Source organism: Castor canadensis, chromosome 9 (genome assembly GCF_047511655.1).
Source record: "Castor canadensis chromosome 9, mCasCan1.hap1v2, whole genome shotgun sequence".
Classification (NCBI taxonomy): domain Eukaryota; kingdom Metazoa; phylum Chordata; class Mammalia; order Rodentia; family Castoridae; genus Castor; species Castor canadensis.
Window position 1 is genome coordinate 76,788,099 of NC_133394.1, and position 144,179 is coordinate 76,932,277.

At 39.5% G+C, this 144,179-nt stretch overlaps 1 protein-coding gene across 6 annotated transcripts; it reads right to left on the minus strand.

Moving 5' to 3' along the window:
* Positions 1-3,988: 3,988 nt before the first annotated feature.
* On the minus strand, positions 3,989-106,967 carry Rxfp1 (relaxin family peptide receptor 1). Of its 6 annotated transcripts, XM_020173665.2 has the most exons (18): positions 106,534-106,963; positions 71,284-71,421; positions 50,511-50,609; positions 49,082-49,187; positions 42,493-42,564; positions 39,530-39,601; positions 37,896-37,967; positions 37,734-37,805; positions 36,932-37,006; positions 25,849-25,920; positions 23,401-23,472; positions 20,050-20,121; positions 15,311-15,382; positions 14,146-14,217; positions 10,948-11,177; positions 8,802-9,212; positions 7,412-7,630; positions 3,989-5,157 (listed from the first exon to the last, which is right to left on the minus strand). In XM_020173665.2, the coding sequence occupies exons 1-18, from the start codon at positions 106,580-106,582 to the stop codon at positions 4,856-4,858; spliced, it is 2,277 nt and encodes a 758-aa protein (XP_020029254.2). In that variant the 5' UTR covers positions 106,583-106,963; the 3' UTR covers positions 3,989-4,855. The 6 variants fall into 6 exon arrangements, with proteins under 6 accessions (XP_020029254.2, XP_073897843.1, XP_073897842.1 ...); XM_074041742.1 differs by lacking the exon at positions 8,802-9,212 and having other exon boundaries at positions 106,534-106,965; XM_074041741.1 differs by lacking the exon at positions 14,146-14,217 and having other exon boundaries at positions 106,534-106,964.
* Positions 106,968-144,179: the final 37,212 nt, after the last annotated feature.

Genomic DNA, 144,179 nt, shown 5'->3' on the forward strand with positions numbered 1-144,179 from the left:
TGCAGAAATTTTAGGTTTCCAGCCTTTATAATCACAGGAATCAATACTGTATAATTTTTCATGTGTGCGTGTGTCTGTACATGCATAGGTATATATGTGTATACACACATGTCCTTGGAGAACTGCTAGTATCTGTATAACATTCAGATTTTTTCCTTTGGGATTATTTTTTTTCTGAGAACTCTAAAAACCTGTAATGATTAGGATCAAATTAGAACTGAAGATACAGAGATGTGTTAGAAGGTTATTACAAATATCCCAATGAAATGTGAAGGTCCAAAGTGTAAGGTACTGAGAATTGGGATGAGGGAGTGTATGCATTATGAAATGTTCATGAGGCAGAATCCAGGGAGGATTGGTGACTTGATGTGGGCAAAAAGGAGAGGAAGGGAGTTTCCTGGGATGACCCAGATTTGTAGCTTGGCACATTGGGCCAAGCCATTCACTAGAACAGGATAGAGGAGGAGAAAGAGGCCTCAGACTCCAGAACTGTACATAAGAATGGCAGTAGGCTGGGTGCCAGTGGCTCACGCCTGTAATCTTGCTACTCAGGAGGCAGAGGTCAGGAGGATCGCGGTTCGAAGGCAGCCCGGGCAATAGTTCACAAGAAAAAACCCATCCCAAAAAAGAGCTGGTGGAGTGGCTCAAGGTGTAGGCCCTGAGTTCAAACCCAGTACATAAGAATGATATTATTAAAAAGCCTGTGAGATAACCCAGTGGAAATAGCTAGTGGGCAATGTCTAATCCTAAAAAAAGAGTAGGTTAAAGGCAAAAATGTGGCACTCAGCAGGTACATAGTAAGCAAAGCCATGGAAGTGGCCTTAGTTTGTAGATAAGACAAAGGCTGAAAACAATGAGAATGAAGGAGGCGGGCAGTGGCAGATTTTCTCAAAAGGAGGATCATCTTTGTAAAAAATAATTTGGTTTTTTTTTTTTTTTTTTGGAACTGTGGATTGAACCCCAGGGCCTTGTGCATGCTAGGCAAATGCCCCACCACTGAATTATATCTCCAGCTCCCAAAATTACATTTTCAATAGAGAAAACCTTGACACAAGTATGTGATTTAATTTCATGCTTCTATTGCACTTTCTATGGAAGCTACGGGCTAGTTATGTGGTTTATGATTACTTAGCAAGCTGACTTAAATGGAATTTATTCTATCTGAGGAGCTGGAAGGCTGAAGAGTGGGTGGATTGAGTAGATAGGAAGCCAAAAGGCCTCCAGAAAATCATTGAAAATATTTTAAATGTTAAAGAAGTTTTAAATGTATAGTTTGTAAATTCATTGCATATATTTTTTTAAATGGCACTGGGGATTGAACTCAGAGCCTCACAAATGCTAGGCAAGAACTCTGCAACTTGAGCTGTGCCCCAGTCCCCTTCCTCTTTTTTTTGACATAGGGTTGCTGTAACTTTGTGGGGGCTGACACTCCTGCCTCAGTTTCCCAAATAGCTAGTATTATAGGCATGAACCACCATACCCAGCCATTTCATTTAATTTCTAAGAACTTTAAACAGGTTAGGATCATGATTTTTGTAGAATTATTTTTCTACTATTCTAGGAATGAGGTAAGGGGAGATAAAGGAGAATGATGGAGAAGGTGAATTCAACTATGCTATATTGTAAGAACTTTTGTAAATGTCACAATGTACCCCTAGCAGAACAACAAAAAATAATTTTTCTATCCTCTTTTCATGGTTATTATCATTATTCTTTTACCAAGGATTTATTTTAGTATAACAGTGTAAAGTATGGACAAACAGGGTGGGATAGAGAGAGAGAGAGAGAGAGAGAGAGAGAGAGAGAGAGAGAGAGAGAGAGAGAAACATCTCTTCCCCATGCAGGAAATGGGAGCAAAGACTCCATGACAATTGGTTTTATTCTTTTTAGAAAAATGTTCTGCTATTCTATTATTTATATTAGTAATAAAACTTCTAAATAAATCATCCTAAAATCTTATGGAAGACTTTAAATGTGTTCATCTTGGAAAGTGTATTATTTATTTTTTGTAGAGTATGTCATTATTTCCTAGGTGAGGTTTTTTTCCGTGCTGGGATGGAATCCAGGCCTGTGCACGTCAGGCAAGCGCTGTGCCTCTAGGCTGCAGCCCCGACTCTGCTCATGTTTATTGTAATTAAAACGTGCAGCTTTTATGCTCTTATTCTTGTTGAAAGTGTAGAGAACTTACTGGGATCCTCCCACATAAAGAGCAAAAGGAAGGCAAAGCTATTTATGCTTTTTTTTTTTTGGCATCACTGGGGTTTTGAACTCGGGGCCTCACACTTGGTAGGCAGGTGCTTTACCACTTCAGCCATTCTGCCAGCCCTCCATGTTTTTAGTAGAACTAAATTTCAGGTAATTTATTTAATAACAATCTATACCATTATATATTCCATAAATGCGTTATATTGTTGATTCCAGTGTTTTCATGTTTCAAATAGTTTTGCTTTTTTAAGACTACCTGAGAACATTTTTTTCTCACTTAAAAGCTTCAAATGATCTCAGTTAAGGTCTTCCAATATCTCAGTTGAGACCAGAGAACTAATTACGGTTATATATGATGAACTGGCTGTGCAGACGGGAAGCAAAGCCATCATTGGATGACAGATGCTTTCTCTTCTCTGAAGTTAAGTTCCTGAACCAATGCCTTCTAGTGCTTCTTCCTTTTAACTGCACTGTTGAGATCAGGTCACATGCCATATAATTCACCCATGTGAAGTATCAAGTCAGTGGCTTTTAGTATAACTGCATAGTCATTTATCCAGCCCACAAACAATTTTGAGCATTTTTTTCAACTGGAAAGATACCCTGCACTTTCTAGTCATCACCCTCTCAACCCCATCCCTACCCCTACCTATCTGTAATCATTTCTGTCTCTACTAATTTGCTAATTCAGATATGTCCTCTAAGTGAAATCATACTGTATTCTTTCATGTCTGCTTCTGTTAACATTTTTCATGTGGTAGCATGTGTGAACATCATTTCTTTTAAAGCATTTCATTTTGTGTCTGTGTACCACATTCTGTTTGTCCTTTCTTCAGTCAATGATCACTTGGGTTGTTTCCATCTTTTGGCTATTATGAATAATGCTGCCTCGAGCATTTGCATAAAAATATCTGTTTGAGTCCTGTTCTCAATTCTTTTGGGTTTTTATCTGGTAATTAAATTGCTAGGTCATATAATAGTTTTTACTTTTAATTTTTCTAAGAACTACCAAACTTTTTCACAGTGGTCACACCATTTACTTTCCCACTAGCAATGTACAGGATTTCAGTTTCTATCCTCTCCAACATTCATTCATTGATGGATAACCATCCCTTCAAGGTCAGTATGATGTGTTTTCCTCGTTGTGATTTTAACTGTGTCTCCCCAGCAATAGTGATGTTGAACATCTTCTCATGTGCTGATTGGCCATTCGTGTATCTTATATGTTTATTAAGGTCCTTTGTCTATTTAAAAATTTTCTGTTGTTGAGTTATAAGAGCGCTTTTCAGATATATAGTTTGCGATACTTTCTTTTATCCTGGTAGGTTGTCTTTTTTGCTTTCTTGATAATCTCCTTTGATACAAAAATGTGTTTAGATGAAATCCAATTTATTTTTCATTTGATGATCATGCTTTTGTTGTCATAGCTAAGAATTCATTGCAGAATCTCAATTCTGTTCCATTGATCTTTGTTTTAAGCTCTTATAACTAGGTTGTTGATTCATTTTGAGTTAATTTTTGAATATTATGTAACATGTGGCTCCAACTTTATTCTTTTGATTGCTATTATCTGGCTGTTCCAGCATCTTTTGTTGAAAAGACTGCTCTTTCTTCATTTGATTGTCTTGGTACGCTTGTTAAAAATCAATTGACTGGCCTGGCCTGGTGGTGCACACCTGTATTCCCAGCACTAAGGAGGCTGAGTAAGGAGGATTGTGAGTTCCAGGCCAGCCTGGGCTACCTAAGGAAACCGTCTCAACAAATGAACAAACAAAAATTTCAATTGACTGAAAGTATAAGGGTTTATTTCTTGACTCATTCTATTTCATTGATCCAGTGGTTCCCCATTCTCCCTTTTCAGCTCAGTCCTTTGCAGCTATCCTGCTCTCCTAATCCAGCCCTGACACCACTCAATTAAGGCAAAGCAAAAAGAAACACTGGGTAGGAAGTGACAGAGAAGTACTGTTTTTAGATTTATGCAAAACATTGTGCATTCCTATTAATAGTACGTTGTATTTTCTCTCAGTGTGTGAAGACTGGAAGAGAGATAAGGATTCTTCTTTTTTTTCTTTTATTCATATATGCATACAATGTTTGGGTCATTTCTCCCCCCTTCCTCCTGCCCCCTAGAACTAAGGATTCTTAAAACAGAATATTTATATTTTACAAACAATCAGACATTTTATCTGATGCTATTACAGAGTATTCTAAAACCTCAGACCTTAATTTTAGAATACCTATGATTCTTATCATAATGATGAAGACAGATGATGCTCTAACCTCGGGGCTGTGTGTGGGCTTTGTAGAGTCGTGTATTACAGAGTGAAAAGGTTCTATGTGCTGCAGTCTGCCATGATGGTATGTGCGGGGTGGGACTTAATAAACACGTGTTAGAAGAGTGAATTAATCTCTCTGCAGTGGATCACTCTTCATTTCCTGTGTAGAATTTATACTAATATATGCACATTATCAATAGAATTACTTCTCTGCCTCTGGGAATTGGTCACTTGTATTTTTCCTCACGTTGCTGTAAACTAACTTGTCTTAGGTATTATTATAAATTAAATTTTATGCCATTTATTTCCCACCAGTGAATCCCATCTGAAGCACCCCACCATATTCTCTGTGAAGAAATGAGTCTCAGAATTCGTTAGGAATCAGAATTGAGTCTAGTTGATTGGGAAATTAATGACACCTCACAAGGGTCTGTGAAAGCAGCTGGCTTCCTTAAGTCAGGTGGCATTTCCTGTGTTGGCCACATTTCCACCCAGATGAATGATGGAGCAGGAGCTTTCTGACTTCCTTTGCTGTCAATAGACCTTCTTTGTCTATAGTTGTACCAAATCTGATGGATCATTTCTTTGAATGGTCTTGTGGTCAGAGTATAGAGAATTGGGTTCAAAGCACTGTTGATAGGCAGAATAAAAATCACTACCCAAGAGGTAATAGTACCTGAAAAAGAAAAATGAAATAGTCTTGAGTGCTTATCACGCTTACAAGGTATAGACATCCCCTTCCTGCATCTTTCATCACACCTCCTTTCAGTGTCATGTTTTCCTGTAATGTTATATAAGTAAACACCAAGTCTACACTGCTTCCAGGATGCTGTTCCTGAGTACCAGTGTTTGAAGAGAGTGCAGTTCCCAAAGGAACAGGCTCTCTGTTAAGTAGCTTTTCCTGAATATATCAGCAAAAGTATGCATTAGGTAGAAATATTTTCCACAAAGTGATGACATAGTATTATGATTTTATTTTAGGAAAACCCATCTTGTTTAGTGTTTAAGTCATACCTTTCAAATGTTTTAAATACTAGATAATATATAAACTATTTATCAAAACATATAGTTGTATCTTTAATAGATTTCTTTTCTGCTCTTTATTTGATTTAAAAAATGGGGCTGTCTTTTTAGGCTTTTGGCCAAATGCTTATTTTAGTAAGAACATCTTTGGTTAAATCCATTTGAAAAATCATCTTAGTATATATGTAACTACCAAATACTCAGATTTTTGTTATAATTTAATCAAGGCTATTATCCCTGTTTTGTTGTTCATAACCTGTAAGATATTATCACCATCATCCATGGGGCTCATTCAAAATTAAAATTATGTATACATTTTAAAAACTTGAATATGTACTGTATTATAAATACAATTAACATGATACAATTTTTTGTGGTAAAATACACATAATATAAATTTAGTACTTGAACCATCTCTCTTTTTTTTTTTGACAGTCTCATTATGTAGTTCAGATTGGCCTGGAATTCATCATGTAGCCATTTTGGCCTTGACCTCACGATGATCCTCTTAGCTCAGGCTCCCAAATGCTGGGATTACAGGTGTGTACTACTACACTAGGTCTTTAACCACGTTTAAGTACATTTATATTGCTGTGCATCTATGACGACAATCCATCTCCAGAAGTTTTTCATCTTCCTAAACTGAACCCTCCCTATTAAACAATGACTCCCATTCTCCATGGCAACCACCATTCTATGTTCCGTCTATGAGTTTGGCTACTGCAGGAGCCTCATGTAAGAGGAGTCATAAGACATTCGTCCTTTTGTTTATGGCCTGACTTGATATCGTGTTTTCAAGATTCATCGATATTCAACACATGTCAGGATTTCCTTCCTTGATAGAGCAGAATCATGATCCATTGTGAGTATTTACATTTTGTTTATCTGTCATCTACCTATGGATTCGCTATTGCTTCCACTTTTAGTGGTTATGAACAGTGCTGCTACAAACATGGGTGTACAAATACCTGTTTGAATCCCTGCTTGCTGTTCTTTTACCTATTCACTCAGAAGTGGCGTGCCTGGATTGTATGCTAATTCTAGGTCCAATTTTTCCCAGTCACTGCCATACTGTTCTGCACAGCAGCTGTGCCATTTCATATTCCCACCAGCAGTGCACAAGAATGTCCATTTCTCCAAATCCTGGCCAGCACTTACTGTGTGTATATGTGTGTTCTAAAGTAATAGCCACCATGATGGATGAGACATGCATTATTTTAAAACCCTAATCCTTCTGTTATCTCTCACACTTGAAGTCACATGTATTCCAGGGAGAAAAATTTTTTACATTATGAAAAAGAATAAATGAATTATTTGATAATTGTCTTGGCCTGTTTTCCTTTCTGGTCAGTTTAAGCATGCAATTAATTTCAGTACTGTGTGTCATATATTTTGGTCATTGTTTCTTTGTTCTGACAGTAATTGTGTTACTAGGAATTTATGGAACAGTGTTTTCTCAATAAACATTTTATTAATGACAGAGCCTAGAGTACACAGAATTCTGACTTATATTTATTTTTTTCTATTTCTTTTCATTTTTATTAAGTTATATTCGTTGTATAGAGGGAATTCATTGTGACAATTCTGAATTGTCATTTTTCATTACATTGTTCATTGGTTAGGTCACCCCCACCATCTCCCTGCCTCCATCCCATCCCCTCCTCACTTAAAGCAATTGCAAGAGTTTTTATTACTCTAGTTCATATATGCTTATGAAGTCCACCCACCACATTCCCTCACCTTCATCTCCTCCATTCACCCTCCCCTCCCACAAGTACCTCTCACACACTATACTTATTTTACACTGACTTGTAATTCTTGAAATTAGTGTTAAGAATGTTAATTGCCTTTCTTAAACACTGCACAAACAGATTTATTACTTCTTTACAGAAAAAAAAGAATTGTACCTGGTATTTCTACCTGAAGTAATGAAAGAAATTTCAATATGAAAATGGGTATCCAGCACAAAGCATCAGTAAATACAATAAAGAAAAACCTCTTGGCAAGAATCATCTCTTTTTTAACTTGGTTCCGTATTTCAGTTGCTGTTATGGTGCTTTGGTGGACACTGTAAAACATGCTTCCATAGGAAAAAATGATGATGATAAATGCTGCCAAGTTAATACCTGTTTAGAACACAAAGAATGTTCACAACATATATGAATATTCATTTAAAACAAGTAAAACATACCTTTAATGTTATTATTAGAGGTACAAGGACATAACATGTTTTTTTTTGCTTTTCAGAATTATTAAGCTGGTGTAGTAGCATACACCTGTAATCCTAGCACCCAGGAGGCGGAGGCAGGAGAATCTCCAGCCTGGGCTAAATAGTGAGTTGAAGGCCATCTTGAGGTACATGATGAGACCCTGCCTCAAAAAAAAAATTACTAAGGTGCATAAAAACAATGAATTCTTTGAATTGATAGATTATTAAAATAATGAACAATAATTAAATGCTTAATTTAAACATGGTATATTAAAATGAAATTATAGGAATTCAAGAAAAATACCCTAAGCTTTTCAAATGTTCTAGTATTAGTGATTTTTAAAAGTAATTACATTGTGGGGGCACTTTGAGATTATTTTCACATTGCATTGCTGACTTAGAACAGTTGTGTGTATACATTTTTTTTTTCAACATTGGTGTTTGAAATCAGGGCTTTGCACTTGCTAGGCAGATGCTCTGCTTGAGCTCCAGCCCCAGCATTTTTTTTCTGGTTATTTTTGACATAGGTTCTTGCTTTTTGCCCAGGCCAGCCTAGAAGGCAATCCTCTGTAGCTGGGATGACTGGCAGGTGCCACCATGCCCAGTTTTTTTCCACTGAGATGGGGACTTGGGCTGGCTTGGAACCATGATCCTCTTGATCTCAGCCTCCCAAGTAGCTAGGATTACAGAGGTGAACCATCGACGCCTGGCTAGGTGTCTAAATACTCTTTACCCAAAGATGTGTATGGCTACAGGTGAATTTGAGAAGGTAATAAGTACCATGACGTTAATATCACAAGTGTGTTTTGACAAGGAGCCAAAATATATTATTCAGGTGAACACAGGAAACACAAGTGTTTTGTATCTTCTATTGATTTGTATCAGGTTGGAATTTATATGACAAAGAAGAGATTTTTGAAAAAAAATCCCTATTAGAGATTCTGATAGAATTCACCCCCACATTCACTATGAAAGACTGGTTAGAAGATGCAGAATAAAAATTTATAAACCTGGAAGGTATGATGAGTTTCATATTGTGATTTATTCCAGCATTTTTATGAAAGGGCTTGTAACACAAAGTTTCTTACCAAGAAAAATTGCCACGGAATAAACCTGGGCTGCAATGCTTCCTGTGTCTTCTGAATGAAGAGGAAAGCACACTCCATTGGTGCCATAGTAGTTCTTGAAAATTTCCTTATTGCTTAGTGGAACAAAAGCCACTATAAACCCAGTAATCCAAATGAGAAGTAAAACTGTAATTGTTCTGCATTTTCGAGGTCTTAAACATCTAAAAGGATATACAATGCAGATGTATTTTTCCAATGTCAGGAATGTTAAAAGTAAAACGGATACTTCTGTGGACAGAATGGCCAAAGACCCCATGAGCTGGCAATGAGTACTCTCTGTCCACAGCTGGGCATGCTTATTGTACTCCCCCCGAAACTTGAGGTCAAAGGCTCCAATCACAAACAAGTATATTCCCATTAGGCAGTCGGCACCTGCAAGTTTACAAGTTTAGAGAAATAAATAGGTGTAATGCAATAATATCTATATTTTGGCAGTACTGGGGTTTGAACTCAGGGCTTCACACTTGTTAGGCAGGTACTCTGCTACTTAAATTACTCTGCCAGCTCTGTTTTGTGTTGGGTATTTTCAAGATAGGGTTTCATGAACTACTTGCTGGGGGCCAGCTTTAAACCACAAACCTCCTGACCTCTGCCTCCTGAGTAGGGAGGGTTACAGGCGTGAGCCACTGGCACCCTGCCACAATAATATAGCCCAATTTCTTTTATCTTGGAAAGAGGTAATTTTATTATCCTATGAATTCATGGGATGGTAGAGTGCATGTAAAAACATGGCCCTGGGTTCAATACCCAGTACCAGTCAATCGATCAATCAAACAACCAACCTTCTCCAAAAGAAAACAAAAACACGATTTATGGAACAGAACCTATTCAGCCACTCTCTTTGTAACCACTCTCATAGCAACTTCTACAGTTAATTGTGGTCATTTCTCTGTTTTCCTTTCAAGTGCAAGTGTATAAGAGCGGAGATCTTGTCTATTTTGCTGTCCATCCTAGACCTATACCTAGAAGTGAAGAAGAAATGAATAAAATCCAATTATGCTGAAAATTCAGTTAGGGACCTAGAAGGGATGACCATTGGTTCAGTCCTTCCATTGGAATTCTCTCAGCTCAACAGTGAAGAATATGATCCCAAACCCCAGAAAACAAATTCAGAAGTTTCTGTGACAGAGTGATGACTGTGAATTTGGAAGTCTCTTAAATTATCAGAGCTGGCCTAGATGGAGCTCTTTTCTCTGATTCCCTCTTCCCATTTTTACACTTCCTCTCTCTTTTTTTTAGGCTCTCTTCTCCACAATATTAGCTTAGTGTGTACACTTCCTGGGTTTTTTCTTTTCAAGGAAATGTTAGCTAGTGGAAGGCAGTTGACACTTTTTTGACTGCCCAAACATTTTTCACTATGTCCCTGAAATCACTGCCCCGTATGAGTCATAGGCTGACCTTAATTCTCCAACACTGAAGTTATACTCTAGCCTTCAGTAGGGAAATGGAACTTAACTCAAAATTTTGTAGCTGACAATACAAAGTTGTAACCATTTTCTGAGTTATTTCTTACATAGCTTGCAATGAAAAAAAAAATGAGACATTTAAGAGAAGTGCGCTGAGTAGCCCAGATTACAAGCATTCTGAGGACTGGTTTCTTTTCTTTGCAGTCATTTACCATAATGTACCGCAGTCACATTTCAAAAACTTCAAAAACATTGATACTACCTGGGAACATTTACATATTTACATGTTTCAAGTTATGAATGAGAAAGATTTGAGTAGCTCAGGGACCAGAAAAACCTAGTTGTTAAGCCTAAATATCTGTGAGTTGACCTGCAAACAGAAAAGTAAACACAGCTCTGGATGTAAAACTATGACATGGAAGGTTACAACTTCATTTGTTGTACAAAGTTTTAGATGTTTTAAGAAAATATGCCTTCAGAGCCATACATGAGAAAATACTAGTGAAGGAGTGCCTCATTAATCTGGATAAGATAAATAGAATTTTCTTATCACTAAGGTAATTCTAGTTTAGTTGTAGAAATTGTGAAAACAATGTATAATAAGCAAAAGAGGAATTAAAAATATCATTCTATCACTCACAGACTTATTTTCTACTGTGGATTTCAAAACTCTAGTTCCTTCTTAACCTGGAAATACTCACAGCAGAGAGAAATGATCGACATAGCATGGAGCTTGTTCTCAGACCTGATATAAGGTCGCATACAGATGACAAAAATGTTTCCAAAGCAAGTAACTGCAGATACGACCCAGACAAACACTCTCTGAATAACGTTTGCCAGGAGGTCCTCGAGAGACGAAATTCCATCTGTGTTTGGCTTACAGCTGCGAACGTGGGGGGCATAGCCACAGTACTGAAACTTCTTAAAATATCTGCCGGACAGAGAAGATCAAAAATCGAAATTGAACTCCGCGTCACCATACTCTGATATTTATTTTCAACATTTTTCTTGGTAGAAAGAAAATGTCCTAATATGAGATTCAGAGGAATGTAAAAGATTAGGGATTCTGAAATTTTGATCTCAAATTGAATTCTCCTCTGACTTCCCAGTGAAAGAACGGGTAGGATGCACACACAAGAGGGAAACATTTCTTAGAACACGACTGTTAACTTGCGACCACGAGAATGAATTTCTCCAAAGAAAGTTGCCTGTTCAGCGGTCACTCTGGGAATTTGTCCCGCTCGTTACACACAGCAGGGGATCATGCTTTCTAGGCCCTGGGGGCCTAGATTCTGCACTTTCTCCCCTGTGTTTGGTGACTTTTCTGCTATAGATGTTATGTTATCTGTAACTACTTAACGTGCCTGTCTTTAGATTTTGGAACATACCAGAGGGTTCAGTGAGTATGTGCTGAGTGAATTCTTTCATCAGTAGATCTCCCTTGATAAAGATATCATCTTGCTGGGTGCCTGTGACTCACGCCTGTAATCCTAGCTACTCAGGAGGCAGAGATCGGGAGTTTGGCGGTTCAAAGCCAGCCTGGACAAATAGTTTGTGAGACCCTATCTTGAAAAACCCTTCTCAAAAAAGGGATGGTGGAGTGGCTCAAAGTGTAAGCCTTGAATTCAAATCCCAGTGCCACAAAAAAAAAATATCATTTGGATATGACTACTGTGCACCAGCAACACCAAGACAATTACTGAGCGTTTTCCAGCCACCAGGGATAAATTCTCAGATGAACTCCATGAGTTAGCAACCCTGTAGGCGGAGATGAATCTTCAGCAGAGGCAAATTATCTGCTAGGAAATTTTCTACTTGTAGAAACTGCAATTCAGACTAGATCTATTTGCCTTAGAGACACTAATGTGTTCTGGTGAAAAATATCAGATACAGTAATAAATGATAAAAACTTGGTTACAATTTATCTCGTTAAATTCAAGTTCAGTTGCTGGTGTTTTTTTCCTGTTATAACCATCTTCTCTGAACAGTGACTGGAGAGGAGGGCAGAAAGTGAGAAAGGAGAGTGTTGACTACCACTTCATTCAGTTTTATGCGCATTAGGCTGAAGTTTTCCTTTTCACGGAGTTTTAGTAGAATGTGTCCTCCTGTGTGGCTTTTTAGCAGGCAGTCACCCTTCTAGTAATAGAGTCCTTATTTCCTTTGAGTCCTTTGGTGGAGTTTCAATGGAGGCTCCCCTAGCCCAGAGCTGGCAAGAGCCCTACGCAAGGTCAGGCAGGCTCTGCCTCCTGGAACTCTGACTCACTGAAGACGCCTGGCTGGCGTGTTCCACCAGGGCCCGGGAAAGATGGCTGCTTACCTCTTGTTGCTGTGGTTTTGCTACTTCAAGTCTTTTCCCTCAGTGATTTCTTACATTTTATGGGTGCCCCATTTTCTTCCAACGAAACCATCTTTGCTTAATTTAGACAGATTGTTCTATGTTGTGCGCCCACCAAGGAATCTTACATAAACATTCTCTCTGAGGTTTATGGAAAATGAGACTAGAATTCTGTGTTAGACTTAAAAGATAGATTACAGAAGTGATGGCAGCTGACATGACACATCTAAATTATTGGACATTAAGACATGGGAAGGGAGAGGGCATGTAATGGATGGGGTGAACTTGTTCAAAGCACCCTGTATGCATCTCTGGAAATTTTCCTATGAAATCCTCTTGCACTATTAGTGCATCCTAATAATAATAATAAAGCATCATTTCCTAGTTTCCTGACTAGATTAAAGCAGGGAAAAAAGAAAATTATGATATCCATGGTATGGATATCATTCTAATACCTGTTATAAAATGGCATTCAGTTTGAAACATTTCTAAAGCATGTGATTAAAGGCACAACCAGACACAGTGTTTGAATAGAATTTTCTAGAGGCTGCCTGACATTTCACCCATGTACACTTGTTCCAATCATGTCCTGACACTTGGGGCAATTTTTCCTGGAGAAGAGATCCCCCTTTTTGCCTTCAGCTGTAGTATCTATTTATTTGTAATTACTTTACATTGCTTATATACATCCCTACTTGTTCATCTGGTAACACTTACACTACGCGTACAGTTTGGTAGCTCGTTAGGCAAACATCAGTTCTGTGAATAGCACTAGAGCTGAGAGCTTCTTTCAAGACTGAGTGGGTCCTCCCCATGAAATTCTATCAGACTGTGGAAAACTAAAAGTCATTTACCCAATGGCAAAAGTTTAAGAGTTAATTATTGGTTAGAAATGTCTAAGTCTCTTTGGGCTGTTGTAACAAAAATTCATAGACAGGGTGGCCTGAACAATAAGCATTTATTTCTCATGGTTCTGGAGGCTGGGAATTCCAGGGTTAAGTTACCAGCAGGTTCAGTGTCTGATGAGGTCCTGCTCCCTGGATCATAGATAGCTGTGTTCTCTCTGTGTCCCAACATGGTGGGAGCAGCAAGGAAGGTTTCAGGAATCTCTCTCTCTCTTTTTTTTGTGGTGCTGGGGATCAAACCTAGGGCCTTGCACATGCTAGGTAGGCATTCTACCACTTAGCTACATTCCTGAGCTCCCATCTCTTTTTTTGACAGGGTCTTGCTATATAGCCCAGACTGGCCTCAAACTAGCAGTACTTCTGGCTTCACTTCCCAGAGTGCTGGGATTATAGGCATGATCCAGCACAGCTGGCCTGGCTGGAGTCTCATAAGGACACTAACCCTATTCATGAAGTCTCTACCCTTATGACCTAATCACCTCAAAGGCTCTGCCCCCAATACCATCATCTTGGGGTTATATTTCAACATATGAGTTTTGGGGGGCACAAGTATTCAATACACAGCAGGCTAATTAGTGGAAGATATTCATAGATTGGCTGATTGAGTGGGAGCATGGAGATGAAAACTGGGGTGAAGAGCAATAGTAACATTTACTTACATGTGAGAGAGATTCACGAGAGGTCTAAACGTCCTTTGTTGGATATTTGAAATTTCGATTCCTTCTAGGCTACTGAAAATTCCAAGTTGATAATCAGCCAAAAGAACATAGGTTATACATGGTGTAATAAAACGAGTGTTTAGGAAGGACAATTTGATAAAACGCTTTTTTGCTATGCTTATTCTAAGTGAAACATTCATACTCAGCCCACCATAGGTACTTCCCCAAGTCCTCCTCCTTTTGGTTGTGTTATTTACAGACATCTATTTCCCCTCATTGATTGTTTTGCATCTCATAGATCATGGCACAATGCTTTGCGTGTGCTAACTTCTCAGTAAATACTTGTGGAATGAGTGAGAAGCATTATCTTCTGGAAAGTTTTACAACAGCAGAGGAGTTGTACATCTTTGAAATTTTTCTGGTGATTTTTTTTTTTTTTTTTGGTACTGGGGCTTGAAATCAGGGCCTACACCTTGAGCCACTCCACCAGCCCTTTTTTACGAAGGGTTTTTCGAGACAGGGTCTCGAGAGCTTTTTGTCTGGGCTGGCTTCCATGGAGAGCCTCCTGATCTCTGCCTCCTGAGTAGCTAGGATTACAACTGTGAGCCACCAGCGCCTGGCTTTTTCTAGTAATCTTTAAGAAATAATTTTTCTAATAAAATACAATTTTATAGAGAGAACATCTAGATGAAATGAAGCTTATCCTTTTAAGGCAATTCTTCAATGTTAACAGAATTTTTGTCGCGTGCATGCTTGTGTGTGTGTGTGTCTGTATGTATGTGTGGTATGAGTCATGATTTATATAATCAAGAATAGCTCATCTTGGAATAAGTGTGCTCATTATAAATTCTTAAATGCCCAGAACTAAAGGAGCAATGAAGATGGACAGGTAACTTCAGAAAGCGTAAGCAAACAATTCAATATATGCTCCCAGTGGCTCACAGAAAATTATTAAATGATTTACCAATGTTTAATCTTCAGTTTATTAACATAGAAGATAAAAGTAATAGTTGTCTGTTTATAGTCTACCACTCATCTATGTTTTTGAGGAGCTTAACTAAAATCCTAGAAAATAATGATTATAATTTGAAAGATAGTAATGCATATGTTATTAGTATTGAAATAATAATTTGATCATAAAACCACACCATATGTGTATACTTACAGAGACTTGAGTTTGACAAGATAATCAAATTGATTTGCCTGAATTTTCTGGATTGGGTTATAGGAAATATTCCTGTTTTTTGAAAAAAGACAATAACAATAGGTCATCTCTAAAAATTGAACAAAGAGAGTATATCTAATGACTTTTAGTTATTTTGAAATGTTCAAACCCCCCCCCCACACAGGGCTGATTCTCGTGGTAGAGCACCTGCCTAGCAAGCATAGGCCCTTTGTTCAATAAATAAGTAAATGAATCAGTAAATATATAAATACTCAATATTTAAGTAATAAATAATAAATAAATAAGTAAATAAATATATAAATACTCTCTACTTCATAGACGTGGACAGTAGAATAGTGGTTACCAGAGGCTAGGCGTGGGAGCAGGCAGGGGGAGAGAGGGAATGTTTGTCAAGGTACAACATTTCAGTTAGACAGGAAGAGCAAGTTTAAGAGAGTGACTGTACAACACAATGACGAGAGTCATTAACAGAGTATTCTGAAATTGCTAAAAGGGTAAAATTTAATGTTATCAACACAAAAATGATAAGAATATGAGGTGGTACAAAAATTAACTCCATTTAGTCATTCCATGATGTATGCATATTTTAAAACATACTGTGGTAAGTAAGAACAATTTTTATATGTAATTCAGAACACCAGTAGCTGCACTTGTCTCGTAGGGCTGACTATAATGTAAGTAAACACTGAGAGCAATGCCTGGCTTGTGAGTGTGGTGGCAGAGTGACAGCTATGACAACTTGGCAAGAAGGCAGCACTTCCGAGAATGGGCTCCCATTGAAGAAGAGGCTCTGCCCTGAGACAGCCACACCTGCTTCACATTTTGCATAGGATCAGATACGGCTTAAAGAGAACAAAAAGAATCTCATCTAGTCAAAATCTGAATGAATGGAATCGCATCCTATGCCTTTCATAATAACTTTATGTCAAAGCCAGACAAGTGGTTTGTGAGGCATGAAATGAAAGCCAGCCTTTTCCTTTAGGTAATGACCAGGCAAAAGCTAGGAACAAGGACAAGAGTGGAAGCACAGCTGAGTTTAAAGGGAGAACATTTCAGAATCTTTTGTTTCCTCTCCTTTGGTGTCTTCCTCCTACTGTCAGGAACCTTTGTTAAATCCTTTGAAGCTAGAACCATTGATGAAAAGGAGCTTTGTAGAGGAAGTTCTCATTTTAAGAAATTTACTGAAGATTAGGCCATTCGTTAATGTGGGGAGGGGCATGAAGGGGAATTAGGTGGACCACAATTAGAGACAGAAGGCAAAAGAGGAAGAAGGATGATTAAAAATGTCTTGTATAAAAGAATAGAACAGACTCAACAAACTACCCAGGAGGACCTTCACATATAAAAGCTATATAAAAAGCCATCACTGATATTCTCAACAGTGAAAAACCAAGTTTTTCTTCTAATGTGAAGAACAAGACAGGCATACCACTTCTGTTCCACAGAGAATTAGAAGTCCTAGCTGGCAAATAGGCAAGAAAAAGAGATAAAAGGCATCCAAACTGGAAAAGAAGAAAGACTATTTCTGTTCATGGATGAAGTGATCCTGTATCCTGAAACTGTAACAATTTGACATCAACAAAAATGTTGGAACTACTAATTTCAGCAACATTGCTGAATACAAAATTAATACACAAGAATCTGTTATGTCCAGGCTTGGCATGGTGGCTCATGCTTGTAATTCTAGCTACTTGGGAGGCAGAGATTGGGAGAACTGTGGTTGGAGGGCAGTCTGGGCAAAAAGTTAGTGGACACCCAGCTCAACAAATAATTTGGTTGTGGTGGTGCATGTGTGTGGTCCCAGGTATGTGGGAGATATAGGCAGGCAGATTGTAATCTGGGCTCCACACTAGGCAAAACCACAAGACCCTATTTGAGAAATAACTTAAAACAAAAAGGGCTAGATGCATGGCTCAAGTGGTAGAGCACCTGCCTAGCAAGCACAAGGCTCTGTGCTTGTGTTTTTGGCAGTATTGCCAAAAAACCCAAAAAAGAATTAGTTATGTCTCTATACACAATAGACAATCCCAAAAGGAAATTAGGAAAACAATTCCATTTATAATAGCTTCAAAAGAATGAAATACTTAATAAATTTAATGAAGGAGGTGAAATACATGTATTGATCACTAGAAAATATTGCTGAGAGAAATTAGACATCTGCTGTAGTTGGAACATCTTCTCCAAACTCATTTAGTTGCCATTTTGACAGTATTAAGAGGGAGGACCTTTTAGAGATGACTTGATCACAAGGGCTCTGCCCCTCATCCAACCATTAATGCAATTATTGTGGGAGCGGGCTTCTGATAAAAGAACACATTTGGCCCTCCCCTCCCGCCTCTCTCACACTCTCATGCCTTCCACCAGGTTCTAACACAGCAGCTGGTCTTCAGTAGATGTGGCCCTTCAGTCGTGCATTTCCCAGGCTCTAGGGCTGACAGCAAATAAACTTTTATTGTTTCTAAATTACCCAGTCTGTGGTATTTTGTTACAACAGCAGAAAGTGGATCAAGACAACACCAAGTGAAAGGAAAGATATCCATCCATCCTAAAACTCATATGGAAAACCAAAGGAGCCCAAATAGTGAAACAATCTTGAAAAAAAGAGTAACAAATTTAGTGATCTCACACTTACTAACAGACTGATAGACCAATGGAAAAGAATACAGAACCTAGGAATAAGCTCACAAATATAAATGCAAATGATTTTTGACAAGGGTTCCAAGCCACTTTATAGGGAACAGTCTTGAAACTGTGTTGAGAAAACTGGATATCTACATGCAAAAGAATGGAATTAGACCCTTACCTTACACTATGTACATAATCATATGGTTTGCAAACCCACATGTAAAACTATAAAATTCCTAGAAGGAAACTTGGGGGAAAGCATCATGATGTTGAATTTGGCAATGATGTCTTGGATGTGACATTAAAAGTCCAGGCAACAAAAGACAAAATACAAAAACTGGACTATATCAAAATTAAAACCTTATGCATGAAAGGTCACTGTATCTGAAAAGAGGTTAATATTCAGAACATATAAAGAAAGAACTCCTAAAACTCGGTAACAGCAAGAATGATGCAATTAAAAAGGACAAATAAACAGTAGTCATAGGAATGGCAATAAACACACGGAGAAGATAGCTAACACCCTTAAAGACTAGAGCAAGGCAGATCTCAAGAACCAGCACCTTCACACCCATTAGAAACAAAACAAAATAACAAGTGTGGTGGGGACTGGAGGAACTGGAACCCTCAGGCACTGCTAGTGGAAATGTAAAACAGCAAAACTTCTATGGAAAACAGAATTAAACACTGAATGAGAATAGAATTCTGGCATGATCTGGCAATTCTACTTCTGTTGATATACAGGTGGTGTCTGACTTACAATGGCTCCACTCATGAATTTTTGCTTTTCAATAGTGTAAAACCAACACACCTTTAGTAGAAACTGTACTTTGAGTGCTAAGGATGAAGGTCAATGGTAGTGCACACGACTAACTTGCACGTGGTCCAGCACACAAAAAAAGAAAGGAGGGAAGGAAGAAAGGAAGGAAGGAAAGAAGGACAGAGGGAGAGAAGAAGGGAGGAAGAGAGAAAGAGGGGAGCAAGAGAGAAAGAGGGGAGGAAGGAAGGAAGGAAGAAAAGAAAAGAAACTGCACTTAAAATGTTGATCTTTTCTGGGGCAACCTATAATATGTGGTAGGAGAGAGTAGAAGCTGCAGTTGCAGTCAGCCATGCAATGAAAAGAATAAAACACCAGTACTCTACAGTGTCTTGTGTTGCTAAGCCAAGATGTGTAAGTATATTAAATGCATTTTTGACTTATAATATTTTCAATTTAGGATGGCTTTATTGGGACAAAATGTTATTGGGGAGCTGAGGAACAGAGCATAGCCCAAAGACTTGAATACAGAAATGTGAACAGATATTTATACACCCTTGTTCATCACAGCATTATTCATGATAGCCAAAAGGTGGAAGCTACCAGAGCATCCATTAACCAACGAATGGATAAATACACACAACTTGTGATATATATCTATATCTATATCTATATCTGTCTATCTATCTATATATATCTGTCTATGTCTATATCATATTATTCAGCCTTAAGGAAGTTCTGTTACACACTACAACATGAATGGACATTGAAGACATTTGCTAAGGGGAATAAGCCAGTCACAAAATTACAAATATTGTATGATTTCAGTTATATGAGCTACTTAGACAATCCAATTTATAGAGGTAGAAAGCAGAATGGTGGGTGCCAGGGGCTAAGAGGGAGGGGCAAATGAAAAGTTAGTGTTTAGTGATTAGAGAGGTTCAGATTTGCAAGATGAAAAATTCTGGAGGCGGATGGTGGTGATGGTTGCACAACAATGTGGGTGTAATTAATTCCATCCAACCGTACACTTACAGATGGCCAATTTCATGTTATGTATATTTACCACAGTTAAAACATTAATAACCTGGGGCGGGGAGGTGGCCCAAACAATGTATACACATGTGAGTAAATGTAAAAATAATAAAATAAAATAAAAAAAAAAAAAGAAAAAATTCCCCTCATAGTATGATGGAAGGGTAAATCTAACCAAGGCACATTGTAAGCACATTCATAAAACACACAGTGAACCCCCCTGTACAACTAGTGTATGCTAATAAAAATGTGAAAAAATAGTAATAACAAAATAAAGTGATGAAATTAATATCAGCCTTACAATTGTGACAGCTCCCTCAGATCCTTAAATAGATGTGGTGGAAGATTTTCAATCTTATTACTTCCTAAATCCCTAGGGAAATAATCACAAACAAGTCATATTATTTTCCAAAGACTTAATTCATTGTTCTTTTTTCCCCATTTCATTACTTTAATCATTTTGTCAGAATAGTGAGTATGTCTACACAAAGGTATCATTCATTGTTGTTAAGCTCATTAAGAAATCATTATAAAACTCTTCAATAATGCCATTAGTGAGTTGTATTAATTACCAAGAAAAAAATGTTTCAATCTTCAATTAAATTATTTTAATTAATATTGAATATTAAGTGATAAACATTAAATATTAGATATAATAACATTGAATATTAAAATATTGAAGATTAAATACTTGATGGTATTGAATCTAGTTTTATTAGATATGATTTTAAACTGGTATGTGTATTGTTTCCCTTCTTCCTTTCTCTTCTTTCTTCCTCTCCTTTTGTATTAAGGTAAGAATATGGTTTGGGGACTTAATTTTTTTCTTTTGCTTAGGTTTATAACAATTATCAAACAAAGTGTGTTGTTTCAAGTGCACATTTCTTCTACAGCTGAAGTGCACAGGCTCTCACATACTTTGGGTGGCATTGCACAGATGTGTAGAGAGTCTGCTGGACAGGATATGTGTGACCTTGTAGCTTAGTTGTAAGAGGGTTTTTACAGCAGCAACTCTCCTGGTAGTTTTGACACTGGCTGGTCTCATGAGAAAGGCTTCAGATTCTTCTAAACAAGAAAACATTTCAACAAGCTTGAGGCCTCTGAGGTGATCAGGAGATATAAGCGAGAGCCTGGCCATTTTCCCCATGTACCTCCAAATCCCACTTCGTTGCCACTGGGATAGGTAGAAGAACCTATGCCAGTTAGTTCCTAAATCAAAAGATAGATATGCTGCACAAGTTAGGATGCTTGAGAGATGATTGTAATGTAATCTGACAAATATCAATGTCTTTGCTGTGATAGCTTTGTTACTTCATATTGTAAAGAGAGTCTTGAGGTCTTTGGTATTTATATATTTACAGGCAAACTGTCTATGAATATAGGTTGTTCTGATTTGACAATCATAGGGATCTTTGCAAACTTGCCTTCCTTTCATAAAATCTTTCAATAGCTTACTGTTGCCTAGAGGACGAAATGAAAATGCTTAGTGTGACATTAAATGCCTTTAAATATCTAAAATATCTTGCCACTGACTCTCTTTCCAATCTTGTTCCCTACTGCTGCCTCATTACAGTCACTCTCCTCATGCCTGCATATACTCAGAGCTCTAATGTCAGTGCTTTTGCTGGGGCCTTTCTCCCATCTGTCATGGGCCTTCCCTGCTGTCCTGATTTCTTTCACATTCTTCAAGACTCTACTCAAACGTGCTCCTCTGGGAAGCCTCTGACATCCAGCAAGGTAGGTTCTCTCCTCTGTTCTCCCATCCACTGTCCTTGCACACTTCTGTTGTAGCACATAACACATACTGGACATACAACGTCATAACTGTGTCTGTGCACCTGTTCTTCCTCTCTGAAAGATGCCAGCTCTTTGAGTGGATGAGCTATGGTTGCTCATCTTGGGCTACACCATGCCTCGCTCACTTTGGGACTGGCTGTTCCTTCTATCCCCAGTTAGAGGACTATTCATAGGCTGAATTTATCTGCTTCGCAGTTAGGGAAAGGTGGGACATGATTCTGGTTGCTTGAATGGGAAGTCAAGTAAAACACTGATCACATTAAAAACATGATGTGCAAAACCAAAACCAGGACACCAACACTCCACATGTCATGACCAAAAGTTCTGGTGGAAGGGTGTATAGTTCTTACAGCAGATTTATGTAAGAGGATTATGTAAGGCTACTTGGCTTGGATCCTGAGTGACCTGTGAAAGGCCCATTTTCTCAGCTTCTATTTAGGATAGCTGGGCTAAAGTGAGTTGGACGCAAGGCCCATTTCATCACCTAGAGTAGTTGACATTGCAACAAATATTTTGCAGTGCTGGGATTGAATCTATGGTCTTGTGCACATTAGGCTTGCACTTTACCACTGAACTATACCCCAGACTTTGACTAGTTGACTTTAAAAACACAGGTAGCCAGGCATGGTGGCACAAAATTGTATCGCAGCACTGGGAGGTAGAGGCAGGAAGATCATGAGGTTGAGACCAGCCTGGCTACATAACAAAACCCTGTCTTAAAAAAAAGTCAAGGGAAAAAGATAAAAAATAAAGTCAAGGACTGGAGGCTCAGGTAGTAGGGCACTTGCTTTGCAAGCATGAAGCCCTGAGTTCAAACTGCAGTCCCTCCCTGACTAAAAAAAGTCACATAAAAGCAAGCACATGACAAAGGTTTTCCATCACAAGAGCTATGTAACAAGTGACAAGTGGATCCTGATTGCTGCCCGTGTGTTTGTCCTCTTTGGCTATATTAGTGTGAATGAGCCTGGAGGGGTCCAGAGTGGAGTTCAACCTCTTACAAAGTGATCTAGACATATTCACTGAAAACTGTCAGCTCTTGGAGAACATGCCAATTTTGTCATTGTAAATCTGATTTTTCAGGCAAGTGTTTAATATGGGAATAGGCTGACTTTGGGCAGGACTCGGTTATCCTCTCTGCAGCTTTTGTTCTTTTCTTTACCTCTGAGGCTGGACCAGCACTGCTGATGGGGTAGGCTGTTTGTCTTCTATGTTCGCTGCCGGCTCCTGACACAAAGTCTGCACCTGGGTGCCACAGTGAAGTTCACCATCTGGAGGAACTGTCCTCTAGTATTTAGGCAGTGATTTCAAGTTGGATAGAGCAAAGAAAATGTGAATCCCTTGACTAACTTGTATTTTGATGGCTAGGGTCCTGGTTCTAATTACCTATTGATATTTTTCTTGTACATTTGTGAATGATTGGTAGTATTTGCCAAAAAATGTTTCAAGCTAACTGTTACAGAAAAAAATGTTGGGTTTTCAATGGCTTGTTGACTGATGTTTCTGAAAACAGTGTTCCTGTTCGTGGTTATGTATAACCTCCACCTGTCTGTATGCTCAGGTAAGGTGTCCACAAACCACGTTCCTACCCTTTCAGCTGTCTTCTTTATTTTTTATGGAAAAGTTTTAATAAGCCAGTGTTTAGCCCAGATAATTGTTTTTTTTCAACTATTTGCTTTATATTTTTATCTTATGTTTATTTTTATAAGGTATCTGAATTCATTTGTGACCCTGGGCACACATAAATAAAGCTGGGAAAAATGACGTTGATATTTCTTAAATATATAAACACACCTGTGTAACAGATAAGAAATAAAACAATAGAAAGAAAATTTTAGTAATGTTTACTCAAACTTACAATTCATCTAGTTTCTGGAGATGTGCAAAAGTATTTTCATTTAGATGACTAATTTTGTTTTTCCTCATTACCCTGAAAGTAAAAAGGAAAGTCTGTTACATCTTAAGGCAACTACTGCGTGAATTACTAAAGAGATTAACAGCCTGCAAGACAAAGACAATTAATACAGAATTCATCTCAGATCAAGATATTTTAAAGATCAGGGCACGGTGGCTCATGGCTGTAATCCTAGCTACTCAGGAGGCAGAGATCAGGAGAACTGTGGTTCAAAACCAGCCCCAGGAAAATAGTTTGCAAGACCCTATCTCAAAAAAAATCCATCACTAAAAAGGGCTGGTGGAGAGGCTCAAGTGGTAGAGTGCCTGCCTAGCAAGTAAGTGTGAGGCCTTGAGCTCAAAACCCCAGTGATGCTGGTCCCCAACCACCGCCCCCCCTTGAAAAAGGTATTTTGAAGAGTATGATCGACTATCCAATTCAATTATTTCTTTTGAGACAGGGTCTTACTGTGTAGTCCAGACTGGTCTTAAATTCATGATCCTCCTGCCTCTGCTTCCAGTGCTGGAATTTCAGGTGTATGCCACTATACCTGGCAAAAATTCAATTTTAATTTTCAATTTCTCAAAAAAATTTTAATGAGATTAATAATAAAATATAATTGAAAATTTTCATTAGAAATAGGGAGGCGCTTTGCCAGGGAAATAGGAACACCTCAACTCTTTGGAATAGAGACAGAATATCTTACAACCAGGAGCACGGGGAGCTATTTTAGACGTCTCTTCAGGCTGCGGAGGTGTCTGTTGGACGTAATGCTCCACGTGCCACAGCGCTCTAACTCATTTGGTAGCTGATGTGTTTGGGGGAATTACCTAAGGGAGACTGAGCTAGGCTAGACCAATTCAGAAAAGTCTTTATTTTGGGGATACTGAGTCAGACTGTAGCTCGTGACAGCTCCTTCCCAATCCCCATGCGTGGTGAAGCTTGAACCCAGGGACTCGCCCATGCTAGGCACATGCTCTACCACTGAGCCACACTTCAGCCCCTCAACAGAGCCTTTCTGCACTGATCTAATAAGTTCCCAGCTGGCGTAAAGGATTAACTCTGGGAACGTGCAAAGGGTTTCCAATTCTTTAAGCATTGTGTGACATGCCTTCAAGTTGACTTTGTCCCATCCTTAGCTATATAATTTCTCCCTGCTCTCCAAACCACGACTGCATTCCCCCGGTAACTCTGCCAAGCACAAAAACCTGCCAAGAGGAATCCACAGGTGATTTCTTCAACCATAAGTTTCTTTCCTTTGGGCAGTTAGGAAGAGCTGTTTTATGAGTGGTATAAAACACGTTGCCTCTGAAGACTGAGGAATTCACTTACTGGAAGAATCCAGACTTTCTGGTGGTATACCCTCAGGGATGTGAGCATTCTGAAGTCTTTTCTTTTTTTCATTTGACTGCACTTAAACTTTTATTCACAATTATAAAGAAAAACAATCTTTGTAGTATCATTTGCAAAGACCAACATGTCAACTTTGTAGTAATATTTTCAAAGACCAAAATGTCAACTTGGTCTTCCTCAAACCCAGTCTTGGTGTTCTGTGAGAATTTCCATTAACATGGCTCTGTGAGGTACTAAGTTTGAGAAAAACAGGTCCCAAATAACAGTGTCATTATGGTGATTTATGTCTGTTTAAATCTGTGATGATCCTTGGTTTGAACTTCATATTCTTCTGTTTCAACAAACTTGGAGTGTGAACATTCACCATAATGGGTGTGTGTGTTAGGGCCCAGAAAATGATACCCCAAAATATGGCACTTTGATGTTTGAGTACTTCAGACTGAAGGACATTGAAAGGATCTCAGAAGCAAGCTCTTTCTGCCTTCTTTTTCCTGTTCCTTTTAGCCCCTAAAGGAAGCTGTAGAAATTAGAACCCTTTTCCCCAAAGCCTGCTACAAACCTAGAAATATTACTCTAGCCTTCCTCTGCCTTTTTTGTGTATGAGGTAATCATAAAGAAATTCTCTGACCTTCTTTGACACTGTATCATGAGAAACTCACTGCAGGAAAGATCCTCCCCAAACCAGAGAAGAAGGAATGCCACACAAAGGACAGAGCATCTGGACATAGCCTCACTGGGCTTCTCCTCTCCTTCTATTGCCATCACATCATACCCTTTTTAAGTCCAATCGTATTTCTACATGGTTGTCCATTTTTCAGTGGAACCTAGGCATAAAAATGGACTTTTCCCCTGGGACTTTGGTCTTCATTTCTGAAGGTTCCTTTGCCGCATAAAATTTTGAGTGAATAAAATTATGGCCACGACTCTTATGTTGGGTGAGGAAATAGATCATAGCTTTCTGCTCCTACACATGTTTAGGCTGGCTTCTGTCCACATAAAGGATTCATTTGGTTTCTAAGGAGATACAGTATTACTTCAAATGCATAAAATATTACTTACAAAACAGTTAAATTACTGCAGGAAATAAAAGTCAAATTTCTTAAACTATGGATATGGTTGCCTTCAAAGTCCCTGGAACATAAAAATAAAACATGATCAAGCTAAATTTTAATCATATACAGAAGTAAGTTGGCTAAGAATTATTTTCGATACAGTAAAATATCTTTTTTTCACATTTGGTGTACTTCAGTGTGACAGCTGGGGACACACACACACACACACACACACACACACAGGGCATATTGAACCAGACTATAGCTCTTACTAGGTTTTTTTCGGTGGTGGTGAGTATTGAACCCAGGGCTTCATGCATGCTGGGCACACACTCTACCAATGAGTTACGCTCCAGCCCTTGTCAGTTTTTTTCTGCGATCTCATGTTATCAGCATAAAGGACTAACTCAGGAAACTCTCAAAGGTTTTCCAATTCTTTAAACATTGTGTGACCTGCTTTTAAGTTGACCTTGTTTCTTTATATAGCTATCTCTCTATAAAATACTGCTACTTTTTTTTTATGGCACTGGGATTTGAACTCAGGGCCTCACGCTAGGCAGGCACTCTTACTGCTTGAGTCACTCTGCCAGTCCCCCATCCCCCCCCTTTTTTTTTTACTGTTACCTTTTCCCTTGTATTCATAGTAAACGTGATTCGAGTCCCTGGATTTAATTCCCAGCACCAAAAAATTGCTTCGAGTCACATCTTTATTATGTATGCACAGAGATATGTTTATTATTCCAAGAAATCAAAGAGAATGAGAAGTCAAAGTGAAAACCTTTGTTACAGTACGTACTTAATTGATTAACAGATATTTAGCAGCAAGCCATATCAAACATCTGTCCAGGATTACAATGACATTTCCCTACGTGGTATGCTCTCATTTTTCTCCTGGCTATATAAGATAATTATTGCTGTGGAAGCTAACACTGCCAAGATAAAGTTTAACTCCTGCCTCCCTAGCCTGAACACACCCCAGAAATGTCCGCGCTAGCCTGTTACCCCAGGGAACGCCTTGTTTGCCTTTTTATGTCATCACAAAGGCCAGTGCAGAGGGAGAGCACCAGGCTGACCTTGGCTTTCAACTCTCAATTCAGGGAGCTACCCACAGATCCTCCTTGAGTTCTTTTGCTGCATGATGCTATGTCATAGGAGTCTGGTCTGAGCACCGAAATTTATCAAAAAAAATATTATCAAGAGGGGTTTCGTTTCTTCTCTTTTGTGGTGCTGGGAATCAAACCCAAGGCCTCACATATGCTAGGCAAATGCTCCACCACTCAGCTACATCCCAGTCCAAAGCCATTCTTTCATTTCCTCTCTTCTTCCATCTGTAAGTAGGATTCTAGAAGTTTGTAGAACACAGAGAGTTAGTTACACTGTACTTCCAAAAGGAAATGCTGGCCTTAAATCTAAGTGCATCCTGACACTGTTTATTGGTTGCCATACAGCAGAAAGCTATTCAGGAAAATTGTAACTCAATATAGGAGCAGGAGTGTGGTACAGCTGCTACAATCTGTGAGAAAAACAGGCATTAATAGAAATGCCTGTGTGCTTCGGGCTAGGCTACAGGTGGGGCAGTCGGTTTTGTTTTGGGCATTGCATTAAAAATAGACATGGATAAAGCAAAATATATCTGGAAGATTTGGGTGGCCAGGGTTAAGGAATCTAGGAATAGAGAAAATTGAAGGAAAGGGTGTATTTATAATGGTTATTTACAACTGTGATGAGCAGTGCATATGAAGTCAGGTTGTAAGGTAGACTGGAGTCTTTGTTGCATTAGAATGCAAAATGTGATTTACACAACCCACTGAAAGACACAAACCATTTCAAATTGAAGTCCTACCTCTCTAGCAAATCAGCCTCCTATGCTACAGGCATTTAGCAGACGTTGTGTACCATATCTCGATAACTGTGCATAGATTCCACACCACCCTTCTAAAGACAGAACTCTGTTATTCTACTAGAATGGGAGGTGAAGCGCTGAAAGTACTACTTCTTTGGTGTTCAGTTTGGCCCAGGCTTTTGGCCTCTCACAATGTCCATTGTCAACTCCTACTCAGCTATTTCCTTCTATTTTATTACTGTTACCACAAATCTACCACCAGGTGGCGAAACTCTCTCAAGTATCACAAAATAAGAGCTTTGCTATTTGCAACTTTGTATGCTGTTAAACTGGTAAAATATTTATTAGTACTAATTTATAAAAATAAGAGGTATATACCAAGATGAAATTAGGTTAAATTGTTAGTTTACTTTGAATTGTAAATTCGCTTTGACTTTCTTCCTAAAGCTAGTGTATATTCTTGACACACAGGTTTGCACAAGGCATATTAACCAAGGCACGGCAACAGCAACCACACAAAAACAAAACAGCAAAGACAAATCTGCTTCCTCCTCCCAAGATCCAGGCTGTAAGGCATGAAGGGTGTTTTTCTTACTGTGTCTCTAGACCACCACTTTTCCCACTAAACGAGCCTCTGAAACTAATCATTTGTTTTCCCTTTCTACATGGCAGAACAGTATGAAATGAAAATTTCATTCTCTCATTTGGAAAGCAACAATAACAAAACCAAACCCACAAATAATCTTGTTTGTTTCCCCTCAACCTTCCTATCTTATCCCCTAATGGTATTTTGAAACCTGCAAATCTTCTTTTTTTTTTTCTTGTGGGACTGGGTTTGAACTCAGGGCTTCTACTAGTTGAGTCACACCTCCAGTCCATTTTGCTCTGGTTATTTTGGAGAAGGAGGTCTCACAAACTATTTGTCTGGGCTGGCCTTGCACCATGATCTTCCAGCTCTCAGCCTCCTAAGTATCTAGGATTACGGGCGTGAGCCACCAGTGCCTGGCTAAAACCTGCAAATCTTCTTATCCTCTGTTTTCTGTCTGTTTTTTTAAACATTTCTGGAGAAAACTGAGATGATTAAGGAGGGAAAGCTGTTGACTTGCTGCTCATCTAAAGCTTACCTGCACAGGACCATTTTCTTCTTCTAGCTTCTGAGGAAGACACAGTCCTCTTGCTCTAGGCCAATCCTGCCATTTGTATTCAGGACTCCAGTTTGTATGTGTTTATGTCTTAAAATATGTGCTTATTTTGGGTGAGGGTTCTTTGAGCATTCTTTGCTTTCAAGTTTACATCTATTAGGATTAGGGGCAGGTATATACAACAGAGACAAACCACAGCGGTATATACACACAGGGTTTTGTTTTGCTTTTCAAGGAAGAAAAAAGGTAGAGTGAGGCACAGTTTTACAAAGTTGTTAGAAACCCAAGGTCCTTTGTAGTTGTATTTGCATGTCTTTGTCTCTGTGGTCTGTGCTAAATCTGGAGCTTTCAACTAATTTTTTCTAATAAAGAAGAAAAAAAAGAATCTGCCTTCTCTTTAAGGACAATTTCCAGAAATTCCATATTCACTTCTACCTCTTTAGACACATGGCCATATGTAGATTCAGGGAAGTCTGTGGCATTTTACTGGACACATTGCTATTCCAAGTAAAAAAGCGTTGGTGTTGGAAAGAAGCATTGCAGTTGGATACACATCAGTGGCAGTGAACTTATTATGTGGCTCAGTTTCCATGTCTTTTTTTTGGGTGTTCTTGACCTTTCATGGGTTCAAGCGGGGATTGTTTCCTCTTGTTGCTATGTATGTCTACTGTTCTCTTGGCTGCTGTGTGGCTGTCTTTGGTGTATATGCTCATAATGCAATATCTCTTATTGGAAATGGCAGTCATAGCATTGAAGTTCTGCTGTAATTTGGATTTTAATTGTCCCCAAGGGCCCTGTTGTTGAAGACTTTGTCCCTAGAGAGGTGCTACTGGTACATGGTAGAGCTTCAGGCATTGGGGCCTAGTTGTTTAGGTCATGGGGGTTTGACCTTGAAGGGGATTGTGGGACCTGGTCCCTTCCTCTTCTTCTCCTTTGCTTCCTAGCTTGTGGTGTGAGTGGTTTTGCTCAGCTGCATGCTCCCACCATGATGGGCTGCCTCACCACAGGGGCCAATGGTTCACAGATTGAAACCTCTAAAATTGCAAATCAAAATAAACCTTTTCTCTTTATAAGTTAATTATCTCAGGTGTTTTGTTACTGTGACAGAAAGTTAACTAACACAGATTTTTTTCTTGTGTTGTTTAATGCATGTTGGTCAGAATTCTACCTACTTTTGTTTGCAGTTACCCAGCAAATTTTTTAAAAAATTGTGCCTATTTAAGGTGTATGACATGATGTTTTGATTTACAAATTGTGGAATGATTAAATCCATCTAGCTAACATCTCCATTACCTCACATATGTCACTTTTTTTTTTTTTTGGTGAGAACATTTAAAATCTATTCTGGTAGCAAATTTCAAGTATACACCACATGGTTAGCAACTGTGAACCACAGAGCTCCTCAACATATCCCTCCTAACAAAGTTTTGAATTCTTTGACCAACACCGCCCCAGTTTTCCCCAGTCACACCCCAATTCCTGGCAACCATCATTCTACTCTTTGCTTTTGTGAGTATGGCTATTAGATTCCATGTATAAATGAGGCCTTTGGTATTTGTTTTCTTGTGTCTAGTTTGTTTCACTTGGGACAGTATCCTCTAGGTTCACCCACATTGCTGCAAATAACTGGATTTTCTCTTTCTTCTTCTTCTTATTTTTCTTAACAACAAATACTATTTCATTGTACATATGTACCACATTTTTTCCTATTTTTTTTTTGAGATAGGGTTTCATTATGTAGCCTGAACTGGCCTTGGTGCATGCTGTTGCGCTCAGCATATGCCACATTTTCTTTATCCATTCATTTCTCAGTGATGGATATTTAGGTAATTTATATTTCTTGACTATTGTGAATAGTGCTGTAATGAACTTGGGGAGACAGATATCTCTTTGAAATTCTGATTTCATTTCCTTTGGATATACACACACAAGTGGAATTGCTGGTCATGTGCCAGTTCATGCCATGTTCTATAACAGCTGCACCAATTTACGTCCCACTAATAGTGTACAAGGTTTCCCTTTTCTCTGCATCCTTGCCAACACTTGTTATCTGTCTTTTTGATAAAAGTCATCCTAAGAGGTGTAAGGCAATATCTCATTATTTAATTTGTATTTTCTGATGATTAGTGATGTCAAACCTTTTTCATAAATGTGCTCATCATTTGTGTATCTTCTTTTGAGACATATCTATTCAATTCTTTTGCCCAGTCTTCCTTTCTTCCTCCTTCTTTCCCTCCCTTCATTCTTTCTTTCCTTCTTCCCTCCCTCTCTCTCTTCCTCCCTCTCCCTTTCTCCTCCTCCTCCTCCTCCTCCTCCTCCTCCTCCTCCTCCTCCTTCTTCTTCTTCTTCTTCTTCTTCTTTTCTCTCTCTCTCTCTCTCTCTCTCTCTCTCTCTCTCTCTCTCTCTCTGTCTCAAGTCTCACTGTGTAGCACAGGCTGCTTTCAAACTCTTTATGTAGTCTGGACTCTCAATCCTCCTGCCTCAGCTTCCTGTATGCTCGTACTACAGGTATATGCCACCACGATCAGGCTTATTAGTATGGCTAGTATAGATAGCCTTACTTTTCTGTTTTAAAATACTATTATATGGTTTCATAGGTATAGAAAACTTTCACCAAATTAAAAAAGCTATTTTTTCTGATATTTAAAAGTTTGTAAATTCTATTGGTTACCTTTATAATTTTGCCCAATGTACTGTATCTTTTATTTATTTGATAATGCTATTTAATTACCTATTGAAAGAAGTGCTGAAGCACTGTTCACATAGCCAAGCTATGGAAACCCAGATGCCCTACAAATGATGCATGGATTAAGAAAATGTGATATATCTATATCTATATCTATCTATCTATCTATCTATACACATACACACACACATATATATATATACACACACACATACACATACATACACAATGAAGTTTTACTTAGCCATAAAGAAGAAGGAAACTATATGGTTTGAAGGCAAATGGATGTAAGGGGAAAACATCATGTTAAGTCAATTAGCCAGGTTCAAAAATGACAAAGGTCACATCTTTTCTTTCATATGTGGACTATAGATACAAAAAATAAATGCATACACAAACCAAACATGATCATATGCAAATCTGTGGGGAGTGGATTATGAGAAGCCTATGAGAACCTGACATAAGCACAGCTGTGTCAAATAATTTGCAGGCTGAGTTTGGCATGGCCCCAGTCACAGAAGGGGGTGAGGGCAAAATGCAGCACAGCTGCTTTTCCTAAGATAGTTACATGTAGAGAGTAGTGGTGGCAGGTTTCTCCTGTTACAGTGTCATGCCCCTTCCTGAGAACTGTGCCTCCACCTCCTTGTTTGCCACTGTATATAAAAGACTCGCTGAAGGAGGAGGGGGGTCTGGCTGCTTGCTGGCGCTGATGATGCTGCTGGCTGCTATTGCTGATGCTGCTGGAGGCTGCTGTTGTGTGTCTGTGAGTTTAAGGTCTGAGACTTTAGGAGTTATGTTAGAGATTAGAGGAAACATGGGACAGTGCAAGTCTAAGGACAAAGGCTTTAAAGAATAGAAAAGAAGCAAGGTTTTAAAGAATAGAGAAAAGAAGCAAAGTAAAAGAAGTAATGAGGCTGTTGTGTGTCTCCATTGGAGCACCCAGCACACCTGACCCCAACTTCCTGCATGTTCGTCTTCCATTTTTTGTCCTTTCTGCCTCTCAAGTCTCCCCCAGTTAGGTTTGTAGGACAAGAGCTCACGCAGGTCGAGAGACAAACTCATATGTAGAACATGTATGTAATAGTGGAACTACTCTATGGAACTCACAGGAGGAAGGAAAGGAAGAGAGGATGATAGAGCATCAACAATATTAAAATACATAACGTCTGTGCAGGTAGAGGGTGTAAGGATATGTATTGAATGCTGTTGAAAAATAGGGTGGGAGGGAAGGGATAAGGGAGAGTATTGGAAGGGGTTGAACAGACCAAAGTAAAGTATACTCGCAGTGGATATATTTCAAGAAACCCCTTTGAACATTAACTTTGAAATTAATGAAAGACAGGACTATAAAATAAGAACAATGTGTGGAGGATACGTGTGGGAGAGGGAGGGTGAATGGAGGAGATGAAGGTGAGGGAATATGGTTGATTGGCTTCATATACATATATGAAATAGAATGGTAAAAATAATAAAAATAAAAATGGAAAGAAGTATTCCTGTTTTTCCCATTAGAAGCTCATAAAAGTAGACCTTTCTATATGGTATAAATTTGAAAACAACTTTATGAATGACTTAAATATTTTTTGAGATCATATGAAACAAAATGCAGATGTGTAATTATACTCATAAATCCTCATAAAATAAAAGGTATCTCTCTCCTTAAAAAAAAAGAAGTGCTGAAATTAGTACATATTTTCTTCCTTTCTGCTCCTCTGTCTCTCTTCCACTATATGACTTTGGTCAATTACATGCTTTTTAGTAAAGCTCACCTTGAGAATATCAAATTTATCTATTTATCTATCATCTATCTATCTATTATCAATCTATCATCTATTTGTTTATCTATCCACCCATCTATCTACCATCTATCATCCATGTATTGATATTGATTTGTTGATTTTAAATGACAGCTTCAGACTTCTAACTACTCCACTTCACAGGTCTGTGATTTTCACTTGGTGTATTTTGAAACTGCTCATTCACTTAGGGTTATTCTATCTTTGTGCTCAGTTGACTCTTTTATACTTATTTAATGTCCCACTTTGTGCCCAGTGTTCTGAAGTCTGTTTCTTCTAATATTAATATAGGCCCTTTAGCTTTAAGAAAATTAGTGTTCCATTTCTACCTTTGTTCTACATTATGTAATGTTTCTATTTTTTCTGCTTGCCTAGGAATTCTCCTTTATCTTTGATTATCAGTGTGACTATGATTTATCTGTTTTTTACCTATTCTGCTTGAGTTTTTCTGAGGTATTTAGATTTCTGGATTATTGTATTATGCTAATTTTGAAAAGTTCTTGGCCACTACTTCTTTATATATTTTTTCTGTCTTGTTCTTCCTGTCTTGTTTTTCTTCACTCCATTGCATCCTTTTTAAACCTGCAGCTTTTGTATTCTCTGTTCTGTCTTTATGGTAGTATCTTTTCTCTTTTTGTTTTAATTTTGAAGCTTTCTATTGGCTTATTTTCAGCTGTGTTCTGTCTGCTGAAATAATCTTTCGATTCATTTTTATAGTTTCTATCTGTTTAATGTCATTTTCATACACATTGTCCAACTTTTCCACTGCTAACTTACTGATCACAAGTATCTAGTGTCCCTATGTGGAAGCAGTAATGTATGAGTGATTACCCTGTCTGCTTAGGCTGACTATTTGACAAGTTGACATGGGACATTTTTTCTTGCTTTTTTGGAGGTGGGGTTTTGTCAGCATCACTTTCCCCATTCCCAGAAGCCACTCTCATCAGCCAGTGCTGTGGCTTGGATAAGGGTGTCAAAGGCCTGGGCACCAACCTGTGAGAGGAAGTTGAGTCATAGGAATGGGGGTGGTACTCTTGAGGGGATATCAGGACCTGGCCTCTTCCATTCTCTCTCTGCTTCCTGGCCACCACGAAATAAGCAGCTTTGCTTTGCCATGTGTTCCTGCCTCATCACAGCCCCAAAGCAACAAAGTGAACTGACCACAGACTGAAACCTCAGAACGTGTGAGCCAAGTAAACCTTCCCTCCTTATAAGTTGGTTAATCCAGGTATTTTGTCACAGTGATGGGAAGCTACTAACAGTTTCCAGCCCTGATGGAGGAGAACACTACCCCTGCCTTGGATCAATGCTGGAGAGGCTGTCTCCCCACCCCTACCTTGGGATAGAGAACTCTAGCGTCTCCCTCCCCATGGAAACAGTGAGAGGAAACAGTCCGCTCCTGGGCTGGAGGATTTCCTGTCCTTGTTTGGTGCTTTTCCTTCTGAAGAGGAAGGAGCCTGGGGAAGAGGTTTTTGTCTGTGTGCTATCAAAGGGAGTTCTCCACTTTCCTTACCTATCAGGAGTTTTTCTAGTGAGCTGGTGGAGGCCAGTGAAAACCAGTCTGTTAGGAAGAGCTGACCCTGGAGTGTGGAGTGCTCAGTTATTCCACTGGCACCTGGCTTTGAAATTTTATTTTCCATCTATTTCTGTGTTTTCCAGTATCTTCTTCTACAACATGACCATACTGACTTCTAGATTTGAAGAATTTTCAAATTCTTCATATTGTCTTCTGTTAATAAATAAACTTGGCTTAGTTTCACTTCAAAATAAAGAATACTTGACCTTTGAGAAAGCACTGCCGATTGCTCCATGTTCATCTGCTTTTTATTAGCTATTTGCTTTTCTTTTTGAAATTTCCAACTTTTATTTTGGGGTTTTCAGTTTTCTTATTGCTTTAAATACCCTCTTTTATCTATTTCCAGTCATATATCTTGCAAGTGTAATTTCTTGGACTTTCATGTCTTTTTCTGTTGTGTGTATTTTTCTCTGAAATTAGAGTTAAAATTGTTTTTTGACTCATGACTCTATCAGGTTTTATAGTTCATACTTTGCTAAATAGAAGCTAATATGCAAGGTAATGACATTGCAATTAGTTTGAGAGGAGATGAATACTTACAAATAGCAGAAAACATTATTAAACTTGGGATACTATTCATTATCAGGATGCATATGAAAGCAATTTGGTTTTGATAGCTAAAGTTTATAGATCATAACTTTACTTATAAAAATTCTAAAAGACCAGATTTTTAGTAATAAATTTTAACCCTTTTGTTTTTATCTGATGTACATTGTATATTTTGCTCCCTCTTTAAAAGCAAAGGAAAAGATTGCATCTTTATAATACCTTTCACATTTACTTCTGGCCTCAATGAGCAATTTCCCTTCCTTCCTTCCTTCCTTGTTTTGGTGCTTTTAATCACTCATTTATTTTTGCAAGCATTGACCAGTTGTCTTTACAACTAAGTCAGGATTACTGAGTGATGGCTGTTGATAAGCCCCTCTGAACCAGAATCAAGTCCCATGAAGGATCTGACTTGCCTTTCCCTGTCCTTTGTGACTGCAGCTTGTCATCAAAGTGTAGAGCAGTATTGTGCCATCACACCAAAGACGCCTCCTGCACTCAGTGATGACTTTGGAAATGTTTGGCTTTTCCTAAGGGTTTCCAAATTACTACATTGTAATAATGATCTTGACCTTTTATGGCCCTTCTTGCTTTCCCTTGGTGATCAAGTTGATAGCTGTTGCTTCTATCGACAATCAATGTTTCTGACTCTGTCCTTTTAATTTCACACTTCTAGTCTGCTGTGAACTTAGAAATCAAACAACTTTTGAAAATTTCTTATCAAACATGAAGCAGAAGGAGTTTTCATATGATACGTGATTTGTTGATTAAACTTTCTAATAGGTTTTTTTGTTTCTTCCTTTTTAAAATTTTTTTATTTTATTTTATTTTATTTTTGTTGACGTAAGAGATTTTATCTTAGCATATTTTCTTTTTATTTATTTATTGTTTTATTATTCATATGTGCATACAAGGCTTGGGTCATTTCTCCCCCCGCCCCCTCCGCCTCCCCCCCCACCTCCTCAATACCCGGCAGAAACTATTTTGCCCTTATCTCTAATTTTGTTGAAGAGAGAGTATAAACAATAATAGGGAGGAACAAGTGTTTTTGCTGGTTGAGATAAGGATAGCTATACAAGGAGTTGACTCACATTTATTTCCTGTGCATGTGTGTTACCTTCTAGGTAACTATCATTATTTTCATTATTCAGCATTTAGGAATAATGCTAAAACAACTTGGTCTTTCTATACCAACTTCATAGGTGAGTAGAATGGCAGGGGAAAAGGGGAGGTGTTATTTAGACCTCTTGAATCCTTTCTGTTTTCCTTCTTCCTGGTTCCAAAGGTTTTTTTTTTTTTTTTTAATATACTTTACTTTGATGAGAGTTTAGAGAAGTTAAATAACAGGGATGTTTAATATAAAAACATGCTAATGTAAAGAAATGTGATATGATACTAGCCACCTACTACAAATCCCCCCCCAAACCTAGATATCCAAAATGTGTTAGGAAAACCTAGCACGTTTAGTTGACTTCTTAAAAAACAAGACAGAGTGACTTACAGCCAGTGCAGTCTTGGCATGTGCTTACAGAGAGGCTTGTCAGGCAAGTGGGCGAGGGCGTTGTCCATCAGCACCCTAGAAACAAGGGACAAGATCATTTTCCCTGTCTAAGTCAATCTGGTATTATCTAACTCTTATGAAACGTGCAAATCTGCTAAATTAGTTATCTTCTCAGTCTAGCTTTTCTTTGTGTGTCCTGTTATAGTTAAGTGCTCAGCAGTAATAAAATTCCCACAAGTAGTAGTTGTCAAATGCAAGAAGCATTTAACACCATCACACATGCCAAGTCTGCACTGGCTGAACCAAGGATGTGCCATCGACAGTGGGCTGTGCACAGGAGGTGACTTCAAATGAATCCTTTTTCCTTTTACCAAGATTCAGGCACAGCAGTTATGATGTGCTGTACAGCAGTTCAGGGGAATGGGGCAGTGAGACTTCCTTCTGACAGGCTGACATTCTAGAAGGTCGAATATCTTACAAAATTGTTAGCAGCCTTACAGAATATGACTAAGGGATAGTTTTTAGTTGAAAAAGCCTTTTTGGAGCCTTAATAATTCCAAATTTAATGTTTAAAGTATTCCTTTTTTATTAGTGTATATTAATTGGACAAAGGGGTTTTGTTGTGATATGTCTGTACATACATGTAATGCATGTAGATCAAATTCTTCCCCTCTATTACTCTCTGTTCCCCTTTCTATTTTATAATTTTCAGTGGGTTTTCTGATTCTATTTTTAAACATGCATATAATGTACTTGGATCACATTCCCACAATTGAAATGCTTGCTTTAATTTAGTACTTACAAGAGAATAAGAGAATTTAGTCCATAAAATGTTAGTGGGGAGATTCGGCTGAGGTGATTATCTTCAATTATCCTGCCAGTCAGAAGAAGAAAAACTCACTCACTTGTGTTATTTTAGAACATAGAAACTAATGCTCTGAAATGCCACATAAATGAAACATACAGCCATTCCAGTCTGTGGAGATCTTCAAAAACACCTGGCTTCAGGAAGGTTATCCTGTTATGACTGAGGTACCTGGAAAAGGAGCATGACTGCGGTTAAGTTTGTACCTTTTGGATGTTTTACAGTAAAGAAAGGAAAAACACTAGTCCTCCCATCCTCATCGTGTCACTGCCCCACCTTTGAATCTTTGAGTTTGTATCATTTGCCTTGTCATATAGCTTTTGATTTCCCCACAAGGAACCGATTAATCAATCTATGCTTTCCTGATCAATTTACTCATTGCATTGTTTTGAGCACCTACTCTATGCAGGTTTGGATAGGTGTCCCCCAGTGCTCCATGTGTCCCTAGAAAGCAACAAGTGGAGGAACTGGAGCTCCTGTGCAGTTGGTGGGAAATTAAAATGGCTCGTGTGCTGTGGAAGATGGATGCAGTTCCTCAACGATCTGATGGAGTCACACACGTACCTGTACAAATTGACCCAGCAGGCACACACCCGAATATGCAGCTGAACAAATTGAAAACAGGGACTCAACAGATAGTACACTCCCATCACGGTAGCCTTAGTTACAATAGCCAAAGGTGGAACTAATCCAAGCGTTCACAGACTGACGGATGGATAAACACACACGCACACACACACGCACACGCACGCGCACACACAGGTGGAGCAGTATTTAGCCTTATGAAGGAGGAAATTCTGACACATGCTGCCACATGTGTCAGTGAAATGAGCCATACACATCTTTGGGGAAGACGGAACATTCTGGACAGGGTGGCTACACAGCGAGGTGAAGATATTTACTCCCACTGGACTGCGCATTAAAATTGCTTGAGATGGTGAATCGTGTATTATGTATGTTTTACCACAAGCTTCACTGTTTTAAACGTACAGTGCTTTATATATCTATAAAAGCAGATTGGTGAAAAAAGAGTAACTGAGGGGTTGCAGTGTAGTTCAGTGGGAAAGTCCATGCTTAGTGTCTGTGAGACCCTAGGTTCAATCCCTGGCACTTAGGAAAAACAAAAACAAAAAACAAACAGCCTCCTCTCACTGAGTAACTGGGGTAGTCTTAGGGTTTTTTCTTCTTATCTGTCTTTTTTTTTTTCGAGACAAGGTCTTACATAGACCAGGCTGGTTTTGAATTCATGATCCTCCTGTCTCAGCCTCTCTAGTGCTGGGATTACAGGCGTGCGCACCATGACCAACTATTTTTTTCCTCCTTTTTAAATATATCATCAGGCATTCTCACTTTGAGTTCCTTCAGTCATCACTCCTGCAGCCATGGCTAACATACACCGAGTTCTTCCCATGTGCCAGGCTCCATGCGCCTGAAGCAGCTGTGAATTTTCTCTGGTGTTCCCTATAGCCCAAGGCAGGTGCTAGTGTAATCTGTATTGTACCAAAGAGGGAAGTAGTGCTTAGGAAACAATAACCTGCTCAGGTCCCTCACCTCACTAGGGATGAGTCAGGACTCAGCCTGAAGCCTGTTTTGACTCCCAACACCAGTTCTCAGCCATAGGGCCACATGACCCTTCAGCACCCTGTGCAGTCCCCTGGAGCTGTCCTGAGGGGGCTGGGTAGGAGCAGACCAGGGCAACACCCCTGCCTTGGGAGTCCTGGGCGGGTACTTACAGTTTAGTGAGGCTGCGCAGTCCTCTGAAGGCAGAGACCGACACAGATGTGATCTGATTGTGCTGCAGGCACCTGGAACCAGGATTATTCAAAAGGAAAACACGAAGCAGAGTATCAGTTTTGCAAGAGGACAAAGGTTCTGCAGATGGGTGGCTAACATGTAACCATGGGAACGGTTCTTATGCCAGGGGATGGACGCTTATAAGGGCTTGGGCATTCCTTTTTCCTTCTTTTAAAGCTGTTTCCTCAGCTGTACCAAGCTGCCAGTGTTTAAGAGAATAAAACCCCCACTCCTACAGCAATCGCTGTAATGAGCTAGACTGTGGGGAGATTAGGCTGCCAGCCCCAAGCCACTGAGCAGAAAGCTCAGTGGCACTGGCTTCTGTGAGTCAGGCTCTGGCTAGGGTTGGGCCCTGGGGTTGGGAAGAGGGCAGACTTTGTAAGCATGTGCTAGGTATCCAGTAGTCCTGTGAATTTACTGGAGGTACCTTATTCAGTTTAAAAGATTTGTATCAACTATAACTCAATCCCAAGGCTGGAATTCGGGTTGTTGTTTTTTTTTAAGTGCCCTGCTTGTCTACTTGCATCAGATGTGCCTCTTCTGTGTTTGTGCTTGGACTGGCTTACACCAGCACACATTCGATTTCCAGGTTTCCCTTTACTCTCATTTTCAGGGCCCTCCCTCTCTTTATAAAAAACCAAACTGCTGACAAGCATGGGAAAAGAAAAAAAAACCCAAAAAAACTAGGATGGTAAATTTTATGATATGTGTCTTTTACAAAATTTAAAAATTTAATATTTGAAGAAAGGCAAATCTAATGGAATAATTTAGTGAAACTAGATATTATGCCTTTTTCTTTTGCTATTAAATTTGTGTAAGCTTGCACTAGTTTTTATTTAGAAAATGAAGTTACACAGATAATAGCTAAAATTTACTCTTTGAATTTTATTGGAATAAAAACTTTAATGCACGGTACAGTACTCACCGATCAGACTCGTCCAGAAGACCAGGTGTTTTAACATTTCCTACTATAATTATTCAAACTTGTGAGTACTCAACATAGAAGTAGCAAAATTATAAGGCAACTTTAATGCTGCAAACCACTTTCCATGTTAATCTCAAATCTTCCAAGCAAATCAACATTAAATTTTATTGATTTGACATACCAAGTCTTATGTCAAAAAGTACTTGAAGCAAATTATAAGGATATCAATGGCAAAAAGAAAAAAAATACACTGGAAGAATACAATTTAGATTCAGATGCTAAAACAAGAATGCAGGCTGACAAGAATTAACTGAAGTAGTACTGGAAGTTTGACCTTGGGCTAACTAAAGGTCAAGTCATAGGTACTGGAGTATAAGCTGTTGCATTGTTTGTGCGCATGAAAGCTTTGCATTTCAGTGGCACTTGCTTTTGTCTTTGAGGGTGAAAAAGTGAAGGTGTAAGCCTGCTTTTTGTTCAGAATGCAGCTCAGCAGTATCCTGAATTTATGTAAAACTTGTTATAAATTTTAGGAGCAATAAGGGAGATATCAATCTGAATGAACTTTCAGTTAATTCAAAATTTTGACGAAAAGAGATTTCTTATTCTCCAATATGCAAGTAAACCCAACTCTGACTGTAAATGTTAAGAAGCTTATTATGCACCTGGTGATTTCTCCTGATGTGCCGTGGGCCCAGTCATGTAGTCGATAATGTATTTTTTTCACAATTCACAGAAAAACAACATGTATTTGTTTTCCTCTAACTGCTGTGTCATCTACTAAGCAGTACACAGCTTGTTTAGAGATTGAGTTGAGCTATTCCTTTAATTACCACTTAGAATTTCTTATTAGGCTGTTTTGCTACTTAGAATAAATTGGCTGTTCAAGGACTAATTCAATGTTTATTGTGCAAAAATGCTAAACTAGTGTGTTCTATAAACCTGGATTTTGATATTTAGGTTTATTGTCTAATCCCTTCTAACCATGTGGACATAAGGTGGTGCTACAGATCAGAAAAATATGTTTGACTCTTGAAATCAGAAAACAGAATAAGCAGCGCCCTCATAAAGCTTTGTGACAAGCCTCATTTTGAGAAGGTCTTCTCTGTTGATTGCTAAGTGTTCAGAATGAAGCTCTGAACACTCACTGGAGCTTTAATTTTCAGATATAAAATAAATTTTTCTGCAGATTTTGTGGATTTGTAGAACCTTTCTCTGAAGAAGTAGTTAATTTTCTTTTTATTCTGTCCTAATTCCATTTGTTACCTTAAAAAAAGTACAGTATGTGTTAATATACCAGGTTTCTCTAGTACAAAAGCAAAACTAAAATCAATACATGTAGAAAATGAAATGAGAACTTCTGAGGTGTTTTCAAGATATGGTGACTTAGGGACAGAGTATCTAAATCTATCTAAGCCCAATAATTCAAGTATATGATGATACAACTTAGTCACAAAGTTGACCTAAATCACAGGTAGACATCACCTGAGCTGCTGAATATGCTGAGAGCATACTCATGACCTTGAACTGCAGGCAGCAAGCAGTCTAGATGATGCTCAAGGTCAAAGTCAAACCTAAATGCAGTGCGGAAACAGAACCCCAGCCCCCAACAACTCGCTGTCTTAGGTAGAGCTCGAATTCACAAACATATTGCGAGAAAATTCTTCCTTATTTCATGTTAACGGTGGATCTGGCAGATCACTGGGGAGTATTGAGGTAGCTCATGCTGGAATGCTGCAGAGAGTAAAAGCTCTTGAGTACATGTGGGAATTGGCCAGTTTCCACAGCACACATGGTCCAGTCTCTTTGGGGACAGATATGTGAGATTTTTCTAGAATGCGTTCTAGAACTACTTAGAAAATGCTACCTGAAGTCTCCAGCTAACAGTGAAACAATCCCTTGAAGTGATTAGATTTGTCTCCACAGGTATACCAAACATTGCTAGTTAATTTTTAACCTCAGGAATTAAGTTTTTCTTACAGTTTCTGGAGACGGTGGTATTTCTTGAAGCCATTGGGAGGAAGCTTTCTTATGAAGTTCCACTGGAGGGACCTGAAATAAATGGAAGGCTTGGTTCTTAGTTTTGTTCTTTTCTTTTTTCAATTTTCTTATTTTTAAATTACAAGCTAGATAATTATGAGCTGTAACAACTGTAGCACTTGCTTTCAGGAAATACTTCATTTCATAATGTCCCTCTCACATTCATAGTGCCATGTGAATGAGGTCTAATTTGATTTTGTATTATTGAATATATTCATCATTTCTTAAATGTAGGTTGCAATACTGTAATTTTGACAAAAATTAAAAATAATGAAATTTGGAGAAAATTGATTTTCAGGTATATTCCCCCTCCTTTTTTTGGCAGTACTGGGGTTTGAACTCAGAGTCTTGCACTTGCTAGGCAAGGGTGTTACCCCTTGACACATGCCCACAATTCTTTCTACTTTTGTTATTTTTCAAGTAGAATCTGACGTTTATGCCCGGGAGCCAGCCTAGACCTAAATTCTCCTATTTATGCTTCCCACATAGTTGGGATGACAGCTGTGTGTCACCACACCCAGCTTTTATTGGCTTCCAAATGTTATCCTCCTGATCTCTGCCTCCTGAGTAAGATAGGATTACAGGAGTAAGCCACTGTGCCCACCTTTTTTTCTATTTGTATTTAATAAACATTAGAAGGCACTTGAGTGACAATAAAAACCATGTTTTCTGTTTAAAATACACTCAACAACTTAGTTTATATTTTACATATTTCATGGCTTACATTCCACTATTTTTAAATTAATTATAAAGGAAAATGTCAATTGGCAGTGACAGCTGGTCACTTCTAAGTGATACATTTTAATTTCCAATAAGTGGTATAGAAAGGTTTTTGCCTACATCACAACTTAATAAGCAGTTTAGCACAGACCAGATTCACAAAATTGTGATTGTATTGGAAAGGTTCCAGACCTTTAGTTTTTTTTTTTAAAGTAAAAGCATTGTAATATAGTAGAGACAAAATATGTCAAGTAAGGAAAAAATCAAGACCAACCTTGCTGGGGTTGTTTTACCTGAGCTACCCATAACCTGCCCAGGTTTGGACCAGAAGAGTTCTAGCAATAGGATGGTATTATTAGAGTTTGCATGACACAGTATACAGAACAGAGATTTACGGATAAAAAAGCAAGAGATTGCACTGTCTGGAGCCTAATTCGGGTTAGGACAATGTCATAGGACAGCACAAACAATGTTGAGGTTTTGGACCAGTGCTGCTTAAACTTGGCAATGCATCCTTCCTAAAAAAAAGACAATTTCTCAGACTCCCCTGAAAACACTTTTGGAATCTAGTTTGAGAAACATTTTTATAGAGTCTAGAAGACCATCCATTGTCAGTGAGGGTGAGGATTGATTCTTAGGTAATGATGACAAATCTTTTTTTGATGTATAAAGCACAGATGTACAAAAACAGACATACAGGATATCTGTGGGGATAAAATTTCACAGAGGGGAAAAATAGAAAACAATATCTGAAAAGGCTCCTGAGAGTAGGGGACACTGAAGAGAAAAAAGGTTAAGAAGCACTGTTCTAGATTATGCTTAGCAGTAGATGATATTTTTAAATGAATGAATGCCAAAGGCTGATTAGTTAGTGACCCGCTCCTGAAGTTATCTCATTTGCTGGGTCACCAAACATTCTTTTATATTAGCTAATCCTTTATATTAGCTAATTCAGAATCCCTTTGTGTTTGGCTTCCAAACCAAATTCTACTTTATAATCTGTTTCAATGTTTATATTGTGTACAGATAAATTGTTAAATACTTGGGTTTAACTCTTGGGGATATACCCAAAAGACTGTTACTCCAGAGGCACCTGCACATCCATGTTTATTGTGGCACTATTCACAATAGCCAAGTTATGGAAACAGCCAAGATGCCCCAGCACTGACGAATGGATTAAGAAAATGTGTATACACAATGGAATTTTATGCAGCCATGAAGAAGAACGAAATGTTATCATTCGCTGGTAAATGGATGGAATTGGAGAACATCATTCTGAGTGAGGTTAGCCTGGCTCAAAAAACCAAAAATCGTATGTTCTCCCTCATATGTGGACATTAGATCAAGGGCAAACACAACAAGGGGATTGGACTATGAGCACATGATAAAAGCGAGATCACACAAGGGAGGGGTGAGGATAGGTAAGACACCTAAAAAACTAGCTAGTATTTGTTGCCCTTAACGCAGAGAAACTAAAGCAGATACCTTAAAGCAACTGAGGCCAATAGGAAAAGGGGAACAGGTACTAGAGAAAAGGTTAGATCAAAAAGAATTAACCTAGAAGGTAACACCCACGCACAGGAAATCAATGTGAGTCAATGCCCTGTATAGCTATCCTTATCTCAACCAGCAAAAACCCTTGTTCCTTCCTATTATTGCTTATACTCTCTCTACAACAAAATTAGAAATAAGGGCAAAATAGTTTCTGCTGGGTATTGAGGCAGGGGGAGAGGGAGGGGGCGGAGTGGGTGGTAAGGGAGGGGGTGGGGGCAGGGGGGAGAAATGAACCAAGCCTTGTATGCACATATGAATAATAAAAGAAAAATGAAAAATAAATAAATAAATAAATACTTGGGTTTAACTTAAGGATCTAGATGAAAGTCTAGTGTGCTCTTGATGTGTTTATTCATTCATTTTCTCAACAAGCACGTATCAAATACCCACCACTTGCACTTTGGAAGAAAAGACAAAATCTCTGTCTTTAACCTTTTCCTCTATTTGGATGACAAATGATATGTTTTATCTACAAATTAGAGAATTTCCTCAGTCTTACAGCTCAGGACTAAGACAGTGATTAGCTTGTTTTATTTTCGTTGTGTTTATTTACATCTACATTCATTTCAAGAGTGTTTATTTAGGGATTAGTAGACTGTTAGGAATTTTTTGAAGGATATATAGAAAAACCATGTTTCAGGCTCCCATGGAGACTATAGTAGTTCTCTTTTTCAGGTGAAGATTAGAACCCTAAAACTACTCAAGGAAGCAGGTTTAATACACTTAAAGAGATGCAAGTGAGGTTCTATGAGAATCCAAAGGAAGAGGCTAATTGCTCTGAGCGTCAGGGTTACCGTATAGATAAGGGAGGCTCATTTAAGGGCTTGCAGCTTGCAAGAAAGGTCTCTTGCAAAGTTGGACCCTTATTAACATAGAATGCTTAGGATTCACAGACTACTTCTTTCTAAATGATACCAAGTAATTTTACAAATAGCATCATTACATCTTCAAAATATCCTATTGGATTTGAAAGAGGTAGATGTTATTTTCATTGATTAGAAAAACTAAAATACTTTAATATATGTTTTAAAATTTGATATCTCAAGATTGGCTCCTCACAAAGTCATATATATGTATGTGTCTATATATGTTTATATATATAATTATAAAGGAGAATGGCAATTGCTAGCAACAACTGAACAGTTACTACTAAGCAATCCCATTTTAATTTTAAATAAGTGGTATAGAAAGGTTTTTCCCTTGTACCACAATTTAATAAGCAGTTATATATAACATTGTGTGTGTGATAGAGGAAAGGGCCTACTTTTATCATTCTTGTCAAAGCTAGCTCTGGTTTTATAAAGGAAGCTCTTACTTATGGAACCATGTAGTTTTAGTGGTTAAATTTCAGGATCTGAAAGTGAGCGCTCAATGTTTAGCAAGCCAGACTAATGTGTAAATATTCATAGCTACCTGTATTTGCCTCTTTTATTCTTTAGTATTTATATGTGATGTTTTCAAAAAGCTCCAACTTCAATAGACTTGACTTGGATTACTGGCTTCTTTGATACTTTGCTTATATATGATTTAGTCCATTTCTGACATTTCCCTATAATAGTGATGAAGTTTGATATTTAGTCCTTTAATGTGCTTGCTGTAAAGCCTAGACCTTTTTTCCCTATGAAACTGAGTGAACAGACTGGGATGAGGCACGAAGCAGAGCCAGTGATGACAGAGAAAGTACAAATGGGCAAGAGGAGCCAAGTGGCTCAACCCAAAGCACAGAAGAAGCCTTTTAAGACATTTTCTTTCATTCTTTTTTTTTTTTTTGACAGTGCTGTGGATTCAACCCAGTGCCTCAGCATGCTAGGCAAGCATGCTACCTTTGAGCTACAGCTCATTTGTGAGGATCAGGTCCTAGATTTCTTTTTTTTCAATACCAGTGTTGAAAACTGACCATAATATGTGTGTTTATGTATGTGTGTATGTTTTGGGCTGGAACAGTTATCAGAATTAATTGCACTAAATTATTCAGCCAGAGACTGACATTCTTTTCTTTTTCAGTGCTGGGGATGGAGTCAGGACCTCGTGCATGCCAGGCAAGCACCAGCCCACTGAGCATCCCCAGTCCAGAATGCTGTTTTTTCAACAAAGAACAAAAAAAGTTGTGGAAATAAACTCCTGAGCTTTAGAACTACATCTGTAGATGCCTTTTGAAAATTTCCACTGAGAGACCTGTTAATCTCAAATTGAAAGAAAAATTTAACAGTTGGAACCTGAATTGTGCCAGTTTACTGCCACCAAACCTACCCCTTCTCAGATCAGTGTTACTTAGCCTGAAAACTTGGGCTTGTCTTTGACCCTATGTTTTCCTGACTTCTTGCAGCCAGTCATTTGATAGGGATCTGGTCCTAGGTTGTTATTATTTTTTGGTTGTTGTTTTTGTCTGTTCACCAATAAATAGAGCTGAAAACAGGCTGATTTATCTCACTTTGTCTTATCATATCAATTATCCATCTATCCATCTATCTTTATGTATATGTGTATGTATTGGGTCAGAAAGGAACAGTTTTTTAAAAAATTGACTTGGAATTAATTCACCAAATCATTCACCCTTTGGGTCACTACTTCCCTTCCTCCACTCCTCCAGCTGCCTCTCTCTGCTCTTGTCTTTCACAGAGGTTAGTTGAATTATTGAAGAGTGATTCAAATCTTACTTGTAGGAAAATGAAAAATGAGATTGGTAGCATGAGGATATTCTTTGGCTTGGATTTTCCATTAATTTGATATAAGCATTTGGAGTGATAATGATTTTCTTCTCTGAAAATAGAATGAAATTATCACACATTCTTGTATCCAGCATTTGCAGTTGAAATTTTAATTGCAGAAATTCTCCATTAGATCTAAGTTTTTTTGAGGGTCATTTTTTCTAGTAAGACTAACGACTATGAAAAACAGCTGTGGGAGGAAGAGAGCGAATGTTTTTCTTTGTCCCTGGTTCAGGTGGGAATGCTACTTCCTCTGGAAAAGAGGTTTTCTGGTTTAACTGCCCAATGTTCTTAGCTCCCAGGCTGCTGTCACCTGGGTAGTCCCCACCCCCACCCTAGATTCTGTGAATTTGATGTGACCACATCTACAGGAGCTCTGTATGTAGTTTGGTTTGAGAAAGGCAAGACTGGCCATTTGTAAATTCGAGGATCCCTCTTATTTTGTCCTCATTCACCCAAAAGTCAGAGCTGCAAGGTACTAAACATATGGATGGGAAATAACAACCAAACAACTCAGTACGAACATTGTGTTAAAATATCGACGTGCAGAGTGCTTCCTGTCATGTTCAAGGCCCTGGGTTTGGTCCCTGGCACCACCTTAAACAAACAAACAAGCAACCACCTCCCAACCCCTAAGATCTACCTTCCACTGAGCTCTATTTAAAGGTTTCAGCCAAATGTGTGTTTTTGTTGCTGAAGTCTGGTTGAATTCAAATTAGTACCACTAGAAACTTGGAACAAGTACTAGAAATCAATAAACCACTTCTTATGAGAACAGTTTTCTTTCACATGTATAAATTTGAATTACTTAGGAAATAAAAATCAGTATCTCTTGAGTAAAATGTGACTCAGAAGAGCTAATTTAAATGTGAAGTTCTTGGACTATTTTATCCAATTTATTTCACTTGTTTTCCTTTCTTTATACATGAGAGCATATTAAATTTTTTTGTTCAATCCACTCTAAAGGAGCTTTTTCAGTAAGTTTCAAGTGAAAATCCTGTGTCCTAAGAAAGTACTCCACAGTTATTAATTATCAGCCTTTTTAATAACACATGCAGCCAATGACATCTTTTGTTTAGATAAAATATGGTGATTCGAAATATGTCATGGGATTGTTATGAGAGATTAAATAAGGTAATACGTGGTGGGGATTAACATATATGGTGGGGGTCTGGCATTTAATAAATGTGAAATAAAACGAGCAGTTATCGCAACTGACTGAAACCTGTCATCACTTTGAATAAAATGTATTGTTTTAAAAAATTTTTTATAGGACTGGGTTTGAACTCAAGGCTTCCTGCTTGCAAAGCAGGCACTGTACTGCTTGAACCACACCTCCAGTCCATTTTGCTTTGGTTATTTTGGAGATGAAATCTCAAGAACTGATTGCCCGGGCTGGCCTTGAACCATGATCCTCCTGATCTCAGTTCCCCAAATATATAGGATTATAGGTATGAGCCACCAGCATAAGTGCTTTCTTAATAATGACACTTCTCGGTTGGGATGCAGTGCTTCGGGTACTGTTCTGGCTGTTCTTTGTTACTTACATCACAGTGACATTTGACGAAACGGAAGGAACAGCTGGTAAATGGGCAGCATCACAGTCAAGCTCGTGACCTCGGCAGAAGCAACGCTCGGGCACAGAACCAACCACTGCCCGAGGAGGACGTGGTGAGGAGGACGAAAGCAAGGACAGGAGGCGATGGAAATAAAGAGGTGCAGCTGTGAGAATATTACTTAGTACAGAAGTATGTCATGCTTCAGCTGAGCGATTTGGGTGATGCCTTAAATTAAGGTTCCAAAGTTAACTTTTCATTTCCCTGGGAAACGACACTAGAACACTCATATTTGTAGGCATGCAGTTCCCAGCCCATCCCCCATCCAGGTTTAAAATGGCAGACTGGTTGTTAACCTCATTGAGGAGTAAAAACACATATTAAACGTTTGGAAAGGCAGACTTTATACCCTTTTATATCCCCTCCCCTTGCTTTTTGACCAAGGTTCAATTTTCCTTCTTTCCCTTTTTTTTTCCCCCTAAACTCAGGTCTTGAGCTTGCTAGGCAGACACTGTACCACTTGACCACATTCTCAGACCTTTTTGCTTTATTTTTTCAGAGAGGATCTTGTGTTTTTGGCTAGGTATGGTCTCTGACCAAGATCCTTCTACCTATGTTCCCTTGTAGCTGAGATTCATAGAGGTTTGCAACCATTCCCAGCTTGTTTTTTGAGACGGGGTCTTACTAACTTTTTGCCTGGACTGGCCTCGAACCATGATGCTCCCTATCTCTACTCAAGTAACTGGGATTATAGGCATGAACTACTGGCACCTGTCAAAAGGAGTTATTTTCACAAGTTTTCCTGAACTAAAATATTAAGAAGTTAATTCTTAAGTTGATACCCTTCTACACCCCCTCCAGCATTTTTGTAAGTTTGCACTATGACTACACATAGCAGGTTATAATTAATAGGGTTTCCTAGCTCTAAATTATAGCTTAGACACCAGAAGATTTTTCTCTTGCAGACATTAAAATCCAAGCAGCTGATATGCTCCTCTGTTTTGGTCATATCAGTTTATAGCCACTGAAAAAAGGCAACACAAAATAATAATCCTGCTTACATTCATTTTGTTTGTAATATCCAATATGTTTGAGTACTTTTACGCTTCAGATCCTTGATGCATTTGGAAGTAGACTTTTCAAATTAAAGCTGTATCTTTTTCTTTAACTTTTTAAATTAGCATACATTAATTATACAAAATGATGGGCTTCCTGTGACATTTTAATACGAGCATGCAATGCACTTAGATCATATCCACTTGTTACCTTCTCTTTTCACCCTCCCCTGTCCTCTTCTGAAGGGTTCATCTCTAATAAAGTTTGAAACTAGAAAACTAAAATTAACCTTTTTTAGTGTTGGATCCAACTTTTAATAACACAGTGTCATGGAAAAGGAGGCTCAACAGCTCTGATTACTTACGGCATTCAGTTGTCTCTGCCTTGAAAGGGTATGGGGAGCTCATTTTGTAGTAATTGGCAAAATATTTGTCAAGTTGCAGAGACCATCCGTTGTTGTCTCCTAGAGAAAAAAATCCAATAGCAGGAAACTTAAACAGACAAACAAGGCAGATTGTGTTCTGGTGTATTGCTGAAAACCCTAATGCAGGCCAGTGAGTATCAGATCAGGAAACTGGTGCAGTGCACTTCTTGCCCCATGTGGAGGCTGGGATGGCCTGTGATGGCCTGCGATGGCCCTCATCTCCATGTGTAACAAACACCATGGTGATCCTGCCTCAGGTAGTATAGGGACCCACTTGAATAAGTATGACATCCTGCTCTTACAATTTTACTTTTGTTTCCCTAAATATTCTTCGATAATTCAAACTGTTGGAGATGCATAAATACGGATAGATGGCCACGATGGTTACATTTTGTAAAGAAAACACACCGGTGTGGTCTTATTCCTGTTTTATGTTTTGTTTTCTTAAGGTCCACTGGTATTCAAAGTGATTATTCTCTGGCTGTTTATGTACTTTCTCATTTTTACACTAAACTCCTATACCACCTTTAAAGCAAACAAAAATCTGAATATTTGTGTAGTGAGGTGCTTTACTGTGGATCTGGAATGCCTCACAAAGACTCAGTTCCCCAGCATGGCGCTGTTGAGAGCTGGTGGAAACTTTAAGAGGTGGGGCCTCGGGAGGTCTTTAGGACTTTGGAGCATGCCCTTGAAGGAACTGTGGGACGGCAGTCATTTCCCCAACCTGGCATCGAGACAAACTGGCTTTTTCCACCACAGTTGCCACCATGATGCACTGTGCCCACCACAGGCTCAAAGCAACAGGGCCAATTGGTCATGGATGGTGAGCCTTGGAAACTGGGAGCTAAGATAAACCTCTCCTCTTTTTAAGTTGATTGGTCTCAGATAATTGTTATAATAATGAAAAGCTGGTTAACACCACAACTGGGACAGTCTTCTTGATTCTTGGGGACCTGGCTCACAAGGGATCTTAGGCTTCTTTTGTCCCTTCTGCCTGTAAGCAGTAAGTGTGCTTCATGTAACTTGATGTCTGTGTGTTTTGTCTTCCTGGCCTCTGACAAGTTGTTAAGCAGAGCACAGTGAACATACCCTGCTCTTGCTTGTGTAATTCATATCTGAGACTTGAGTTCTGGTACTACAACCTCGCTCAGTTGCATGGGTTTGGTAAAACTGACTTTGTCACACACATGATTTTAGCTCTGAGCAGCAAACTTTCAGATTATAGTTGCCGTCCAACCTTTTTCTTTTACTTTTTTCCTTTTCTTTTTCTTTTTCCTTGAGGCAGAGTCTCATTATGTAGCCAGGCTGACATTGAATTTGGGATCCTCCTGTCTCAGCCTCCTGAGTTCTGGGATTACAGGTATGTGCTATAATGCCTGGCTCTCTAGTGCATACCTTTTTTGTGGTGTAACATGGACTGTTTCCAAAGGCAACTCAAACCTTCTTCATACAACCTTGTTACTTCTTAGGTTCTCTGGGATTGTGAATGGCCACCACACTCTATCAAGCTGCCCAAATCAGAAGGGTTAAATTTATTAGAGTGTGCTCATCCTATAATGTGCATGATTTTCCCTGGTCTAGGTTATTTTTTTTTAATTTTTATTTTATTTATATGTGCATACAATGTTTGGGTCATTTCTCCCCCTTCCCCCAACCTCCTCCCTTACACCCCCCCACCCCCCTCCCTCCCTTATCCCCCCTTACCCCTCGCTACCTGGCAGAAACTATTCTGCCCTTGTCTCTAATTTTGTTGAAGAGAGAGTATAAGCAATAATAGGAAGGACCAAGGGTTTTTGCTAGTTGAGATAAGGATAGCTATACAGGGAGTTGACTCACATTGATTTCCTGTACATGTGTGTTACCTTCTAAATTAATTCTTCTTGAACTAACCTTTTCTCTAGTTCCTGGCCCCCTTCTCCTATTGACCTCAGTTGCTTTAAGGTATTTGCTTTAGTTTCTCTGCGTTGAAGGCAACAAATGCTATCTAGTTTTTTGGGTGTCTTCTGTCCTCGTACCTCCCTTGTGTGCTCTCGCTTTATCATGTGCTCAAAGTCCAATCCCCTTTTTGTGTTTGTCCTTGATCTAATGTCCGAATATGAGGGAAAACACACGATTTTTGGTCATTTGTGTCAGGCTAACCTCACTCAGAATGACGTTCTCCAATTCCATCCATTTACCAGCGAATGATAACATTTCATTCTTCTTCATGGCTACATAAAATTCCATTATGTATAAATACCACATTTTCTTAATCCATTCGTCAGTGGTGGGGCATCTTGGCTGTTTCCATAACTTGGCTATTGTGAATAGTGCCGCAATAAACATGGGTGTGCAGGTGCCTCTGGAGTAATCTGTGTCACATTCTTTTGGGTATATCCTAGGTTATTTTCTTACTTCTCCATTGCTCATTAATGCATTTGGGAAAAGGAAAGTTATTTTAACATAAAAACTATCTAGACTTATAAAATTAGACTTCTTTTTAGAAGTCTCATTGAAATTGAAAAAGTGAAAAGAAAATAGACTATTTAAACCTTGTATTTATAACATTCTCCTTTCTTAGCATTCCTCTTTGGTCTTGAAACTTCTTTACTGTACATTTCAAAATAAAAGTAGCACAGTAATATAATAGCAACTCAGTTTGGAGCAGAATAACCAACGGACCTCAGTTTATCATCTGCAGACTTCAGCCTGGCACTCTAGCAGACCTCCAGGAAACAGGTGGACAAGGGCCAACCCCAGAAAGTACCACTGAAGACCCAGGAGCCAGTTTGAGGAGCCTGCCCACAGTACACGTCATGGGGATGATACCTCAGGCAGAGAGGCAGGAGGAGCAGAAGGAAACTTGAAGGACAGAGTATAGACAGTCAGAGATGGTAACTTCTTGAGCCTTGTGGACTTTGTGCGTTTGTTCCTCCTCCATTTTACCTCCAGTGAGAATGCTCTTTCGTTCTTTGAAGGTAGTAACTTAAATCTACCTACCCTAAGCAACTAGGGTTCTTGGTATTGATCCACTTCTATCAGTTGGATGCAGTCTCAATGTGAAGTGAAGTTTATAGGTGCCACCCTCACAGATGCCTAGTGGTAGTAAGGGCCATTGCTGTGCAGTGTAGACAGGTGAGCACAGTTGTGTAGTGGCTGTGGCTGATGCTTCTTCTTCTTTTTTTGCAGTACTAGGGGCTTGAGCTCAGGGCCTTCACTTTGAGTCACTCCACCAGACCCTTTTCTGTGATAGATTTTTTTAAGATAGGGTCTGGTGGAACTATTTGCCTGGGCTGGCTTTGAACTGTGATCTTCCTAATCTCTGCCTCCTGAGTAGCTAGGATTATAGATGTGAGCCGCTGGTGTCCGGCCTCAGGTGCTTCTCGTTGAGCTTGCCCCTATGGTGGTGATGTCCCTGTTGTGAACTGACTCATGCAGCCTTAGGATGAGGCACTAAGCAGCCGTTCTTGTGTGAGACGATCCATTCCTTAAGCACTTCTTGCCCTCTCTCCACCAGGCTAGAGGTCAGTCTTCCCAGATGGGCTGCCCTCAATCCTGTGCCTATGCCCCAGGTGCCCTGTTCCTTCTCTGGAGCCAGAGCCCCTTCTTTAGAGCCCTGCAGCTGTCTGTCCTCTGGGCAGTTCCAGCCAAGTCACCTCTAATCCTCTGTAGTAATAACGGAGTGCTATCTACCCCTGACCATTTGCACACCATCAGTCCAGAGATTTGAAAGAAATTTCTTTTTATGTTTCTGAAAGAAAAAAGAAAGAAAAGAAATGGGGACTCTCATAGTTTTTGATACACAGCCACAATAACAGTGACTTCAATGGTCAGTTTTGGTGTCCTGGAATGATGTGCGTGTTAGAAGGCAAACTGCTTTCTGTGATAAATCATTAGTATGAGAAGGGGAAATTTCGAGAGTTGTAACGTGGAGTAGCTGAGGAGATAGCTAGGGAGAGACAAAAGAAGATGAATGACAAGCTTAGGGCTTCATGTCATCAACTCAAAATAGCATATAGATCCAGGGGGCTTCCATGCCGTGCCTGGGACTCTCCTGTCTCTCCTGGTCTTAGGTTGGGCTGATGTGGCTCTCAGATTGTTGTGGGAATCTCAAGCTGAGATACGGGACACTGAGGCGATTCATGAGGAAGCAACGTTTTATTGTGCTGGCACAGGCCCAGCGGACTCCTGTCCAAAGCCTGAGCCCTGAGAACAAAGGGGTCTCACTTTGTGTACCCTTGCAAGCAGGTTACAGAAGCAAAAAACACGGTCTAATCCACATATGGTTATGTACAATTCTATAGGCTACTTTACCCTAATGCTACATGACTTTCCCCCTCCCCAGTGCTATGTGACCCTCTCCACGTTCAGATTCCTCAGTTTTCTCTCTCTGCTATGCCATCCCTACCTCCCTGCTACTTTCTCAGGACTCAGGCCTAGTCTGTTTTCCTCCCTGCTACAGGATCACATAGATATCTGATCCCAGGGGTTGCTAAGCAACAGTGTCTGCTGAATTCACGCTTGGCCATATTTGGAAAGAGCCTGTGGTTGTGCAGGGACATGTGTGTTCAGCTGAATTTGAGTGCTCCAAGTCCCCATCCTTCAGAAACACCTTGCTGGCAGAAGCAGCCTTCCTGTCTGACAAAGTCATAGCATGCTTGAAGACCCGCTGGCTAGTTTACTTGAAGTTAGTAAACTGTCACCCTCCCAAGGTCCTTTCCTTACCTGGCTTCTTTGCTTCCTAACCTGTTACAACTAGAGTCAGACCCTGGCATGCCCCAGGAGATAAGAACAGATTGGACTTAGAGACACATTTGCTGCTATATGCAGATGGAAACCCAAAGGACTTGAGAGGGACTGGTTGGAAGACTGTGACATCAGGAGGCAGATTACAACTCTAGATTAGGCAAGGCTAACTGACACGGGCATCTGGCAGAATTGTGATTCAGTGCGCTGGCTCGAGCAGTAGTTTGCTAGATTGTTGACTACATTCTGAACTCAGTGTTGGTGTTGTGTTTGATCTTCAATGTCCTCAATAGTCCAAGTGTTAAGGACTCAGTCCCCAGCTTGGTGCTGCTGGGAGATGGTGGTGTCTTTCTTCACTTTCTGCTATGAGGTGAGTGGTTTTGCTCTGCCATGGCTCCCACGCTAACCACTCTACCACTTAAGCCATGCCCCCAGCCCTTTTGTTTTTGAGACAGGATCTTACTAACTTTGCCTAGGTTGGCCTTGAACACAAGATCCTCCTTCTTCCACCTCCCAAGTAGCTGGGATTGTAGTGTGTGCCACCACGCCAGGTTGCCTAGAGCGGTTTCTTTCTCATGCACTAAATCTGGTAGAGACAGGAACATATTGAATTTCTGGATGAAAATATCTTTTAAATATGATTGGACCTTTAACCTTGGGAGCTCCAGTTTTGGTGCAGTTTAGTTTTGTGGTCCCTCCACAGCACTGCTTAAAAAAAAAATTTCCCTGGAGCTCCCATGTGGGCTCTGGGGATAGGCCTGGAGCCTTACAAAGCACTCTTCTGTCCTGGGCCCAGGACCATCTAAGCGCGTCTGTGGCTGTCAGGTTTTGAAGTGTGTGGCTCTGGAATTTCCCCTTTCCTGGTTTGGCAAATGTTGACTTTTATAAACCTGATCCATATCTGCAGCTATAAGAAAAGAGAAATCTGTGATTTTAATTCTGTCATTTTAACAAGGAAGTTAAATATAAATTTAGCATGGAGAAAACTAATATCCAGCCCATGCCTACCGTGTTATACTAGGTACTTGCTTTTATCATCATAAGAACGCCATTTGGCCATTATTGTGTGCATTTGCAGATGGACACATTGATTCTGAGTTTAGTGATTTTATTTGGAAAGAGAATTATTAAAAATAAGGAATAAGAATGAGAAAAATTATTATTGCATTTTCTTTTTCAGGCCAAAGAAATTATTTAACCAGTTTATAATCCATCAGTAGAAGTCCGACTTTTATGTTACATCAGCTTTAAATATTTAACTATTACTATTTTTTGTCTATTTTTCTACTTTCCATCTCATTCTGCTACTGAGGCTTGCTGGGGCTCAGAAAACAACATGCTTGGCACACAACTTTCCACTGGAGACACTGAAAGCCTCAGCTGCCTCCAGGAGCGAAGTTTCTCTCTGCCTTTCTCCTGCCCATGTTGCCTGTCTCTCTTCCTCCCCTGCAGTGAGCCATAGGTCCAGAGTTTCTCTTCTGTAAGGCAGTTCACAGAAGCCAGAGCCCCTGGACAGGTATGAGCCACTGGCTCCTTGAGGGCTGACCATTCTTTATCAAATCAAGGCATAAAATGTTGTCCCTGTATCTTTGGATATTTGTTTGTGGAGGCTCTTGTGTCACATAAAACTTTAATTAAATAAATGTTATGCTTTCCTGATGTTATCCTGTCTTGTTACAGGCATGGTGGCCATGACCCTTACAATGGTGAGGAAAGAGAGTACCACTTTCTGCCTTCCCAGGCTCTACAGGATTATGTGAATTTCACACAAATTCATTTAATTGAAAACTAGAAGCAGTTATTACTTGGAATTTAAGTTAATGATTTTTATTCTTAGGACCATATTGTAAATAATAATGTATTACTGAAAATTAATTTCCAGAGTTGATTATGAATCACTATGCATTTATAAACCTTACAAATAAGACATGGAAGTAATGAGTCATTTGGTTCTGAGAATGTTGAGGCATTGTGTTTTTTTTTTGTGAGTGCGTAGTCCTGGGGATTGAACCCAGTGCCTCAGGGATGCTAGACAAGCACTCTACTACTCAGCTATACCCCCAGCCTGCTTATTCTACAGGAATAAGTATAGAATGAGCTCTACCAAGTCTTTGTGTATCTGTAGAGAATGAGTGAGAAGTGGGCTTCGGTGTCAGAAGGATTTGACCTCAGGGCTGCCAGAGCCTGCTATCACCCCAGAAGGAGTAGGTGCACGTTGCTCGTGTTCATAGTCCTGACACTTTGCCCAGACTTCAGAAACAGCCAGGGAAATCAGGTGAGGTGACAGTGTTCTAGAACACAGGGCAGTATTTGTGGGGGCATTTCACAGCCGCTATGAAGTTGAAGACAGGAGGAGCTGGGTGACTGCAGAAGATGCTGATTTTCTTTCGCTCTGCTGCTGTGGCAGGTCCTATATTTAACTGAGCTTCTACAAATGGATGATTTCAAGTTGTCACATTTTTACCATTAATAGTGTGGTGGCTTAAAACCATGGGCTTGTTGCCCTTTCTGGATCCTTTGTCCCTTCCCATTGCTGTTTTGCTCCCCGCTGTCTCAAGAAGTACACTGAACAGGGCTTACCTGTAACACTTTAGTTGTTTATCCTTCTTCTTTGCTGTCTGTTCCTACTTTCTCATTTTCTGCTTCATTTCTCTCTCTCTCTCTCTTTCTCTCTCTCAACACACACACACACAAACACATGCACACAAATACATATAAACATTCCAGGGGAAAAGCATTGCAGAGGAAAAGAATGTCAGGATCCAAGTGGGAATTTCTGCCCAGCAGAAACAAACAGGGCAAAGGTATTTATTCTTCTTCAGGTCAAAGCATGTATTTTGTGGAGAAATTTCTTTTTAAGTAACAAAAACAAGCTTTTGGTAATTAGTTTTACTTTCCTTCTGCCTACCCAAGGCGTTTTCTTTTTCCTACCCTTTACTTCCTCCCGGCAGAAGGCAGGGTGATAGAACAGAGAAATGTAGCCAATACTGCAAGTTGAAAAGTTAGCATTTTAAGGAAACAGCTTTTGGTATATGTGTTTTTGTATTTTAAATTCTGTATCCTTGATATTTTAAGGATGTATGGGACAGTGAGCAGAATGGGTTTTCATACTTTAGTAACTGTCTTGCTAAAATTTGATTCTTTGGTTTTTCTTGAGGTAACTTAGGGTAAAGTGAAGAGCATTTTTCATTGAGAAACATTTTAGTTAAAAATGATACAATGATTCTGTAAATAATAATTGAAAACATGGATCCCTAAAATCCTGGTCTTGCACGCTGAGCTTAATAAATATTTATTCAGTTAATGAGTGAATGCAGCTCTTTTCTTACAGATACTCCAGAGAGAAAACAGTCTTCTTGATGCTAGAATAAAATTTGAGAAGGGGGACACCCTTCAGAAACACAGATCCCAGGCTCCTCCACTGGAGAGTTTGACCTGTTTTGAAGACCTATGTTTTTATGTGCCCTGTGTGAGTCTTGGAAGAACTGCATTCTGGGGTCTGTTGAAGTCAGCTTGAGCCCATGTCACACTGCAGGGAGGAAAGCGGGTTTAGAACAGAGACCCTGTCCCCTAGAGGGGCACATTTCTTTCCATTACCAAAGCTGCTGCTGCTGCTTGACAATCTGAGAGTCCAAGAGAGTCAAATAATATTCATGCAGTTGGTCCCCAATTTAAGGACAATTTGCTTATAACACTTTCATTACACTTTTTGTAATTTGCTTCCTACCACACTTATTATGCACATAGTTGATCTCCATGTAAGATTATAATAGAAAATAATATCAATTTATGCATTCTTGTATGCTTCAGTGACTACTGAGGTATTTATTTAAAAAATTAGCATATATTAGTTTTATAGGGTGGTTTCACTGTGACATTTATATATGTGCTTACAATATATCTTAATTAGATTCACCCCCTCCATCATTCTCCCTCATCCTCTATTCTCCCCTTCTTAGAACAATCAACAGGTCTTATTATTCTATTTTTATACACGTATACAAAGTGCATCCACCACATTCACCCTCCTTTACCCTCTCTATCTTCCCCCTCCCACACATGCCCTCCTTGGGACAGAAACTGTTTTACCTTCCTGTCCTTCAGGTTTTTAAGTGTATATTGATTGTTCAGAGGGGTTTGGCTTTGGTATTTCAACATGTATATGTCACACTTTAATCAGTTGAACCCCCTTTAGTACTTACTCTTTCTCTATTACTCTGCTTCCCTATTTTTCAACAGCTTTCAATGCATTTCATTATACTATCTTCATACATAGATGCAATGTGTTTCAATACTATTTACTCAACTACTGAGGAACTTTTAATATAGTTTAAATATGGCTCTTCCTGCCTCTCATAACGTGTGCAAAGTACGTAATATGCTAAAATATTTCAAATGCCCTTCACTTATAATGGGGCAGCCCATTGTTGTAAGTCACAACTGCATTGAATCCACCTAGCCCACTGAACAGCCTAGCTTAGCAGTGCAGACACTGCTGAGTATGAATGCTTCCCTTCACTGTCTCATGGCTGATTGGGAGCTGCACTTGCTGGCTGCTCATCACCACGAGACAGTATGGTACTGCATATCGCTAGCATAGGAAAAGATCAGAATTCAGAAGGTATGGCTTTTACTGAATTCTGTCACTTTCACACCATTGTAAAGCTGAACAATTGTAAGTTGGGGACTATCTGTAGTATTTCATTTTCACCCAAAATTAGTTACATTTAGTCCTGTGGGAGAGCGGGCTAGACACACCAATTCGAATTCTGGAGAATGCATCTTTCTTTACCAAGTCAGATGCCCTCAGCATCTGGAGAGGGGACAAGAGATGAAATTTGTTTGGGAGGAAATGTGTTACTTTGGCTTAGCGTCATATCAGGCTCTTCTTAGATAGTCTCCCTGGATTTTCCTGAGAATTCTGTGCTAAATTTGGTTGGGAAATGCAGCATCCTGTTCAAATTGGAATAAATAATACATGCTAGTATGATGAGAATTTGGAGCAATAAAGAAATGTCTTTTTTTGTTTGTTTTCCTTTTTTTTTTTTTTTTTTGAGGCAGTATTGCCATGTAGCCCAGGCTGGCTTTGAATTCACGCTATTCCTGCCTCAGCCTGCTGACAATATTATTAATAGATTTTGGAAACTGTTTGTTTTTGCATTTGCATAAGAAAGATTGTCCAGATCAGTGCTTTTCTTTTCTTCTTTTTTTTTGAGACAGGGTCTCGAAGCCTAGGTTGGCCTCCAATTCGCATTCCTCCTGTCCCAGCCTTCGATGCAGAAGGTGGCTTTCAAAGTGTAGCTCTGGACCAGCAGCAGCATCACCCGGGAACCTGAATAGAGGCTGGAAAACCACTGGGCAGAACTAACCACTTTCTGGGTGCTGTGAATTGTGTAATAATTCATCTCTGTTGGGAAGCAAGGCATTTCAAAACTTTAACAGGTTGGATATTCAGCTGGGGTGTTTGTTTAAAAAATGATTTCTGGGTTTCACTGTTTTTATTAGATGACATTTGTGGGAGTGGGGTTTAGGACTCATCAGCATCTTACCGTCCCCCCGCCTCCTGCCCCAATGCCAGGTAGCTTGGTTGCAGGTGGCCCTTTGCACACTTCAGAAACCTTCTCTTAGACTTCCAGAGGTCACTCCTGGTTCCCTAGATGTCTGGGAACCCAGAGATTCTGGGGATGGAACCCAGGGTTCTGTGCATGCCATGCAAGTACTCTTAACAATGGCCTCCACCCCCTGGATTGAGAATAATAAAAAATGAAGGAACTTATGTCTGTCAGAGAAGAGGCCAGATAAAAGAGGAGACAATGCTGTTACATGTTTTGGGGTCTGCTTTCTTACTAAAATGAAGGGATATGAAGTACACATACTATCAGCTCATGAATGACTGATTTGTATGGTTTGGATTTATACAGAGCAGAGCATTCTTGATTCTCAAGTGCTCCTTCAACTTTCAGCTCTGATTCTTGGGACACACTGGATCATATTTTGCTCATAAAGTGATGATCACCAAAAGGAGAGCTTCCCTTAGCCATTCGGGTGAGCCTTGGGGTACAGGCTGGCTGAGCAGAACAATGAATCAAACCAGCTGTGTGTGGGCTCCTTAAATGTGAATGACAGCAGTAGTTTGCTGGTCAGAATGCATATGCTTCTTTCTGGGGTCTTCCTGCCATGGGAAGCGACAATTTGAAGTAATCAGGGAGGGTGACATTATCTCGGGCATCTTTTAAAGCAAATTGAGGCCATGAAAAAGCTGGCTTTGTGTGCTCATTTGATAAGAAGTGTCCTGAGAGGAAAATCTGTGTGGCATAGTCCAAACATGGTTTGAGCAGTTATTTTTAGTTTTATTTTTTACTTTCCTTTTTGTTTTCTCTTCTCATTTCCTTTTCTTTTCACCCCCTTTCTCTTCCCTTCCCCTCCCTCATTTGGCAAGCTGGCTCTCTTACCCCAGGCTGACTTTAAATTTTTGGGCTCAAGTGATCTTTCTGCCTCACCTTCCCAAGTAGCTGGGATGACAGGTGCACACCACCATGCTCACCTCTAAGCATTGTTGGATAAACACATATGAAGGTAAACATATATGAAGTAAAAACCAAGTCTCTTATTTTTAGAAAAGCAAAAGGTTCCACTATTTATATTATTTTGAGACTTATAAAGTCTATTTTGAACATATAATACATGATTGTATATTAGTACACAGATTTATGACCTATATCACTTTCCCTCCTGTGTTTTAAACCTTGAAAAAGACAAACTAATAGCTTTAATTAAGAATTCTGAAACGAGAACAGCTAACTTCTACATCCAACTGCTTGGGAGTGCTATTATTAACATACATGTTAATAACTACATGAGGAACTTACTTAGGAAATTATGGAATATTTAGTGTCCCATAATTTTAAATGCAGGACCAGTTAAAAATTAAAAGAGTCCTTGAATATACTTCAGTTTCCTAATCCTATTTAAAATATATATCATCACCATCACACCTGGAAATAAGTACTGTTTCTCTAACTTTTATAGATTAGTAAATGCCAGGCTGGTATACAGAAATTACCTTGGGGTATTAGGAAATTCCTCTTTTGAATTCCTCATACTCTCTATCCTTTCCCCTATCTTAGGCAGCTGGAACCTTCCACTTTCATTGAGGGAAAGGGATTAACAAAAAGAGTCAAGTTCTTGAGACTTGATTTTCAAATGCTGAAGTTTGATTTTTGCTACTAACTTTGCAAAATCAGAAAAGAGAATTGCTGGACTTTGCTGGCCACAGACTGGACAAGGGTCTTGGAGCAGAAAGGGAGAGTGGAAGGGTCTTTCCCTGTGCCTCCCCTGGACTGAATCTGGGGAAACCACACATTTCCCACATTTGTTTCTGTGCTCTGGGGTTCTTTGCTTAAGAAGAGCCCACACATGTGGCAGGACCCATAGAATTGCTGCCAGCCTAGATGGACCTAGGGGAAGTAGAGTGGGAATAAAGGGTAGGGAAATGGATTTAAACACAACCATGGAAGTTCTCTGGGGGCTCAACCTGCCTCAGGAGCAGTGAATTGTTTTCTGTGAACCCTTGAGGCCTAAGGAAATAGGCAGGAGAGACGGGATGTGACAGTGCTTATGACAGGCTGGTGATGACATGGCAATGACTTATGGCAGAGAATCAGATTGATTCATACATATCTCTGGGGATGCTGTCTGTGGTCATCACGTGACTACAGCCAGCTGACCTCCCCTCCACCCCCATAGTGTCCTGGCACTACAGAGACTCCTGAGCTCAGCTGCAATCCCAGGAGAAGGGAAAGGAAGACCTTTAACTGATTTGGTTTTGGTTTCTTCCACTTGGAAGAATGGAAGCTTGTGATAGAAATAACCTTTGGCCATAGAGAAATAAATATGCACATGAATAAGATTTCTTATTCACTTGAGAGAGTGAACTAAATGTCATATCTTACTCCATGTAGTGCAGGACTTCAATCTTTCCATATTCAAAGGGGAAAAAACAGTACCTGTCTCAAAAGTTGTCATGAGACAAAATGAGGCAAAATATATAAAGTACTCAGAATACAACCTTATATTTAGTAGGTGCTATAAAAATATTAGGCCTATCCTTACCATTACACTTGTCATTTTAAATTTGGAAGTTCATCTAATTTTTCACGTGCTATATTCTAAAAAGAAACTCAAGAGTACCTTATTTTTTTATTCTTCCAAGATGTTTTAAACATGATTTAATGGACGGTCCCACAAAATATAAATTTCATCAACAAGAGATTTGTTTGAAGGCAAAATATTGTAACAATTAATAGCATGGGCACTACCTTTCTACCCAAACAAATAAAACAAGCACCTGAAGTTTGGATAAGTGTCCCCTGAAGCTCCATGTGTTAAAGGCTTGGTCCCCAGCTATGGCACTATTGGGAGATAGTGGAACCTTTAAGAAATGAGATCTAGGGGCAGGTCTTCAGGTCATTGGGAACATGTCTTGAAGGAGATTGTGGAACTCCCATCAGTTTCTCTGTCTCTTTGCTCCTTGGCCATTAGGTAAGCAGGTTTGCTTGGTCAAGTGTTCCTGACATGGTATGCTGCCTTGCCACAGCCCAAAAAGGCAATGGGAAGACCAGTCATGAATAGAAACCTCCTAAACTATGAGCCAAAAGAAGTATTTTTGTCTTTATATGTAAATTAGCTCAGATATGTGTTATAATGATGGGAAGCTAGCACACGGCCAAATACTTGGGAGTGATATCAGAAGACTTATGTAACCTCAGCACACTTCCATTTTCTTACCTAGAGAATGCACATAATCTAACTATCCAATCTACTGTGGGGATGAAGTGAAAGGCACATTTAAAGCATTAGAACTGTGTCTGGGATACCACAAGTACTCAACAAATAGAGGATGCTCCTAATTCTGCTATTACAGCAGTTGCTAGATAGAACCCAGTATTCCTAGGAGGATAGAAAGGAACATAGATGGCCTAAAATGTCCAGTGCATAGTGACATTTCCAAATAAAATACAGTATTGATAATAGACATCTAAGCCAGGCACCAGGCTCAAGCCTGTAAACCTAGCTCCTTGTGGAGGTGGAGATCAGAGGATCGTGGTTCAGGGCCAGGCCAGGAAAACATTGGTGAGACCGCATCTTATCCAATGTCTGAATATGGTGGCACGCACCTCTCATTTCAGCTGTGAGGGGAACCAAAAATAGGAGGAGCTTGGTCCAGGCCAGCCTGGGCAAAAAGCAAGGCCTTGTCTTAAAAATAATTAATACAAAAAAGGCTGGTGGAGTGTCTCAAGTGGCTAGAGCAAGTGTGAGGCCTGAAAGGAAAAAAGAAGACATCTAAAGGGTATGGGGAAGGCAAAACATTTAAGATAAAATTTGGAAGGAGGCTGCTATAGGTTGAATCTTGAGCATCTCCCAAAGGCCCATGTTTAGGCTTGGTCCCCAGTGTGGTATTTTTAGGCACTTTATGAAGTGAGGCCCACTGGAAAGTGTTCAGGTCACTGGGGGTGTGCCCTTCCTCTTTCTTCTTTTTTCCTTCCTTTCCATGAGGTTAGCAGTTTTGCACTATCATGCACTCCTGCCTTGATGTGCTGCCTCCCCACAGGCCCAAAGAAATGGCTCCAACTGCTCTTGACTGGAAGGTTCCAAACTGTGAGTCAAAACAAACCTTGTCTCTTTATACACTTCTAAGTTAATTCTCTCAGGAATTTGCTATAGAGACAGGAGTCTAACACAGCTGAAGAAGAAAACTCTTTGTGGGTATGTTCCTGCTTGCAAGGAGTTTCCCAAAGAGGCTTTCATAAACTATTTCTGCTCTGGTGGCAAATTTGACTTTCTACCTACTGATGTTTGTTATTTCAACTTTGTGTGTGTGTTTGTGAGCAGGGAGTAGGAGAGAGTTAGTAGAGCTGAGCTCAAGAAAGACACAGTGTATTATATACTAGATTGTTGTTATGTATAATATGCTACTTTGACATCTTAACCTTTCTTGACTGGGAAAAGACTGCCCCTCCAGGAACCAGTCAATTCTAAGAACAAAGGACCCAGCTGGGAGCAAGTCTTTTATATGCAAGCAAACCAATCTTGCCAGACATCTTCTACCAGCCCGTGTGCCCAGGAGCCCTGTATACCCAGGGCCCACCCCAGGTAACTGAGGACAGGTCTACTACCTCCCAAGTTACCCAGCCTGTCTGCCCTGCCCTGCCTTTCCCTTGGAGACCACACTAAAATTCTGACCCAATGCCTCCCCTCATTCCTGCCTTCTGACCAGCCTGTAGTCTCCCCCAGTGTCCAGTGACAAGCCCTGCCTCCTGTCTTGGGGACTGTGAGTGTAATGAACTGTGTCTCCCTTTGTGGCTGCACCTGTCTGACTATCGCATAAGGAATATAGAACACCTGGTAAGAAAACGTGTAGTTTAAGTTTAGGATAACTGTCTATGAACAGCAAGCAGAATTTTATGCCACATGCAGTTGTGTAAGAATGGTTGGACTCCAGGGTTGCTTCCATCTACACCAGGCTTTCGTGCCTTAATGCTACTTCAGGCCCACAGAAGGTCACCTGTCTCTATTCCTGTCTGTGTTAGTTTCTTTGTGCCACTGTAACAAATTATCACAGACCGATGGTTTAAAACCACAGAAGTCAATTCACTGTTCTAGAGGCTGGGAGTCTGACATCAGGGTGTCAGCAGGGCCACAGCCCCTTTCACGGCTCTAGGGGAGGATCTTCCCTTGCTTCTAGCATTTGTTAACTTGTGACAACAAAACAAGATTTGCATCTATCTTCACATGGCCATCATCTCTTCATCTGGCCGTCATTTCTGTCTCAGTCCTTGCCTTCACTACACCTGCAAAGACCTGCGTCCAAATCAGGTCACATTCTGAGGCTTTAGGTGGTTGTGAATTTTTGTCCCCTAGGGCATAGGAAAATGCTAATACTGAAACAGACCAAAGCCATCTTCATCCTTTTCTTGTGAAAGAGGTGCCAAGGTGCAGTGAGGGATGTTGAGCCCACAGAGGAATGGGCATGAGCTCCAGTCCTATGACAGAGGAAGTCAACCTGTCCCCTGAATGAGGCTGGCCTAACTGTGAGGGGGCCCTTTGTGCACACCCATTGTCGATAGCACAGAAGACGGAATGCTGCCAGATTCTCTCCTGGAGACGCAGAGCTCTTTGTAAATACAAACCTAGGTGTGCCAATTTGATGCTATTTTAACGTAGCATTTTTACTACTGGGGCGGCAACTCAGTTTCAAATGGACGTGAATGATTCCAAAATGCGAGTCCTCAGCTGTGTGGTCAGGTTCCCTTGGTGGCTGCCCAAGCATCCCTGAGTTCTAGCTGAAAACTGACAAGTTCTTTCCTTTCCTGGGTCATCTTTGCTATACCAAGCACTGCTCTGGTTGACTTAAAGGTTTTGTCTTACCTTCTACTTCCATTGTGTCTGTGAAAGGTCTGGTAGAGGTGAAAAATGGGTTAGTGACAAATGACACAACTCAGTGACATAATATGGGAATTAAATGGCATAATTTAGGGGACTTTATTTGTAAGAATAAAAATATAAAAAATGGTACAATCATTTTTGATTTAAGTAAATGATGTATGTAAGTTTCATATAGTGTAAATATTGTAGACAGGGACTCTAGGGAAGTCAACTGAAAAGTTCTAAATCTGTTACACCTTTTGCTTGCATTTTGCCCAAGCAAAATGTTCAGTAGTTTACTATCTTCATGCTTTTTGTACTGAGATGCATTTTTTCCCTCCTTTTTTTCTTTATTCATTTATTCAAATGTGCATACATCGTTGGGGCCATTCCTCCGCCCCTGCCCCTTTCCCCTCTGTTCCTCCCAACCACCTCGCTTCCAGGCAGAACCTGTTCTGCCTTCTTCTCCAATTTTGTTGAAGAGAAGACATAAGCAATAATAAGAAAGACAAAGCGTTTTTGCTAGTTAAGATAAGGATAGCTATATAGAGAGATTCCTAGCATTGCTTCCATGCACAAGTGTATTACAACCTGAATTGATTCATCTCTACCTGACCTCTTCACTACTTCCTGGTCACCTTCCCATAGTGATCTCTGTCATTTTAAGGTTACTGTATTAGCTCCTCTGCAGTGGGCACATCAAACACTTTCAAATTTTGGGTTTGCTACCTATCCCCATTCCTCCCGTATGTGCCTGAGATACATTTTTATACTTAATCAAGTGTTCAGTTATAGAGAAATTATTTTTGTGTTTTCTGAGAAAACCAGGACTTTAATACTAAATGAGAGTACATGTTTAAGATGTTTGTGATAATTCAAAATGAACAGATCTTTCTAAATATAATTAGCTCATGGAACAGTTCAGTATATAGGGAGCCAGTTTAAATCAGTTGATGATTCCTTTTTTTAGTGACTTCCTCAAATTTTATTTCCATTATTCCCCACTGACTTAATTTTCCATTTTTAATAATCATTATTGGGGCTTGGCACCAGCAGCTCACACCTGTAATCCTAACTACTTAGGAGGCTGAGATGGGGAGGATTGCAGTTTGAGGCCAGCCCCGGCATATTGTTGGTGAGACTCCATCTCCAAAAAAACCAGGAAAAGATTGACTGAAGGTATGGCTTAAGCAGTAGAGAGCTTGCTTTGTAAGCATGAAGCACTGAATTCAAACCCCAGACTCACCAAAAAGAAACCATTATTTGTGACCATGTTTTATTGTTTTTGGGGGGGCACACTGGAGTTTGAACTCAGGACTTTCCATTTGCTAGACAAGTGCTCTACCCTCCAGCCCTTTTTGCTCTGGTTACTTTGGAGATGCAGGGGTATCCCTTTGTGCCCAGGCCAGCCTGAAATGTGATCCTCCCATTTTGCCCTTTCCATTGTTGCTGGGATGACAGGTGCATGCTGGGACCAGTTAGTGGTTGAAATGGGGTCTTGCAAACTTTTTGCCCAAGCTGGTTTGGAAACTTGATCCTCCTGATCTCAGCTTTCCAAGTAGCTAGGATTACAAGTGTGAGCCATGAGCACACAGCTTGGTGAGACTGTTTAAGATGGCTTGAAAGAATAAGGGAGAGGTTTTTTGAGTTATGTTTTTACCTTGAAAGGTCTGAGTCAGAGAAAATTTCCTCTTTCATCAAAAATAGACACTTTATTTGACAATATGCTATTACCTTGTAAGTGATTACTTTAAAAGTGAGTTTTAACCATGGCTTTTCCTTGTATAAATAGGTCAAGTTATTGTGTTTTACCCAATTGCAAGTAGATCTGATACTGCTGACTGAAATATGCATGAAGCTTACATATCTGCAAGGACTAACTTTCTGACTTAATTTAATTAGCATTTAGCAGAATTTAAATATGGATGTCTTATAATGAGCAGCACTGGGAGCATAAATTACCCAGATACTATAAAATGGAGAAATAAAAAGTCACAGCAGGCAAAGGAAATCAAAGCAATGAGAGGCAAGCAGAAAGAGCTCACCTTGTAATTTTTATCAAATGGACTCTAATTCCATCTTTTCTGGAAGTGCCAGGCATGGATAGCAACAGCTTGCCACCTGGCCTTGAGGATTTTTGGGGGGTGGTGGTGGTGGTACCGAGGTTTGACAGTAAGGTCTCTTGTTGATAGGGAAGTTCTCTACCACTTGAGTCACGCCCCCAGCCAGTTTTTGCTTTAAATTTATTTTTCAGACTGGGTCTCACGCTTTGGCTCTGCCTGTCTCATAGCTGTGATTATAGGTGTCTCATGAGAGTTGCCCAGCTTGGTCCTATCTCTGCCTCCTGAATAGCTGGGATTATAGGTGTGTACCTTCATGCCTGGTCTTGCATTTTGGAACAGAGTTAAAATCATTTCTATTTGCAGATGGTTGCCATGAATTTTGGAGAGGGAAGTCACAAACATTCAGTGCATCACATCTGTCTTTTGCCTACCATCTTAAATGCAGTATCCTGTTGAATCCTGAACAACCCACGGGCACAGATGCCTCCCTTCATAGTCATGAGTTAAGCCCAAATCTCTGACTCTGATCCCATCCTTTCAGAGGACGTTGTGCCTGTTGCGCTCATCTGCATGGCTGACTAGGGAGTCCTGAGAAGTGCGCATTGACTTTCAGGATTATAACCAGAAGAACTGGACCTCTGTAACCCGGTATCTCTAAACTCAGCACTAACTGAGTTCCCAACTCTTTCCACTGGGAATCTTCTACTGGTGGTGAATCTTTACAGCGAACACGGGCTCCTTCTGCTTCCCGCAGCTCCATCCAGACTGTGTCTGAATGGCCAACAGGTGGAGATGGCAGTGTGCAGGGCACTGTTTTATCTTAGTTTTCAAAAATTGCATAATATTCAGTTATTTTAGCAAGATGATATTTTTTACAAGAACTGCTTGGGCGAGGTGGCTCAAGCCTATAGTCCTAGCCACACAGGAGGCCAGCCAGGGTAAAAAGTTCAAGAACCCCCCACCTCAACCAATAAAAGCTAGACATGGTGGCGTGTGCCTGTCATCCCCAGCTTGGCCCAGGACAGCCTGGCCATAAAGCAGGACCCTATCTTAAGAATAACCAATGCAAAAGGGTTGGGAGCCTGGCTCAAGTGGTAGTGTGACTGACTAGCAAGCGCATGGCCCTGAGTTCAAATCCCAGACTGCCACCCCCCCAAAAAATCCAAAGCAATGTTTGTAGTCCTTTAAATAAAAGGCAATTGTAGTTTTAGCTGTAATGTGCTTATGCTTGAGTTAAGCCACTACCTCCAGACTGTTCCAAACTGAGAAGTACACAAAATATAATCAGGTGAAGTTGTAGAAAATGTAAATTCTTGAGGCTGGGGGAACAGCTCCCTGGTGGAGTGATGCCTGGAAGGTGGAGGCCCAGCATGGAACCCAGGTGGTAAGAAGTGCAGAGACGCATATTATGGGATGGCTTTTAAAGTGCAAATGAGAAAGGCCTGGAGGCTTCTAAGATCGTGTGGCAGTTAACTGGTTGAAAGTGTCCCTCTGCTCCACTTAAGGAAGGCGATTTGTATTTTCTTGTGCTTATGAGAGGCGTTTACAAGAAGTAACCCAAGTCAAGTTTCCTGAGGTGTAAGCATTTTTTATGTGAAATTTGCCAGGTCAAGTTTTGCTTGCACAGCTTGGGAGTTTTTTGACCAGAAGCCTAATTCCTCCAAGGCGGGATCTTAGAAAGCCTGCTGTGCTGAGCGGGAGCAGCGAGGCCCTGGCAGGGGCACCATAAGGTACATTAATGCCTTCCCAAAACAGTACCCTATTTCCCCACAAGTGGGATATAAGCTATAATAAGTTGTTTCACATTATTTACTAATGCTTATTTTTCCAGTAAGCTAGCTCCAAGAAATTTAAGGCAGTATTGGGGTTTGAATTCCAGGCCTGCACATGCTAGGCAGGTGCTCTACCACTTCAGTCATGCCCCTGGTCCCTTTTTACCTTGTTATTTTTCAGATAGGGTCTCACTTTGCCCAGCCCATACTTTGACTTCAGTCCTGCTATCTGTGCCTTCCTTTGTAGCTGGCATTACAGGTGTGAACCATAATGATCAGCTCATTCTTTGAAATAGGACTTGATAACTTTTTGCCTTGTCTGGCCTTGAACTGAAATCCTCCTATCTCTGCCTCCCAAATAGTTGTGTTTACAGATGTGAGCTACTATGCCTGGCCTAAATGTATACTTCTTAAGGTATCAGAAATTTGAACAAAGCCCTCACTGAACTGACTTTCCAGGTTTTTTACTTGTCCAGCAGCCCTATTGGTTGGTCTTGTCAATTCTGCCTCAAGGATGTGGCAGGACAGTCTCGTTGGGCTAGAGAACCTCCTGTGTGAAAGAGTGACCTTCTCCCGAGAAGGGCTGTGACACTGCAGCACATAAAGGAATGGATACTTGAAGCAAGTGAACTAAAGTAAGCTTTTCTTTCAGCACATCCATTTTGCATTTCAATTTGACTTTCTGTTTTCCCACTTCTCTTTCTGCTAAGATGAGGTTGTCTCACTCACCACAGTTGTCCTCATCAGCCTGGTTCCCGCAGTCGTCCACACCATTGCAGTGAAGCAGCTGGGGCAAGCACTTGGTGACATTTCCACAGGGGAAGAATCCCAGGGGACACCTGACATCCTGCCCGCTCCCGAGAGCCACTGGGATGAAGAGAGGAGGACACGTGACGTGGGTGAAGGTTAATACAAAAGCCTTGTGACAAGTGGCTTCCCCAATGTCTTGTAAACACTGCGCTTCCTCAGCCTGGTCTGCACAGCCCTCCCTTGCTGCCCGCCCTGGCTTGCTCTCACCATGCCAGCTGTCTGCATGAGCCTTCTCTCAGGGGGATGCTCTCATTGGCCCTTCCTTAGCCTTGGTGGTCCTCAGGGAATGCCTTCCCCATCCCTATCTTTTGTGAAATGTGTGTCCATATTTTACACTACAGCTCCGTTCCCCCTTTCTCCAAAAGGCTTTCAGTCAATGATAGAAAACACCAGGAATGTATTGTCCTCATACCCTGGCCTCCTCCCGCATAGTGAAAGTCTCGAAGCACAATGGAGCCTGGTGACGTGCAGGAACCAATGAGGGGAGGGAAGCACTGCTCATCAGATTGGTAAGAACCTGGGTTCAAATTCAGGCCTGCCCCAGGAGGCAGAATGGGAGACAGATCACCTCCAGAGACTGCTAGTAACCACCTTTTGGGGTGAAGCTGTGTCTCTCAGGTTCAGGGAGTGGGGTGGAAGTACTGTGCTGTGTAAAAGTGTGTGAGACACCTCCGAGAGTTGGGGGCGCGTTGAGCTTTTCCCAGGAAATAGCCACAACCCGGTTAAGGATGGGCAACAAAAATTCAGTTCCAAAGAGGGAGACTCACAAGAAAATAGATACATCATCCACCATTCCATTGGAGAGCCCTGTCGGGATAATTTAAAAGTTTTTTTCTTTTTTTTGAGAGTGCACTCCAGTTTTGTGTGTGTATGTATGTCAATTTGTTTAAAGAACTGGGCAAAATTTAATCTGCTCCTGGAATTCCAGCTCATCTTATCACACTTAATTGACATTTTTTTCTGGCATGCTTAATTTATAAAACTTTTATGTGTGTGTGTATATGTATGTATGTATGTGTAAGCATCTTCAAAATGGTTCTCAAACTGCTGTTAGAAGGTTAATGTGATATTCAAGGTAACAAAAAACCAGGGTGTTTGTTTTGAAGATCTTTGTTATAAACTGCTTAAGCTTTTTACACATGAATATGTAATCATCTTGAGGATGGTTCTTATTATAAAGTAAATGTAAAAAAAATTACTGTGTTCTACTGATATTTAAAAAAAAAACAGGTTTTCAAACTTATTTCAATCAGGTCTTACTAGGATGCAGGCATTCAGGGGTTAATGCTCTCGCTTAGACCAGAGGAGGGAAAAAAAGAAAAAAAGGGGGACCACAGCCTGCAACAGGAGTCTTAAAATTTGGGTAGTTAAAAATGACCTTCACCTGTTTCATTCTGTCATGAGTAAAATCTGGGATTTAATTCTCTCTTCTAGTACATGGGTCTATTAACAAATAGGCTTTCTATAAATTGTTTTTATATAAAAAATAATTTTAAGGTTGCTTTCTTTCTGTTTTTTCCATATAAATATAAGGTTCCAAGTTAAAAGATTTTATGAGTCATTTTTAATAAGTAACATATATATGTATATATATATATATATAGTATTAAGGATATGGTTTTTAAAAAATAAAAGGTTAAAAAATACTTTTAAATAAAAAAAGGATAAAGACAACCTCCCCCAGGGGATACAAAATAAGTTGTCGTAAAGATACAGAGTTACCATAAAAAGATAGAGCTTATAAACGCTATGTTAGTGATTGAGTTGACTAAAATCCAGTTACATTAAAGGTTTTATAAAATCAAATTTAATGTACTAATATTAAATTAAAACGTACTTCTCTAAGCTCATAACAAAAAGACTATCTTAAAAATAGTTCTTAATAACATTTACAAAAACTGTCTTAAAAATGTTTTTTGTTTTGTCAAGATAACTGTCAGAAAATTTTGGTGCTACAGGTTAATCCACAAATTTGTCAAGACAAGAGTTTATCAAAACACAGAGAGGCAAGAGGCAGCTGAGCACAGGGAGTACTGTTGCACTGATATGAAGGTTGAGACAGATTTAGTTATATAAAGCAAAAAAACAAAGCTAAAGTGCACCTTCCAGATTTAAAAAAAAAAAAAAACAACTCAAAAAAGGAGCACTACACCGGAGGTTAAGACCTCCAGTTTTTATTGGAGTTAACAGAGTGGAGATGTTAATCCTACTCCTTCCACATGTCAGGCAGAGGGAGTTTTTGGTCTGGGACGTCCAGATTGGGCCTGTTATTTTAGGGGGACTCCATTGACTACAGATTGGTGGGATCCTGCTGTATGTCATGAGCCATCTGTTAATGTCAGCAATCTGAGATGTGATCCCTTATCAATGTCTGAGCCATGATTCTTGGCCACTATGTTTCCTAACTCCACACTTAGCCCCCATACATATTTACCTGTGTTCTCTGGTGATTTTTGTTGGGGTTTTAACTACTAAGGTAACTGAGTCATGTTCATTTAGGAGTTGGTTTATGTTGGGGTTAACAATGAGGACAGCCATGTTAGGACACTTCCCTTCTTGCAGATGGCTTACTAGAAACTCCCCACCCAACCCCAAAGACTGACAAAGGGACAATTGTAACCTTTATCTCCCCAGATGGATGCCAAGGATAGCTGAGCAGACAGTGACCTAACTACAACTTATCTTTCTTGGTTGCCCAGTAATTGTATCCCTTAGTGACCTTCCTGGTACTTTTCCACTAGCCCCCTATGTCTAGCCCAAGCCTGTGTATGGCAATGGGCTCTAGCTCTCTTGCTGGGTTTCCCCTCCACAGGCCTCCTGCCTAAACAATAAACCCTGTACTGGTGTTTGAGCCATCTCTCTGCCTCTTCCATACCTCTTATTTTCTAACAGTTTATGCAAAATTTTCTAGATAACCTCATGGTGAAACAACTGTTGTCTTGGGTGACTGTGACTGGGGTATTTGGGTTTACTAAAACTGTTCTTCCCCCCTACAACTGATAAAAATCTAAGGTTTTACTTCAAGAACAGCTAGCTAATATGTATATATAACCTCTATAGACCTGTGATGCTATTTCTGGTTCCTTATACTAAACATATTTATGTTTTTCAAGAATATCACGCCTTCTACAAATACAAAATTTAGATAAACACATTAACAAAAAGTTAGTGGTACTGATATACTGTTGCTAGTTGCTAAATTGTCCACCACAATTTTAACCATGGCTCTTTTAAGTTTTTGTCATTACAGTTCTGATCCTTCTGGGGCATTTACAATCAAGTCCATGAAAAATGACTCTTAATAAGTGCTTTGTTATGTATTATCCTTTTCTAGAAGCCCACTGCTTAAGAGTCACTTCTTTGTTGCTTAAATTTGGCCAAAAGGGTCTAAGTTAGCACTGACTCCCACCTGATCTGCTCATTATTTCCCTCCTGACATGGGGCCAAAACCAACCAAACAAAATCCAGGGAAAAGCAAATCCTCACGATAAAGAAAGAAAATGGCCAATCAAGAAAGATCTTCAGTCTATGGCCATACTACCCTGAAAGCACCCAGTCTTGTCTGGTCTCAGAAGCTAAGCAGGGTCGGGCCTGGTTAGTACTTGGATGGGAGACAGATCTTCAGAAAAGACTACACAGAGGCAAACAGTTTGAAAACAAGAGGGGAATGCTGTCAAAGTTCCAATGGAGTTGCTCATGCCAGACCTCTCAAAAATAACCAAGGCTGAGAGGATTGAAGAAATGGTTCTTATACACGTGTGGCTATCTGGCATTAAAGCCTTCCAGACACAGACTCATATTTTTAGACAGGGTCTTCTACTTAGAGACAAAATGATTATTTCTACTTGCTCTAAACATGTCCTTTGATACTTAAAGATGGTAGTTTTAACTTTTTAAGATGAGTTTTCTTAGACATATATACTGACAGTATATTGTTACCATGGTAATTCTACTCGGTTAAAAAAAAGGCACTATCTGGGTGAAGGGGGTGCAGTTTCCCACACTCCCTCCCTTGCTGGAGTGAGGTGTTCTCTCTCTCTCGTTGGTTATTACTGGACCTAACTGGGCTTAACTAGGGGTGACTGGAGATTTTAGAGGAGATATAGGATAGACAGACAAAGAAATTTGGGGTCAGGTGTGTTGTACACTCGGTTGGAGACACACAATCATCATTGCTTCTTTTCTCTATCTTGATTCTTTAAGGCCTTGCTCCTTGCAGTTCTTTAAAACCTTGCTTAAAACCTCTTTCCTTAGGCTTGCTCTGTCCCATGTTTGGTCTTAGCTTATCTTTGGCTTAATCGCTCTTAAAGTCTTTTGCCCCCAGGCTTGCACTGTCCCATCTCTCTTTAGCTCTCTCAAAGCCTGGGTGCTCAAACTTGCAAACAGCTGTGCCTGCGACCTGCATTATGCATAGCTCTTAAGGTCTCTGTCCTCACACTTGCACTGTGCACTCTCCCATGTTCTCTTTGGCTTTTCTTTAGCTTTAGCTTTCCTAAGGCCTATGTATGAAGTTCTTTCTCAGCTTTGCTTTCTGAAGCCGATGTTAAAGTTCTCAGTGCAGACTTTCTATCAAACCCCTCTTTAGCACTTTCTCTTTAGCAATTTTTCCCTTTCGCATTTTCCCTTCGATAATTCTTTTCCCTTCCAAAACCTTCCCAAACCAAAACGCCCAAAGTAAAGCCCCAAAAGGCAAAAGCCAAAAGCCAAAAGCAAAAGCCCCTTTTCCTCCTTCAGGGTTCTTTTATAGCAGCAAACAGGGTGGTGCCATGGGGAGGGGTGTGACATTGTAACAGGAGAAACCTGCATTCCTGCTTCTCTGAACGCAACTTAGGTGACACAGCTGTTCTGCTTTTCCCTGTTTTGTGACCCTGCACTGTGCCTATCTCAGCCTACAGGTAAAGCAATTAACTGCATCTGGCCTTGCTTGTGTCCAGTTCTCATAGGCTTTCATCTGCTCTCCACATCTGGGTAAAATAAATAAATAAATAAATAAATAAATAAATAAATAAAATGTCCAACCATTAAAACCCCATTAGAGAGGCCCTTCTGTTGTTGTCTTGTCTATCCCCACTACAGTTAAAATAACAAAAATTACTCCCTAGATCCACCACAGCCAAGTAAAGCCAGCTTCTCCCTAGTGGGAGTGCATCCCTGACTCAGCCTCACCATCAAGATCACCCTCAAGAATGCCTGTGCTCTTCCTCAGCAGGACTCCACTTCCCAGGAGACAACAGGGGACCACAAACAACAGGACAACAGCCCTGCTCTAGTCACTCTGAAAGCTGACTAGTCTACACACAGAGGAAGCTGAAACACGGGAAGCACCCCTGCTCTCCTCTACACACTTGGACTCTTACCTTTTGGGATGGCCCTTACAAGATTTTCCCATGTATTAAATGTTATAAGAGAGCCATTGCTGGGACCTCTGCACAGCCATACTTTGTATCATGTACCCACCAACAGGTCCGATGTTACATCTGTTCATATATGCCCAGATTAATGAGGCTGCTGGTGATACTAAAAGTCTCAGAGTAAAGAAAACAATACAGACCACATTTGTCATAAAAGTGGGGTGATGGGTCTTATCCTAGGAGCATGCTTAATATTACCCTGCCTGCTCCCCCTGGTATTACGGTCTATAAGGACCATTATGGAGGCCACTATAAAAAGAACAATTGCTGCCCATATAATGATGCTATAAAAATACAGACCATAGATCAAGATGATGCTCTTTGATCCTAGGTAGGCTGAGCATCAAAGGGGAAAATGATATAGCAGAGAGGAGGGCCAGAAGAGAAACAGACAGACTGTTCTGATAATGAGGCAGGGAAAAGGGATTGCAAAGCAGAGAGATAAAACTTAAAGAATTAAAACATGAAGAAGGTCACATAGCACTGGGAAAATAAAATAGCCAATAAAGTCACATGCAGCGATATGTGGGTTGAGCTTTGCTTTTTGCTTCTGTAACCTACTTACAAGGGTATATAAGGGGAGACCCCTTTGTTCTCAGGGCTCAGCCTTTGGACATGAGTCTGCTGAGTCTGTGCCAGCACAATAAAATGTTGCTCCCTGCTAAGCTGCCTCAGTGTCCCATATCTCAGCTTGAGATTCCTGCAACACTAAAACTGAGAGGCTGAGAAGATTTGGAACCGAAAGTCCTCGTTGGGTCTCCCCCTCAGTCTTTTTCTACCAGATCATACCCTTTCTGTCCAGTTATATTGCTACACAGCTGTCCATGCTTTATCAACCCTAAGCATAAGCAAGGTATAGGTGGTTCATGCCTGTAATCCCAGCACTTGGGAGGTAGAGGAAGGAGGATGGAGAGTTCCAGCCTGCTTGGGGTACACAGCAAGACCCTGTCTCAAAACACCAAAATCAAAATCCCCCTAAAACTTAAGCATAAAAAGGCTAATTCCTGAAAATTACCATGTCACATAAAACTATGACCAAATTTGTCACACTTTTCTCTTGCTTTTTTATAGTCAAGTTGACCAAGAACCTGAATCATGGGCAGGAAAGGGATCACCCTTTCCCTGCTTACATTATCATAAATCCTTTGCACTCCTTCTAGTCATCCCCCCTCCCCTGGCCCCTCGTAGCCAGTGTACATTTTACTACCTCCATAGTTTTGGCTTTTTCGGAACGTTCTGTGCTGGAGTCATAGACCTTCATAGACTGGCTCGTCACTTCGTGGTGTGGGTTTACCTGCTCACCTACTGAAGGACGTCTTCATTGCTTCTGAGTGTTGGCAGTTCCGAATAAATCAGCTATCAATATCTGCGTGTAGGTTTTTGTGTCAGCATAAGTTAATCATGCCATTTCAAATATCAGCTTTATATAATTTTAAGGACTATTATATATTCCTAGTGCAACTATGTGCTTATCTTTTTTACTTATTTATTTTTAATTTTGTCATTTTAATTGTATAAAATTTTGTTCTTTTTAAATTTTTTAACATATTATTGTTGTACTGGGTATGAGCTTATCTTTATTAAGTTTGTAAATCTTTGGAACTTTCTTATAATAAAGACAGAATAGTGCCGGTGTGGTGGCACATGCCTGTAATCAACATTTTGGAGGCTGAGACAGAGAATCGTGAGTTCCAGGCCAGCCTGGGCTACATGGTTACACCTTGTCTCAAAAAACAACAGCAGCAACAACAGAAAACAAAACCAAAGCCAAAAGAAAAATGCCAAAATGTGTTCATGGTTTATGATCAGAGCACGAAAAAGTAAGTGACCATTTCCTCTGTAAGATACAATGGGACCTTTGAATAACAGGGACATTCCATTGTTATAGACAGGCAAGCCGTCTATGTCCAGCTTCTTTTTTTTTTTTTTTTTTCAGTTTTGGGGCTGGAACCTAGGGCTGTACTCCTGCTAGGCAAACCCTCCACCACTGAGCTGCACTCTAGCCCTCACAGAGCACAGAAAAAGTCAAACCTCCATGGTGAGCTGGGTCATAAATGGTATTCTCATCTGTGAAATTTAAAAATTCACCATTTTCCCCAACTGATTAAAACAAAGTTGAAACCAACGATTATGACCCACATTTCAGAAATCTCAAGTGTGCATACAGATGAAATGATTCATGTTGAATCATGTTGAAACTAAGTTTTTACATCTTTATTAATTTTTTAAGAATAAACATTAAAAAGCAAGATTTTTCAGAAATATCCTTCAACAAATTGTTAGGCCCCAGCCCCAGCCCCAGCCCCAGCTACTGTTTGAAGAAGTTTTAATCAGACAGACCTGTCTATTTTTGTGCTGCCATTTTCAAAACTCTTCTCCAAGTAACTTCTGTGAAAATGATGCTTTCCTGGAGTCTGAACTCAGAGCCTCATGCTTGCTAGGCAGGCACTCTACCATTTGAGCTACACCACCAGTCCTTTCTTATGCTGGATATCTTTGAGTTAGGGTCTTGAGAAATATTTGCCAGGCTGATCTCTGCTTCCTGAGTAGCTAGGATTACAGGCGTGAGCCACTGGCGCCTGACTAACATTTTGCTTTTGTGTCCTGTGTTCCCTGCTGTTTTTGGTGGTGCTGGGGTGGGACCAGGGGCCTCCCAGCTGTGAAGACCACATTCCACCTCTGAGCTCATCCCATCCTGTATCCTGTCTTTGTATTTTGGTTTAGTGGTGGGCACAGCTTTTCAATGACTGTCATGAAATTAATCCTACATTTTCATGACTTCATGATTGCACAGATATAATAGAAATCTGAAATATTTTGAATGATATTTTAAAAATAACTGTTGAATTTTGAGATGATCTCAAAGTGACAGAGAATCTGCAGGTTTGCAGGACTTTCTGTCCCCTGCACTGTTTGACAGAGATCTGCTGGCCTCTGCTCTACCACCCCCATGCACTTTGCTGTGTATTTCCTACATAAGCACGGACATTCTCCCACAGCTGTGTGACAGCCATTAAAATCAGGAAATTGACAGTGATCTGCCACTGCTGTTTAAAATGCAGCCCCCACTCCAGCTGGCATGTGGGCTCAACGTCTTTTATAGCAAAAGGCTCAGGTTTGAAGGCACATCGTCCATGTCTTTAGTTTCATCTGGATCGGCTGGCTTCTCAGTATGTCCTTATTTTTACAACCTTCACACTTTTGAAAATTGCAGATCAATGGTTTTGCAGAACTTCCTGGGTTTGGCTGGGTGGGTGCTTCATGACAATTAGGTTCAGGCTATGCCCCCCCTGGCCGGAAGCAGTGAAGTGAGACTCATTTTGGTCTGTCAGGGAGTGCGAGATTTTGATTTGCCCCATTAGTGACATGATTGTTTCAGTCACTTGGCTAAAATGTTCCCCAAATGTCTCAAATATGAAGATACCTGTGCAAATTGGCACTTAATAACATTTTGGAGAGCAGTACTTTGAAACTATCTAATCCCTTTCCTCAATAGAATTTCAATTTATTCACCTATTTAATTCTATAAGACGCACTAGTAATTTCTTATTTTATTCAATGCCTAATTAATTATTTATTATTGTTATTATTTTGGTGCTTTTTTTTGATGCTCAGGTTGTTCCAGACTTGACCAGCAGGTACTCCGACCTGGCTTTGGTATTCCTTTGAAATTTACCACCATTTTTTGAGCCCTTCATGGCTTTGGGCACTAACAGATATTTCATCTGCCTTCCCCACCGCGGCCCTGAGCTCTGCTTTCTGTCAGGCAGAATGGCCTGTAGAAGCCACAGTGTGGACTCCTGTGGTGCTCACTGATATTGGGGTGTCACTGCTGCCACCCCCAGTGGACAGATGGGGACCTACATGCATATTTATTTATACCTGTGCACATGAATTTATTTCTCAAAATACTTCTAGACACAGAAAGCTTTCAACTCACCTCCAATTCTTACCCAACCATACAAGATTTGGTCTAGTTTCCTCCCTTTATGCTTTAACTGCCTTTTGGGATAGTGAGGAGCCTGCTCTCTGTCATCCTTACCGTGGCTGTCATCCCGATGGACACTGCCCCATGGCTGCTCTCCTTGTCCTGCTCCCTGCTGCCTCCCACAGAGGCAACTTTCTTGCGTGAGCATCTTCTCACCTGTGGACACCCTCCTCACCTAGTGAGCCTCTGAAATTCCTCTCTGGGACACATGGTTTCTTTTGCTGCAGCATAGAATACCTTCCTCTGGGCCACCACTGTAGGACTCCACTGTTCAGGAAAGTAGTAGAAAGGCAAGAGGCCAGGACACAATGCTTAAACATTAAGTAAGTGAAAGTGATTGGTCCTATTGTAGCAGGGAGGAGGATCAGAAGAAAACAGTCTAGGCCTGAGTCCTGAGAAAGTAGCAGGGAGGTAGGGATGGCATAGCAGAGAGAGAAAACCTGAAAAATCTGAACATGAGGAAGGTCACGTAGCACTGGGAAGGGGAAAGTCACATAGCACTAGGGTAAAGTAGCCAATAAAATTAAATATAACCATATGTGGATTAGACCTTGCTTTTTGCTTCTGTAACCTGCTTGCAAGGGTACATAAGATGAGACCCCTTTGTTCTCGGGGCTCAGCCTTTTGACATGAGTCCGCTGAGTCTGTGCTGGCACAATAAAACATTGCTTCCTGCTAATTGCCTCAAGAGTCCCATATCTCAGCTAGCAAACTCCCAAAACACTAATTTATAAGATTTGTATATAGAATAATTAACAAGATTTGTAAAATGGAATTAAAGAAGGGAAACTTAAGTATTTGAATTTCTTGCTATAATAAATTCACATTACCATGAAACCTGAGTGTGGCCAACACTGCTGATTTGCTGACTGAGAGGTGAATCTCTACACCTTCTCTTGCTGCTTTCCCTGATAGAGGTTGGGAAGCAAATCACCTTTTTTCTCCTACCTCCTTTGCTTCTAGGTGGCTATGAGGCTCAGCTCTGCAACTGAGATGCGCTGCTGAGGAAGTCCTGGAGGTATAAGCTTTCCAGATATAAGAAATAGATGCCTTCCTATGAACATGATGTGATGTGTGGAACTGCAGCAACAACTTTGCAACTATGAGACAGCAAGCGTGCTACGTAGACCAAGAAAATTCAAGGATGTCTGAGAAATCATCAGGCAACTCAGATGTCCCCTTAGTGAGAAAAACAAACCCTCTTTGTTTAGGTTGTTGTAGGTCAGGCTTTCTCTTGTTCCAAGAAAACACATTTGTAATAATGAAAAAAAACAGAAGTATCTTTTCTGCACAGAGTTTCTTACCAAAGATGAGACATCTCAGCGTAGCAGTTTATTTGAAAGGAGGATTGGAAGAGAGGAGCTCCTGCTGGTCGAGCCTCAGGTGCAAATTGCCTACACATTTCTTTAGAGGTGCAGGGTTTGTGCTCCCTGCTGGGCTGGTCAGATCAAGTGAGAATGAAAATACCCTGAACTATCAGCTCCTTCCCAGCACCTAATCTACTGGGAGCCCAGGAAGATGTCTGGAAATACAATTTGAGGAGGGGGTACCTGGGGAGTAACATGAGGACTTGTGACACGCTGGTCCCCAGCAGGCAGCCACCTGGGTAAGTCCCTGCTCCCAGGCCTGCTGCCCTCTGCTTCCGGCACCTTACAGGCAGGTGTAGAGCACGTCCTCACTCTTTCGGGGAGAAGGCCTTGTAGACTAAAATAATTTACAAGCTTTTTATAACTTGTGTTTCCAGGAATTAGATTAACGGTTCCCTGGGCTGATGGTGACTTACACTTACCAGTTTAATTGCCCTTATGATGTTTATAGCAATTCCCTAATACCAGTGAACAGATAGGAGCATTTAAAAAATACTGTAGACTTTTGCAGGAGTGTGAATTTGCTATTAAAATGACAGCTGCATACTTTAAGTGGACTCCTGCATCCTAGTTTGAAGATGTAGTCACGCACTTCATACGCAAGCACAAAAAAAGAGAAGTTTTCTTCCTGTTAGACACAAACTGTGAGGTTGGCGTTCCTGGCCACTTGGGATAACACTGGATGTGGGACTGGCACATGGGATCACTTTCTAACTCGCGTCCGTTGCTGGTGGAACAGGGAAAGCCTCAGTGTGGCACTCTGTGCACCTCTAGTCCTGGTTTCTCACCTTCATAGATCTGCCAACTTCTGCAAAGCTTTGAGCTTAGGTCTCATTATGTGGAAAGTAAGGGTTTCATTAATTCAATGGATTTAGGCATGGTTTAATAAAATTAGGTTCTAACAAGGTGCATCAGAGGTTTTGCAAGTCCATTGACTTGAATTCTATCTATTGTTATTATTATTATCATTTTTCTGAGATAGGGCATTACTACTATATAGCCAGGCCTGGCCTGGAACTCCTGATCCTTTTGCCTCTGGCTCCTGAGTGCTGGGATTACAGGGAGCACCACGTCATTTAAAAATACCTTTTAAAGTAAAAATATGGTGGCAAGAACACACATAACATTGCTAAATATGTAAAAATTTTAACACTGTGTAAGTTGCCTTATGTTAAGTTATGCAACCAGTGGACTTTGTTTTACAGACTCTGAGTCCCAGTCTTCAGACTGTGAGTGAGAACCAAACCCACATTCTGCGAGGCTGGTATTACCCAAGCCGTTTCCGATAACCGCCAGCTGATTTTTGTGCTCATTATTCTCATTGATTGGCCCTATAATAGCTGCATTTTATAAATGTATTGAGAAGTTTTAAAACTACAGTAGCCCCATGGTAGCCACGGTCTGTGCTCCAAGGAGTGGGCCATGGAGGCAAACCCACCCACGCGCAGGAGGCATGAGCTCAGTGTAGTGCTGCAGAGGTTGGGTTCAGTTTCCCCCAGCGCTGCCCAGCTCCCAACAATCCCACGTGTCCGCCTCATCACTTCAGTCATGCATCACTTTCCCGTGCTTTTTGGGAGGCAGATTTTCACACGATGAAGGGCTGGGGAGCACTCAGCAGATCCACAGTGACTTCAACACTGAGCTGTGGATTCCGGGTTGGGGAATTGAAATTTTTTGTTTTTGAAATTTATTTTGATTTTTAAAATGTATCGTTATTATTTTTTATCATGCTTGGTCAGTCATGTGTAATAAATCTGCGAATAAGGTGACTTACTGTACTGACCACTAGGTGTGTGTCTTCAATTATACTCTTTCATGTCTAGAGGTTTTTTTTGCCCCAGAGGCTCACTTCCTATACATGATTAATAGCAGCCTATGGTAAATTCATTTGCATTCAGGTTTTCTCAAGTTTTTAAAAACTACATCCAGTCTCCCTGAGGGTCTGATATAGTTCCCATATGGTAAGCACATAGCTTTTTTCTTTCTTCTTTTTTTTTCTTTTTGGTGGAACTGGTGTTTGAACTCAGGGCTTCACACTTGCAAAGCAATCACTCTACCGCTTGAGTCATACCTCCAGTCCATTTTGCTCTGGATATTTTGGAGATGGGGTTTTGCAAACTATTTGCCATGGCTGGCCTGAACCTGAGATCTTCCTGATCTCAGCCTCCCAAGTAGCTAGGATTAGAGGTGTCCAGCTCTGAACACATATCTTGATTAAGATTATATATATAAAAAGATTACATATTATATATATATAATATATCTATATCTATCTATAGATAGATAGATTTTTTTCCCCTTGGTTGGTTTTCCCCCGATTTGGCTTTGTGCAATTTTTTTGTAGCTGTAATGAAGGAATGAAGACGGCTTTTCCAAATATAAATTTACATTCCAGTACTAGACACGTGTGTTCAACCACGCATGCCCACTCCACCCATTCTTCAGTTCTGATTGGCTGCTTTATTAGCTTCTCCCTTTAGAAATTCAATCAATGATGATTGAAGCCTGAATGAGGCAGTGGCTGCCTTTCCCCTTCGCTCTGTCTTCTCATGGTGGGCAGCGATGCATGGGCACATGTCCATAGCGAGTGTTAAAGCACAAAGGAGGGGGACAGCAATGAGAAAGAGTTTTGCTGGTTTTTAAGTTAATCTTATTTAGTCTGAAAGGTGATAGCAAGCTTTCTTCGGATAAGGAGTAGAAAGATAAGATAGAGAAGTTTAAGAAAATGGGGTGTGCTCTAGGCATTGCTAGGCTTATAGGGAAAATCTGTGGGGTTCTGTTACTTTTGAGGATTTTCTGGCTATATTTAATATATTTGAATCTTATCTGTGCCCCAGGAATTTACAAAGCTTTGGGATCAGAAAATTAATTTCAACAGAACTAAACCAAATGAATAATTTCACTGAGAGCTGAACTCAGTGAAAGCTCAGCAGAGCTCTGCCCCTTACCGGCTCCCAGCTCCTTGCAGCCCCTCTCTGGGGCTCAGGTCCACTTCTTCCTCCACAACATGGCCAGTTTTCCTGGACCAGTCCCAGCCTGCTGACATGCTTCATGCAGCCCTTCTCAAAAACAAGTGTAACAGAAAAGGAAATTTCCCCATCCTATTTCCATGCCACTTAGATCCCTACTTCTTGTCTTTCTCTTGTCATAAAACTTGTCAAAATTTTCTATACTGGTGTCTCTGATATAGCTTTTTTTTTTTTTCAATTAAAGCTAATTCTGCAGCTTTGGAAATCTGTGGAACACATTATTGACCTTTCCTTTATAAATTGGGTTATCATTTACAGAGATGTCATTAGGGCCATTGGAAGAGATTTTTGTTCTAGAATTTGACAGATTTATGCTTTCGGGGTTCTGCAAACTTTTAATAGTTTTTCTCCACCGTTCTTCCCCAGATTCCTCTTGTCACAATCTGCCTCTGCAGCCTCACTCCCATTCTCTACTATTTGAACCTGTTGAGGCAAACAGACTCACTAGACTTCTGTGTAAAGAGTGATCAGATAAGCTGTGAGCAAGGGCCAGGGAAGCACAAGAGGCTTTTCTTGTCATTTTAAATGACAGGTTTTGAAAAGTTAGGACATGTGATCCTCAGTTGTGTGAGGTGTTGTTATAAATGTAGGTTAGGGCTCAGTAACCTGCCATAATGAACACTCAGTCAAAACGTACTGAATGAATGCACACATTTCCCACACTCAGAGTAGCTGAGGCTCCTTCATTATGCATTTGTACATTTCCATCATGTCTCAAAACTACACAACTTTTTTTGACTATTCAACTATCACATTTTGTTTCAGTGTGATCGTAGCTGTTTTAATGATTATGCTGCTGGTGTTCTACCAAGAAGTGAAGGTCTTAAGTTGAGGGCAGCTGTGTTTCTCCTTAACGCTTCTGCCATTAAAAACATCACTTCTCCTTCTCCTCCTTCTGGTGGTACTGGGATTTGAACTCAGGGCTTTGTGCTCACAATGTAGGTACTCTACCACTTGAGCCATGCGTTTAGCCCTTTTTTGCTTTGAGTTTATTTTTCAAGGAGGGTCTTGTGTTTTTGTCAAGGTGTGGACTCAAACTACAGTTCTTTCATTTGTGCTTCCCTGTATAGCTGGATGACAGGTGTGTGCCACTGTGCCTAGCTGTTAGTTGAAAGGGAATCTTGCGAACTTTTTGCCCTGACTGGCCACCAAATGCAATCCTCCTGATCTTTGTCTCTTAAGTAGCTAGGATTGCAGGCTTGAGCCACCGCACCTGGCAAGAAATAAGCTTTTAACGTATTCCCAATTAGCCACAGCCTCCTTTTCCCCCTAGTGTGTGTGTCTTTAATAATTTAAATTTTTTGTAGTGTGGAGGATAGAATCCTCTGCCTTGCGCATGGTAGGCAAGTGCTCTACCACTGAGCTGCATCCCTAATCCCTATTTTACAATTTTATTTATTTTTCCTTGACAAATAAGAACTGTATGGAATATGATGTGACATATATGCTGCGGAATGATTAAATCAGCCAGTTAACAAATCCACGATCTCAGATACTTATTGTTTGGGTGAAAACATTTAAAATCTATTCTCAGCCATTTTCATTATTGTTAACTACAGCCAGCATGCCGTACAGTAGATCTGTGAACTTCATACATGGTAGACATTAGGCTAAGCACTTCAGATGCTTTATTTCACCTCTTCCTCATAACACCCCCGTTAAATAAGTGCTAATATCATCATGACTGTAGAGCTCTGGAAGCTTCAGCACAGAAGGATAAATTGCCTGGGATCACAGAACTAGCTAGTGGTGGGAATGGGTTTAGAACAGGTCTGTCTGATTCCAGAACACATTCTGAATCAGTATATCACCACTAACCTGATATCAATTTGCTTATAAGACCCTGAAAACTCATTGCTACTTCTTTCTCCCCCACACCCCCTTTTTTTGGGCTAATTATGAGAGCATCTCTGCATAGCTTTTTCTTCACCTAATTCTTACCCTTTAAGATCAAGCTCAATTATCCCCTGTGAATTATTCCCCTCTTATCATTTCTCTTCTGAGTGAGCTCTTTCCTTTTTGAATTTCTTCATTGCAAAGATGAGCTGCTGCTTCATCAGGGTTTTCCAGGATATTTTCCCTCAAGTCAGAGACAAACATCACACATCTAAATAAAGTTTCCTATTTTTTTTTCACTGCGAAATATTGAAGATGGAAGCTTTATAAACTCATAAACTTCATAAACTTTTCAGACTCCTGGTTTTGTTGGAGCAATCCTTTCGAATGAAGACAATGGTTTATTTCTGTATATTAAGGGGATAAAGAAAAAAATAGAACATCGGAAAGCATGGTTGTCACATTAGTTCCTATCTTTAAGAAGTTTCCAGAAATAACTGAATTGATCAATCTTCATCTGGAACTTTACATTTAAATTTTCTGGGCAAAAGCACCAAATACAAACGCAAAAATGGGCACCAAGTGTCCTGAGTGTCAGGCACCACAACTTTGATGTTTAATTGAATTATATTTTATTTTTGGGCATGCTATAAATTGACAGACAAATTTAGGAGGATCACTTTATCTTAATGAATTTCGTGTTTCCTCATACGTTAAAGGAGGAAGCAGAGCCAGCTGTTGTGATATGATCCGATTCTAGGTGGAAGACAGAGTGTTCACAAAAAAGTTTGAAAGTTTATTTTTTAAGGGGAAGTACTAGGGAGATAAAACAAATAAAGACACCCCAAGAAGAAATATGGAATGGAACCGAGAAGTAGGGAATGGATAATTATAAGTACGACGTAAGACACAGGGAAATTGTATGCAGATTACCCATTTCTCCCTCTTCTGACAGCACACTCCTCATTTTGATTATGCTGACACTATGTTTTGTGCAGAAGGCGAGTGACTAATGGCACTTGTTTCCTGTTTTCCCTGCTTACTTGGCAGCTCGATGTGACTGTGTGACTCAGTTCTGACCAAGGAGACCTAAGAAGTAGAGGTCTCTTGGGGAATATCTGGAGAAGCCTTGCTTTCCTAATAAAAAGGAGAGGATTCAATTCATGTCATTCTTTCCCTTCTGCTTCGAACCTGGACTTGATGTGTGGAGCTTGATGTAGGAGACGATGTGTGGAAGGTGGTGGAGTGGGAAGGATGGAAAGGCCCAGCACTGTTCTGTCATGGCTTGGACAGATGATGAGGTCCTGGCAGGTACTTATTTCCATTGATGTGAGAACAATTAAATCCTTAGTTGTTCAACCACTGTTTCTTGGTCTCTCTTTGATGCATCTACAATGCATTTCTAATTCATCCAAAAGGAGGAGAGCAAAGAAGCTGTAAGTGTGTCAGATAAAGGCACCCTGAAAATGATTCCCAAGGGCCAAGGCGAGGAGTAGTCAGTAAGTGGTAGTGAGGTAGTGAGTGGTAAGGCTTCAAAATTACTTGGAGCTGGGCATGGTGGTGTACACACATTATGATCTAATAATAGAAGCTTAAAACTCATCTGGGTGTGGTGGTCCATGCCTGTAGTCCCAGCACTCACAAGTCAGAGGCAGGAGGATCACAAGTTCGAAGCCAGCCTGGACTATATAGGGAGACCCTGTTTCAAAAAGACAGACCCTCCCCCAAAAAGGAATGCCTTTGAAAGTTAGTCAGGATTGACAAATGTGGTATATCTGTTTGAGTTTTGCTCAGAACAATTAGAACAAATGATGTATTAAAACAGGAAGACCTGTGTGAATCAACAATGGAAATGTGAGAAGACACTGGAACAAATGAGCTTCCAAATTCAGCATGACTGCCTTACTCCTGCAGTACTATGATGGCTTTTATAACTGTCTTGTGATGGCATAGGTGGACCAGACAAACCGAAATTGAAGAACAATCTGTTCTACACGACTAGTTCCCATTCTGCAGATCTGACAATGTCAAAGTCTCCTGATTAAAGGAGACGACCTTGCTGTGGCTATTGAATGTGACCCAGATTGGGATGGTTGATAAAATACGAAGATGGATTTTATATTAGTACTGTTTGTGAGACAATGTCTTGCTAGGCTGTCCCAGAACTCATTATGTAGCCCAAGTTGGTCTTGAACTCAGGATCCTCTGGCCTCAGCCTTCTGTGTGCTGGGATTGCAGATGTGCACCACATAACCAGCTAGATATTGTTATTTCATCGATGCTAAATTTCTTGCATTTGGTAATTGTATGGTGGCTGAGAAAATAGATTCTTAGAAGATACATGCTGAAGTACTTAGGTACAAAGAATCATAGTTCAGCAACTTCCTCTCAAATCATTCAGCAAGAAAGATGTGTATGTATGTTTGGTGAAGGAGGTGGGGAGGTGCAGGAAATGTGGGAAAGTGTTAGCCCCGTGTGAACACAGGTGAAATGTTCACATGTGACCATTGCACTACTTTTGCACTATTTTTATATGTTTGAAAAATTTCTAGATAAGCTTTTTTAAAAATAAGTTTGGAAAGTGTTTTTTTAATCTTTTAAAACTTGTAACTAAAAATGGTTTGTAAAGTTTCCTGATTTAAAATTTTTCATATTTGGAGAATTTTTGGCTTCCTTTCTGTCAGGTACTTGGCATATATGCTCATAGTTTTTGAGTAATTGTGAAATTACCTGGACATCATAAGTGTTGTTTGCTTTAAGTGTTCTGAGAGTTTTGAGTATAGAGCATACAGAATTTTGCATGCTAGGAATATGGCTTCTAAGACATGTCCTTCTCTCTAACCTGGGGCATGTGGCGAGGATTTAAAAGACCTTTAACCAGAGCGCCATCTCAAAGGCACGTGGAAGCTGAGTCTTAGACCAGGCTTTGCTGGATGTGGTGCACACTGGAGAGCTTGTGGGGATGGGGGAAATAACTATAAGCACAACTCTGAGTGTTATCAGGGTCACCACGGGCCACTGCAGTCTGCAGGCCACAGCCTTACATGGCCACTGCTTCCTTTTAGGATTTTCATGATGTTCTTATTTTGTTAATGACACCCCATGTCTAATTTCAAAGCTTTCCCATACTATTTATTATTCAGCAAAATCAGAAAGACCTATTTAAATTTGAATCCTGTATTTTCCTGCTTTTAACTTTTCTTGGAATTTCCAGAACCTCAGACAAGAGCAGACACTGATGTGTGGCTCCATACACCTGTACCACGGACGGCTCATAGTGCAGACTAAGTGTGGTGGCTGGGCAGAAAGGGTTATGCTGGGATGGTCCCAGTCACGCCATTGTAGGCTTTTTTTGTACAGGTTTTCTAAGCCTCAGTTTCTTCTGCAACATGGGGATTAGTCACTCTTCCCCAGGTGAAATGGAGGGGTAGAAAGGGCTCCTCACTATTACCATTCACTGCAGTCAGAGTGCAAACGTGAATTACCCTTTTTTCTAAGTCTTTTGGTCTTCAAACCCAGGTTCATTCTTTTGTAATTGATAACTGTGACAAAATATATTTTGTGGGCTCTATAGCATTCCATCAACCTTCAACCTATGAGATGATAATCACAGGGGTCAAATACTCGCTGAGTTCTTAGGTGTTACCTGGTCCGCTTTGATGCTGAGACCCCCTCTCATATCAAGTACAGATTACTTACACCTTTCTTCTTTTCTCATAAATGTCTGTCACAAACTAGTTAATACTCTTCTTAATTTTTTGTGGAGCCCCCAGACCTTTCCCAATGGCCTGTTAATGAGCATATCTACATGTGGACACTTAGTTTGTGCTGCTGGCTGCCCAATTTTTCTGTCCATGCTGCCTCCTCACATTAAGAGTGAAGCCTGCGAAGGAAGGTGATTGCTAACTCAGGTCACCGGACTAAGTAGGGAGGAGGGATTTATTTTCTCCCTGTTTGGTCAGGCTCTGTTATAGCTGCTGTCATTTGGGCTTGCTTTGAATGGCTGCCTGCTGACCTGTACATCTGTACCCAGCTCACTAGAACAAGAAATGGGTTGGATGCAATCTGCGCTAAGTAAAAGAAGTGCTGCTCCTCCAGAATTGAATTATTCAGCCATAGTTTATATGACCAGTTTTTTCTACATATTCTTTCTCTCCTTAAAAAAATTCCCTTGGTTTTTTTTTTTTTTGACCCTTCCAACAAATTTTGAATCCACTCATCTTTTAGTGATAAATAATTCTTGTTCTTTTTGCTTCAACCTCTCACCTGGAGCCCTGGAGGTGCAGGAGCTCTGACTACAACGGTCCTGAGTGGTCAACTCCTTATCTCTGCTTCTTTCTCCAGAGTGTGGGTCACCATTGGTCTTAATTGCAGTTGTCCCCCATTTGGACTTCTGGGCTCCCCCTTCCCTCCACCTTGCCTCTTGTAAACCTGTGTTCCACTCAGCAGCCAGAAGGTCTTCCAAAAGTAAATTAGGTCCTGAAAATGTCCTTGTTCCACCTTTTAGTGCATCCCATTGTTCTTAGAACTAACCTTTTTACTTTTGGACCCTGTTTGAATAGGCCATTCCGATTCGCTGAGTTGCTTCATTTCCACTTTTCCTATAGCATTGTCCTGTCTGGATGTCTTGAGCTTGCTCTCACTTTAGGAGCTTTGCATTAGCTGCTCCCTTTCCTGGATCACCCTGGCTGATTTCCTCATCTTCAGGTCTCAGCATAAGTAGCCCTGCCTTAGGGCAGTACTTAAGATGACTCTAGCTAAAGTCCCTCCACATTGCTTGCTGGTTCTCATCCTACTCCACTGCATGTTGCTTTTTCTTCACAACACTTAGTGCCATTTGAGACATTTTATTTCTTAGTTAACTTTGGTGACTTGAACATCACTACCAGAATGTAAATTCCCTAGGTGAAGGATCCTTCTACTGTTGTCCACCATTGATTTCCTACACTTGGGCTGGTGCTAGGCAAATTGTAGAGACAAAACAAATCAGCTGAAAGAAAGGAAGAATAAATAAATAAATAAATAAACGTGTAACTGAAAGATTTAGGATAGTATTTTAAAATAGTGGTATTGTGAAGATCTCTTTAATATGCACGGAAAGTGGTGCTTTTCTCCTGATTCTGGTTTCAAGTGGTTAAGACACAATTTCTGTTGCTGGAATAATCAGTCATCAAAGGACATAGCTCTGTATCAGCCTCATAGAAACTGCAGGTGTCAGAGGCTTCCTCTGTGGAAAACTAGACTAAGACTAAGGAAGCAAGCCTACTTATTTTTTGGAGGGAGATGAAGAAGGGACACAGGAAAGAGAAACATGAGGAAAGAGATGAAAAGAAGATATTTTAAATGAGGACTATTTGTACTGTAAAGCTAGCAGTATTTATTATTTTACTGTAGTTTAGATTTTAGAACATATATCTGTATTGATCAAATGAACATAAATCTGGAGAGTACATTTCATTTTACTCAGCTATTGTCCATGACTATCCTAGCCTTTGCTAGCAATGGTTTCTAGTGTTTTATCTATTGCCTTATTTGCAAACTGGGTCCAAAATCTTCACACAGCTCACAAAGAGTGAGATAGAAATAACACATGAGAGACAGGATGTGTAATGGCAGGCACAAAATAGAACCAAAGGTCCTCGGGAAAGAGAAATGGAGGTAAAACTCAGACGTTGTGGAGGGCAATGTTAAAAAAAACCATACTATTATAGTCAGAGGATTAAGCACAAACCTTGTATTGTATTCCACACAGAGTCTGTATTTTACATGTGCTTGTCAGGGATTAAACACATAAAAATGTAATAATCTCAGGTAAGAAATGTAGAAGCAGGCAGCTGAACTGACCTGGCTACAGCCTCCAGCTTCTAGCGACTCAAGGGCAATGGCCAAGATTCTTCAAGGGCTGCTCTTAGGTTCTCACCTCCTAACCCATCTTTTGTAGGCTGCCAGTTGTTTCCACTTTATGTCATTCTGTGAAAAACCTCTTTTTCAAGTACTCATCTACTATAGGCCAAACTCTGGAGTGTAGCAGGCAAAGCCACCACAATCGGGCTTCAAAGAGTCTCTCTGACTTCATCTCTGAGCGTCTTCATCAACCCTACTCTGAAGCCTCCCGAACTTCTCATCACTTCCTATGCCTGCCACATGCTTCCCTGTGCCAGTGACCTTGAACCTGCTGTGGCTGTTTGAGCAGTGCCCTTCTCCTCTTTCCCTTGGAAATAATATCAGGTGCAGCTAACCTGAGTTTAACTTGCTCGACCAGGTTGTTCATCTGTAAATGGGAATAAGAGTAATTGTCCTTTAAAATGAGAGATCACAGACAAAGTATGTAACATGATTTCAGTGTTTAAATAGTGTGTGAAAAAAACTCAGATGTGAGAATCAGATAAACCTGAGTTCAAGTCTTGGATTAAGTATCTATGAGCCCATGACCTTGCAAGCTCCTCTCTGAGACTGTCCATCATCTAGAGTGTTGAGGAATATTTCCTTTCAGGGTTTAATTAGATGACAAGTGTCTGTCATTTAACTAGAACTTCAACAATTTAACCAACTGTAACTACAACTTTAGCAAAGTAAGTAGTTCGTAGAAATGACCAAAATCTGGTAACTTTGATCTAACACATTTTGTGTATCTAAGTACACAGAAGAAAGTGTGTTAAATTATATAGCAAAATTTGCAATGATTTCCTCAGAATAAATGGAAAAGTAGAGCACATTCTCCAGGTTCTAGAGAGAAGAGTTTGTGACAGCGCAGCTTCTGGGAGGCTAGATTATTATGTCGGATGACTCCCATTCTTTCCATTGTGACTGCACACTTACTGTCTTGGACATTCCATAAGAAAGAATGCGGGGGAGAAAGTTAATGGACTGGCCTGATCTTTCGTTATCTTTGACATTTCACGTAATATTTCTATATTTTGGTGTAGAGCACCGACCTGCCTAGGGAGCCCAATGGCCTGAGTTCAAACCTCAGAACTGCCAAAAAAAGAAAAAGAAGAAAGAACAAAGGAAAAGAAAGCATACTGTAAACTGGAAGAAAAGAAATTTAAAAATAAAATATGTGAAGAAAGAGGCATCAGTTTGGGCAGCAGAGTGGAAGAATGGAAAGGACTGGCATGCCAAAGAGTGTAGCTGAGTCAGGATATTTGAATTTGACACATAAGTGTGACTTTAAAAAATTACCAAATGAGGATACCTCTTTGATAAGGTGACTAAGCCTTGAAAATTCTCAGTCTCTGGTTGAGATTTCTTGAAAGTAAGAGTAAGCACACATATTCATTAGTGTCCATTGAACATGATTGGGAAAGACCTTAAACTCTGACATTATAGGATTTGCAAAGTCTCAAAAGAGTTCACCTCTTATCAAGATATTTCATTGTAACTAGTATCTCAAGTTACCTTGATTCTGTGTTTTGTGTTGTAATTCCTGCTGACCAAATGATCCCTGATTTTATGATATATCCAAATTTGTGTTTTTTCATAGTTATTCCTTTTTTCTCTTCAACCCTAAAAGCAGGCATTTGGACTGTACTTTATTGCTTAGGGATGGTAGAGCACAGAAGATCCTTTCCAGAAAATTCAAATTCTTGGCATTGCCTTACAAAGTTTAAAAGATACAACTTTCAACTACAAAAAGTCAGGTGCTTGAGAGAAAAATAATTGTATGTATATATATATATATATGTATATATATATATTTTTTTTCCTCTCGATTGGTACATATGTTTTAACTCTACTATATTGGCTTTGACTATCAGTACAAAATATATTGAGGGACCTAGAGCATTCTTTCCTCAACCTGTAGAGGGAGTTAAGCATGTCAGATGCTCTCAAAGCAATTTTCCTGAACTTGGTGAGAGCTGAATGTGAGAAGGAAGCTACCTGCCCCCTTGGGATCTAAAACTCCGTAGCAGAAGAGTTGGGAGCTGCCTGAGCAGGAGTGATTCTTGTCTGAAATTGTGCCATCCAGTTCAAGAAAATGATGGTTTCCTAGGAGAAGCCTAGGGCAGTGCCAGCCCTGACTCTCCCTGGGCTCCTTTGAGAGCCTCCTGTCCTGTCCACCAAGGGTGATTATGGGCAGTAAGGTCAGTGGCACTGCCTTTGGTGAGAAACATGCCATGGCTGGAGAATACTGAGTGCGTGTTTCCCCAGGTGCCAACCCTCAGGACAGTGGCATAGTCACTGCACGCTCAGCTCAGCTCACTCTGCCTGTCCCCAGCTCCCATCCTTTGGGAGCAGCTTCGAAATAGTGAGATTCTTTAAGTGATGAAGATTGTGCATTAAAGCAAAAGTGTCTGAGTTTTAAGCCATGCTACTTTGAATTAGCAAATTTAAATGTCCCATCATTTTGTAAAGGAGTTGTAAGCCTTGATTCAGCCATAACATAAACTCTCTCATTTTGCATATCTGAGGTATGTGGCTCCCAAACAGAGTTTTTTTACATCACATACCTGGTTTTGGTATGCATAATATGAAGGTCGAGTGAAATGATTAAAGTAGGTATATGCGTGTGTGTGTGTGTGTGTGTGTGTGTGTGTTATGTGGTGTCTACATGTGTGATGTGGGGTATGTGTGTGGTATGTATATGTGTGGTGTATACGTGTATGTGTGGTGTATGTGTGATGTGGTGTGTGTGTGTGTGATGTGAGTGTGGTGTTTGTGTGCTGTATACGTGTGTGGTGTGTATGTGTGTGGTGTACGTGTGTGTGGTATGTGTGTGATGTGTGGTGTGTGTGTGTGGTATATATGCATGTGTGGTGTGTATGTGTGGTGTGTGCATTTGTGTGTGTGTGTGTAGTGTGTATGTGTGATGTGTGGTATGTATGCTTGTGTGTGGTATACCTGTGTGTGGTGTGTGTGTGGTATATGTGTGTGTGGTATGTACATTTGTGTATGGTGTGTATGTGTGTGTTGTGTGTTTGTGATGTGTGGTATATGTGTGTGTGGTATGTATGCTTGTGTGTGGTTTAAATGTGTGTGGTGTGTGTGTGGTATATGTGTGTGGTATGTACATTTGTGTGTGGTGTGTATGTGTGTGTTGTGTGTTTGTGATATGTGGTATATGTGTGTGTGGTATTTATGCTTGTGTGTGGTTTACATGTGTGTGGTGTGTGTGTGGTATATGTGTGTGTTGTGTGTTTACGTGTGTGTACTATGTGGTGTGTATGCATGTGTGTGTATGTGTGTGTGGTGTATATGCGTGTGTGGTGTGTGTATGTGTGTGTGTGTGTATGTGTGTGTGTGTGGTGTAACAGGAGGAGCTTATAGTTTATAGTTCTTCCTTCCACCTTCAGCATCAGGAGAGAGGATGCTGGGATGACTTTTAAACCTTATTCCCTCAACCCTTCCCTAGCCCTGCGCTTTCTGAGGGAAGAGAAGGACAGACTGGGAATTGAATTCTCCGGAGAAAAAACAGAGTAGAAAATGGACTCAGTGTCCCCAGAAGTCCCCTGGGCAGCGGAGCTAAGTACACAGCTGGTAGAGGATCAGGAGGCACTGAGAGTGTGGACTAAGCAGCACCGAGCGAGTTCACTCGCAGATGAGAGCGGGAGGCTTCTGTGTGTGAAGAGTCAGGCTGTGGAGAGCCATAGGGAAGAGGACAGGATGTCAGAACCAGTTCTCACAATACTGAGCGAGAGTGGTGTGGGTACTGTAATGGACTGTTCTTTCATCCTCTCAGAAGCATGGAGACAGGGAACAGCTTTGTAAGGCTGCACTAACATTGCCACCAACACATATGCAGTGGTTTGATGCTTACCTGGGTTCTAGATGACGGGCTGTCAGAGACTTGCTGAATGCTGCTGTTACCTCTTGGGGCTTGCTCTCCGCCTACAAACACTACTTTTACTCAGCACCACCATTCTTCCTTTCTTCTTCTTCCCCCACAACACACCAACTTGCTAAGTTCTATTTTTCATCCATTCAAAATTCATTCATTCTTATTTTTTAGGTGTTTATTATAACCACAGCATAGGTGCAATGTTGACAGGTAGAGTGATGATGAGTGCATGAAATGTTTGGCCTGGGCAATCTGTTCACATTTTGATTTAATAATTCTAGCCCGTGTCTATTTGAATTTATGTTAGACTGTGAACTCCTAAAGGGTAAGAAACAAGATGTTTTAATTTCTTAGTGTAGCTTTTCTTAGTTAATGACTGCAATGGGTTGTGGGAATAACACTGAACCTGCTACATATACTTGCATAGAGTCTTGAAAAAAAAATGGCCAAAGCAGTACCAATACAAAAGCATTGCTGAATTTAATTTTTTTATTAAAATGGATTTGATGGGTGAATGATTTGTCACAAAATTGTAAGTCAACACTGGGGACAAATGTTCAGTTGTCCACAGTGGTGATTGAAATTCAACAAATAAAAACAAATTCCTTTTTCAAGGAACTTAAATTGTTATGCTGTTAGCTCACAAGGTCAGGGGAAGGACGGCCATGGAAGGGCAGAAGTAAAAATCTAAATTTAACTTAGCCCAACAAACCTCTTCTCCTGATCTTAACGGGGGAGGTTAAGAGAAGCTAACAGAAGTATGCTGATGATGACTTCTTGCCTAAATTTGAAATGTGTGAGGTGGTTTGCAGTTTCCAGCAAATCAGGCACAACTGGGAAAGTAAAAATGGCAGTTCTTCTGGACCACTGAAAACAAGTCAAATATTTCTGTCCTGTTTTGGGAGAAACCTATTAAAGTATCAGAAGGCCGAGGTCAGCCAAGAAGAAGGAGAGAAGAGGATAGAAAGGAAAGCCAGGGAGCAGAGGTTCCTGGAGTGAACTTGAGGACGGAAAACATGCTCTGTCTCCTAAGCCAGGGCCTGCTGTACCTGAGAATGTGATTAGCTGTTTTCATTAACTTGTGTTTGCCAGCAGTTTTGTGGCATTTGGGAGGCTTATCTGATTTCCCTCAGTTAATCTAGGCACATACATTTATACATTTTGTTCACAATGTTTTTAGTTCATATCCACTTGCATTTTTATTCTGCCGTATTTGAATTTCAAACCTACAAAGTAAGATTTATCTGTTTAATTGGCCACAGCTACAAAAAACTTTGGGTCATAGTTTTTTTTGTTGTTGTTGTTCTCTGAGGATGAGGAATTGGTTGGAACGAATTTTCTTAATACTGAAAAAAATCACCCCACACTGTCCATGCATTCAGTTAATTACAAAATGGGGGGGGGTGCGGAGTGATGTGCTAATGTGTGTTTAACAGACAAGTGTCTTCTGCAGAAGTTTTAATTTTAACTCAGGAGGATGGCGGATTAGGGAGGTGCGGGACACAAGTAAGGGTTTGGATGTTAGATTTGGATCCACAGAGGAGAACTCTGTGGATATTTTATTTTGTTGGGAGTCATATGGAGACAAAGGAGAAGAGACCAGTTAAGATGAGAAAGGAGAAATGAAGTAGTGGGGAGAAGAGGAAATGTTCAGTCAGTTGGAAGCCAGTCCCTGGGCCACCTGGAGGCCAGGAAGGCAACCTGGAGAGTCACCTGGTGCAGAGCAGCTGCACGTGGGGGAAAGAGGAGAAGGAGTACCTGGCAGGATCAGGATGGAAAGAAGTGAGCAAGTGGCCAGAGAGAATCGTTTCACTTTCTCACCCACGTCGCCCCAGGGCCTGGAAGCACACTGCAGAGACAGTCTCACATCATGCTGAATAAGAAATCAGACTCACAGTCATGGAGGGCTTGCTACCAGTGTGCAAGTCACACACTATCAAGTCTCAACTTGTTAGCACCTAGGGTAGCTTACACAACAGCAGGAACACACCTCACGCTGCTTTAAGGGCTCTTTCACTCCCCATGACATCAGAAAACATGTCACTCCAACAGCTGGGTGCTGAACAGGAGGGTGATGACAAGAAGAGTAGGGTTCTTTTTCAGAGGGGAGGAAGGGCTGTGGGAGAGGTTAGTCACACAGGTTTTGGGTGCCTATGCTATCAGGGGAATCAAGAGAAAAAAGGAGGCATTTGTCAGGAAACTGCACATGTCTGGGATTCTGATGGTCCACAAGTTACTCCTGAGAAGTCAGAAACATTTTCTCTGAGATAGCCTCACTATATAGCAATGCCCAGTAGCCTCCTTCTTCTCATTTTCTTCCTCCTTCTTCTCTTCCTCCTTCTGTGTTTTGAAATAGGGCATCATTATGTAGCCCAGGCTGGCCTTGAACTCATGATCCATCTGCTTCAGCCTCCCAAGTGCTGTGATTACAGATGTGCTCCACCACGCCCAGCTTGTTTTTCAACCTGTTACACATAAAGACTCCCTCACCTTAGCAGAGGGCTCCAAGGGTCAGGTTCATGATTGTTGTGGCATGTGATACAGAGTTGCTCTTCAGAGTAATGTGATGGCTGAGCAGCAGGGGGGAGTATGGACGGGAGGCCATGACCTCAGTGGGACATCTAATGGCTCTGGACCTCCTCTGAGTTTTTAAAAGCCTCTCCATTAAAGGGCCTGACTGCAAGTGTGGCATTGAGGACGTGGGGTCAGACTCTTCCTCCTTGGCTGTGAGGAAGATTTAAAGTGTTTATCTACCAGGCAAGTGTGCCGAAAGCTTAGTGTATTGGCCAAGTCTTAACCTCTGAGGCTAGGAATTTGGTGGGTGATAAATTTAACAACCTCAGTGTAGGTTCTGTGTAATCTAAGGCGATGTTTCACCTTTCTGAGATTTCCTGTCCTTTTTTTGTCCTACATGTGCATTTTGGAGTCCCACATTGAAAAGTGAGCAAAAAATACTAGAACTGAAAATAAAAGGGAGCACAGCCGTAGTTTCTTCCTGGGTAAAAGATGACGGCCTTATGCTTCCTTTTAATTCATAATGTCTAATTTCATGAAACTGAAATTTAAAAAGTACTTAAGAGACCTAAGTAGAAACTAGCAATTCACTCGATGCTCAGGCTTCAGGAAGCAACAAAAAGAAACTTCATATGATTTTTTCTTTAATAAATTAGATAAGAATCAAGGAAAAGGATGAGTAGAAGACAAAAGAGTAACCAGAAATTTTAATCAAGGAAACAGCTCTTATAACTGCCTGGCCTCTCAGCTCAAGTACATATGCATCTTCTAATGAAACAACAAATTACTTAAAATCTCAACTGCATTTTTAAAAGGGTGAACCCACCATTAAAGAATGTACCAGATTTAACAGGGGTGAGGTGGAATCTTAGTGTGGTTTTAATTTGCATTTCCTTTATTGCTAGAGATGGTGAGCATTTTTTCATGTGTTTTTTGGCCATTTGAACTTCTTCTTTTGAGAAAGTTCTGTTTAGTTCACTTGCACATTTCTTTATTGGTTCATTAGTTTTGGGAGAATTTAGTTTTTTAAGTTCCCTATATATTCTGGTTATCAGTCCTTTGTCTGATGTGTAGCTGGCAAATATTTTCTCCCACTCTGTGGGTGGTCTCTTCAGTTTAGAGACCGTTTCTTTTGATGAGCAGAAGCTTTTTAGTTTTATGAAGTCCCATTTATCTATGCTATCTCTTAGTTGTTGTGATGCTGGGGTTTCTTTGAGAAAGTTCTTACCTATACCTACTAACTCCAGAGTATTTCCTACTCTTTCCTATATCAACTTTAGAGTTTGTGGTCTGATATTAAGATCCTTGATCCACTTTGAGTTAATATTGGTATAGGGTGATATACATGGATCCCATTTGCTGGTAAATGGATGGAATTGGAGAACATCATTCTGAGTGAGGTTAGCCTGGCCCAAAAGACCAAAAATCGTATGTTCTCCCTCATATGTGGACATTAGATCAAGGGCAAACACAACAAGGTGATTGAACTTTGATCACAAGATAAAAGCGAGTGCACACAAGGGAGATATGAGGATAAGTAAGACACCTAAAACATTAGCTAGCATTTGTTGCCCTCAACACAGAGAAACGAAAGCATATACCTTAAAAGCAACTGAGGCCAATAGGAGAAGGGGACCAGGAACTAGAGAAAAGGTTAGATCAAAAAGAGTTAACCTAGAAGGTAACACACATGCACAGGAAATCAATGTGAGTCAACTCCCTGTACAGCTATCCTTATCTCAACTAGCAAAAGCCCTTGTTCCTTCCTATTATTGCTTATACTCTCTCTTCAACAAAATTAGAGATAAGGGCAAAATAGTTTCTGCCAGGTATCAAGGGGGTTGGGGGGAGAGGGAGGGGGCGGAGTGGGTGGTAACGGAGGGGGTGGGGGCAGGGGGGAGAAATGACCCAAGCATTGAATGCACATATGAATAATAATAATAATAATAAAAGAATGTACCAGATCATTTGCAGTCAATTTTGTTCCTAATCACATGGGTAACACTGAGTTCCACTGGGCACATTGACTGAAGGTAGATCTAGAATTGAGTTTGCCAACAGGCTCCAGGGAGAGAGCCGTGTTCTATACACCATCCAGTGAAAGCTGGAGTTCCTGGGGCTGGATGAGAGGGAGGTGAGGAAGAACAATGGGGACAGAGGCAGAGAGCTGCTGGCACAATAGCCAATGGCAGCTCTCCATGTAGCGAGAGCAGGCAGTGAGAAAGCCGGCTATGTCCCCTGCCTAATGCTCTTCAGAGCATTTTTCAGGGCTTTGATTATTTCACAAATACTATTCATTACTGTAGAAGATTGGGAAAATAAGGTGACCCCAGTTAATTCAGTAATATTAAAACAATTATAAAATGAGTCTATTTAACAAAAAAAAATCAGATATCCAAATGACTATCTCATACAGTTATCTCACAGGAAAATGACAACTTCTAACACAAATAACAGGAGGCCTCACTTTATATTGTCTATTTCTTCACTCACAAATGTCAAGTGAATATGGCAATGAAGAATAAAACCTAAATTTGAAGTATCCACATGTCTCTGCTTATCTGTAAAGAAGGAAAGGGCTCTTGGTGTCCTCTCTACTCTGTCCCTTCAGAGCAGGGAGGATGCTGTGTTCAGCCTCTATTCCTATAGCTCATAAAATACCTGGCACTCAGGGCACTTTTGGTTTAAAAATGACTGACAGCTTTTTACCTCTATAAAGGGCTTTGAAAACTACAAAACCCATTTATGCTTGCTGTCTACTGACAATGATCATGGTCAAGGGGAAAAAGCATGGGCTGAAAGCATTCCAGTCTTGGCATTTATTAGCTGAAGTCTGTGACAAAGCACCGAATGTCCTTGGGTCTTGCTTAATTGTGTCTTGCTTTGTATCTTAATTTGTATCTTAGGATGTTATGATCAGAGTAGACCGAAGCCATAGCAGTGACGAGGAGAAGGGCATATGGGACCCCTGCAGGTCAGACAGGAAATGGAGTACTGGGCTTGTGGGGCCCCAAGGGGAGGAGATATCCAGGAGGATAGAGGGTTGAGCTTATATAGGAATCAAATCAGTATGTATTTGTATTTGCTACATATATAGTGCAGTGCTGTGTGCTGTAAACAAAAGTGCATTTTGGACATGCAAATTGCTTATGTACTCATCCTTATTCACCAGTTGTTGGTGTACACCAATAATGTATTCAGAGCAGGTCTACCAGTGCACAAGAAGACAGCCATACACACTGAGTTCAACTTGCTTGACCTCACTCCCCAGTGGTGGGAAATGTGGATTGCTGACCTTGAGATCTTAGGCTGCTCCACATTTCCTTATTGCTTGATTTGTAAAATGGGTAATACCTAAATTACTTCAAAGCTAGTGGGCTGGGTCAGCATGTCTGTGAAGTATCTTTTAGTTTTAAGATATGATTTTAAAGTATTAGAACCAAATAATGTTTTACTGGCATAGTAGTTTTAATGAGACAGATATGGACTCAAATTTTTCCTACATTTTCTACAAGGTAGTGCCAAGAATGCTACTTATTATTTCTCATTTTCTGTTTTCTACTTTCTAAGATGGGACTATCCACCATCTCACAAAATGAGATGACTGTAAACTGCTTAGCACGACTCCTGGTTCATGGAAAGTACTTAATATAGAGAAAATGTAAAAACAACCACACCTATAACCATAAGGCTTGAGGTCAAATGGCTTAAATGCTTACAGTTTTTCAGACAGAAAATAAACCTAACTAGAATACCCACCCCCAGGCATTTCAGTTCAGCAAGTTTGCACTGATGTGCAAAATTATGCTTGAGAACTATTTGGTTCACAAACAACTTGTTTCCTTCATGCAGATAGTGATGTATTTGCATAGATTTATTAAATTTCTTTCTAGTTGAAACTTCAGAATATGATTTCTAATTCTTAGCAACAACAATATAAAATTATTAGCAACCTTTAAGAATTTTAGTTGGAATACTAGATACTTCTCTGGTCTGCATATTGGCAAGTTTATTCTCCCATCATTTGGAAATGGGGAAATACGCCTGACTTGTCCTTTTTCAATGTACTCATCAAGATTGTGGGTGCCTCTGGGGTGTCTCTTCCCTTCCCCTTCTTCATAGTTGGAGAAGAGAATGATTAGACTGTGTGCAGGTACCAGAACCCAAGGGTCTGGTAAGAACCCACGGCAGTCCATAGCGAGGACCTTACCAGTGGGGCCAGATCTGAAAGAATACTAGCATGGGTTAATTTTATGCTTTAGCCCCTCTATTTTCTATGTCCTTATTTGTTTCCTACCTATCTAAATTATTAAATAAGATAGTTACTTTACTTAATAATATTGTTTAAGTAAAAGTAAAACACTTGCTGATAAGGACTTACAATACAATGCTTTCTGGGAAGTTTTTTTTAAACTTGTAATTTTGAAATAATTATAGACTCATAAAAATTTGAAATAATATTATAGAGGGTTTCTATATACCCTTAACCCAGCAACTCTACTGGTAAAATCTTATATAACTACAGTGCTACCAAAACTAAGAAATTAGTGAGGGTATAATATAATGAGCTACACTATGGACAGAAGAATTTTAAAAACAATTTTTATTAGGATATATTTGTTGTATGGGGGGGAGTTGTGACAATTCTCAATAGGCTTACTTTATACTTTGGTTAGATCTCCCTCATCATCTCCCCTCCACCCCCTCCACTCCACCTAAAGAAATTTCAAGAGGTTTCATTGTTTTATTTTCTATAAGTATATGAAGTCTATCCACCATATTCCCTCACCTTAATCTTCTTTGTAACCCTCCCCTTCCCACAAAAGTTTCCCTGTACCTATTTTACAGTCCTAGACAGAGGAATTTTTAACAAATGAAAAATTTGTTAAAAATGAAAAATTCTCAAGCTTAAAAGAAATCTTTTCTGAATCCTAATGTCATCCCATTTGTGTATACTTTGTTTTTTGTACTTGTCTCACGAATGTGTTCTCTGTCCCTTCGGAGCTGTGTTCAGCCTCTATTCCTATAGCTCATTAAATACCTGGCATTCAGGGCACTTTTGGTTTAAAAATTACTGATAGCTGTTTACATCTATAAAGGGCTTTGTAGTTTTCAAAGCCCATTTATGCTTGCTGTCTACTGACAATGATCATGGTCAAGAGGAAAAAGCATGGGCTGAAAGCATTCCAGTCTTGGCATTTAGGAGCTGGAGTCTTGTGACAAGGCACCCAATGTCCTTGGGTCTTGCTTAATTGTATCTACATGACAGTTATTGTGAAGATTCAAGAAAGTATCTTTTGCAATAAAGAACCAAATGCAGGGGCTGTGAGAGGTAGATAGGGCAAAGGATTTGATTGTCATTATACAAACAAAGGCTCGACAGGGTAAATTAATTGTTGAAAATCATAGAACTAGTACATGGTAGTACCTCTTAGGATAGGTATCATCCATGATTTCATATGTTTTCCAGGTAACAGGAGGGTGGATTAAATTACAAAAAACAACCCAACAGAGTAAAGCAAGAATCAACAGCCCCGGGACAGTTGTAGTTGGTGTTCTTTGCCGAGGAAATTCTCACTTAGCAGAGGCTGGGTGGTGGGTTATACTAAGCCAAGGTTGCGGTTGCCATCTCAAGCATCCCCTGACCAGTACTCTGCTCTCCCATGCCCAGTCAACATCAGGTGGCCGGAGTCTTGTTTGCCCAGCTCTGCACCGCACCCTTGTATACCAGTCTCCTATGGAAAGTAGTAAAGGGTGAGGATTTGGAGCTCTCAACTATTCACACTGCATTATCAAATTTTTCTTCTTAATTCAAAAAGAACTTAAAATTTAAAAGTTAGAGGGTTTGAGTGTTATCATTGTCGTCATTTTCTAGTTTAACAGTTAACCTGAGAGCACATGTTAACTTGGAAATTTTTCACTAACCTGAAGTGACGTTAGTGTCATATTAGCCAAAACTACTTCTCAACTTGCCCTGAACACTTTCTGTACACCCTTGAATTCTTCATACCAGAAGGCTATTTTAGAAATATTCCTTTGGCTTATTCAATCTGTTTATTTCATGGAAATAGAGTAGGCACGGTAACATTGCCATGGATTTACAATGTCTGTTGGCTGCAAATGCCCAAAGCTCCAATACTCCAGACACTGGGTCATAATTACAAACATCCAATTTTTGGTGGTGGTTTGCAATTTGACTTTTTCCCCTTCCATTTAAAAAATGGGAATGTCATAATCAAGATGAGAGATGGAAAAAAGTGAGGCTTCTGAGTCGTTCCTCTGGTTTTGATACTGTCTGCTACTTTTGACCATTTAAGTGAATGTACTAGTGTTAAAGAAGAGAGGAGAAATAGAAAGAAGAATCACTGGTATAGTACAGGCTGTCAGAGTTGAGAGATTTAGAGTAGAAATTTACCTTAAATTCCTCAATAGAATGTCTTAGTGTAAGCAAAACCTTGCAAACTTTTAAGATAGAAGAATATAAACATGCTTGTGAGTTCTAAATTTGTTGAGGTTCACATCTCCAGAATCCTAAGGTATAAAAGATACAAAGACTCTTTCTGTCTTGCCTTGCCTTTCTCATTGTTCTTTACCTAAGAAACAAAATTATTTTCTTTCTACTTGAGTCATAATTCAAATGAGACTTGATAAGTAGTGATTCTTTCACCTAATTTAAAACAAGATTTAAAAAAAACAAACCATGACACATATAAGTAAAACAAAATTTGTCATTATAGTAAAACATATATCTGGAACTTCTTGTGTATCTATTTTTTTAAAATTGTTTTGTGCTTTTCCTGGTTTTTCTTTCAAGGAATAATAAAAAGCTTTCTAAATAAACAGATTTACATGACTGCATCTCACCAAATCACAGAAACTAAACAAACATGAAGCCTTTCCCAGGAAATTTCAGTGGACATGTTCCTTGGACACAATTTCTTTAAGGACTGCTACTCTTTAAATATTATAATTGCATTACTTATAATATCAATTATACAAATTGGTTGTTAGGAAGTAGCAGTTTATATGGCATGTTAGTCACATTTAATTATTGACTATGACAATATATTCCAGGTTTCAGTACAAATACCAGAAATGTACTGATAAGAATAATTCCAAAGCATGATTTCAATTTTATCGGAAAATGCATTTTTTAACTTAAAAGCATAAATCTAACGAACATTTGTACTTGTCAATGTTTCACAAAATAGTAAGATATATAAAATCACATGCTGAGCATACTTACAATATTTTCCAATCATTAAGATGTAGAAGAAAACAGGACCAGATGTCATCTCCCTCTTTCTGAGCAACTGATTAATGAAAGTGAGTAAAATGTGGTCTTGGTTCTGAGTCGCGTGCAGCTCCCGGCGGTTGTGCTATTTCTGCCTGCAATCTTAACAGCTAAGGAGAAGCCGTCCTCCAGCATCTCCCATTCTCTCTCCATTCCCTCTTCTTTTCTTCCCTTCTCTCTCAGGATTTCTTCACCCCGCCCTCCTTCCCTCAAAGTCTGAATATCCTTCTCTGTGCAGATACAGACACACACACAGACACGCACACACACAGATAAAGCTGAACAGTGAGAAAAAGTTTCAGACAGAGAATCCATAGACCAGAGTCTACAAATAAAAGTGTGTGTAAACACGGACCTGATCAAAGTTCTACTACTAGAAAGAAATTGAGCTAGAGAGGGATCCCAAACAAAACCAAAACCAAATTTTTTTCCCTATGACCCAGGGCTAGGAAAAGGAGAACACGACACATGACAAAATGCCTTTCTGGAACAACTGTAAGGCAGGGATTAAGACTGTAACTACAGCAGCCTTTTACGATGTGTTTTTGTTTGGGAATTTGAACAATAGGATGTGGCTCAAAAAGGAATAAAAAAAATCAAAAATTCTTTTGAATTTGTGAATTTTGCTACAGGAAAGATGGTGACATGTCCTTGGCTGTATAATTAAAAGCCTTCCTGGGTTTGAATGGTAGGAACCCTGCTCTCTAGGGCCTGTAGCTGTTGGGCTGAGACTTAATTTTTCAGAGGAACATTCTTCAAAATAGCTGTGATGACCAGAGTGCTCACCGAGGTCAGCTGTAGGTCCTATGGTATTCATGAGATAACGGTTTTTATTATATGGACCACCACCAGCAGAAGAAAAGCATGCAAAAATGAAGAACATCCTATGGAATCATTTTCATCTGACCAGGGTGTATCATTCTTACTGTGTGACTTGATAATGTGCGCTTAGAACATGGGAAGCACATTGACATCGGAATTTCTTTGTGAGGCTAATGCCTCCTACTTGTAGATTTTATAAGTAGAATTACATACCTTTATATCAATATGAGAAACCCATTTCTAAATATTGCATAAAAGGTTATTTTAACACTGTCTTTTCTCCCTTCTAGGTATAATTACTTCCATGAAAAGAGAAGTTTGGCACTGGAATCTTCACAAGTCTTTATTCATGTGGCAATAAAATTTATTCAATGAAGACACTATTCATTTGGTAGAAATGTTTATGGTTAACTGAATTTAAATGTCCACTCAATATTCAATATTTTAAATAATGCTTGAAACGCTTAAAGATTTTGCGTGGGTAGTTCATGGATTATTCAGTTCTTTAGAGATAAAATTTTAGAAATAGCATTCCTGGAAGGACACCATGAGACATGGAAGGGAGATATCAGGAGAGGGACCCAAGATTCAAGATTGAAGTTGAGGGATGTGATTTGGAAATTGTCCCAGCATAAAGTAAGTTATTCACACAGAGTTTTCCGAAGTCATTTTCTGATGAAATTTTGTTAGCTCTGAAACACTTTGCCTGAGCATCTATCACACACATATGCAGTTAGGGGAGCAGGAGCCGGGATGTACTTTGTAGCAATGTATTTCTAATCTATTGAAATTATCAGTATAAAATTTCAAAATCAGCTCTCATTTTTATTAAGAATACATGAGGCTTTACTATGGCTCAGGATAACTTTTTCCATTTATGTTCTCAGGATGCTTCTTTCTTTATTTTTGGCAAAGACATGAATCTGGAATATTATGCAAGTGCATATGGTGAGGAAACTCCAAAGTGATGCAGAGTGCCCCATCCATCCACAGCAGGTGATAGTGGCAGGAGAACTCTTGATTCGGAGGGCTGTCCTTTGCACTGAAGGACATTTGGCCGTGCCTCTGGTCTCCACCCACTGGATGCAGGTAGCACTCTGTGGTTGTGACAATTGGGAGTATTTTCAGGCATTGGCACATGTCCCTTGGGGGACAAAATTGTTCTTGGTTGAGCAATTTGTAAATAAAGACTTCCTTGAATAATGCTTACATATTAATTTTTAAGACCAGATTACTGACATAGAATTCTTTTTGCTTAAAATTTGAATTAGAGTGTGTTCTCTCATTATTTTGTTTTGCAGTTTGAAGACATACATTAAAACAAACAGATGGTATGTGTTCTTAGCCTTCTCTTCCTGCCCACGTTGTTCAGTTATAAACTTCAACCATAGGCCTGAGTGAATCTGTGATGTCAGTGCCTCTGCTTGGCTGAGCATTTTCTGTGTTTTCTACCTATCTTAATGCTGACAAGGGCTAATAGAGGTCTAACACCCTTTCTCATTTTGAACCCTCTTCTTGCGGAAGAGGGTTCTCACTTCTCTTAGAAAGAAGGCCGGGCATGGTGGTACATGCCAGTAATCCCAATTACACAAGAGGATTGTGGTTCAAGTCCAATCTGGGCAAAAAGTTAGTGAGAACCTAGCTCAACAAAACAAGCTGGGCATGATGGTGTGTGCCTGTCATCTCAGCTACATAGGAGGCCTACATACGTGGATCATGATTTGAGGCTGACTCTGGGCAAAAGCAAGATGCTATCCGAAACAACTAAAGCAAAACATAACGAAAGCAAAAAGGGCTAGGGGCATGGCTCAAGTGGTAGAGTGCCAACCTGACAAGTGCAAGGCTCCAAGTTCCTCAAACAAAACAAAACAAAAAAAGAACAACTTAGTGAGGGTCTCTGGATAGCAACAAACCTTCCTTTTAAAAATTACTTGTAACAATATGTAAATATGTATGTTGTATGTATGTATGTATATATATGTATGTATGTATCTATCTACCTATTACCTACCTACCCATCATCTTAAGCAATAAATAATAAATGCTGATGGTATTTGTTAAGAGAAGGCTCTGTACAGAAATTGTTAGTATTAGTATTGGCAGTACTGGGATTTGAACTAAGGGCCTTTTGCTTGCTAGGCAGGTGCTCTACCATTTGAACTACAATCTTAGTCCAGAGCTTACTATTTTAATCTTGTCTTATTTGGTTCCCTCAAGCTACTCTAATTGAAGCAGTTCAAGCTCTATGCTCATTCTGTCTACATTATGCCCACCTAGTTCAAGTATGGCAGAATAAAGAAGATATACAGTGCTTTATTAAGACAGTCAACCTTGCTGTTTGCTAAGAATTGACAAATGGGATTGCATCAGACAAAAAAGCTTCTGTATAGCAACAAAATGAAGAGACAGCCTATAGAATGGGAGAAAATTTTGCCAGCTATGTACTTGACAGGAGATTAATATCCAGAATATGTAAAGAACTAAAAATGTTGACCACCAAAAGAACAAGCAATCCAGACAATAAATGGGTAAATGAACTGAACAGATACTTCTCAAAATAAGTACAAGTGGACAATGATTATATGACAAAATGTTCAACATCTTTGTTTATCAGGGAAATTAAAATTAAAATGACATCGAGATTCTGTCTCATTTGTCAAAATGGCTATCATTAAGAAAAGAAAACCAAAAACGTTGTTAGAATTTGAGGGTGCAGGGGACCCCTATCACGGGTGGTGGGAATGTAAATGAGTGTAGTCACTGTGGAATCACTATGGAGGTTCCTGAAAAAACTAAAACTAGAGCTGCTATGTGATCCTGCTTTACCACTCCTGGGTATCTACCTGAAGGAACAGAGACACTTGCACACCCATGTTCATAGCAGCACTATTCAAAATAGCCAGGCTATGGAGTCAGCCAAGGTGTCCATCAGCTGGTCAATGGATAAAGGAAATGTGGTCTATATACAAAATGAGCTATTATTCAGCCATAAAGAAGAATGAAATTGTGTCATTTGCAGGAAAAAGGATGGAATTGGAAATCATCATGAAATAAGCTAGACTCAGAAAGACAAACACTGTACCCACATGTTTTCTCTCATACGTGGAATCTAGATTTAAAAAGAGGACACGAACGTGGAAGAGGGCTCTTAGAGAAAAAAAAAGGGATCCGAGGGAAGGGGTGAGCGTTAAGGGAGGGTGATGGGAGTGGGCACGATTAAAATTTATTATACACACATATGACAATCTCACAATGAAACCCATTATTCTGTATAATTAATATGCATCAATAAACACATAAATGTAAAGAGAGAGAGGGTCATCCTTGCCGTTTTATGTCTGGAATCACTCTCTTGAGCAGCTGACGCCACCCCTCTTGTCCCACACCTCACTGCGCACGCTCAGCCACTGCAGTTCCCGCAGCTCCTTCAGGTGTCTTTGCTCCAGGAGCAGCCTTGGTCGCTGGCCCGTGCCTCGGCTTCCTCTTCGCCCTGGGGAGCAGGCCTGCGCCAAGTTAGCGCTGTTTGTCCAGCCTCATGACCCCAGTGCTCTCCCCCAGGAGAGCCCCACCGAAGACTGCCTGGTTTGTACAGGGATCTCTTCCGCATGCCGGAAGGCACAATCAATGGCAAAAGTAGCAACGGCTTATTCCAGCGGTGCCACTAGCACACTGGGAGTCACAGTCCTGCTTTCGCTGCTGATATGTTCCCTCTGGAAGTCCCTGGAAGTTCTGGGCTTCAGCAGCCTCACTTGTAAAACAAGGCTGACCTTTAGTCGCATTACTGCTACGGTAGTTTATGAAATACGGTAATTTGCTTCACAGTAATTGACAAATTAGTTGTGGGGGTAGAATGCGTATATACGAATTGCCTAAAGTCTATTTTACCAAGTCTCAATGAATACAGACTGATGTATCAAAGGAGACACTAAAGGACATGACAGAGGCTGGTACAGAGAGCTGAGTAGGGCCATCCACGGACAGCTTTCTAGGGAAGGAAAGATGTGCAATGAATGTGGAAGACAGAAGCACATGGATTCCAAGTGAGTAATAAAAACATTTCACATCACAGAGAAACGAGTGCAGAGGATAGGCTTGTGCAAACAGCCGGATGGACCTAGCATAGGAAAACAGCATGAATTAGACTGAAGAGCCAGCTGTGAAGCTCTGGGAGACTGTCAGATGTTGGACTGATTAATTTAGATAACACACAGTAAGCTCTGGCAACTTTGAATAATAGGGAAGCAGGGCCATAGAGACAGTGTAAGTGACAGAGCAGGTTAATCTGGTTAAAGCACTATATATGCATGTCTGAAACATCAAGGTGAAATCTCGTGAATAACCAGTACACACTTAAAAAAATGAAGGACAAGAGGGTAAACAGGTCCTGTACAGGGGTGGGTAGTGATGAGAGGGGTAGGGAAAGGAAGCGGGTGAAGGAGGGCGATTATGGTTGATGTACTTTGTATACATGTGTGAAAACAGAACAATGAAACCTGTTGAAATTGTTCCAAGAAGGGAGGGGAGGAAGAATGAGGGAGAAGCCTCAGTTCAGTCTCAGGGTCTCTGGTGGCACAAATTCTTTAAAACCCTAGTTGGATGCAGAGGCTTTAGCTTTGTGGTTCTGTTAGCTGTTGATCAAGGATCCAGTCATGGTCAAGGAATCTAGGGAGGCCTTTGCAGGTCTCCATTTTATCATCTGCTAGACTCCCTGACCCTTGCTTTAAATGCTGCCATTTTGGCTTTTTCTTCAAGGCAAGAGGAATAATAGTTGGGTTCAGGAGGCTGAGTTAATCCACCATCCAGTGCCAGGATTTATCACAATTAGGCGTTTTTGTTTTTTTTTTTTAATAAATGTTTTTATTAGCACATGATAGTTTACAGGGAGTTTCACTATGACATTTCCATATATATATATATATATATATATGTATGTACATAAATTGTATCCCAGTTTGGTTCATCTCCTCCATTATTCTCCTTCTTTCCCTCTCCCCTTCTTAAAATGGCTTCCACAGGTTTCGACTTTCCATATTCACACATGTGTAGAAAGTACATCAACTGTATTCACCCTCCTTTGCCCTCTTCACTTATTTACCCTCCCCCTCCCGTTATGACCCTCCCCTTAACTCGACCTGTTTTACATTCATATCCTTCATTGTTTAAGTGTCTGTTCTTTGTTCAGTGGGGGTTTGCCTTGCAATTTTTACCTGAAAATATATTATACTTTAATCAGTATAATCCCCTCTAATATTCTTCCTCACCCTTTCTCCCCTACCCTATATTGTTCAACAGTTTTCAGCACGTTTCATTGTGTCTTGTTCCTACATGGATGTGATGTATTTCAATGTTATTTACTCTCTGTCATTCTTTTTTTTTTCCTCCTCCCTTAGTCTCCTCTGATGGGCTCGCTTTTGGAAACATGTTTATATGCGTGTATGTGTATAAATATGCGTATGTGTATGTATGTGTATGACAGTGCTTGTGTTGGATCTATCTCTCACATATGAGAGAAAACATGCACTCTTTGTCTTTCTGAATCTGGCTTACTTCATTCAACATAATGCTCTCCAATTCCATCCATTTACCTGTGAATAACAACATAGTTTCATTCTTCTTTATGGCTGAACAATCTTCGATTGTGTATATACACCTCATTTTCTTAATCCATTCAGCAGTTGCAGGGAATCTGGGCTGTCTCTATTGCTTGGCTGTTGTGGACAACATGGGTGGACAAACAAGTGTGTGCAAGGATCCATATTGTATCCTTTTTTTAAATTCATATGTGTATACAATGTTTGGGTCATTTCTTCCCCCTTTCTCTACTCCCTCCCTAAACCCCCGCCCCCTCCCTCTCCCCCCTACTCCCTCAATACCCAGCAGAAACTATTTTGCCCTTATCTCTAATTTTGTTGTAGAGAGAGTATAAGCAATAATAGGAAGGACCAAGGGTTTTTGCTAGTTGAGATAAGGATAGCTATACAGGGAGTTGACTCACATTGATTTCCTGTGCATGTGTGTTACTTTCAAGGTTAATTCTTTTTGATCTAACCTTTTCTCTAGTTTCTGCTCCCCTTCTCCTATTGGCCTCAGTTGCTTTAAAGTATCTGCTTTAGTTTCTCTGCATTGAGGGCAACAAATGCTATCTAGTTTTATAGGTGTCTTACCTATCCTCACATCTCCCTTGTGTGCTCTCACTTTTATCATGTGATCAAAGTTCAATCCCCTCGTTGTGTTTGCGCTTGATCTAATGTCCACATATGAGGGAGGAGAACATACGATTTTTGGTCTTTTGGGCCAGGCTAACCTCACTCAGAATGATGTTCTCCAATTCTGTCCATTTACCAGCAAAGGATAACATTTTGTTCTTCTTCATGGCTGCATAAAATTCCATTGTGTATAAATACCACATTTTCTTAATCCATTCACTAGTACTGGGGCATCTTGGCTGTTTCCATAACTTAGCTATTGTGAATAGTGCTGCAATAAACATGGATGTGCAGGGATCTCTGGAGTAACCTGTGTCACAGTCTTTTGGGTATATCCCCAAGAGTGGTATTGCTGGATCATATGGTAGATCAATGTTTAGCTTTTTAAGTAGCCTCCAAATTTTTTTCCAGAGTGGTTGTACTAGTCTACATTCCCACCAACAGTGTAAGAGGGTTCCTTTTTCCCCGCATCCTCACCAACACCTGTTGGTGGTGGTGTTGCTGGTGATGGCTATTCTAACAGGGGTGAGGTGGAATCTTAGCGTGGTTTTAATTTGCATTTCCTTTATTGCTAGAGATGGTGAGCATTTTTTCATGTGTTTTTTGGCTATATGAATTTCTTCTTTTGAGAAATTTCTGTTTAGTTCACTTGCCCATTTCTTTATTGGTTCATTAATTTTGGAGAATTTAGTTTTTTAAGTTCCCTATATATTCTGGTTATCAGTCCTTTGTCTGATGTGTAGCTGGCAAATATTTTCTCCCACTCTGTGGGTGTTCTCTTCAGTTTAGAGACCATTTTTCTTGTTGAGCAGAAGCTTTTTAGTTTTATGAAGTTCCATTTATCTATGCTATCTCTTAGTTGCTGTGCTGCTTGGGTTCCCTTGAGAAAGTTCTTACCTATACCTACTAACTCCAGAGTATTTCCTACTCTTTCCTGTATCAACTTTAGAGTTTGGGGTCTGATATTAAGATCCTTGATCCATTTTGAGTTAATATTGGTATAGGGTGATATAAATGGATCTAGTTTCAGTTTTTTGCAGACTGCTAACCAGTTTTCCCAGCAGTTTTTGTTGAAGAGGCTGCTATTTCTCCATCGTATATTTTTAGCTCCTTTGTCAAAGACAAGTTGGTTATAGTTGTGTGGCTTCATATCTGTGTCCTCTCTTCTGTTCCACTGGTCTTCATGTCTGTTTTTGTGCCAGTACCATGCTGTTTTTATTGTTATTGCTTTGTAATATAGTTTGAAGTTGGGTATTGTGATACCTCCAGCATTGTTCTTTTGACTGAGTATTGCCTTGGCTATTCGTGGCCTCTTGTGTTTCCATATAAATTTAACGGTAGATTTTTCAATCTCTTTGATGAATGTCATTGGAATTTTGATGGGAATTGCATTAAACATGTAGATTACTTTTGAGAGGATAGACATTTTTATTATGTTGATTCTACCAATCCATGAGCATGGGAGATCTCTCCACTTTCTATAGTCTTCCTCAATCTCTTTCTTCAGAAGTTTATAGTTTTCCTTGTAGAGGTTGTTCACATCCTTTGTTAGGTTTACACCTAGGTATTTGATTTTTTTTGAGGCTATTGTAAATGGAATTATTTTCATATATTCTTTCTCAGTTTGTTCATTATTAGTGTATAGAAATGCTAATGATTTTTCTATGTTGATTTTATATCTTGCTACCTTGCTATAGCTATTGATGGTGTCTAGGAGCTTTTGAGTAGGGTTTTTTGGGTCTTTAAGGTATCGGATCATGTCATCTGCAAATAGGGATATTTTGACAGTTTCCTTACCTATTTTTATTCCTTTTATTCCTTCTTCTTGCCTAATTGTTCTGGCTAGGAATTCCAGTACTATGTTGAATAGGAGTGGAGATAGTGGGCATCCTTGTCTGGTTCCTGATTTTAGAGGGAATGGTTTCAATTTTTCTCCATTAAGTATAATGCTGGCTGTAGGTTTGTCATATATAGCTTTTATGATGTTGAGGTACTTTCCTTCTATTCCTAGTTTTCTTAGAGCTTTCATCATGAAATGGGGTTGGATCTTATGAAAGGCTTTTTCTGCATCTATTGAGATGATCAAGTGGCTTTTGTCTTTGCTTCTGTTAATGCGGTTTATTACGTTTATTGATTTTCGTATGTTGAACCACCCCTGCATCCCTGGGATGAAGCCTACTTGGTCGTGGTGAATAATCTTTTTTGTGTTGTTGAACTCGGTTTGCCATTGTTTTATTGAGGATTTTTGCATCAATGTTCATTGAGGAGATTGGCCTATAGTTCTCCTTTTTGGAGGTGTCTTTGCCTGGTTTTGGGATAAGTGTAATACTGGCTTCATAAAATGTGTTAGGCAGTTTTCTTTCCCTTTCTATTTTGTGGAACAGTTTAAGGAGGGTTGGTATCAGTTCTTCTTTAAAGGTCTGATAGAATTCAGCAGAGAATCCATCAGGTCCTGGACTTTTCTTTTTGGGGAGACTCTAGATTGATGCTTCAATTTCATTTTGTGTTGTAGATCTATTCATGTGATTAATATCCTCTTGGTTCAGTTTTGGATGATCATATGTATCTAGAAATCTGTCCATTTCTTTAAGATTTTCAAATTTATTTGAATATAGGTTCTCGAAGTAGTCTATGATGATTTCCTGGACTTTCATGGTGTTTGTTGTTATCTCCCCTTTTGCATTCCTGATTCTACTAATTTGAGGTTTTTCTCTCCTCATTTTAGTCAGGTTTGCCAGGGGTCTGTTGATCTTGCTTATTTTTTCAGAGAACTAACTTTTTGTTTCATTAATTCTTTGTATGTTTTTTTTTGGTTTCTATTTTGTTGATTTCAGCTCTTATTTTTATTATTTGTCTCCTATTTGTTTTGGGATTTGCTTGTTCTTGTTTTTCTAGGAGTTTGAGATGTATCATTAGGTCATTGATTTGGGATCTTTCAGTCTTTTTAATATATACACTATGGCTATAAACTTTCCTCTCAGGCCTGCCTTTGCTGTGTCCCATAGGTTCCGGTAGGTTGTGTTTTCATTTTCATTGACTTCCAGGAACTTTTTAATTTCCTCTTTTATTTCATCAATGACCCATTGTTTATTGAGTAATGAGTTATTCAGTTTCCAGCTGTTTGCATATTTTTTGTCTTTACTTTTATTGTTGAGCTCTAGTTTTATTCATTGTGATCAGATAGAATGTATGGTGTAATTTATATTTTCTTATATTTTCTGAGGCTTGCTTTGTGCTTTAGGATATGATCTATTTTGGAGAAGGTTCCATGGGCTGTTGAGAAGAATGTGTATTGTGTAGAAGTTGGATGAAATGTTCAGTAGCCATCAAGTAGGTTCATTTGATCTATTGTATATTTTAGATCTAGGATTTATTATTGATTTTTTGTTTGGATGACCTATCTACTGATGATAATGGGGTGTTAAAGTCTCCCCACAACCACTGTGTTGGAGTTAATATATGCTTTTAGGTCTTTCAGGGTATGTTTGATGAAATTGGGTGTGTTGACAATGGGTGCATATAGGTTGATAATTGTTATTTCCTTTTGGTCTATTTCCCCTTTTATTAGTATGGAATGTCCTTCTTTATCTCATTTGATCAATGTAGGTTTGAAGTCTACTTTGTAAGAGATAAGTATTGCTACTCCTGCCTGTTTTCGGGGGCCTTTGGCTTGGTAAATCTTCTTCCAGCCTTTCATCCTAAGCCTATGCTTATTTCTGTCGATGAGATGGGTCTCCTGTAAGAAACAAATTGTTGGATCTTCCTTTTTAATCCATTTAATCAAATGGTGCCTTTTGATGGGAGAATTAAGTCCATTAACATTAAGTGTTAGTACTGATAGGTATGTGGTGATTCCTGTCATTTAGTTGTCTTAGTTGTTTGAAGGTTTGATTGTGTGTACCTAAGTTGAGGTTACTCTCTACTGTCTTGCTTTTTCTTTTCCTGTAGTTTGATGCTGCCTGCCCTTTCATGGTTATGTTGGGTTTCACTTTCTGTGTGCAGAATCCCTTGGAGAATCTTTTGTAGTGGTGGCTTTGTGGTCACATATTGTTTTAGTTTCTGCTTATCATGGAGGACTTATTGCTCCATCTATTTTGAATGATTGTTTTGCTGGGTAGAGTATCCTGGAGTTGAAGTTATTTTCATAAGTGCCCAGAAGATCTCACCCCAAGCTCTTCTTGCTTTTAATGTTTCTGTTGAGAAGTCTGCTGTGATTTTGATGGGTTTACCTTTGTATATTATTTGTTTTTTCTCTCTTACAGCCTTCAATATTCTTTCTCTAGTTTCTGTACTTGTTGTTTTAATGATGATATGCTGTAGGGCAGTTCTATTTTGATCTGTTCTGTTTGGTGTTCTGGAGGCCTCTTGCATCTGTATGGGAATAGATTTCTCTAGATTTGGGATATTTTCTGTTATTATTTTGTTGAATATAATACACATTCCCTTTGCTTGTATCTCCTTCTTCAATGCCTATGATTCTCAGGTTTGGTCTTTTGATGGAGCCAGTGAGTTCTTGCATTTTCTTTTCACAGGTGTTGAGTTGTTTAACTAATAGTTCTTGGGTTTTTCCTTTAATTACCATTTCGTCTTCAAGTTCTGTGATTTTTGTTTCTGTTTGTTCTATTCTGCTGGATTGGCCTTCCATTTTGTTTTGCAATTCTGTTTCATTCTTTTTTCTGAGTTTTTCCATATCCTGGGTGGTTTCCTCTTTAATGTTGTCTGTTTTTGTCCTGAGTTCATTTCTCTCTTTATTAATCATGTTCTTTGTTTCACTTTGGTGTTTATACAGTGCTTCTATGGTTTCTTTTATTTCTTCTTGTGCTTTTTCAAATTCTCTATTTTTTTGTCTTGGAATTTCTTAAGTGTCTCCTGTACATTTTGGTTGACCCTATCCAGTATCATCTCTATAAAATTCTCATTGAGTACCTGTAGTATGTCTTCTTTTAGATTATTCTTGTGGGCTTCATTGGGTTCTTTGGCATAGTTTATTTTCATTTTGTTGGAGTCTGGAACTGAGTATCTGTTTTCTTCATTTCCCTCTGGTTCCTGTACTAATTTTTTGCTGTGGGGAAACTGGTTTCCCTGTTTTTTCTGTCTTCCTGTCATTGTCCTTAGTGTTGTTACTGTCCCTGTACTGTGTGTAATTAAGTATTTTCTAGCTTGTAATAATAACAATGGTGATATTTAGAATGGAAGGGTGAGGAGATTGAAAGCAAAGAAATTAATGAAAAAGGGAAAAACAAATAAACAAGTAGAAAAAACAAAACAAACAAACAACAAAAAAAATTTCAAAGATATAAACAGGGAGAGATAGTGTACTAATCAACAGTAAGCTGAACAGGCATTAGAGAGACAGAGAGAGGATTGAAAAAAAAACCAAATAAATGAAAAAAAAATAATGAAAATCTCCAAGTTCAAATGCAACAAAATTTCAATCTTAATAATTTTGGCATTTGTCCCTCAGCCTCCAATCCTGGAGATGGTGTCTCAGAAGTAGTTCTGTCATTGTCTCATCAAAGGGGAACAAAACAAAACAAAACAAAACAGCACAAAATAACAAAAACCCCACAAAGTGTCCCAAGGTCAAATGCAATACATTTTCAGTAAGTTTTTCAGCATGCAGGAGTAGTTCGGTTGTTGTCTCAAAGGTAAGGAGAAAAAAAAGAGTCTGGAGACAGTTCTGTGAATGGCTATCTGTGGCTGTGGCTTGCCTGCCCACTGCTGTCAACCTGCTGTTGCCAGCGGCATTATTTATGCAGATCTCAGGAGTGAGGTTAACACTCACCTAGCCCCGCAGGCTTTGTTTACTTAGAGTTCTCCTGTGTGCGAGCCTCTGCTACAAGCTTTCCCCTTTCCATGCACACTGGGGGAGGTGACACTGCACCTGCTTTCTCTGGCCAGCTTGTTTATTTACAGCTCATATGGGAAGTGGTCTTCCCTCCTCTCCTGTGGAGTTTTCCTCCCACTGCCATTTTTACAAGTTTTCCCAGTCCTGGTTGCTGGGCATGTGCCACTGCTCCTGCCTTCTCCAGCCTGCTCAGGGCACCCTGCCTTCTTTGCTACATGTTTTTTTGTTGTTATTGCTTATTATTCAGTTTTTTTTTCTCTTTTTTCCCTGAGTGGGGGTCGGTCTGTCCAGGGGGCTATGCTGATCTGGCCCAGGATTGTCTGTGGGAGTACCAAGTGCCGCTTAGCTCACCTTGTGGTCAGCATCTTTCCAAGCCATCTGGGCACTGGCATCTGGCGGTGGTGTGGGAGCCCTCCTGGCTTCTCCATTTAACATGAAGTGGAGATGCTATGCACAGGCTGGAGGTGTGGAGGAGTGAAAGTTTTGCCTCTTCTCGGTGGTTTTTCCTGTAAGGTGTATCTCCGGCGTCTCTCCAATATTTTGCTTTAGGAGGCACGCTTTCTGCTTCCTCCCTCTAGCCGCAATCTTGGAATCTGTCCCCATATTGTATCCTGACTCACGTTCCTTTGGGTATATGCTCAGGAGAGATATTGCTCTATTGTGTGGTAGATGTATTTTTTGTTTTTTTAAGGAATCTCCATACTCTCAGCATAATGGTTGTACTAGCTTACATTTCCACCAACAGTGTAAAATAGTTCCTCTTTTCTTGCCTCCTCACCAACATTTGTTATTGTTTATGTTTTTGAAGATGGCCATTCTAACTGGAGTGAGCTGGAATCTTAGTGTCATTTTGATTTACATTTCTTTTATGTTCAGGGAAGTTGAGCACATCTTCATGTATTTACTGGCCACTTGTAACTCTTCCTTTGAAAATTGCCTACTCAATTCATGTGCCCATTTTTTTTTCATTGGGTTGTTGATTCTTTGGGAGTTTAGTTTTTTGAGCTCCCTGTAGATTTTGGATGTTTGTCCCCTGTGAGATGAGTAACTGGCAAAGATTTTCTCCCATATTTTAGGCAGTCTCTTAAGTCTAGTGACTGTTTCTTTTGCTGTGCAGAAACTTTTTGGTTTGATGCAGTCCCATTTGTTCATTCTTTCTCTTAGATGCTGAGTCTTTTGAGTTCTGTTTAGGAAGTCATTGCCTATTCCTATAGGTTGCAGTGTATTCTCTACTCTTTCCTGTACTTGTTTCAAAGTTCCAGGCCATCTATTAACATCTTTGATATTCTTTGGATTGATATTTGCACAGGATGAAAGACATGGATGTAGTTTCAGTCTTCTACAGGCAGATATCCAGTTTTCTCAGCAACATTTGTTGAAGAGGCCTTCTTTTCTCCATTGTATGTTTTTAGTGCCATTGTCAAAAATTAGATGGCTATGACTGTGTGGTTTTATGTCTGGTTCTTCTTTTCTGTTCTACTGGTCTTCATACCTGTTTTTGTGCCAGTACCGTGCTGTTTTTATTGCTATGGCTCTGTAGTATAGTTTGAAGTCAGGAATTGTGATACCTCCAGCATTGTTCTTTTTGCTCAGGATTGCCTTGGCTATTCATGGTCTTTTGTGCTTCCATATGAAATTTAGGGTTGATTTTTCAATCTCTGTGATGAATGTCATTGGAATTTTGATGGAGACTGCATTGAACATGTAGATTGCTTTTGGAAATATAGCCATTTTCACAATATGAATTCTGCCAATTCATGAGCATGGGAGACCTTTCCATCTCTGATGCCTTTTTAAATTTCTTTCTTCAGGCTTTATCATTTTCGTTGTAGAGGTCTTTCACTTCGTTTGTTAAGTTTATTACTGGGTTTTTTTTTTCTTTTTGAGGCTAATGTAAGTGGAATTGTTTTCCTAAATTCTTTCTCAGTCTGTTCCTTGTTGGTAGATAAAAAGCTATTGATTCTTGTATATTGATTTTGTCAAAGGTAGGCTTTTGATGAAGGAGGGATGGCTGCCTCTGTGATGCCAGGGTCAACCTATGGGGCTTCTTGGAGAGAGGCTGGAAAACCAGGGTTTTTTCATTTCCTTTGCCCCTCCCAGGCAACTCCTTCTTAGTCAGGGCACTAATTTTTGCTTTGAGTTTACTGTTGGATTTTCTTAATGCTATAGGAAATATCCTATGGCCCACAGTAATCTTTGCAGAAAACATCTCTCTTAATAAAGTTGTTTTTTCCTTTTAGCAGATCTATCAGCCTTTATAGACTAGATTACACTGTGAAAAAATATAATCACAATATCTCAGTTATTTAAAGTAACAGAAGTTTATTTCATACTCTACATGATCTTCTCGGGTCAGAAGAGGCTCTGATCACCATTGTCTCTCAGGCATCAGGCAGATGGAGACACAGATGGAGATGCAATGCCATACGGACACAGGCATTCATGACCATCAGGCAGGGAAAAGGCAATATGATGGGCTGCACACTGGCTTTTAAAGATTCTACCTGGAAATGATGAGCATCATGTCTGCTACATTTCACAGGCCTCATGTCAAAGGGCTGAGGGAAAGAAAGGCAGCCCGACTGTGGGTCTGGAAAGAGGACAGCCAGATAGATTTTGATGAACAGTCTGTCTTCCTGATCCTTGTACACATAGTACCCTAACCTCTTTTCCAATAAGGCATTCTATAAGTCACAGTGTGGAGCTCAAGTTCAGAGTCACTGTGTGATCTAGGGTTGGTGCTTCCTACAAGATGTCTAGAGGTGGGTTCTCTTGACTAAAATCTGTGAACTAAGACAACAAGCAATCTATACCAATATACAGTGGTGGTCTGGGAGAAAATAACTGAAATTAACATTCATTAAGGGAATGTTTGCAGGGATCCTACGGGTTACTGTAGCAATTCTGAAATCCTGCTGGAAGATGAAGAGTAGACCTAGGGTCAATGCTCTGGAAGGTGCCGCCCAGTTCTTACTTCCCTGTGGTCTCTGGAAGGGAGAGTGGGCATGGGAGAATATGCCCTCTTTAGGGGCTGAGCAGAGTTCACTGCATTCTTTTTTACCTTCAGGTTGGGTTTTCAAGGTCGTTTCACAGAAAAAAAATGAACAGTGGTTTTTGGTTTTTACTTATTAGCTCAGGCTGATAGAGTCCATCTCCCTCAATGTCTTATTCTTATTTATTTGATTCCAGTCAGTTCACATGTCAGCAGTAAGCCACCTCTATAGTACTCTTCTCAGAATAGTTTTGTGGACATAATTCCCTGATTTGGGGTGCTGCCCACTTCCGTGCTCTAGCTCTCTCTATTTAGTGACTTAATTGCAGGTAACTCGAGTCTAGGTTTGCATTGGTCTTTGTCTTTTCTCTCAGCCATTTGGTTCAATTAAAAAGATGTGCAGGACCACATTCACAGTTGGCCTTTACTCTTAGATATGTAGTGGCCTCAGATATTTTAACAATGGATACAATGACTATAATGTTACTTCAATAATTAATTACTAAAAGGCTGATTCTGATTCACCTTTGTTGCTAAGAGAATTTTTCAATTTTTATCTGTTACTGATTGCAGTTAGGAAACATTTGCAAAATAGTTCTTCCAATCCCCTAAGTTCTAAATTTCTGGACTCTGTCATTTCTCTTTACAACTAGACCAATTCTTTACTGAGCTTATTTGCTTTTTGCAAAATCATATGAAGCATAGACAACAGCAACTAACATAGGGCACTAAATTTGTATAATTTTTTGACTTAGGACTGCAAAATCATTAAGTACATTGTCTGTTTGCCATATTTTCACTGGTGACAATGTTCCCAAGGGTTTGCCACAGTCAACACTGATCACTATTCTTACAGCCTCTGACAATAGTTTTCTTCCTGCTGCTACATGGCCTTTAAGTCAATGCCACCTATATTTATGTGATGTGTATCATTATGGAATATATGTAGTATAATATATAATATAATGTCATATACATAACAATACACAAATCCAGTTACCAACTTGTGAGTCAGCCAGTATATATCAGACTGTGTCGCAGTAGAAAACAGCCCCCTGAAAGTTTGCTTCACACATTGTGATCAATCAGGGGCCCAAACTAGTAAGACTGCACCTTGATGCACAGTTCCACAAACTATGTCTCAGTCCTACAACGGAAAAGGCAATTGCTTATTCAGATGCTTTTTAATGAAAAACTGTTGTCAGCTTTCTAGCTTGGAATGGAGTTGAGAAGGGGCTTTCTACCCCTTCTCAACTCAGTTATGTTCACATTTCAGAATCTCTTACCATGACAATCCAATTTCCATTTTTGTATTAGTCAGGACTCATTAGGGTGCAGGTGACAGAAATTCAACTCGGCAGAGGCCTTCTGTATCTGTCTCTGTTTATGTCTCTCTCTTCTTCCTTTACCATTTTCTTGTCTTGCTTTCTCTTTACTTCCTGTCTCTGCTTTTTCTGCCTTACTTTCTCTTAATTTACACAAACTCTTTCTATGTGGTTGATATACTAGCTGCTGGTGACCCATGTTTCTCCTCTTTTCAGGTCCATAATCTTCAAAACATGTCAGCCTAATCCAAGCAGTAGTGGTGCGAGTCTCTGATTTTGGATTACACATTTAGTGAGCTAAGCATCGTGTCTGGGTTAGGGTTTTATAATTATGAAGGCCTATGCCACCATCATCCTGATGGCTACATGACAGTATAGGACTAATTATCAGAAGACAGAGGATGGGGTGGGTTGGTAGGCAGAAATTTGCTAGGTTACTAAGAGTGGAAGGAAATAGTGCCAAGCTTGAAAATGTCATAGGAGAGCATGGACAAGAGGAGAATAGGGCAGGGGAAGAGCATGAGGACTGAGGAAAAGAAAGATTAGCAATGGAAAAAACTGATGGCAAGTCAATGCATCATTGATAGAAACTGAATGAGAATATTGCCATGCTTTATGAGCTGGTATACCTATTTTATGAGAAGAACTCATGAAAAACACAAAATGTAACTGCTATATCACAATTGTGATAAGTACAAATACTAAAAAAGTAATATACAATTATACAGCTAAGTTTATGATTTTGCTGTGTGAAGACAGATCAATTTTGTCTTATTACTTTCCTCCTGGTGAGGTAACACTCTTCAGGCTGTACTACTGAAATAAGAAGGTGTTGGAATAAGGAATCCTACTTGTGAAAATAAAATTGTGTCTCTTATTTCTCATTTAATCTTCTTTTAGATGGAGTGATTGGGATTTCTAAATTATGTCCCAGATAACTGACTGTTACTCGTGTCAGTGTGTCATGAAGTAGCTACAGGGAATCTCTCAGCTCTTGCTCCTTTTAGAGACTAACCAACCACAACGTGTAATAGGTCTGAATGTAAAAATCTTAGTGAAGGCAGAGTTTGGTAACTCCTCGTTCTTATTGTGTTCATTTTCTCAAACACAATTTGTCTTTTTGTAAAAGTATCGAATAATTACATATTTCTAAGGGTCAAATATTCTATTAGATCTGCATCAGGGGCAGAATATATTTCCTGGGTGGAGAATTGGAGGATGTGTGTGAGTGTTGGAAACCACTGGGGTCTCCTCTCCATCCCCCTGAGTGCAAAGCAGCTTCAGACATGGTGCGGTGGAGTGTAGTGGGGCACATCGTGGTATTAAGGCCCATGGAATCAGAGAAAATCAAATTGAAATCCTGCATCAAACATGGACTTGGTGTAAGCTTAGAAGAGTATCAAAATGAAAGGAATAGACAGGAGAAGGGTGGGCTCTGGAAGGGGTTGCTGATTGAATTGAGTTGGTGTGCCAAGCCCCTGGCAATCCAAACTATTTTAAACAGCCCATAACACACCTTACGCACTGCCTGGTGCTGAATACCTGGTGATTGTCTTAGAAGAAAGGAGGGGAAGATAGCGATGATTGAAGATTAGAGAGAGCAGAGTTGGATGGATGATGGTGGACCAAGGTTGTTGGTGTCACAATAGTTAACCAATGCCATCTGTTTACTTGCATATCCATCATGACCATTTACTTTTTTCTTTCTTTTTTTTTCACTTTTTTTCTTAAGGGTAACTAGCAACTATTCTTTAATGGCAACAATTTACTCATCTTTGTTAATTTTGCTCAAATGCTTTGCAAGTCTCCACAAAGTCTAAAATCAATTAAAATAAGGTGTTAGCACACATGTTCAGTAATTTGCAGTTTCAAATCCTTAAGTACTGAATGAAAAATATTTCATTTGGACATTAATTCATACCATAGTGTTTAGGAAACTAACATATGGCACTAATTTATCACAATAATAGCATTTATTTTCTAGTGTAGTGTATATAGTGCTCTAAGTTAAATTAAATTAATTTTTTGGTTAGATGCCCTTTATTATGCTACCATGTAAGTGTTGATGCAAGATATATTTCAAATTGTAAATTTTAAAATGTGGTTTTATTTTAACAAAATGTACACATATTGGTAGGAAAACATAACCATATAATCATGTATGAACTTAGAAAAATAGACTTTATATGTGGGATTTGCTTTGGAAGTTTTGGAATATCTAAAATATGTGAAAGTAAATTTCAGTTTAGTTCCTTTTTGAAGCTAATACAGTACCTTTAATTTTATGTTACACTCACATGCAAGACATATATTCCCTGGAAAATTGTCTACAAGCAAAAATGAAAAAAAATAGTTGTGCCTAAACTTTTAAATCTGAAGACAAAAAAATTGAGTGTCATGATGTTAGGCATATTTTAACATTTAAAGAATGGGTATTTATGCTACTATTGCTTACTAAAATTCCTTTAAGAAACCTTTTGATGTCATGATAAGGTAAAATTTTCAGTTAGAAGAATGAGTGTCTATGAATGTTTTAATTTTCTTCAATAGGGATTTAAAAAGGGTTTTTGGTCACAACATTTGTTTTCTTATTGGCCTCTGACAATCTTGAACAGTGGTTCTCAGGGTACATTCCTGGGAATGGATTAGAAATTTAGGTTCTCAGCCAAGCCCCTGAGATGGGGCAGAAAACTTGGGGGTGGGCCCATCAGTGTGGTGTTTAACAAGCCCTCTAGATGGTTCTGCAATATACTCAAATTTGAGAACCACTGGTCTACAGGATTTGATATCTTTCTGGTTGCATCTGTGGGATGAAAAAATAATGTAGAGTTGTCTTCAGGCCCTGTTTCTTCTGTGAGTGGTTGAATTCAAATTGCTAAGCAGTCACCATCCACAGTGATCATTAGACAGGAGCAAGAGGTTTTCTGGTATCATGGCTTTTGAAGTTCCCTCTTTGGAGGTCAAACAGAGTAATAATGTTTATTTGATTTCCAGAAAAATATATTTTGAAAGTGGTTAGAAATTGTCCCTGATTTTGTGCCAGGTGGTAATAAGAAATCAAGGTAGTCCAGGACATCTAACCCATTCTTCCTGGGCCTTTTATGTGCAGACATTAAATTGCACATAGTATTTATCACATCACCATCAACTACTATTTTGCGGTATGAACACTTAACACAAGATCTACCCACTTAGAACATTTTAAGCATTCAATACAATATTGCTAGATATAGTCACCATACTGTATGTTAGCTCTGTAGAGCTTGTTAATCTTGCAAAGCTAACCTGTACCTTTGAACCATATAAAGCATCATATAGTGCTTGTCTCTTACAATGTGGTTTATTTCTCTCAGTGTCCTCTAGGTCCATCTAGGTTAGAGCAATTGCAGAATTTCCTTCCTTTTAAAGGCTGAATAATTGTCCATTATATGTGTTACATCAAATTTTCTTAATCCTTCAGTGACATTTTGGTTGTGTCTGTATCCTGGCTATTATGAGTAATGCTGTAATGAACAGGGAGTACAGGTGTATCTTCTACATACTGATTTCATCTCTTTTGGATAAATGTCTGAAAGTGGAATTGTTGGATTATATGGCAATTTCATTGAAAAATTTTAAGGAGTCTCTGTACTGTTTTCTGTAAAAGCTGCACCAGTGCACATTCTCACCAACAGTTGTACCAGTGTTCCCTTTTCTCCACATTCTGTTCAACAAGCCTTTTCTTCTTTTTTTTTAAATAACAGCCATCCTAACAAGTGTGAGATAAAAACTCTTGTGATTTTGATTTGCATTTACCAGATGATTAGTGATGTCGAACACCTCTCCACTGGGCATTTTTTTTATCTTCTTTTGAGAAATATCTGTTCAGTCATTGTCTCTCTAGAAGGTTACAGTAAGCCTGCCTTATTCACAGATTTCTTACACATGGTTTCGACTAGGCATGGTACCAAAAATAATAAATGAAAAATAAGAAATTTCATAAATAAGATTTTTTAATTCCCATTGCATATATTCTGCAGTTCAGTGGATGTGGAGAAGCTGTCAGACCTGCATTATCATTAATTGTGTTTAAGTTGTGTGACCCTCATGTTGTTAATGTATGTTAATTAAAAAATATGATAAAATTATTGTGTGTTCTGCTGTTTCCCTTCCCTTCATTTTATGAAAATCATCCTCCCAAAAAGCAGCTGGTGCCCTCAAAGCTAGGTAAAAGTCAGTGTGCTTAGTTGAAGTGATGAAGTGAAAAGTAGAGATTTGTTGAGAGGCGGCATGTCTTTAGCAGAAATTGGGAAGCACTGAGGGAAAAATGAACCAAGCATTTGCAGTACAGCACTGCCCTCTGTGTGTCCTGAGCATGTGTAGTTTTCCCTAATGGTGGGCTCCTTGGAACCAAATACCCGCCAATACCAAGGACCTACTGTATTTGTTTTCTTGTGGACTTGTTTGAGTTTCTTCTATATTTTGAATATTAACCACTTTCAGATATGAAGTTTGCAAATATTTTCTCCCAATCTGTCTCTAGCATCTCTGATCCTTTTTTGAGACATGGACTTGTGCTGCCTTTGTTCAGGCTGGTCTTGAAATTTCAATCTTCCAGCCTTTGCCTTCTGAGTATCTGATGCTACAGCTGCGCACCTAGCTCTCATTCTGCGTTCTGATGCCCTTATTGAAAATTAGTTGTTTGTACATACTTAGATTTATTTTTGGGCTCTCTATTTTGTTCTACTTGCTTATGCATATGCTTTTAGATGGTTTTGATTATTATAGCTTTGTAATATAATTTGAAATTAGAAAATGTGAAGCTCTAATTCTGTTCCTCTTTTGGAGTGAAAGTTATAGTAAGGTTTATTAGGAAAGGAATACACTTTTAATGGACTGAAAGTGGGTTGCCTCTAGAAAGAGAATGAGAATGAACTTATTCTGTTCTCGATAAAGATTGGTTTCTTATTTTTTAGGGTCTTTTGTGGTTACATATGAATTTGAGGATTATTTTTTACATTTACTGAAAAATGTTACTGGAACTTTGATAGAGATTTGTATTGATTCTGTGGATTGCGTTGGGTGGTGTGAACATTTTAACAATATTAATTCTTTCAGTCCATGAATATAGGATGACTTTCCTTATATTTGTATCTTTTTCAATTTCTCTTATCAATGTTTTGCCACCATGACCGGCTCTTATCAATGTTTTGTAACTTCAAGTGTGCACATTGTTGGATATATTTATTCCTATTTTGTTCTTTGTGATCCTATTGTAAATGGGATTTGTCTTCTTGGTTTCTTTTTGGACAGTGTATTAATGTATAGAAATGTTACTGACATATATATTCATTTTGTGTCTTATAACTTTATTGAATGCACTTATTAGTTCCAATACCTTTTTTTGGTGGATTCCTTAAATTTTAAAAATATATATCAGATCATGTCATCTGAAAACAGAGACAATTTTACTTCTCCTTCCAGTTTGTTTGCATTATATTTCCTTTTCTTGCCTAATTGTTCTGGCTAGGACTTCCTGTACTATGTTGAGTAGAAGTGGCTGTTTTTCTGTATAGTGTGATATTGATATTAGCTTTGGACTGGTCATTATTATGCTGAAGAGCTATGTTCCCTCTACACCTACTTTGTTGAGAGTTTTTATCATGAAAGATGTTGCATTTTGTTAAATGATTTCTCTGTATTTAGTGTGATGATTTTGTGATTCTTATCCTCTGTTCTGTTAATGTAATATGTCTCATTCATTCATTTTGGCATATTGAACCATTCTTGCATCCTGGGAAAATTCCACTTGATCACGGTGTATGTTCCTTTTAATGTGTTGTTGAATTTGGTTTGCTAGTATTTTGTTGGGAACTTTCGCATTTGTATTCATCAGGGATACTGGCCTGTGCTATGTTTTAGGTCTTGAGTGGCCCCCCAAAACTCATGTACTAGAGACTTGGTCTCTAACTTGGTGTTCTAGGTGGTGGGACTTAGTGAGAGGTCTTTAGGTCAGTAGGGGACATGGCCTTGAATGTGATCGTGGGACCTGAGAGTGGCTTTTGCTCCCTGTGAATCATTTTTGCCCTGCATGTACTTCCACCATGATGTGCTGCCTCACCACTAGCCCAAAGTAGCAGGGACAACTGCTTATGGACTGGAACCTCGAAAACTAAAGAGTCTTATAATTTGCTTATCTCTGGTATTTGTTGTAGTGATGGAAAGCTGACTAACACAGCCTGTATTTTCTTTTCTTCTAGGGTTCTAGTCTGTCTTAGGTATTGAGGTAATGCTGTTCTCATAACAACTATGGAAGCATTCTCACCTCATCAATTTCTTGGAAGAGTTAGAGGATTGACATGAATTTGTAAAAAAAAAAAATTATTGAACAAAGGGTTTTCTTTGTTGGGAGGCTTTTAATTACCAATTGAGCCTTCTTACTTTTTATGGTCTGTTCAGATTTTCTGTTTCTTCATGATTCAGTCTTGGTAGGTTGTATGTTTCTAGGAATTGCTCCATTTCTTTTAGGCTATCCAATTCATTTCTGTACAATTGTTCTTGATAGTTTCATATGATCTCTTGTGTTTCTGTGGTATGAGTTGCAATGTTCTTTTATTTATAACTTTACTTCACAATTTTCTCTTTAGCTAAGGGTTTGCCAATTAAAAAAAATCAACTGTTAGTTTTATCAGTCTTTTCTATTATCTTTCTAGCCGTGATTTCATGTATTTTTTTCTCTGATCTTTGTATTTCCTTCCTCCTACAAGCTTTGGTCAGTGAAGGAGTTAAGTTGAATTATTTCTTTTTTCCTAATGTAGGTGTTTATTATGATAAACTTCCCTTTTGGAACTGCTTTTGCTGCTTCTCATAAGTTTTGGTATCTGTGTTTTCATTTTTGTGTTTCTCAAGACATTTATTATTTTCCCTTTGGATTTCTTCTTTGATCCATTGGTTATTTAGGAATATACTATTTAATTTCCACTTATCTGTACATTTTCCCATTTTCTTACCATTATTAATTTCTAGTTTTATAGCATCATGTTCAGAAAAAGCACTTGATGTAGTTTCCATGATGTTAAATCTGTCGACTTGTTTTGTGACCTTACATAGATCTATCTTCAGAATGCTCTGTGTGTCCTGGTCACAAAGGTGCATTCTGCTGCTGTTGGATGGAATTCTCTCTGCAGAAATGGAGAGAGTGTTGCTCGAGTCTGCTATTTCCTTACTGATTTTTGGCCAGGTGAGCTATCCGTTCTTGAAAGTAGGGATTGAGGACTGGTGGAGTGGCTCGAGTTGTAGAGCACTTGCCTAGCAAGTGTGAGGCCTTGAGTTCAAACCCTAGTACCACAAAACAAAAGAAAGTAGGCACTGATGTCTGTCATGATTATTGCATTGTTGTCTGTTTCTCCCTTCAGTTCTATTTATACTTGTTGTATATATTTAGATTCTTTGATACTGAGTGCATATTTACAGTTGTTATGTCTTCTTAATGAATTGAGTACTTTGTCATTATATAATGACCTTCTTTGCTTCTTGTGACATTAAAGTCTATTGTGTCTGATATAAGTATAGGTATCATTGCTCTCTCTCTCTCTCTCTCTCTCTTTCCACTCTCTTGGTAGTAGTGGAGTTTGAACTCAGGGTCTTATACTTGCTAGGCAGGTTCTCTGCCACTTGAGCCACATTGCCAGCCCTTTTGGTTTTTTGAGTATGGTCTTGTTTTTATGCCTGGGTTGGCTTGGACCACGATCCTATTTATGTTTCTCATGTAGCTGGGATGACAGGCCTGTGCTGCCATGTCCAGCTTTTTTTTTTTTTAAATTGGTTGACAGGGGGTCCTGCTAACCTTTTATCTGGCCTGAAGCCATGTTCATCCTGATTCCTACCTGCCCAGTAGCTAGCATTACAGCTGTGAGCCACCTGCACATGGCTCCCTGCTCTCTTTTGATTGCCACTTGCATGGGAAACCTTTTTCTTGCTCTTCATTCTCAGCTACGTGTGTCTTTAAAACTAAAGTGAGTCTCTTATAGGCAGCATATAGGTGGATCTGAAATCAAATATTTTTTAATCTCTTTTGGCACTGGAAGATATAACCTTTCAAATTTGAAGACACAGACACACATACACACAACTCCTCAAGATAATCCAGTGTATTTAAATGCAGCATTAGTAGCTCACCTGTAACACACCATAGTAGGTAAGCTTGGCACTCAGTGGATACCTGTGATTAGTGCCCAGATGTGGAAGAGGAGTTAACTTTCATGCCCTTTAAATTGCAAAGAAAAGCAGGAATGTGAGGGCGTGAACAAAGATCAGCCAACTGCCGTCCTATTATATGAGCTGACCCTGCTTTTCTAGACCTGGCACTGCTGGAGAGCTGTCAAGTTCATTCTGTTCATATTCATCTGCTTATGTCTTTAGTCAATTATTCACTTGCTTATTTCTTCAACAAACATGGCTTGACACATAGTATTCCTACTATGCTTTTCTGGTTTCTGAAGATTCAAGTAAGAGCCAGGGTCCTGCCTTCTAGTTGCGCATTGCTTAGGGGTAGGGAAGAACCACACACAAGTGCTATTCAGTATGGTGAGCTTAATATAAAATTATAGCCAAGAAGAGGGACTGTGGTTCCTCGCTGTGCTCAGGGCTGGCTTCATTGAGGTTTGACCTGTGCGGTCACCTGGGGCTCCATCCTCACAAGGGCTTACTGATTAAATCCTCAGAAGGGTTTAATGCTGTGCTGTCACCATCTTGATATTCTAATAATTTAATCTTTGTATTTGTACTTTGTAAGTGTGATGGGATATATAGCACATGTGTAAGCAGAGCGGGTGCATGAAAAAAGTATGTCTTCCATTCCTTGCCACTTCTATTTGCACATAGCCTTTGGAAGGCCCCAGGGTCACAGAATTCCAGCAGGCACAAAATGTGTGGAAGCCCAGTGAGACAGCCCATCACTTCTGTGATGAAGTGAAACACAGAGCCCTGAATGGTTTGCAATCCCTTTGGACCAGAATAACTTCAAAAGTGGGCTACAGCTCTCTAAGCAGCACCAATGACCTGGAAGCCTTAGATGTTCTTTTTTACTCTCATTGCTTCCCTATACTAGCTAACAAGGTATGCTGAAAATCATGACATAAAAGCAAAGTGACAAATGGGCTATTTATACCTCCTGCCCTTTCAATCCTTCTTATTTACAAGTGAACCAAAGGTAGGGGATAGATAGAAGGTGCTGTAATAAGAAGTAGAAATGAAAACAGTGGAGTTAGCTTTATGCAATGTTTCCTCTTTCTTAAGAACAAAATACATATTCATGTATGATCCATGAAATACAAGCTGTATAATTTTGGTGATTTGCATACAAGGTAAGTGTTCTTATATTTGCATTTAAAACTGGCATTGTACAATATTTGCATGAATGGCAAACTTCAAGCTAACAGTTTAAAATTATCTTTTCTTTCCTTAGAACGACTTTAAAAGCAAATAAAACACACTGTGACAAGGGAAGAAGGGATGGAAGGAGAGGGAGAGAGAGAGGGAGAGCGAGAGGGAGAGGGAGAGGGAGAGGAAGAGGGAGAGGGAGAGGGAGAGAGAGAGAGATCTTAATGGCATCTTTCCCCTGCTTTTTTGAAAAAGGACATTCAAATGTTCACTTTGCACCTGGTCTGCAAATTACATAGGGGCTGTGCCTGATCCAACATTAAGCCATGTGCAGATATCAACTCTCCTTTCTCCTTTCTTGGCTCTTTGGAGTCTGTACAGAAATGAGGGCACATTTTGCTATGGAGACACAGCCATCTCCAACAGTATTGACTTAAGATGAATCTTCAAGCCATGCCTCAGTTGTGCTGGGGGTGTAACTCAGTGGAACAGCACTGCCTAGCATTGGGGAGGCCCTGGATTCCATCCCTGACATAGAAGAAAGAAAAGAGAAGGAAAGAAAAGCATTAGTTTACAAGGTGTTTGATTGCAAAGACTATCACCACCCTGAACTTTTTAATAATCAGATTTTTTCCTTATTGTCAGAAGCACTTGCATCTCAAAAAGTAGAACTTAGTATTTTTAAATGGAATTCAAATGTCTTATGACTCCCTGAAAATGGAGGGGTGTAAAATATTTTGCTTAAGGTAATGTTTCTGTTAGTCTTGACCCAAACTAAGTAGGGCGAGAACTAAATATGGCTTAAGTATTAAAAATGAAGAAATGTCTATTTTCAATAATCTAATTTTCTACAACTATGAGAAATAAGCTATCACACTGGAAAAAAAAGCTGGGCATTGTGAAGCATGCCTGTAATCCCAGTACTTGGAAGAGTGAGGCTAGAGGATCATGAGTTTGAGGCCAGCCTGGACTACATAGTAAGACCCTCTAGTCTTATTATGTATGAGAAAATTTTAAAAAACCAAAAATACTTTATTGGTGATGAGTGTGTAGCATTATCGTAAAACTGCTGAAATGACATTTGTTTTTTTACTCAAAACAACTGGTAAAGCAAATTTCATTTTCCTCTATAAACACTCAGATCCTCCATCCCCTAGCACATGAGATTTCAGTTTGCTTATAATACAGACCCTTGGAATTGTCCAGGTCAGTTGGCTTTTGGCAATTATTGACACCTGCTTTATTGACAATTTATCATTCCAGATCATAAAATAAGGTGGTGTTGCATAGGTAATTATTTTCCAGAAACAGAATACAAAACTAAGTACAAATGTTAGAGACTAACTTGTTTACTTCTGTGCTTTCTTCCTCCTGTTTTTTCTGTACTTGACAATGGCACTGTCCATATTATTACTTTTGTATTAGGGGAGAAATTGGAATACTTTTGCTCACCTGTTCATCTAGTCATCCAATCAAAAATGTTCCTGGACTGCCTGAATCTAATCTAATCTAATCTATTTTACATACAAGGAAATGAATTATTGAGAATCTGCAAAAAGATATGGACTCAGCAATAAAATGAACATGCTCACACAATCTCACACAATTTGGGGGCTTGAAGGACCCTCATGAGATGGGGCCATGGGCCCCAGTTGAGTGCCTACTTCTCCTCTGCATGCTTTTCCAAGTCAATTCTGACTACAGCCATGGCTTTGGTCACACCAAGAGCTCTGAAGGCTGAGTCCATGGCCCCTCATGAAATAGCAAGGGTTAAGAAGTCATCACTGAGTTGACATTGTGCCCTAACCTAGGACAGGTATTAAGTTTCTCAATGCCTTTCCATTGATGGCAAAACCGGTTCAGTTCCTGTAATTCCCATGTTTACTATCTTTTGAATCCTTTCAATATTTTCCTCATGTATTTTAATGTTCAATTTAAGAGCTGGATGCTGAAACATGGAGATTTCTTCCATTCAGCAATTCTGTATTCTTTTTGGAGGTCTTATGGTAGGAGAGAGTTGGAGAGTGCTGCCAGGTTTATACAGCATACAGTCAGGCAAAGAATGTAATAAAATGTAATCCACACACATGTGTTTCGAGAATCAACAAGGGTGACATTGAGATGAGCAGGAAAAAAGTGAGACCGATCCTAAACTATTGTCTGAGCATTGACTACCTGCACCCCAGGGACTGGGGACTTTCAGAGTGCCCAAATGGGGAACTGTCATAGCAGCTGGAGGAAAGGTCTTGAGCAGAACTCTGGCAGTGTCCCCTACAAGCCCTTGTCTTCAGCTGTGCTGGAGGGTGGAGCTGTGCTTTGATTTTTTCCCCAGACAAAATAAAATCTGTACTCCCACCTGTCACAGGAGTAGTTCTGGTTTCATTTGTTTAAATACTTGTCCTTTCTACAGATTATATTAAATATAGGGTTCAAAGAAAGAAATTCATCATTATGGGTGATGAATAAAGTTTTTCTCTACAACAAACTTTCTTTTGATAATTTGGATTCTTTTCTCTAAAGTAAAAAATGTTAATATTTCATTATAGACAGGATTATTTGCTATATGACTGTATGCTGTGTTTTTCTGGACTGAGAATTTTTAGGCTTCTAAGGTTTCTAAGATTTTACCGTGGATTTCAAAAGAAAAAATACCTTTCATTGTTCTTAGCTCTAATTTTGCAGACTTGTAGACCTTAGCATTGGAAGAAAACCCAAGGAACATCTGGGCAAGCTTTCTGATGTGGACAGGTTAAGATATAATCATTTATATTTTATATATGTCATACTAGACATTAAAAAAGTGACTTATCCAAAACATGACTAGTGTTATAATGAGTAGTACTAGTGAAAGTTGGACTTTTGTGTAAATTTGTACAGATTTTCTATTAAATATATTTCAGCATCCATGTCTTGAACTCTTTGCTGGTTAACATCCTGCAAATATGAACAAATAAGTGGGTCATGTTTCCACGGTCTCGACATGGGGTAACATATATTACTTAATTGGTAGCTGTAATCAATATACTAATTTTTTTTGTCAGTACTGGGTTTAAACTCAGGGCCTTGTACTTGCTAAGCAATGTATTTAAAGCTTTTAAGGGGCATTTTCCCTTCCTTGTTTCTTTCTTTCTTATTTATTTATTTACTTATTGGTAGTACTGAGAATTGAACTCAGGCAAGCGTTTTATCACTTGAGACAAGTCCTCTAGTCCAAAAAACTTTTAGTTTGTTTTTCAGATAGTGTTTGGCAAAGCCCAGGCCAGCCTCAGGCTGTGATCCTCCTACCTCCACCTCCTGAACAGCTGGGATTATAGGTGAGTGTCATCATGCCTGGTCTTTGCTTGTGTCTTTAGTAGAAACTGGCCTCATTTTGTGGTGACTCCTTCCTTTGCAGCCATCTAAACAAAGTCTATGTGGTCTCACACATTAGGGAGTCATTGGAACCCTACTGTGCCTCTTCTCTTTGTTCTATTCCACTGCTGATCACAATGCCACCAACCAAGTCTTCTCTTGGCTCTCCTGAGACTTACCTCATCAGAGAGTGGTACACTTCTCTTCATCCCTCTATCGCTCTGATCCACTGCTCTCCCAGTGATTTCTTCTCACTCAACGAGGAAAATAAACTAGGCGATGTTTTCCTCTCCACCCTAAGGCTTGACATTATCTTAAATGACTTCCAGGTCCTCAGGTACCCTGTATAAATGATGCATTTTCCTCAGCTGTTTAATTCAGTCTGTCTACATTTTGTATTTAAGGTTCATATCCTTAAAATAACCTATGTTTGGGTTTTTACAATTAATTCTGACAATCTCTATTTTATAGTTGAGGGTTTTAGTCCCATGCTAGTTTATACAATTATTGGTATGGTTAGATATAAGTGTTTAGATTTTACTATTTGCTTTCTGTTTTTTACTCTTTTTGTTCCTCTGTTCCTTTTTACTTGATTTGTTTTAGGTCAGATGAATTTTTTGGAACTGCATTTTAATTTATCAAAGGATTTTTAGTTTGATCTCTTTGCATTAATTTTCGTGTTTGCTCTTGGAATTGCAATTTACATACTTAGCTTTTGACAGTGTACTTAGATTTACATTGTATGATTTCATGAAAAATGAAAATCCTTGCAATTCCATAGTCCCATTTTCTATTCTCCCATCTATTATTGAATGATTGTCATAAGACATATATCTGCTTGTTCTATAAACCTCACAAGAATATTACAGGTTTTATTATAGCTAAAGTCATATGAATTTTAAAGAAATTAAGAGAAAAAATAGTCTATTATATTGACACAGATGCTTACAATTTCTGATGTTTTTTTTCATTTCTTCAAAATTTGGATTTCTATCTAGCATTAATTCTCTTCAAACAGCTTTTGTTTTAGTGAGGAGCTTCTAGTAATGAATTCTACTACTTTTCCTTTTTTTTGGGTGGTATTGGGCTTTGAACTCAGAGTTTATTTACTGGTTAGGTAGACAGTCTACAGCTTGAGTCAAGCCTTCAGCCCTATTTTTACTTTTATCTGGACTTTATTTCACCTTAATTCTTGAAGGATATTAAGAGTAAGAGTTTAGAGTTGGCATTCTGGTTTTGATTCAGCACTTTACTGATGTGGCCTCCATGATGTCTGAGGCAAGTACGCTGTCAGTGGAGTAATTGCTCACGTCTGTATCATAGCTTGTTTTTTGGCTGCTTTCAAGATTTTCTCTTTATTTTGGGGTTCTGCAGTTTGATGTTGCTATGTGTAGATGTAGTTATTTTGAACTTATGCTGCTTGGAATTTTTCTGAGTTTCTTGAATCTGTAAACTTAGGTCTTCCATCAAATTTGCTAAACATTCATTCATTAAATCATCAATTTTTTTTCTAAGGCCAGTTTGGGTTACATAATGATTCTATCTATCTATCTATCTATCTATCTATCTATCATCTATCTTTTCTGTCTACATATATTTGTTTGTTTAGTTATATATAACTATTGATATATAGTTACATATAGTTATATAATTTTAAGATAAATTTTTATAAATAATAAATTTGTAATACAAGACAAGGTTACCTTTAGTTATGGAATACAAAGAAGAAATTTTGAGACATTGTATTTGATGTGGGTCTTGAAGAATGGAGAGATTAACAATTAGGAGTCTAAATGAGACAAAGATGAAGTGGCAGTAGCCCTTACAGAAGGTGGTGGTGGTGGCTGCCATGGTTTTTTGTGTGTGTGTGTGTGTGTGTTTTTGTGTGTGTATGGGTACAGGTAACAGCAAAAACATCAGCAGATTCTGTTGACAGCATACTTGGTACTCAGCTGTGTGTAATTTGCCTCTGACACCACAAAATACCCTTGTACAGTGCACCTCAGGGAACAGAATCTGAATAATTTGTGTAGAATAGTCAGTTTTGGTTGCAGCTAAGATTCAGCACAGAGAATAGGAAATAAGAAGTAAAGTTAGACAGGTAAGCAGTCTGGCACTAGAATGTTGCAGCCCTCATTGTCTTAAAGTAATGTACATTACAACAAGGCTGCCATATTTGCTGATTTATTGCATGTGGTTTTGACCAAGTTCACTAAAAAAATACGGTAAGATGGAGGATTATAAACATCCATTTATTTTTTAGCATTCATTCATTTATTTTATTTTTTGGCACTATTGGCATTTCAACTCAGGGCTTTGTGCTTGTTAAGCAGGTGCTGAACGTTGAGCCATGCATCCAGCCCACATCCAGTTTTGATTCTGAAGAGAGAAAGAGAGGAAGAGCATCAGGGATTTGAAAGAAGTGGCAGGACAGCAGAAAAGCATGGAGAAACTGAGGCAACAAGAGAAGAGAAGCAAGCAAACTGTTCTAAACCCTGTCCCTGTCTCCCTGGGAGGGAAAGGAGCAGCCAAAGATGTGTTCACAAGGTAAGCCAGATCACACTAGATAAATACTGGCAATTCTAGCTGCAAGATAAACCCACACCTCCTGCAAACATTCAACTCAGTGCAGGGATTAGGGAGAGAGTGACTGCTCAGACATGGAAGTCTACCCTTGATAAAGAAAGACATTTTGTCACTCCTGTTATTTCAGAGTTAAATAGTAAAGCACCATCTTAAGAGAGGGCCTATTGTTTGAGATTAAGCTACTCTAAGGGCCTGAAAATAAGGAATAGTCACAGCACAGGGAGTCTTGGCACACTCTGCTGATGCACAGATGACATGCAGAAATTCTCAGGTGTTCAGAGTTCTTGGGTCCACTCTGGGAATGAAAGCAGCACGGGCAGACTCCAGCAGCAGATGTTGGAAAGATTTGATTTGTAGAGAAGAGAAGAGAAAGGCTGCATGGAGGCATGCATGGGGACCCAGAAACTGGTGGGCCTGTGGGTCAGGTTGGAAATTGGGTTTTTATAGCTTTTTTTATTGCCTGAGGGTGGAGATGTCTCTCAGGTGCACACAGAAGTTTCCTGGGAAGAAGAAGTGTCTCCTTAGACAACTCTCACCTTTTGGGACCTCCTGCAGTCTGTCCTTCACTGCCTTGGTGTTTGGGTTGGGAGATGGTCACTGTCATGGGAGAAATGGAGAGGGAGAGGGTCTGATATGGTCCTTCAGAGAAGTGAGAGTAGTGGAGGGTGGGGGAATTTCAGCAGCAAAAGTATGTAGTGATTAGAGGCCCCATCCTTCCTGGTAAGGAATGAGTCCCATTGTCTGAGGAGCATGGCAGAAACAAAGCACAGAGCCTGTGGCTGACTTTTCAGTTTCCAGGGCCTGCCTCCTTGCTTGTCTGTTAGATGGGTCAAAGGATCCTTAGCCAAAATCATGTGATATCCACAGCTTTCTCCCTCACAAAGGCAGGTGAACTGCTGGGTAGTATCTGAAGGCTTTGAGGCCCACCTCTGGGAACTTCATCCTGGCATGTTTGCTGGACCCCCAGCCCAGGTCTGCAGAATCACATGACTTCCACAGTCTCCTGCTGTGTCTAGTGAACTGTTGAATAGGGTCTGTAAGCACTGAGACCAGCAGGCAGAACTATGAGGTGACTCAGTTCTCTCACAGCCAGTGTAGAACTCAGTGCTGTTTGCTGTCCCCACTATCTGATGCAATTGGGGTCACACTGAGGTTTGGGTGCTTGCTGTCCCTTGGGATACAAACAGAAGGCTTGTGGAATAAGTGGAAACTTGCTTGGCCTGCAAGCTGTAAATCTCCCTTCAGCCAGAAGCAGCACCCAGTACACAAGGAAAGGAAATTTCAAGTAAAAGCAGTCCAGAAGTGGAAAACTGACCCTTTGATCAAGAGACTCCAGCTAGTTTACCTTGATCTGAGTAGTGCTGGGGATAAGGCCTGGTGACCTGAGCATATGGGCAAGTGATGCTTGGCTACTGAGCCACACCCTCAGTTCAGTGATGAGGGATAACACCTTAACATGACCATTACATTGTCCAGTCTGAACATTGAGAATATTTTAATGTAAATATTTAAATTTACAACCAACAACTTGGCCTCAGATGCACAAATCCCCATGCATAAACATAAGAAATGTGAAAAACAAGGCAACATGACTCCTCCAAAACTTAACACCTCCACAGTAACGAATACTAATAACAAAAAAGTGGATGAAACCACAGACAAAGAATAAAAAAATGATTAGAAGAATGATCAATGAAACTAAAAAGAACACAAATAGACACCTGAATGAATTCCAAGAAAACTCAAATAAAAAAGTGAACTAAATAAAGATGACTGTGCAGAACATGAAAGAGGAATTCAATAAACATACAGAAATTCTGAAAAAAAAATCAAATTGAAATTCTGGAAATGAAAAGTCAAATAAGAAACTCAGCTGAAATCTCTCTCATAGACTGGGTCATATTGAAGACCGAATATCAAAGCTTGAAGACAAGATGGAGGTGTTAGAACATTCAGATGAACATTTAGGAAAAAGCTAAAGATACACAAATGGAGCAAGTAAGACACCTGGGACACCATTGAAAGGCCAAACTTATGACTCATGGACTCCAAAGAGGAACAAGCAAAAGTCATATAAAGTGTATTCAATAAAATAATAGCAATTTTTTTTTTCCAAATCTTGCTAAAGAGATAATCAGGTTCAGGAGGCTTTTAGAACACCAAACAGACAAGACCAGAGAATGTCATATTATAATCAAACCATTAGAAATGCAGAATAAGAAAATAATATTGAAAGCTTCAAGAGAGAAGTGTAAAGTCATCTATAAAGGCAAACCCACCAAAATAGTAGATTTCTCAACAGAAACTTTAAAAGCAAGGAGGACATAGAAGGATGCATTTCAAATCCTGAAAGAAAATAATTTCCAGCCTAGATTGCTGTACCCAACAAAGCTATCTTTCATACTTCATTAAAAATAAAAAACTTCTATAATTAACAAAAACTAAAGAAATTCATAAACACTAAACTAGCACTGTAGAAGATACACAAAGGAACCCTTTACACAGAAGACAAAGATAAATCCAATCAGGAAAATACAAAAAGGAAAATAGCCTCCTAGGTGAGTACATAAGCAAATGAGAGTGAGGAGGAATCAAGCTTTACAAAAATAATAGAATGGCAGGAATTACTTCATACCTTTTAATAAAAATTCTGTGAATGTTCTCAGTTTTCTAATCAAAAGTCACAGACTGGTGGATTGGATTTTTAAAAAGCAAACAACAACACAAACAAGACCAGACCATTTTTTTTTTCCTATAAGAAATGCACCTATCTGGCAAATACACACAGGTATAAACTGAAAGTATGGAAAAAGATTTTTTAAGCAAATAGAACAAAAAGCAAGTTGGAATAGCTATACTCATAGCACAAAGCTGACTTCAAAGCAAAGTTACTCAGAAGAGACAAGAAGGTCATGTCATATTGATAAGGGAAACAATCTAGCAGGAGACAACAATTGCAAACACGTACACACTGAATGTTGGCATACCCAATTTCATGAAGCATATACTATTGGAAATAAATGCACAGATAAACCCAAACAATAATGAATGACTTAATATTGCATGCTCACTAATAAACAGGTCATCCCAACAAGAAATCAACAAGAAACTTCAGAATTAAATGACACTGCAACCAAATGGACTTAACAGATATTTACAGAATATCCTATCTAAGAGATGCAGAAGTACACATTCTTCTCAGAAGCCCATGGAATTTTCTCCAAAATAAATAGCATCTGAAGACATAAAAGAAGCCTTTAAAATACATTAAAATTGAAATAATTTACTGTATTTTAGCAGACTATAGTATAATAAAGCTAGAAATAAATAAAAAAGAAATTGAAGAAAATATCCAAACACATGGAATCTGAATGATTCACCCTTTAATGGATCAGTGTGTCATTGAATAAATAAAGGGGGAAATAAAAAAATTCAAAAGTGAATATACAACCTCGCAGAAACTTTGGGACATGGCAAGCTTATAAGTGTCTTTATTAAAAATCAAAGAGATCCCAAATTAATAACCTAACAATGCATCACCAAGTCTCAGAAAAAACAAGCATAAGCCAAACTCAAAAACAGTAGACAGAAATAATGAAGATCACTAATTATAATAATAAAAAAATTAATGATATGGAGGCTAAAAGAATCAATCAAATAAAATCTAATTCTTCGAGAACATAAAAAAAAGATTGACATACCCTTAGCCAACTAACCAAAAGAAAGAGGGAGAAGACACAAATTAATGGGAAAGGGTACATCAAAACAAATACCAATAAAATTCAGAGAATCACTAGGGAATACTTTGAAAATCAATATTCTAATAAACTGGAAAATCTAGCAGAAACAGATAAATCTCTAAATGTATATGACTACCAAAATGAGCCAGGAGGATACAAAACACCTAAGCAGATCTATAACAAGCAATGAAATTGAAGCAGCAATAAAGAGTTTCCAAACAAAGAAAAACCCAGAACTGGATGAATTCACTGCTGAATTCTACCAGTCCTTTAAAGAAGAACTCACAGAAATTCTCCTTAAATGTCTCCATAAAATAGAAACAGAAGGAACATTAACAAACTCATTGTATGAAGCCACTATTACCCTGACACCAAAACTGGATAATGGCATGATGAAAAGGAAAATTATAGGCCAATTTCCTTGATGAACATTCAGTAATACATTAAAAAGGTCATATATCATGATCAATTTGATTTTATTCCAGGAATGCAAGGATGGTTCAACATACCCAAACCAATAGACGTAATACAACACATACACAGAATAAATGACACAAATAACAGGATTAACTCAATAGATGCATAAAAGCCTTTGACAAAATTCAACATCCTTTCATGATGAAAGCCTTGAACAAACTAGGAGTAAAGGAACATACCTCCATATAATAAAGTAAATATATGATAAACCTATAGTCATCATTATACTAAATGGGGAAAAACTGAAACCATTTCTTCTAAAATCAGGACTGAGACAAGGGTGTTAACTCTCCACACTCTTACTTAACACAGTGAGTGAATCCTTGTGCAGAACAATGAGGCAAAAGGAAGAAATAAAATGGATACAAGTAGGAAAGAAAGAACTCAAAATTATCCCCTTTTGAATATGATATGATCCTATTCTTAGTAGACCCTAAAGATTGCACCAAAAATTCTTAGTTTTGATAAACCCTTTCACTAAAGTAGCAGTATACAGCATTGACATACAAATATTCGTAGCTTTTCTACATACCAAAAATGAACAGACTGAGAAAGAAATCAGGAAAACAATCTCATTCACAATAGCACCTAAAATTAAATACCTAGGAATAAACTTAACAAAGGAGGTAAAAGACCTCTGCAATGAAACCATAAAAGCTTGAAGAAAAAAACTGAAGAAGACACCAGAGGATAGAAATACCTCCCATGGTCATGTATTGGCAGAATTAATATTGTGAAAATGGCTGTACTATCAAAAGCAGTCTACAGATTCAATGCATTTCCCATAAAATTCCAATGTCATTCTTCACAGAAATAAAAAAAGTCAACCCAAAAATTCATATGGAAGCACAGAAGTCCTGAATGGCTGAAGCAATCTTGAGCTAAAAGAAC

Bases quoted from the DNA above. Each gene is read 5' to 3' on its own strand.
- Rxfp1 (XM_020173665.2), bottom strand. From the start codon at position 106,582: ATGACATCTGGTCCTGTTTTCTTCTACATCTTAATGATTGGAAAATAT. The intron at 37,007-37,733 runs GTAAGTACTAAA...CCTTGTTTCTAG, and splicing joins CTAAATTCTCTTATTCTCTT to GGTGCTGATGGACAACGCCC. The intron at 25,921-36,931 runs GTAAGTCACTCT...TTTATGTTCCAG, and splicing joins ATGCCAAGACTGCACTGGCT to GGACTTTGAAGGCAACCATA.